A 142,087-nucleotide genomic window follows, 5' to 3' on the forward strand; every position below is an offset into this window, starting at 1 on the left:
TTCTTATTCTTATTCTGAACAGTCTTCTTGCTGCAGCTGACTTTCTCCAAATGTTTTTAAAAATGATTTTTATGAAGATCCTGTCAGTCTGGATCATTAGTTGTTTTTTCATTCGTAAAGAGTGAGCCGATGAGATGTTGGTAAATAGAAGCAGGATTTAAAATCTGCTCTCGGTCGGTGTGAAGTGTCAGCTCTGTGTGTTTTATTTAAAAGGCTTAAAGAACCTCTGTGGGCCTGCATGCTGGCGCCTTCCGCATTAAACAGGTTTTCTCTTTTTTCTGCTGCCAGCTTTTTCCATTTTCTCCTCGCCAGCTGGTCAGGGGTCTCCCGCTGCCCACCAGGCCCACAGCTCACTTCCTTCTTTCTCCAGCACCTGTTCCTATTTGGCAGGCCGGGCGGGATGCTGGAAGCTTGGAGATGAGCCATCTGCTGCCCAACTCTACCGTTTTACCCCCGATCCCTCGTGTCTCTGCACGCAGCCATGAGGTTTTCTCTCCACCTTTTTCACAGCACTGCTGAGACGAAGCTGAAGCATAAATCAGTGTTTAGCTGAAGCAAGAAGCTGCAAGTACGATGCTGAAATCACGACAGCAGAGCTCATTTACCTCATGCAGATGGAGCCACGCTCGTCTTCCATCTCTGAGGCTGAAAGTTAGTCTGAAGTCAAATCACAGGATTGTTTTATAAACATGTTTAACGCTCAGTGGACATTTCCTGCTTCTCCTTATTTTCTGTCATATGTGAGTCGTTCCACAGAAAAATCACTGACCTTCCACAACCAGCTGACCCCGAAAGAAGATGGTCCTAGAATTTAAGCGCAGCTTAAAGAAGACCTTTAATATTCTCTGTACTGTTCTGAGCAGCCATTAATTCAACAATGTGAGCCTTCAAAATTTACCCAGAATGCACGTCTAAGATGAATCATTGAGCACACAGCTTGGCTGATGTTGACTCCTCACAGGTTTCCTCTGCTTCAGCACATCCAGCTCATAAACATTGGGTGCTCCTCAGCAGGCTTCCAGAACCTGCCCAATCAAAGAGAATGGAGGTGATCCGAGGCCCAGTATCAGATAAAGAAGGATTATTATTAACTGGTGCATTAGAAACAAACACAGAAACAAATTACAGACTGCTGTAATGTGATGTTCTCTGTTTTGGTCAGGGAAAAGTGAAGGTAACAAAGGAAGGAGGACTAATCGACCCCAGACGATCATAAAGAGCCGAAAGAAACAAAAACAGGAGGTAAAATTAAAAAAAAAAGGAGCATTTTAAATTCCGGATTTAACATGGAGCCAATGAAGAGAAGCGAGTATAGGAGAAATATGCTCTCTCTTTCTAGTCTTCTTTAAAAACTTCCTGTTTTCAGTGGTGAAACAACATTTCCTCTCGAGCTTACGGGTTATCTGCTCTAAGCTGCACGTTAGAGAGTTATATAAGCCACGTACGTAAGGCTCTCTTTTTCACAGGAGCTACAGTATTAACTCATTCACTGCCATTGATGTCTATAGCCGTCAATTGCAGTGAATGAGTTAAGAGTCATACACAGTAAATATGAACCACTATTGTCGAGGATAGGCGTAGCTTTGGGTCACGTGGTGTTGATAATAGTAGTAGTGATTGCTATATCTCCTGTTCACAGCCCGAGGGAATTTCCTGAACGAGTGGGTGATGGTGGAAGTTGACTTTTGCTGACCGCTCAAGCCTGGAATGTTTTGATCACTGTTTTTTCTATGGATTTTAAGGATTTGGATAACAAATAAAGGAGTTTTTAAATTGGAACTTTGAGTAACGCGTCAACATTATCCCCCTATTCAGCTGCTCGGCGACTCAAAGGCTTGACAGTCGCCAATAACTATTAATGAGAAAATCCTCAATGAGAAAGCACTGTATACTTTCAGCTTTAGACACCATGATATAAATCCAACGCAAAGGTTCACTCACTGATGAAGTAACAGTTTTCGCCATAAATGTTATAAGTGGACAGACATGGATTTTAAGGTGCAGTTTACCAGTTATGGAATGTAGTCATACAACCTCCTGTGAATGCCGGTTGTACGACTACGTTCTAATAATACTTTCAGTTTTCTTCTCACTTAAGCTGCTCTGCTGAAAATACTCTGTGAGTTCAGACTTAGTCTTACAGTCACAGAGCAGCAGGAAGAAAACAAAATGAGTGTCTTTCTGTATTTTTGTACCATCAGAAGAATCATAAAAATAAGTTTGTGACTGGAAAGAGTCACAGAGATTATCTTTAAGGCTGAAACAACAACTCTAAAAGTCGAGTTTTGTGACATATTTCAGACAGAAAGATGGGGGATGGATTAATGATGATTGACACAGTTACTGTGACTTTAACAGATGTGACAGTAAATACTGTTTGTGTCCTGCTGCACATCACTCAGGTCAGCTGTGATGCAGATTTCAGGGTCATGCTCGTGTAGTTTGTAATGAGGCATATCTGAGTGGTTAGATATCTATAACTGTGACTTTTACTCCATGAAAATAATTCAAACTTCAGAGGATCGGTGAAGCAGAGAGACGCCATCAAAGTCAGAGAGCAGAATCAGCAGCTGTCCAACAGTAAAGACTGAAACAAGGAGGAGAGAGCTGTGAGACTGATGGAGACGATTTGTTTTACATTAACTCTGATATTTGATCACTTTGTTCAGTTAGAGTCGAATAACGTGTGCAGAGATGTCGCTGTGTGACCGATGCACTCCAGTGGCTGAACAAACAGCTCTCCACGGGTTACAGTTGTGCCTCAACATCTCAAACCAGGTCTTCAGTTTTCTGCAACCACAGAGCATGACTGACCTCTGCCTGCATGAAATAATCAGCTGATCTGAGCTTCTTTTGTCTACCCTCTTTTTAACAGACCAACATCCATGACTGGGGAGAGTTTTTACCCTAAATGTCCTTCCTGGCATAAAGTGTTGCTGTAAGATCTACAAAATGACCCTTTGAACAGTCCTCTAATGTTTTCACTGCAGTTTGACTTTTGTCCAGCAGGTGGATTCACTGCACAGCAGGCTGTCAGTTCTCTGCAACTTCCACATAAACATGAAAAACATGAAGAAAAAAAACTTACACGGCACATTGTTTTGTTTGCTTTTTTATTCATTCAAATTTAAATGAATGTTACAGCTGCTGCTGTTGCTGAAGCCTGATTATAACAAACACTGAATCAAACATCAGAAACACTGACAGGCGTTTCTAATGTTTAAGAAACCTACAGTGAACTGAGATTTAGCTCACAAAACTATCAGTAACAAATCAATGAAACAACAATATTTCAATTGTTATTATTTATTTTATTTTTTAAAGGCAGCATGGAGGTTAAATTGGGGGTGATAACTGAAAAAGCTTAATTGTCCTTGTTTTTCAGCCAGGTTTTTGAGACTGCCAGGAGCAACACTGAAGGAACATATGGAGTCAGCAGCTGGCATATACAGTATCTCACAAAAAGGAGTACACCCCTCACATTTTTGTAAATATGTTATTCTATCTTTTCATGGGACAACATTGAAGATATGACACTTTGATACAATGTAAAGTAGTCAGTGTACAGCTTGTATAACAGTGTAAATTTGCTGTCACCTCAAAACAACTCAACATACAGCCATAAATATCAAAACTGCTGCCAACAAAAGTGAGTACACCCCTAAGTGAAAATGTCCAAACTGTGGCCAAAGTGTCAATATTTTGTGTGGCAACCACTGGAGTTCACTACATCTTCAGAGGCTGCCACTGGAGTCCTCTTCCACTCCTCCATGATGACATCATGGAGCTGGTGGATGTTAGAGACCTTGCGCTCTTCCACCTTCCATTTGAACATGCCCCACAGATGCTCAATAGAGTTTAAGTCTGGAGACATGCTTGGCCAGTCAAGTACCTTTACCCTCAGTTTATTTAGCAAGGCACTGGTCTTTTTGGAGCTGTGTTTGGGGTTATCATCATGTTGGAATACTGTCCCGTGGCCCAGTTTCTGAAGGGAGGGGATCATGCTCTGCTTCAGTATGTCACCGTACATGTTGACATTCATGGTTCCCTCAATTAACTGTAGCTCCTCAGTGCCAGCAGCACTCATGCAGCCCCAAACAATGACATCACACCACCATGCTTGACAGTAGACAAGACACACTCTCTTTGTACTGGTTTCCACCACACACCCTTGACACCATCTGAACCAAGTAAGTTTATCTTGGTCTCATCAGACCACAGGTAATCCATGTCCGTAGTCTGCTTGTCTTCAGCAAACTGTTTGTGGGCTTCCTTCTGGGACGACAGCCATGTGATGCAGTGTGCGGCATTTGGTCTGAGCACTGACAGGCTGACTCTCCATGCCTCCAACCTCTGTAATAATGCTGGCAGCACTCGTACATCCATTTTCAGAAGACAACCTCTGGATATGATGCTGAGCATGTGTATGGGCTCAAAATGTGGTCATAAATATTTTGTACTTGTAAATCAGGATTTGTATTTGTGAAAAGAATTTGTGTGTGCGTAAAAAAGATTTGTGTGTGGACTTAGCCAAAAAAAACGTGTGAATCTCTGCAAGTTGCAAGTACGAATTCTGACCCTATTTTTCTTCCTTTCATCTGATTGGTCAATGTCATGTCAAGCACAAATGTAACAATCGAATCAGAGAACAGATGGGTTTGGCTGTCGGAGGGGAGCTATTTTGAACTAACCCTGCATGTTTTACCTGTGCAGAGCTGCCCCTTCGGAGCAGTGGTGGTGCAGAGCTTGGCCACTGGACCACAGATTGAAAGTCACTAGGGCTTGTGACCATTAAGCAAGACCCTTCACCCTGCATATAAAGTTAAATAATCACCGGTGACATATTTAATATTTAATATAATTTATGTGCGTAGTATGCATTTACCTTTGCGTTTTTTAACCTTTTATTATCGTTTTAAAAAACATATGGACTACAATTCCCAGACTAAAGGCCGCTTTGTGGTGCGCATGCGTGAAAAATGGGCCGCGCAAACCCGCTCTGTAAAATGGCGGCGTAAGGAGGTTTGTTCAAAAACACAGAGCGGTGTTACCTGTTAAGGTGTTCAGCCAGACGTTACCTGGAGCTGTCAGAGCCGCGCGGAGGCAGAGACCGGACTTTACGTTACAGACAAGGTGCGTCACATTTACCTGTTAACAAAAAATCATTAAACGCCGGAAACGAGAGGAGCTCGTGCCATTAGCCTGCTGGCTAACATTAGCTGCTTGTGAGCGGCCCGGTTAGCTTGCTTGTTTAGTTCCGCGGCTAACAGCCAGAACATGATGTTAGACACCGGAGTGGACAGGCCAGGTGGCCTCGGTGTGTGCTCCGGTAATGGTAGGCCACTTTATCAGGAGCCAGTTTTTCAGTAATCGGAAATCTGAGTAAAACGTTTGTTAGAAAATCTCTCGGCGCAGGTACACAGGTGATTGATTATACCCGGAAAGAAGCGCTAACCGAATCAGGCTAGTTGATGGTTAACCCGGATAAAGGCTGCCTGACAGGAGTGCTTAACCCTGTGCATTTGATTTAGTTAAACATCAGCTTTCCTTGGACCGCACTAGGAATTCACAGGTATGTTTCAACCTTTACACCATCCAGAATATTCGAACAGCAGCTCCACCACAGCGGTTTATAGTCGATTAATCGGTGATTATCGGCCTCCGTTAATAACTAAACACCAAATGAAGCCGGGTTTTTGGCGAAAAGCTGTAAAGAATTTGGAGCTTTTTATCATTTGACGCACTACTTTCTTTTAGCAAAATGCTCAATTTATTGTTTCACATTTTGAGGTGAAACCTTTAAATGTTCAGAATAGCCATCCAAAGCTCAGATTTACACCTGTTGTTACCTGTTGCCTGTTCACTTGAATATCAGGTGTTTTATTGGAGAAAAAGCAGAGTGGTGTGTTCAGGTGAAGTAATACTGAAAGTAGGTGAGATAAAAGCTCAGGTTCAGTTAGTTAAGGTTCAGTCTGTGGGCAGCTTTGGACTAGGGCTGCCACGATTAGTCGACTAGTCACGATTACGTCGACTATCAAAATCGTCGACGACTGATTTAATAGTCGACGCGTCGTTTGAAGCTTTGTAAGATCACAAAAGACGCAGGAATATGTAGTATGATTTAAGAGTGTAATAACGGATTGAAACAGAAGATGGCAGCACTGCATGTACAACGATGTCAGCTGCCGTTAAACCCCGAAGAAGAAGCTGTGTCCCAGAATTCATAGCGCGGCCCAGCTCAGTTTCCAACAATGGCGGCAGCTAGTTAGTTTTAATATTACTCTTATTATTCTTTCTGGGTCACAAAATAAACGTTTAACATATTTTCAGGCGGGAATGTAGCTGTGGAAACCTTAAATATCTGCTCAGTTTATCAAGACACCACATATTTTCAAAAGCGCTCCGACGTTTTCGGAGACGTCTGTTACCCACTAGCTCGATAGCTAGCCGGGGGCTAGGCTAACTAGAGCCGTGAGAACACCGGACTCCCGGCAAATCGTTTTCAAACCCACCGCCGTCTTTCGCTACTCAGGTTAAACATATGAGTCACTTAGATAACTTAAAAATGTTATTGTTTGGCTTTTTTTTTTTTTAAGTATTTTATTTGTTCCTGAGTAAATCTGTTTGGCTGAGATTAAAGTTATAGTTTTTACACAGCTGAATAAACGTCAAGCAGACAGCTGATTATCAGAAGTGTGAGATGCTGGAGAATATACTCCGGTGTCCTGTTATATTTTAGATAGCAAGGAGTTTATTAAACTTCACCGAAACAAACTATCATCTTGTCTTTATTTTTAGTTAGCACATACCTTAAACACTTAAAGCTGTAAGCTAATGATAGTTATATAAGAGCAGATGCTGCTGGTGCAATAAGCTATACGTTTTACGTCCAATGGATGATGATCTGATTAGTCGACTAATCGCAAAAATAATCGGTGACTAGTCGACTATCAAAATAATCGTTTGTGGCAGCCCTACTTTGGACATCTGTGGATTCTTCCACAGATTTCTGTTCTGGAGCATTGAGCCAGATCTAGAAGATGAGCAGAAAAATGTTAACAGTAGTGATATTAACAAGAAAAGTCAACTAAAATAGTTTAGATTAAATAGTAATTGTAACAAACTGTCCATAAAATTGAGTAATTGTGCTAATAGACAAACTGAGCTCTGTTATCTGATTTACACCAGCTGGTTAATCAATAGTTATCAATAATAATCCTGTTTTGTTTTTGTGTTCTGAATCTTTTCTACTTCTTATTCAGTTCAATTCTGTAAAATGCTGGTTAAGACGCACTAAACCCTGGAAAAAAAATGAAAGAGAACACAAACTGAATTCTTATGTTTTGTTACAGAGCCAGTGGGATGGCGAAGAGGATCGCTGATAAGGAGCTCACGGACAGGAACTGGGATCAGGAGGAGGAGGGCGAGGAGGTAAGAGGCCATGTTGAAACTGTAAGTCTGGCTTCAGGAAGTTGGAATTATGTGAGTCTGACTTTCTTGTCCTCCTTCAGGCCGGGACGTTTTCAGTGGCGAGTGAAGATGTGCTTAAGAATCGAGCAATCAAGAAGGCCAAACGCAGAAACACTGGAACCGAGGTACGAGGAGAAAACCATTGTTTACCTGTTGCGTCTGATTATAATCATGAAGTAATCTGAGTGTTTCCCTGTTTCAGAACGAGGGCAGTGGAGCATTTAAAGGCTTTAAAGGCTTCTCCTTGACCGCGGCGGCAAGCAGCAGCTCAGCTCCAGCTCCAACTCCAACTCCGTTCTCCGGGTTTGGGAATGGCGGAGGCTTCAAAGGCCTCGGCGGCCTGACGAATGGGAACAGCGGCACGCCCTCCTTCGGAGGTTTCGCCTCGCCTGCAGCGTCCTCGTCTGCACCTGGTGAGCAAAACATTGATCAGCTCGATCAGTTATTAATCGGAAACTATTTCCTCTTTATGTGCCATTCCATAGTTTCAGCTCAGATTCCTGTTCGTCCTTTGAATGTGATCCATAAATGAGCTTTCTTTTTGTGTTAAAATGTCTTCATTAGTTTTTAGAAGCTTTAAAAATGCTAAGACATGGACATGATGAGTTTATTGATCTCTTGTGGGTGTAAAATGTGTTCAGGATGCTCACAGCAGTTCATCTTTATGATCGATTTTAAAAAACCAAATTTTCCGGCTCTTTGTTTTAATAATAATAATAATGATGGATTTATATAGTGCTTTACAATTCCACTATTCATTCACACACTGGTGGAGGCAGCTACAGTTGTAGCCACAGCTGCAGACTGACAGAAGCGAGGCTGCCATATCGCGCCATCGGCCCCTCTGGCCAGCACCAGTAGGCGGCAGGTGAAGTGTCTTGCCCAAGGACACGACCGTCCGAGCCGGGGCTCGAACCGGCAACCTTCCGGTTACAAGACGAACTGCCAACTCTTTGAGCCACGATCGCCCCGTGTAACTCTCTTATTCTGCTTCCTTCTTCCTAAGCTGAGCTTTCTATGCCATCACTAACACTTTCTCCTTCCTCGAAGGTCTGACGTTTAACGGGCCATCCTCGGCTAAACCCGCCACTGATATTGCCACCAAGCAGACCAATGGCTCCGCCACCAGTGCGAGTCAGAGCTCCAGCAGCAGCAATAAAGAGTACAGCCGGCAGCTCACGGCGCTCAACTGCTCAGTGCGGGACTGGATCACCAAACACGTGAACGACAACCCGCTGTGCGACCTCAACCCCATCTTCAGGGACTACGAGCGCCACCTGGCCAGCATTGAGCGCCAGTATGGCGGCGGATCAGCTGAAGGAGGCTCCGAAGAGAAGAAGAAGCATGGAGGGACGCTGCCAGCCACGGCCGCAGTTCTTCCTCCTCCTTCATCTTCCTCCAGCAGCAGCTCAGCGACCTCCACTCCTGCTGCCTTGTTCTCCTTCACCAAAAACACAACGGACGAATCAATACGGGAGAAAAGCTCCGCCGCCGCTCCAATCCCTGCTGGAGTCACGTTCAACTTTGGCAAGAAGGTGGACAGCTCAGTTCTGGGTTCCTTAGGGAACAAATCGAATCCCCCCAGCTTCTCCTTCTCGTCCTCCTCCTCCTCCTCCAGTCAGACCTCAGTGTTCGGAGCTCCAGGATCAGCCGCTCCGCTGTCCTTTAGTGGGGCGAAAGCCGAGGACGCTCAACCCACAGGTCAGCAAAACACTCAAATACATGAAGTTATATCTAAGTTTTAAAGCTGAGATTCTGTCTCATATTTTTTACTGTGAAGATCAAATGGGATGAGTTTGGAAATTATTTGAAAATGATTTTAAATAGTTTAAATAAATCAGTTAAAACTTAATCAGTGCTCATTTTATCAGCAGTTTGAAAGACAAAGATTCAACATGAAAGGAAAAAACATGATGTGATTTATATTTATATATATAATTTTTATATTTTATTTAATTTTATTGATATTTTTTTTGTAGACGAAAACGGTGACGAGGAGTCGGAAGACCCGCCCAAGCCGGAGGTCAAAGAGGTGAAAGAGGACGATGCTTTCTACTCCAAGAAGTAAGTTTCTGAAATGTTTCACCCTGAAGCTGCAGGTCGAGCTTCAGCTTCACATAGAAATCAATCTGAAAAGGAGGAAACAGGAGCAGCGTTGTGCACAGAACTCAGAGCTGTGGTGAATACAAGTGAAGTTAGAATAAATGAATTTCAGTCAAATTATTTAATAAAAATTAACTTCACACTGCATCTTGAAGGTTATCAGGAGGAGGAGCTTAGTAATGCTTTTGAAGCCAGCTGGAGCTGATTGGATCACATTTTTAGACAAAGATGGAGGAAAAGGAGAGGGCTTAGAAAAAAGTGAGAAACTGTAGCTCTGTAGCTTCCAGCTGTTGGTTCAGCTTCTCATCTCCCTGGCTGTTTGTCCTTTCCCTGCACTCACGGAGTTCACCTCCTCTCAGAGAGGAGCAGACAGATCATTATGTTATCCTATTGTAGTCATGAAATACAAACTTCCAGCAAGTTTTAAAAGAACACAATGAGAAATGAACTTGACCTGCAGCTGATGGAGGAATCTCCAACCTGCTGTAAGCTTCCTCCATCTTAGTAAGATTTAGAGAGCAGACTTTAAATCTTCATCACTAAAAACCCTGAAAGTGTCCCATCGACTCTGAACTTTGTTTTTTAAAAATAATCCTGTTTATTTAATTATAAGTGATTTGTAATTTATTAATTTCTTGTCTGCTCTGCTTCCAGGTGTAAAATGTTCTATAAGAAAGAGTCGGAGTTCAAAGATAAAGGAGTGGGAACGCTGCACCTCAAAAAGACAACCGAGGGGAAAACTCAGATGATCATCCGAGCCGATACCAACCTGGGTGAGAGCATCGCGTCGACAGATTGATTTTATATAAAACATCTGATGTCATCACAATATTCAATCCAACTTGAGATTTTTTTCTTTAAATCAAACAAACACATTAATGTCAGAGATGATCAGGTTTAAAGAATCAAACGTGCGTGATGTTTGTCAGGATGGTCACTGTGTCAGATTAGTCCTAACAAAAACAAAGGGGACACAAATAGACTTTAAAGTGTAATCTGAAATAACACAGACCATTTAAAGTGGTGTAACCAATAACTGCTCACTTATAATTGTAATAAGCCGCATCAAACCTACAACAGTGAAACATTTAATATGTCGAGCTTCAGGTTTTAGGCCCAGAAACATCCAAAACACCTAAAAGCATAAAAATAATCCACATTCAGCAGCTTCCTCTTCATGAGGTCTGAACTGTGATCAGACTGCTCCACCTGCTGGTCAGATACAAGCACTGCTGCTTCAACAATGAAAACGGATCAAATCCTTGATGACATGAAAGGACTCGATCAGGATTACTGCAGCTAATCAACGATATCAAAGATAAAGCTTTAAATTGAGAGCAAGTGAAACTTCTTCCACAAACAGCTGGAAGATCTGGAACTGGTACAGCTTTTAACCTCCATTTTTATCAAACATCAAATCCACAGATTCAGAAATAATCTGCAGATTAACCAACAGGAATCGCTGAAGGACACTAATAAAATATTTCTTTGTACTGTATTTTCCGCACTATAAGGCTCACTTTTGTTTGTTGGACCAGCTGGTAAATAATGATGTGCTACATGATTGCTAGCGAAACAGCTGTGTTAGCATAACATAAACACAAAACACAAAATTAGAAATCTTCAAGTCACCAAATATAAATATTAATTTTAAAGCCGGGTCTTCTGCTTGTATAACGTTCTCTCCTCCTCCAGGAAACATCCTGCTGAACATCATCGTGCAGCCATCCATGCCATGCACTCGGGTGGGGAAGAATAACGTGATGGTGGTGTGCGTGCCAAATCCGCCCGTTGACGACAAGAACCCCACCACCCCCGTCCCCCTGCTGATTCGGGTCAAAACCTCCGAGGACGCCGACGAGCTCCACAAGATCCTTGAAGAGAAGAAAGCCTGAGCTGACCCCGCCCCACCTCCCCCAGGGTTTTAGCAGACTCCGCAGTGGTTTTAGCAGTGGTCATCCTCAGACTCCGCCCCCTCCCACGTGGAATCACTGACCTCTTCATCGCGCCGGTTTATCCACACACACATGCACACACCCCCGTCGTTTCCTCGTCTGATCACAACGAATTGGTCGTCAAACTGTGAATCATTTCTTTGAATCGTAACAATCGAAGCAGGTCGTCGCCTACATTCCCTCCGGTTCATCGCCGCCGCTGCTGTTAGACTCGTAGTGCTTCAGTTTTACGGTTTGAATCTGTCGAGTGACTGAACGAGTGACTTCCTGAGCAGTTTTTGGGGAGCGCTCTAAGTAACGGGCCAGTCGATTTGGTTTTACAAATTAAATACCTGCAGTAACATTTCCTCTTAGAGTGTGTCTGCTGAGTGTTTTTGTGTTATTGCTCTGGAAACTATTTATTGTGTCGGCAGAGTTTCTACTTGGAGTGAATGTTCCCCCGAAGAGCGCGGCGTTTATTCTCTGTAAACACAGACTGTCGTTTTCCAAGTGTCCTTTGTGTGGCCTTCAGCTCGGCCTTCCAGATGCCGTCATCATCTGAGAACATTTGTAAAGACATTTATTGGAGAATAAAAGGAAACGAAACAAGCGGCTCCTCTGTTGTCTTTATTTCTGCTTCACCTCCACAAACATCTAGCACCGCCCTCCTGACGGGCTGAGTGCTGAGAATAATTCCAGTTTAATAGTCCCGGGAGAAATCAAGCTGAGCGCCGTGTCAGTCTTTAAACCAGAACTGCTGCCAACATCAGGAGGTAAAACTGCATGAAGCATCTTCTCGCCCGACAAGCAACCCAAACTCTGCCTTTAACACGTGAACATGAGGTAACACTTTCATGCTCATTCTTAGTTTTAGAAAACTCTTGCACTCGCTTCATTTCAGTGCAGTGATTTATTGAAGTGTAGAAACAAAAATGTAAAATACAGAATATAAGGCAAAAACAGTTTTGATGTAAGTACCTTTATTCTTCAGTCTGAACTTTGTCATCTCTGCGTCTGCAGGCTTCACAGCTCTTCTTTGGATAATTCTGTTTTACATAGAAACAGAACTATCAGGTGTGTTTTTACTGCACTGGCAGTGTGTTTGGGATCATTGTGATGTTGCTGCTGATCAGATGTGTGTATGTTCATAATTCATCAGTTTTAATAAAGCTCACCTGATGACCTGTACATACTGAAAATGATTTCGATCCATCTCTCCATCAGAAGTTTTCCTCTGATTTTCAGTCCAGTTGTGTCATTTTCATAAGTCCGCCTTTCCCTGACACTTTTTGTCTTTTGTTTGTTTTTGTCCTCCATTTGTCCAGTTTACTCAGCTTTTAAGGACAGTGCACATCATGTATTGTTTTCAGTTTGCTGGTGCAGAAATATTATGTCAAAGTGTTGTTTGCTATTTTAATCTAAACCAGTGTTTCCCAACATATAGGAACCACGGCACATATTTCACATTAACAAAAATGATAATAATCACACGGCACACCACCAAACAAATGTCACAAAATGCATATTGATAATTTTTCCCAGCGCACCAGCAGAATCGGATCGATTTCTCCCCACTATACCAGTTTTGCTTTCTTGTGACCACTACTCATGCTATGGGCTTATCTGGGTTGGAATTTTCTCCAGGACCTTTTTTTCCCCAAAAAAATATTTATCTATTGCTATTACGCCCTGTGTTGTCGCACTCACTATGTAATTTCTTTGTCGCCTGTTTTACTGGCAGTTTGCAACCCATTTAATTAGAGCAGGAAGTTGTACTGCCCTCTAGTGGAAGAGAATGTAGTTGTTCTGCCCATTACACCGGTCACTTAAGAATCAGGTGGAACCAGATAATCTGCATTTCATTTGGCAAACAGTGATCTAAACAAATGAGTCGTCTATTTCGTGTAGACACGTGAGTGAAAGGTCAGCGTTGTGTTTTAACACAAACACACTCCTGTGAACACTGTCGAGTATAAGACCTGGAAAACGCCAGTGTCCAAAGAACTTTGAAAGACCTTCAGGAAGAAAAATGTAAAGAAACAGGCAGTGGTTCAAGACTTCTGCACACTACAGTTCCAGTGGTGGATGTTAACATGGCCAGTTGAGGTTGGCGTGTGTACAGTAATCCCTGTGATCCAAGGCTTCTAAGACAGTTTTTTTTTCTACTTTTGGAAGGAAAGTGTTTTTTTGTTATTTATTTTGGTGCCCTCATTACTACAGCCACACCTGGTCCTCGGCAGGCTTCCAAAAGCTGGTCAACCAGAAAAAATAGCTTTTGCAGAGGGTGTATTTAAAGGGGGAGGACCTAACACAGCATGTTTACACTGAAGGGCTTCACCACAGCTCAGTGTAACTGTAGTAAGTCCACCTTAATGACCTGTGACTGTGGGGCTGAATTCAGACGACTTGACATTGAGGTGTTTTTCTGCTAATGTGTATTTCAGTAAATAAATGCAGGAGAATGTACAGAGAGTCTGGAAACAAAGGAAGAGACAGAAACATGCACATTAAATGTGTCTGTGTACAAAAGCTGTGATGGAAGCATGAACACGTCAACAGAAAGTTTAACAAACTGCTTCCAAAAAGGCTGTAAAAGCGTTTTACAGTGCAAACCGTCACAGTCCGTCAAACGTCTCTCACTTAAAGCGCTTGTTAATCAGCGTGGATACATTCAGCTGGAGATCTATAAACTACATCAAAAACACTGACACAAAGAAAAAGGTGCAATACGACACGGAGGAAAACACTCTGAGCGACGATGGCTTCATCTGAGAGCAAACCAATACTGATGACATCTGATCAATAACACCAACAGCTGATCTGACTCCACCCTCAAACCTGAAAACACCAGGTGTTTGTAGTACAGCGTACATGCAAATCATTAAAACCTCAAAGTGTATTCTTGAAAAATTTTTTTCCAATATCTAAAACTAATTTTAATAATGTAAGATGATAACATTACATCATTTTATCACAAACTTTGGATCAGAGTTGGAGTTTTTTCTCAAGGTACGACTTACTTTAAAAACAGATTCATTTTTCTTTGAAATTTTAGAGTAAAATTGATTTCACTTTTAGGAGGTTACTGAGATTTTCTCCATTCAGGAGGTAAAAGCAGTTTTCTTTAATAAATGCCCTTAAAACTAAAATTTTTACTTACCTAGACTCAGTTCAATTTTAGCCCCCCTCCCCTCCTTACAGTGTTGAATTTGTTCCAGTTTTCTTAAAACATTTCTCAGCTGTAACTTTTTCCAACATCCAAAAAGATTAAGTTTTCACAGGAAACATAGAAAAAGGAGTCGCTGTGAGTCACACAGAGTGATTCTGATTCTGATGTTCTGATGATGCAGGTGAGGAGCAGGTGACGCTTCGAAGCCTGGGCTGGTTGGTGTGTCTAAAACGTCTCTCAGGTGAGTTTAAAGAAACAGGAAGTGAAAAGAGGAGATGTTACACAGTCAGTGTGTTTAAGGCTTCGGGAGCTCAGAGGGACAAAAACCGGGAGTCACTTTAACATCAACAGCCGGCTGCTTCAGTTTCTTTTGTTCCCTTAAAGTTTCGTCTGGAACTTCAGCAGTTTTTCAAGTCTCGTCCAGTTTCAGCCGCAGGTTTGAAAATAAATCTGTAAAAAGTAAAAGCTGGTTTTTATAAGCTGCTTTTTTTCTTTTACCTTTTTTCGCTTTAGTGAGTCGACGTGAAAAGTCGAAAAAGTGATTTCGTATAAAGACGAGGACACGAGGACGGGGTCAAATACTGAATCATGGTTCAACAAGTCCTACTGAAATGATCCCAAACTGAACATGTCATCAGAATTAAAGCTGTATCTGTATTCAAACTCGTTTTAATTTGAACTTTAAAGTAGACTCAAAGATTTTGGACTTAAAATTTAAATTTTAGTCAAGTATTTAAATACTGAAATAATTTTGTGTAACAATTCATGAACTGCAATTTTACAATAAGTTTTATTTTTTTAAACTGAATATTTTTAATGAGCTTAATGAGATAATGCAACAGAAAGAAAACTCATGGCACAAACTTGTGAAAAATCTTAAGTTCTAAAGTTCTTTTTAAAAAATTTCCTTCAGCGCTGACGATAAATGCTAGTATTAAAAACACTTGTCATAAAGTTACCATTAAATGTTATAGACGGGTTGCTTTCAATCATACGTACATACAGATAAAAGTTAAAACTATTTAGTGAATACTCTGGAGTGCTGGAATAAAATATGAGAATTTCTTCATCAGGATTACTCAACGTTAGCCTTTATGATGTTGCACCAGTTAAAATAATTCAAGATTTCTCTCAAAATGACTTTAATAGATTCTCGTTTTGTTAGTTGGAAATTTTCTGTAAATTCAGTTTTATTCATATAATCACAACAAAAGTCGCCTCCAAGTGTTTCACACTGGAAGGTAAGACAGAAGTACAAATTTGTGAAAAACGCAGATATAATAACTTACATTTATAGTTTCACATCTTAAACTTATAAAATTCATTATATACAAAGAAATTAAGAACGCACAAGATGAAGTTGGGTCTTCAGCATCAGAACTGTATTTATTTTCTGTATTTTTGGTTCATTAGAACACATTTACTCAGAAAATCCAACATGAAGCGAGTAGTGTTTAAATAAAGAGTTTTAGGTTTTAGTGTCTGAAGGACTCGTTTTACTGTTTGCTGATCTTAGTGAATGACTGAGGTCTGAGTCATTCTGAGAGAAATCTTAAGCTGAAAATGTAACTATTCTTTAGATGCATTTTCTTTCAGAAGGGAAAACTTTCAACATAATGAACAAAAATGATTATTTTTATAATACCTTTTCCTGTAAAATCTTTGATGTCTGATAATAAAATTCAACAACAAATATAAATAAATATGAAATATTTCATGTTTTCTCTACAAAAACAGGGGAAAAACTTGAATAAGTGTTGTGAAAATGTGGGTCATGTCTTAGTTGAAAAAAGTATCATTCTTAGAATTATTTTTAAAATTTTTGTCTTTAGTTATAATCCTGTAAAATGATTATGACAGAATCCTTAACTGACTGTGTCATGTGACACATATCACATGTCGTTTGGTTTAAACTGTGAACTCAGTTGTACAGGTTGGTGTTTTATTCTGAAGTGAAGCGACCACTTCCTGTATAAGTCAGGTGGATTTGACCCCGCCGTTTCCTCTCACACAATCACTGTGACCCAGAATTTCACCCGTGGTGGAGTTTAAACAAGAAGTCCACAGCGAGCCGAACAGGAAGTAGGAGGCGGTCTCTAAAAGCTCGACCTTTAGTCAAGGCGTCTGTGAGAAAAGCAGCAGGTATTTACAGACAAAAACATTCTTCGCTCTCATTTCCGGTCAGTTCACGCAGAGGTCATGTGATCCTGACTCCGGGCCCATTTCCGTGGAGATGGCCGCAGGAACCGAAAGAGTCGGAGGCACTTCTCGGATGGCTGGTTTGTTCGTCGTCCCTCTGACGCCGTTTCTGCGTCTCCGGTTGAAGCGGCTGTTTGGTTGCGGGTCTCGGTCAGAACACCGGGGGCGCTGCTGTTGTCTCGGTGGCCTGATGCAGGAGGCACTTCGTAGTGATGCTTTGAGTCCAGCTATGCTATGTCATCAGGATCGGCTTCTGCCTCACCTCCAGGATGTCTGAAACACACAGACACAATAAATAACAGAGCGCGCACAATCCATCAGTGATCATCAGCACACATCTGCTGTCACTGACAACACAAAACAATGTTAATGATCTCCTGCTGGGCAATGAAAGACAAACATGATCCTGCAGATTATCCAAAGGCAGGTTTTATCCTTTATGTAACCCTCAATAGAATCAATATTATGAATTAATGAGACCTAAAATAAATTTAAAATGTCATTCTTTACTTCCTGCAGTTCCCGCAGTGTCCCTGCAGAGGGTAGTAGGGCACTGTGGTGCTGTGTGAGACCTCTGACCTGTGGTGATGCGGTGCAGTGGCAGGGTGACGTAGGTCAGGTGTGAGTACAGCAGGAAATAATCCTCTGCCCGGTTCAGTTTGAGCCACGAGCCGACCAATGAGCGCCCGGTGCCCGACAGCGAGCGCGAGCGGAGGTTTGTGGTGGTGTGAAGATCTGAACACAAAAAAAAGAAAAAAAAAGAAAGAAATTGAAAAAAATGTTATTAATAAACCATTTTTGGTAATGCTCTTAAATGTTTTACAGAGTAAATTAAAGATTTTTGCCCACTGAGGGTTAAAATTCAGCTTTAAGTAAAACCAGAACATGTCATGGCGCCATTTTACACTTACTGTCATTAAATTCTCCAGCTGGGTTTCTTACAGAGGAGCAGGAAGTTTGCTTACTGGAGGTTCAAAGATGATCAGATATCATAGTGGCTCTGACCATAAACCATGCCAACATTTGATCGGGTAGCGTTTTTTTCCCCATAACCGACCAAGCAACATCCAGGAACCCAAAGTCTGAATTCCAGGACGAGTTTAGTTTACTGAGCCACAACCGCACAGGTTACATTTAATTAACTTTACTGATCTGTTTTGAGAACTCTGTTTTGTGACACATTCATGTTTCTGGATCTTTGATTACTTCAGGGGGAAAAGGAGATTTTGAACCTGCTGCTGAGAACTGCTGTATATTAGAAACGACTGTTTAATGATCTTTTATTAATGTTGTGTTATCACAAAGAGACTCACAGCTAACCTGATTAATAAACTGAATTAATTCAGGAAAACTTTACCCACACTTGTGGTGAGCGTCTCAGGAATGAGGCAGAAGTGCCAGTCTTTACCTTCATCTTCCTCCTCCCTGAAGAACTCCTCGCTGTCGTTGGCAGAGTGAGACTTCTTCATCTCAGCGATCCGGTTTCGAGGCATCTTGCGCCTCAGAGACGGCGAGAAGAAGGAGGGGCGGTTCTTCTCCGGGGTCGGAGGCGTGCTGAACGATGTCACCTGAGGAAGGACAGCAGGTTAGAGTCCACACAGGAAGTAAGATTTAATCACATGTCACCGAGACCTCGTTATACAGAAGTGAGACGGGGAGGCAGAAGAGATGTTTCACTGGCCGAAATCCTCAGTTGCATTTTATTCGTTTGCAATCCAACCTTAAATTCCCGATGTACTGTAAGTGTACGGCTGGTGACCAGAGCAGGGACACGAAATTCTCTAAAACCCAAACTGTTTGTCTTGTTGGGAAGTTTCACATTAATAAAGTGAGTCACATACAGAGATCGGAACCATCGATCGAAACATTTAAAAGCCCCAAAGGAGCAAATGTTTGGTTTTTTGTTTGTTTTTAAAAACAGGGGCACAAATAAACCCAAGAGGAGGGGCTCAAAGAACGTTTCATAAAGGATGGCATCATCAGCAAAAAAGTATACTTTGTGTTCAGCTGTAAAGTCTTATTCAAGTAAAAAAATATATATATCAGAAGGCCTAATGTCGAACCCTGAGGGACATCTTACTCTGGAACAGCAGAGAAATTTGGCCTTTTCAGGAACAACATTGTGGATTATATATTTAATAAAACATCACAGGAGTCTAGGCTTTTCTGTCTGTGGTCCACAGGTGATCAGTGGTTTAATCTGCTGATTGTGCATCATTGTCCTGCTGGTGATGGTGGGATGATATGCAGCTTGTATTACAGAGACACAAGCCAACCTGAGCTAAAATTAATTAGCAATTAACTGTGTAAATATCCTAAAATTCACACCTGACCAGCACCAGATTCTTTGGTAATGAGGAGAAAGTTTAGCTGGAAATCAGCTGAAACGTTTTCTTCTACATCTCTGTGTGATGTCCTGATGTTCAGAGAGCTTCCTGTTGGAACGTCGGGCAGTTTGAAGTTTATTTGTGGGGAAGAGCTGCTCCAATTAAGCAGAGTAAATTTATTCCTTCAGCTCTCCCATCGCTCCTGTCCTTGTTTCAGTAAACACCGTCACATCCTTTGGTTTTTTGGTTCATGTGAATTTTTTTTTTTTTTTTTAATTATTGTTCAGATCAATAATCAAAGAGTGGATTCATGCTGAGCTCTCCTTCCAGCAGACGTCTCTGTGAGAGACACATCCGGCTGTTAAATGATGCACAGTCAGTCCAGCTGCATGTATTATTGATCTCGACCTGATTTCGTCTGAGCAGAGCTTCGTGCCGTTCGCTCGACTCACTTCCTGAGTTTTGGGGTTTTCTGTTCTACTTCTCAAAGATCTCGGACACAGAAGTGAAACCACACCAGTGGTTGCCCGAGCCGAGCAGGTTTTCATCACAGCTCTGTGATGGAGATGAGCTTCAGGTGAAGACCTTCAGATTTCATTTAAGAGGTTAAACTGAAACATTCAATTAGCTGCTGATTACAGTCCTCTGTTGTAACTGGACAATTCAATCAAAACCCTTTTAATGCACAGATGTGGAGATATGTGGGCTGTTCATTCACTTTTCTTTTTAATGTAAGCAGGAACAAAGGCCTGGACATGATTACAAAAGTGTCCAAGGAACTCTGATAGCAGTAAAACAGACTGTTATAAAAGAGGATGGATTGATTTTATGCAGAATGATCCTTTTATCACAACATAAAGCTAAGCGTACCATATCCAGCTCTACTGTAAAGAGGTTTTATAGAGCAAGCACAGGCTTCAGTACAAGGTTCAAACTGTTTATCGGCCTCGGGAATGAAAGTGAGATCAGACTTCAGCAGCTCAAAAAGCAATTTAACTGTAACTCCACCTGCAGTGTTGTTCTGTGGTGGATGGTCACACGAGCCTCTCTGTGGTAACTCAGATTTCAACCTAATCACAACTGGTCTCATCCTCTGAAGAAAAACTTGGTTTGAGACATAAAGCAGTCCCCGTCCTCTCCACAGAGTATTACAGTAAAGTGCTTACGTTCAATCACATTTGAGGTCATGAACACAGCTGTTCAAAAACAAAACCTTCAACTCTGTTGTGGAGACATTCAGAGGAAAAAATGAAAAATCTCAAGACCGAATATTTAAACTGCCTCTTCTCCCTCACCCTCTCGTGCATGGGTGACACCTGGTCCTCCTCGGTGCCGCAGGGGGAGGTGTTGCCAGTCGGCACCCTGCTGACGGCCATCTCGGCGTGACCTTTGCCCTGCGGCCCCTTCATCCTCACAAACTCCATGTTGTTGTACTTGTAGAAGCCGAAAGACATCCGCTGGGCCATCTTAGCAGCAACGCTCACCTGAAACACGACACGGACGTCAAACTGCTGACAGTTGATTGACCCATCACACCTGAGAGCTTCAGAGTCTGCAGGTGTTCTTAGCCCAAGTGTCAAGACTTCATAAATGTGAGCATGCTAAATGAGAACACATTCACACTCCTGTAGCATGTTTCTGCTAGTGTAGTGCAGGTGTTCATGTGTGCAGGTGTACGCTCTGGTCTCTAACCCGGTTGTCGTAGACCTTCTTGAGCGCCTCGTAGCGGATCGAGCCCTGGAAGATGACGCCCTGGAAGGTGTTGCTCTTGTCGCTCGCCACCAGCTCCACGCACACCATCTCGCCCTCACCCACCGTCATGTCACTGAACACCTGCACAAACAGAAGGTCACATGACTTCACCTGCAAATGTCCCGTGTCTTTCTGTGCGGCAGCAGAAACATCGACTCGTGACTGTGGTCAGCAGCGTTTCCCTTGCCTTGGAGGATCATCGGTTTCTGTCCCAGCACGAACTCTGCTGCTTGTGGCGGTAAAAACGCTGCGCTTGTGCACAAGCTCGTTTTTAAAATGGGCCGAGAGCTTTTAGTCACGCTTCATCAACTAATCTGCGCAGTCACCGCCCTCACTCCTCCCCCACCTCCCCTCCTCAGTGTGATAGCACTGTGAGCTCAGAGACGTTTCACCACAGAAGCTCTGCACGAGCTGAAAACATCCTTTTACCTCCTCAAAGTTGTCGATCATGAAGAAGATGTTGGGGTAGCTCATCTTGGACTCCTCCCCTTTGCTGTCCATGGCATGTTTACTCGGAGATGCGAACACTTCCTGTGAGCACAGGAGGGGAAATAAAATGAGACAAATCACGGGTGGGATGAGAGAAGGTTGGTGGCTTCATCAGCTCGAGCTGCTGCAGAGCGCCTACCTGACATTTCTTCTTGTGGATGTGGATATCTCCTGCGTCTGAGCGCGTGCAGACGGCGCACGTCACCACATAGTCCAGCTGGAAGAGGGTGCAGGAGTCAGGTTAGTGAGGACAACAAAAAACAGTTTAAAAGATTCTTTTTTTAAACTTTACTGCTCTGCACCTTCTGAAGGATGAGGTTCAGGTAGACGCTCTCCTCCCAGTCGATGTCGGGGTCACCAAGACCCGGAAGCTTCTTGGAGTCCCTCCTGTAGACCTCCACCTCCACCTGAAACACAGCACAAAGCCTCCATCAGCACCACGTCTGAACACACTTACCATCAGACTCAGCTCCTTCAACCTTACTTCCTGCCAGATTCCCTCTCCTACTTCCTCTTTTTCCCCATCCATCCCGCCTATACACATACTTCCTTCCTTCCTCCACCGTTTCCTTGCCCACTTGGTGAATTTCTCTGGTCTTGAGGGAAATACAAGTTTTCCACAAGCCAGCCTTCATATCACTCAGAAACCATTTAGAGCGTAGGAGCGGTCGTCATGGTTTCCCTGTGAAGCGCTTGTGTGTGTGTGTGTGGTTTTTATGTGGCCTCAGATCCTCCTGCTTTGACGAACTGAAACTGAAAAAGTGACGCTGATTCAGCAAAAACACAAAGCTCATTTCAGGTCAAATGACTCTAGTTTTCCATTGTGTGTGTGTGTGTGTGTGTGTGTGTGTGTGTGTGTGTGTGTGTGTGTTTTGCAGGAGATTATGATCCTGATTTCACAGCAATGCAAACTTCATGAACATTTTCTGACCTGAATGATGAAGCAAACACGTCACAGCAGCGTGACCCGCTTTACGGCAGCTGCCATTTTGATTTCACATCTTAAACCAGGTGCAGCTTCTTCAGTTTGATGTCATGAACTATTTCTGGTCCAGATGTTCAGTCTGACATCACGCAAACTCCAAGGGTTAAAGCGATTGAAGCTCCAGGCGTCCATCAGAGAACATGAAACCAATGAAGAAGAACCAAAACCCGCAAATCCTCCAAAGGTCAAATCACACGTCACACACACTGATGCCAGCTGAAAGATCACCTGTAATGCACTTTTTGAATGATCAGAAGCAGAGGAGCTGGTGTCTGCTGCAGGTTGTTCACACTCGCACTGATGCTCACAGCTGGTTAAACTTACAAATGCTGGAAAAAAGTTCCTGAGCTTAAATAAGTTTTCCCTGGAAACATTACAAATGTGAAGGAGAAAGGTTCCCAGAGCTGTTTCTGCTCTGGGACAGGAAGCAGTGACCTGGACACAGCAGGGGGATGAAGGACGAACAGAGCCTGAGCTTATAAAATATAATTATGACGACCAGAGATGAAGAGCAGGACGAGGCTGAGATTTAGGGCATCATGAGAAATCTGCAGGTTTAAACGTTTGATCACAAAGACAAAAACTAAAATGATAATAAGTTAACCTCAGATTAATTTCAGTTACTGAGACTAATGCTTCTGTCTCATCAGCTGGTTCCATCGTTTTTCTGATCTGCTCTGTTTCAGGTTCTGTTCCTGTGACTGAAGCTGCATTCTTCAGAGGACAGAGTGATGGGAAGCTGATGGCTGCTGTCGCTGCCGATCATCTCGCCGGCTGTTATGGCGTCTGCTGTCTGTATCGTCTGATCTGCTGTTAGTCTGACTGACAGCCACGGACGCTGCAGTAAAAATGAACCACACTGTCCACCTGCGGGCGAAGCCGCTCTGCTGCAGACTCAGATAAATCTAATCATCAGATCTGTCAAAGGCCAGAGCCACGGAGGAAAGTGTGAGCACCTCAGAGAGCAGGAAGTCCTCTAGGGTCTTTTCAGGGTTGATTGTGGGAAAGATGTAACCACTCTGGGTCGGTGCTTTGGATAACCGAGCCAACGTCTCAGTGGTTAAAGTTTAGTTCTCTGATTTTCCTTTTTTCTGTCACATATTCTGCTCCTGTGGTGGACAAACTATCATAACCACATCCAAAATTTGCAATATGTCATTTAATGGGCCAAAAACTCACAGGTCAGGTGCACCGAAGGTAAAAATACAAAAAACTACAAATAAATAAAGGAGACGCCGGAAAGGGTCTGAAAAACTCTGCATTTTCACAATAAAAGTAGTAGGAAAGCTCAGGGCAAGGGAGCGATGGTGGGTCAAAGTCCCCCTCTGAATGATCCTCACATGAACACCAACGTTACACAACCACTGCAGCTCACAGGGAGCCTGAACATGGTTTATTTTAATGCTGCTCCACATCCAGACCAGCAAGCCATCTATTATTCACCAACAGAGACACAAATGCAGCCTCACATCCATCATGTCTCACCGCCTCATTCACGTTTCTCTGAAACCTTTTATTTTGGAATCCTGGCCCTCAGGCTCTGCTGGTGCTCTGCAAATGTCTGAAACGTGAGCGATGATGACTCTTTACATCAAGTGTCATGTCACCTTCTTGCCCTCGCTGTTGTCGGCGCTGACGTAGGAGAGCTTCCGGCGGACGTAGAACAGCATGTCGTCCTGTCGCGGCGCCCACTTCTCCATAAAGTACGTGGAAAACATCCAGGTCCAGAAAACGATGCGGTCATCTTTAAAACAGCCTGCAGAGACAAGAAACACAAGGTCAAAACAACAAGTCAGCACGAGAATTCAGTTTAAAGCAGCTTCATGCAGATTTTTAAACAGTCTGTGGAACGATTTCTGAGTAAATGACTGGGATGGATTAGACATGACTGTCTGAGCATGCTCGCTGGCGCACACCACATAATCGTCCCGACGTCATTAATGACCAAATTTTACTCAATTAACTCCATGTTTTACCAACTGTGACATGACAGATGTTTCAAACGTTGAATAACTAAATAAATGAATACATTTTGGTGCTGTGTGACATCACAGCGTTTAAAACGAAGGAAAGGCGAGACTAGAGAAGCCTGAAACACGTCCAGTGATTCCTACCTTACACTTACAGAGTGATCGGCTGCTCGAGGAAAAAATATTTGTTCTTCAACTGCTAACGAAATCTGGCCTCAGTTCAAGCTTCTTTATAAATTTTGGGCTTTCAGAGGAACAAAAACAGAAAAAGGGAAGAAACTATTCGGCAACAAGAGTTCCTTCAGCAAAAATACATGCATGAGCATTTATTTACTCATATCGAGGAACATAACAGACAGCCGTGACAGTTCAGTCATTTTTAATCCAACATCAGCACCGATCTTACTGATCTATGGACAGAATCCAGCAGCTGCTGATGTCAAGCAGCACACAAGTGGTATTTAGGACAGCAGTGCTCCTCAGAGGTTTAAACCAACCTGCAGCCACGGGAAACAATCAGATGATTAATTAACCAAACATCCAGGTTCAAGGTCTGCACTTCAATAAAAGCTTTAACTACAACTGTGACATCACGAAATCTGAAACTGTTCCACAAAAATTAAATATTAAAATAACCTTTTTCATTCAGACGGGCTTCAAAAACCCGAGCACTGACACTAAACCTGGACTTAAACGTTTCAAAGGCCTTTCCCTGTGAATATGGTGTCAGTGAGTGTTTAATGTCTGAAAGCAGCTCAGAGGAAGTGTGCTTTGTTCACACTCTGTCTCTAAAATCTATTATTCCATTATTCAGCTCCAGCTTTTGTTCAGATCCACAGTTATTTCTTCCTTATGACCAATAAAATCAGCTCATGCATTATTCACAGGCTGCTGGATTACTAGACACGCTTTTATTTTGAAGGATCAAACAGGGCCGAGTGTGAGAGGATACAGACACCAATCGATTTCATACTGACGCTCTGTGTTTCACTCGGTATCGACCCCCTGTCCTCCGTCACCCCGGGTTCTTTGCTACCTTTTTACAGGCCGGAGGCACCTGCCTTGTTGCTTAGCAACAGTTGTCAGGCAGTTGCCAGAGAATGACTCTGCATTGAATTAAACTTCCTGCGAGAGCTTCTCTTGCAGATAAACCTGGAGAGCAGCAGGAGAAGGTCAGCGGGTCAGACGGCTGAACCGGAGCCAATTAAGATTCACGCTCATTAGAGTTTTTGCTAATTTTGATTTAATTAAAGAAAACTGGTGAACTTTGATTCCTCACACAGTTTAACATGTTTTAAATTAAACACATCGATGCTGAGCTGTGTGTGTGTGTGTGTGTGTGTGTGTGTGTGTTCCTGTCTGTGATTGGCTCTTGTTGAGTTGGACTCTTTGTGGACCACAAAGCCACTGTGACACCACGCCACATTTAGAAGCCTCGGCGTTTGTATTTTAGCTGCTAACGTTTTGTGTTTTGGTGTCAGAAGTTATTTCTGACACCAGAAGCGCAGAAAAGAAGATGAGACGCCATCTAGGGAGGATCAGAAAGACAAACTCAACAACATTGTTATCCCCTATGTTGCCGGTTTATCAGAAAAACTCAAGAGTCTTCTTCAAGCATCACATCCCAGTGTACTTCAGACCCAGCTACACACTCAGACAAAACCTGACTCATCCCAAAGACAAAACTCCTAAACACAAACTTAGCAACGTAGAGCATGCTGTACAGTGTAGCAAGGAACGCCCAGACCTCTACAATGGAGAGACCAAACAGCCACTTCACAAATACATGACACAACATAGAAGAGCCAACTCGACGAGACAAGGCACGGCTGTCCATCTGCATCTAAAGGACAAAGGTCACTCTTTCGAGGATGCCAATGTTCACATCTTGGACAGAGTACAGATAGTTTGAAAGATGAGTGAAAGAAGCCATCTATGTACATTGTGAACGACAATCTTTGAACAGAGGCGGTGGCTTACGACACCAACTGTCTGCCATCTATAATCCAGTTTTGAGATCCTTGAGGCTCCAACAGCACAAACATGATCCAGAGGGCCAGTTCAGTGATTCCAATTTGCTGAGGTGGAGCCTAGCAGACAGCTAGCAGCTCCAGCCATCTGTGTCACCATCCACCCAGTCAGTTAAAGAGGCCACGCCCCTAATCATGCAAACTTTAAGCCCTAATACAAGTTATATTTGTTTCTGACTCCTGATATTACAGTCTCAGATAAACAATTACAATCTTCCTCTTTTCTAATAAATAACACTGTCATCTGCAAATAGTGACAGTTTTCTTACTATTCCTCTCTTTTACTTCCTCTTTATTCCTTGGCAAAAGTTGTTGTGAAGCTGGAACTTCTCTCTAGAAACCAAAACAGTTTGTGCATCAGGGTGTAAACATCTTTATTTCTGCTGTAAAAGTTTTAACACGGCTGTCCGCAGTTATTTTTTAGCCTGTTTAATGTTTAATTACCTTCTGCTATAAATATATCTATATTGTCTATTTTACCTCCCATCTGTTTAAAAAGTCCCCCTCTCTAAAGATCAGATCAGACTTTAAGATTTTATTCTGTTTCTAGATTTTATAAGTAGCCTTTTATTTTCTTTTGCTGTATATCCAATTAAAATTAAAATCAAATTCTAAATATTCTAAGATCAGTACAAAGTTAAAGGAGACACAGCATGACGAGGAGTAACCAACCCACATGATGTGGGTATAAAGCCCTTCCATGATGGTGTATTGGCATTTCATTAAATTTCACAGATATTAAATGAATTAGTTTAACTCTATGTCGGTCCAGGAGGATAAACTTCGTTTGCTTTGATTTGTTCAGGCTTTAATTTAATTTGAGATGAAGATGAAACCAGAGTAATTGTACAAACACTTCTTATGGGTTTAATTTAGAGTGACTGAGAGGACGAGTCTGAATAAACCTGCAAATAATGGAAATAAATGAATACTTATCACTGGTTCTGGTAGGTAAATACAATTTTTTCTTTTTTTTTTCTTTTAAATGGTACTTCTCATAAATAAACATCTCATAAAGAACTGACATGGCGATCGTGGCTCAAGAGTTGGGAGTTCGCCTTGTTATCGGAAGGTTGCCGGTTCGAGCCCCGGCTTGGACAGTCTCGGTCGTTGTGTCCTTGGGCAAGACACTTCACCCGTTGCCTACTGGTGGTAGTCAGAGGGCCCGGTGGCGCCAGTGTCCGGCAGCCTCGCCTCTGTCAGTGCGCCCCAGGGTGGCTGTGGCTACAATGTAGCTTACCATCACCAGTGTGTGAATGGGTGGATGACTGGATATGTAAAGCGCTTTGGGGTGCTTAGGGACTAGTAAAGCGCTATATAAATACAGACCATTACTGCAGAAGTAATTAAGCTTCTCTGATGACAAGCACCCCAAGATGGGTGTTTGTGGTCTTGTTGTCTAGCCTCTCCGAATTACTCATGTTTAACTCTGCGCTCCTATAAAAGGACTAAGACTTCCTCTGTGGTGTTAGTACCCGATGTCAGCAGTCATTATTCAGAGTTTACAGCTGAAACTCAAGTGTGTGAATTAATGTTTAGGCTGCTGCTTAAAGCTGTTCACATCTCACACAAGTCAACACCTCCAAGCTAAGGCAGCAGCCAAGCAGAGCCGCTGGCTGTAGAAAGGAAGTGACCTCTGGCCTTCATCCAGTCACGCTTGGCATGAGGGATGTTTTCCCCAGACGGGGGGTGAGTCAGTGAACACGACCTGCTGGCAACCCAAGCAGAAGAAGCTCCAAAGAGCAACAGGAAGCACTGAACCAGCCAAAAGAAATCCTTAACTCAGGCTCCAATATCAGGTAACTACAGTCAGAGTAATGACTCAGTAACTTTAAACCACGCCTCACAGCCAGCATAGTTTATTAAACCTCAGCATCTCATACTTGACCATCAGTCCTTTAATTTCTGGTACTTTAAAACGGCAGCTCTGCAGGAAGGACAAACCACATTCTTCCAGGGTTTTGATGACGGTGCAGCGTCAACTGTTGCCACACCTTGTGTTGTTGGCTGTTGTTTTAATCACATGTGAACACCAAACAGCCCAGATTTTGCATTTAAGATCCACCTATCATGCCAGAGGTGTAGCTGTTTACCAATATCCTTAAATATCCTCGGAGTATTTGCTGTGAAACTCTGGAGCCCAGACGACTGTGTTTGGGATAACTCTAGAAATCCGAAAGGTTCCTAAAACAAAAAAAAAAAAAAAAAAAAAAAAAAAAATCATCTGAGAGAGCAAACCCTGAACCACTGAAAACCTGAACAGAGACCAATAAAGGCTCCATACAACCTTGTAGTGACTCCAACAATACCTAAACCACAGGTGTCAAACTCCAGGCCTCGAGGGCCGGTGTCCTGCATGTTTTAGACGTGTCCTTGATCCAACACAGCTGATTTAAATGGCTAAATTATCACCTCAACATGTCTTGAAGTTCTCCAGAAGCCTGGTAATGAACTAATAATTTGATTCAGGTGTGTTGAAACGGGGCGATATCTAAAACCTGCGGGACACCAGCCCTCGAGGCCTGGAGTTCGACACCCCTGACCTAAACTATACCAAAGGCCTCCTACAAGAGAACTTGAACCACATATAGACCTAAAGGAAGCACCTACATTTTCTCTGAAACTCCTAAAACTACCTATTGAATCACATTTATAATTAGAGCCAAAGGATTCTTCAAACCTCCCTAATGGCAACTCAAACCTTCTTTCTTGCCGCTGGAACCAACAAAAGTTTGACTACAATTGTCTTGAAATCTTACTAAAACCTCCTAAAGGAACTAACCACGGCAGGTTCAGGATATACGAGATCAGCCTAGTTATGGTCAGATGCAGAAGACTGAACCAATGGTTCAGATCAGGAATGATAATGACCACTAAATGTTTTAGAAGACCAATGCTGCGACACCACATAACATGCCACTAAAAGACTAGCATGTTTCAGTTTCTCCTGATGACAACGTAAACCACCTAATGGATGTTAAGGACCTCTATTACCACTCCAACCACCCAAAGAATGGCCAAACTTACCCAGAGAGCCCCCAGCTCTCTTTAAATCCCACTAAAAAGTTGTTTTTTTCCTTTGGTGTGATAATTGTTTGTCCAAAAAAGGTTTCTCCTGTAAATGAGATATTGTGTCTCAATGGGAATACCTGTATAAATCAAGGTTAAATTAAAAAAATATATATACACACACACACACACACACACACACACACACACGAATGAAAGAAAACCAGCGCTGCCTTACATCATCCTGACTGAAAACCAGCATGTTCAAACTTTTTGGGGTCTTCAACAACTTCTCATGACATATGTCGATGACCCTGCTGAGTCCCATATGAACCACTTCTGCTGACATGATCATGAAAATCACTAGCTACCACGCATGTCATACTAAGCAGTCCGCATAATCGATTAGATCAAGTCTTTCATGAAAAGATTTTATGACAGAAACTGTGACCATGTCTGAGTGTGACATAACCCCACTTGCAGATCCCTGAAATCACAGCTTCACACTGCAACGAAGGTGAAGATGATGACGTCATGAACCAGAGAACAGTAAAAGACAAAATCATCTCGTGAAGGCTCACTGTAATGTATGAATTACATTCAAGGAAATGTATTCTGATTTGAGTCGAGGATGAGTCAGCCTTGATGTGCTGAACAGTGTCATTTAGTTTAAACTCACCCAGGTATCTTGTTGTATCTTGTTATAATGTCACCTGGGCTTCAGAGTGTTGTTTAAAGGTGTTAAAGGCTCACAGCTGACTGAAGCAGAGTACAGTTCTGCAGGAGCCTCTGGGACGTTGATAAAAGTCCAGCTCTATTTATAGCTGCATATGCCATTTTAAAAATACATCAACTGTGTTATGAAGCCCGGCGCACTATCACTCATCATCTGAGGAAAGTGAGCTGAATCACCCCAAATCTCTCTGCAGCAGTGGGTAGAAATATCATGAGCCGTGGTAGGCCTGCTGCATTTTTCATGACAGTTATATAATCCTGTGTGATGTGCTTTCGAAGCTCCAGTGACCTGGATGAAAGGATGAACAAAGTGCACGCACCAGCGCCGAATGAACCAGCGAGACTCTCTGCAACGCCTGAGCCACTGAGGCCAAACGTCTGAAAGTGCTTCGTAATTAAGCTCCAATGTACTTAAAGAAAAATGCAAATACTCACACCTACAACCTTTGACTGGCCAGCGCTCATTCTGCTCTGATACAATCTGCATGTCACAGATGTTGTACGGCAGCTGAGAGAGCGTTGGCGTACCATCCAGCTGAGCATCAGTATGACGACCACAAAGCTGACTTTGACGTGATGAAGCCAACACAGCTAAGCTTAGCTTCCTCTCCAACATTGGAGGCAAACCCAAAGCTGGGTGGAAATATTTGGAATATTAAATTAAAAGGTTACACAGACTGTGCTTTAAATATAATCAACATGTTCTTTCTGAGCGCACTGAGGGTCACTAAAGTCACAGTGGTAAGGAACATTTCCAGTGTCACACTTGTGTTTGCAGACACACTGAGTGAAACTCTTTCACACCAGCTACACGAGACCGCAGCAATCTTCTACTGACCAAAGCAGCCACAGGGAGGTTTGTTTTGCTGTCACCCTCGCTGAAACCAGCCAGTGACCTCAAGCAACCACTCACCAACGATCTGGGAAATACAGTTTTAAAGCAAGGCTCGGGAATAAATACAGGATTATTTTAAACTGTGAATCATGCAAAGCTACTCTGAAAATGATCCAAACAGGTCTGATTTTACTTTTTGTTAAACAAATTACAAAAACCTTTGTCTAGAAGTTCAAATTTTACAGCCTTACATAAATTAAAGCTAAAAACCAATCGGCTAAATAAACGCAGCACTGAGATGTTTCCATTCGCTTATTAAACAACTGGTCCTGTACATTAAACCTTTACAGTCTGGCTCCAACAGTCCACTCCACAGACAGACTGTACACAGCTTGGAGCTGCTGTGACGTCCTGCGGTCACACACATATGTGCACGTAGACACAAACTGGAGCACTTCAACCACCTCTGCACGGACTCGGACTGCGGCCTCATTAAATATTTAGCAGGATTTGTAATAATTTGTCAGCAGAGAGCGAGTCACGGTCAGATCGGCGGTAACTCTGCACCACAGTTCCTGAAGAGCAGATCTCAGACGATCGATGGACGCTCTCACCGTTAGCGTCAGCGTGAAAGCTGCGCTGATGTCAGAGTATTTACAGCAGGAGGTAATTAAAGCTAAATCATTCATGTTCATCTCTCTGCCTCGCCTGGCTGCCGCTTCACTGCCTCAGCGAGTATTTATAGTTCAGACCGTGAATTCTCAAATAAGAGCTCGTATTCAAATTATACGAGCCGCCACCAACCGATAAAAAGCACCGAGGCGGTCTAATCGCCCTCCATGTTTTTCTATTTTCTATCAAACTTTCAGCAGCTGTGTTTATTCAGGTGTGGCTGCAGAATAATAGTCACACCCAGAGTCCTGAGCTGCTCATTAACCCAGCAGAGGTGCTGCCGGAGCTGACATCATGCCACTTGTCACCACACACAGACCTCACCTGTGTGGACTGCCCAGGTGGAGCTTTGCCCCAAGAGCTACGCTAGCTGCAATGGATTTATGCTCTTATTTTGAAAGTTCAGCCGCTATACTCAGCTCGCCTTTCCCCTTCCTCTCCCGTGTTTTCATTCAGCTGACTCTCCAGAGAGCCTCTCCGCCCACGGTCTGATAGTCAGTGTTGGTCAAGTTACTTGAAAAAAGTAATCAGTAACTAATTACTGATTACTTCCCCAAAAAAGTAATCCCGTTACTTTACTGATTACTTATTTTCAAAAGTAATTAATTACTTAGTTACTTAGTTACTTAGTTACTTTTTAAAAACACGATTTACAACCTGAAGAGGTGATAAAGCGATAGATCTTTCAGCCCAATTCTACTTTTTCTACATAATCCATCATACAAAATGTAATCAAATGGAAAAGTCTCTTTTTTTAACTTGTTTTATCATTTTTAATCTTTTAACTTTATGCATCAAGCAAAAATTTAATTATATGCAACATTCTCTGACTTGAATAAATGAGTTTAACATTTAAACCTATTTTCTGCACATTCCAGCACATAAAATAAAATAATTTTTTGTGTTTACACTCACTCTTTCAAATAGATGCAAGTAAAACACAGCAGAACATAAATAAAGTCAAAGACTCAGCGGTCCTGTTGCTCTATTTTCACCTGTAAAGCAGGACTGCAGTAGGCGGAGGTTTACCCTGGTGCAGGTGTGCAGCGGTCAGTGGAAGGATACGGTAGTGTCTCTGTGAGTTTCCCATTACGTCGTTGCGCTCTTGGTGCTTGCTTGGAAGTTTAGGGGTTTTTTTCGCTGTAAAAAGAAGTTTTCTTCCCACGCACGATGGACGCTAATGTTTTTGTCACTTTTTATGGAATCAAACTCAAAGTAAGGTCAGTACTTCCACACTTTAAACGCTGCACGCTCATACTCTCTCCCGCACTCGATATGTGATCCATTGTTGATCTGCACACAGCTGTTGTCACTAACGGCGCACTCGCTTACGTCACTGTCGTGAGACATTCTCGCAAAAAATCACGGTTTTAGTAACGCAGTAACGCAGCGTTCCTACGGGAAAGTAACGGTAATCTAATTACCGATTTTGCAATAGTAATCCCTTACTTTACTCGTTACTCGAAAAAAGTAATCAGATTACAGTAACGCGTTACAAGTAACGCGTTACTGCCCATCTCTGCTGATAGTGATGGCTCAGCGGCGAGCTGGAGGACGTTTCCCCAACATGGAGGAGGGAGGCAGCTGGTTATCATTTCCTGTGAAGAGCTTGGTAAGTGAAATATCTGAAGCATGTTCAGCTCATGGTTTATCATAAAAGCTAAAATAAAATAAATTCTTACTGTGTAAACGAGCAAAAACAGAACTGTAAGCACATCCCTTAGGCTTTTAATGTGAAAAACCTCAGTTTCCTTATTGAGTCAGCTGTCGTGATTGTCAGCTGTGTGTGAGCTTATATACTCACCATGCTTTTAGCGACATCACCATGTTTTTGCGTCTGAGAGACTGATCCGAGTTATTCTGTGATCAGAGCAAAGACCTGAGTCACTGTCGGATCAGACCTGAGTCACCACCAGCCGCCTGCAGAGGAGCATCCAAGGACACGACAGAGTCTGCATGAAGAAACAGGAGCACCTCCAGCCCCACTGTACAGTCTTTACCGTTAAATATTGCCCTGTGTGACACCACAGGGGTGCGTGTGTGTGATACCGCAGGTGTCACACACACGCTGTGACGTATCCACAGACTCCTCTTCTCTACGATATTTAAGTTATCGATCGATTAGTCTGGAAACCTGCTCTTATTCAGAAAAAATAGATCTGTGTCACTGTAAACTAATCCAGAGTCTATTAAAAATTAGCTCAGTTTAAATAATTGTGTTTGTGGCCTTAAATATAAAACTAACACAGACTGACTTTCTCTCCTTGAGTTCAGCTAATAAACGGTCCACTGTATTATAAAACCATGAATAATGAAGTTGAAGCCACAGCCTTGAGGAACACGTAGAGTCAAACTGCATCAACTGGTTTCATTATTATTTAAGTTGAGGATGTTTCATGTGATCAACGCTCGAAGACCCAATGTTTAGTTTGCGATACTGTGCAGAAGTCTTGAGCCAAAACTCATTATATTTTGCTTTTAAGGAGTCAAGAGTTTCTGTGAATTTTTAAAGTGCTCTTAAACAGCAGTACAAGTTCTTCTTTGGACACTGGCTGCTTTTTCACTTCTTTTCAGTCCAGTCCTTGTACCAGAGCATTTCCATAGGATCGTGTTTGTTAATCCTCTGAACTCTGACCTGTGAATCATTCAAACATGAAAAGGCTCCAAATTCAAGGATGAACCAGTGCTGCAACTGCACATGATGGCCACCTGAGCAACAAATCATTTAATCATGTCTTTTATTACCAGATGATCCCTGAAACACTTCATTTCTTTAGTTCTGTTAAAGAAATGAGAATGTGCCAAAGATAAAACAGGTTAACATCGATACGATTTTTGTACTAACAAGGTGATTTTCAAAGAGCTGAAGACCTAGATTATCTCAGCGTGGTGTGTCCTAAAAAAAAAAAAAAATAGAAAAATAATTTTATTTATTTATTTATTTTAAAAGAAGGAAAAGTGGACAAGTGAAGGACAAAAGAAGAAGAGTGAGGCCTAAAAACCATCTACAGCAGATGATCAGAATCTGAAAAGACCCAAGACCAGGCTCATCTCTGTAATGACAGGAGGAAATAATGTGGTCAGACCACAGATCAGCTTTCAAGCTCATCAGATTTGTACAAACTCTGATTTCTATTTAGTTTAATACAGTGGAAAAGAAAGAAAGAAATGAGGCCTGGCTCGAGACTGTATGATGACACGAAGCAGAGGTAGCACTGCAGTGTCTAACATTTGCTCTGCTCCTGGTGATGACAGTGAAGTTGCTGTGATGAAGTCATGTGCTGTGAACAGAGCTTCATTGATTTATCCATCAGAACAAATGAGCAGCAGAAACAGGCGGAGCGGCGCTCCGACGATGTTGGCGGCAAACGCAGGCCGGAGCAAAGATCAACTTTCATTTTTATTTTCAACGAGGCTCGTGACGAGGACCGGGCGACAAGGCAGTCACGAGGACTCGACACAGTCCTTGCAAAAAAGAGAAACATAGAGATGGAGGATCCACGGCAGCTGAGGTCATTACAGGAGACATTCAGGTCCTCCTCAGAAAACAGATTTCTGACCTTTGTGGAGCTCAGAGTTTAGAAAATTAACCATAAATGTCATTACATTAATTCAGTTATTATTTTTATTGATCAAAGCTGCCTTCAGATCATTATTTTATAATCACTCCAATATTTTGGGGCTTTTATTCTGCTGTAAAGTTGGACATTTGTTCACTGCTGGAGCCTCTGGTGGACACTAGAGGACCTGCAATTTCTTATTTAACATTGACAGTTATTTACTGTATTTTTAAAACTCCACTGTGCGCTGTGGCTCTAAGCCCGAACCCTGTTTGAACAGCATGTGCATTTTTAGACTTTTTTGGTTAACTAAAAAACCTTTTCGCACCTGTCTTTAGTTTTTAGTTTAAAGAAATGTCCACCAATGCTTAAACATGGAAACATCTGCTGGGTTAGAAAGCGAGGAGAGCACTGTGTTTGGGTCTTCACGGGGTCCCAACACCAGAGTACAGCCCCGGGGGCCTTCAGCAGATAGATCCGGCCCTGCTCCAAAGTAAACCAGACCCACAGATAAATGAGAGCCAGCCTGAAACACGTCAGAGGGCTCATCCCTGCTCACGGGAGTTCAGGTGCTGCCTGTGTGGATACGAAGAAGCCCGCAGACACTCACCGATGCCGCTGATCTCCTGTCGGCTGTTCAGGCGGCTCCTCTCGTCCGCGATGGCCTTCAGCATCTGCTGCAGGGATCCGTCCAGCTCCCCGTTCTCCTCCTCCGCGGGCCCGACAGCCTTACACAAACCGGGGAAGGACGCCATCTCCGAGCTGGGATCATGACAGTCCGAGCTAACAGCTTCCGACGGCCCCGGCTCACGGCTATCGGACGAGAATAAGCCCCCGGCTCTCCTCCTGATTTACCCCGGAACGACTGTCTCTTCGCGGCGCAAAGGAGCCGCCGGAGGTCAGGACCGGCGAGCTTTGCTAAGGTGCCCGAAAAAAGCACAGACAGGTCGGACTGCTGAGGGAGACTCCGGTCCTCCTGTTGTTCAGATCAGCTGGAAACACCCCTCACACTTCCTGTAACAACACGAGGCTCTTAAAGGGACAGGGCACCGCGACGGCGGGCACGCGCAGGTCGAGCGTGAGAGCGCTGAGGTGTAACAGAAAAATACGTACCGAAGAATTCAGTGATCCTGCAGGACCTGTCTGCCTGAACAAAAATACCCAAACTTTAGACGAATAAACAATAATAAAATAAAACAAACTGTTTAACAAAAGCTTAAATAAACAATAGAAAAAGTGGACAAATTTAAAACAAAACAAAATGTAAAACAAAAATAAACATGAATCAGAATCAGAGACTTTGTTAATCCGAGAGGGAAATTGAGCTGTCATAGCAGAAACTATACAACAAACATCAAGCACTTCAATAAAATTAGTGTAGAAAAATAGATATTGATGGATAAATATTAAGATAAATAGATAGATATAGAGGTATAAAGATAAAGATAAATATAGAAAATAAATGAATACAAAAGGATGTATTCATTCATATGTCGTGGTATACAAAAGTGACAGGGTGCATTGAGGTGTTATTAAATTTGTTCCAAATGACCGACAAATGTAAAAGAAAAAGTTAAAATATAAAACACAAGCTTTTAAAAATATTAAATCAGATTCAAGAAAAAAAAATTTCAATAAAGAAAACAAGAAATATTTAAGATACAAAGTTAAATTAAAATATATATTTTTGAAAAATTATAAAACGAAGTTTATAAAGTATAAATTTTGATAAGAACTAAAAACTATTAGATGAATTTTAAATTGCAACAGAAAATTCCAGTTATGACATTAAGGAAACGGTTCAAGATAATTTTCTTATTAAACTGGGAGCTGAAAATGAAATATATGAGAAATAAAATAATTAAATAAAGACTGCATTTTTTTCTTTTAATTTAAACATTTATATAAGTTTATTGAATCTAAACTTCAAAACTAAATTAAATGAGAAGGGGGAGCAATGTTTTTTCTCCCATTTCCACTCATTGTTTAGTCTGATGTGGCATGAAAGATCGTTTAAGTACTAATTATCTGGACATCGATAGTCTGCTTGGTTAAACTTCTATAACCTACTGAAAGTAATAAGCTATTGTAAATGAGTTGCTTTGCAGTAGTGACTGAGAAGGATGATGTATTTGAAGGTTCCTGCCCTGTTTGTTTAACAAAACAAAAAAACACAAAAAAAAATATCATCAGATTTTGATTTGATTTTCTTTTCCTTTTTTTTTTTGTATTACAACTGAAGAAATATTGATGTATATGGAACTTAATAAAAAAAAAGGGAAACAATCCCTTTGGTCCTGGTCTACAATCCTCCGGGGCTCAGCAGTTAATAAATCAAACACACCCTTGTTACTGTTGTTTGTAATGCGAAGACAGTCCCCGCCCTGCTGGCCGGCAAAGAGAAAGGAGAGCAATTCGAGTGTAAAACACTGAAAATCTGCGTCTCTGTGAGTCGTCATAAATCATCTGGTCATATTTCAGCTTCAGTTCACTAACGGCTTCAAGCCTGAGAAATGAACCTTTGAATTTCACTGAAGGCGCGATCAGGTCCCAGTTTGTGACAGTCACGGAATTCTGCAAAACATCAGCGTCGTCCCGCAGCAAACCCCGCACACAGAAACCAGACCTCAGCGCCGGACAAAGCAGTGCATGTAAACAAATACACCCTTTGTTCAAGACAAAGGATTACGTCATTGTTTTACGAGATAAAGTCGCGGAACGTAAATAAATAATTGAATAAAATAAAATATATAACGAAAATAAATGACTTTTTTTCTTGTACTGTAGATAAATAATAAATACTTTTCAAAGGGATTTATTAAAACCCTCTATTGCATGACTATTTAATTTTGTGGGGGAAAAAATATTTCACCGTATTTTGGGGGAGCTTTAGGGTCCCTAATAATATATCAATCATAAAGTTTGACACCCCCCCCCCCCCCCCCCCCCCACCCCAAACAGATATTGGTTTGTTGCTTCAAGGCAACATTGTGCGACAAGGGTAGTCAAAACGAAGTTATTCTATAATAAGTTTTATTAGTACAACAAGGATGAACCAATAATCAAACAACAAATAAACAATGTAAACATTTCACAGAACAATAAACCACCAAAATACATCCGACATTTGATCCTAACCCCATACACGCCTGCGCGCACACACATACACACACACACACACACACACACACACACACACATACACACACACACACACATGTTGTGTTTCCATCACTTTCCATTAACTTCCATTCACTTCCTGGAGACTTATCCTGACCCATCACAACTACCTGCCTGAACCTAACCCTAACCTTACCCTGTCAAGCCTTCACCCTAAAATGTAATGATTTACCTTGCCATTTGTCCCCATAAAGTAGGCGAGACATCACAATGTGAGTGTGTAAACAGATTTGTGTCCCCACAACAATAAGTAACACACACACACACACACACACACACACACACACACACACACACACACACACACACACACAATTACTTTACCAACTGACCCCTGAGCTCCTAAGTGTCCCTCAAACCTGATTCAGGGATCCACTCCTCCACTTCCCTGTCACTCCCTGAAAGCTCACTGTCCTCACTTTCTGAGGGAATGTCCCTAACTGCACATTCCCTTGGTTTCCTTGCATAAAAGGTTTTTACGTCCATGTCCTGTAATTATCAGTAGATTGTAAAGTAAAAAACAGTGACTATGATCCTATAAATTCACACAAACACATCTCTACACACATATGCATTATTTTGCCTGAAAAAAATTAGGCTAACTCCACAGTGTTGCCTTGAGGCAAAGAATGAAAATTAACAGTTTTACTGTATAAATAAATTTTAAAAAGTAGAACAAACAATCAAATATACTTTTTAACATATTCATGCACATACAAGTGTTTTTTATATACATTTATTTCACTAAAGCGCTATATAAATGCAAACCATTACTATTATTATTACTATTATTATTATTATTATTATTATTATTATTACTATAATGATGTAAAATAGTGATCTTTATCTTACCTTCTAATGGAGATGTCTCTCATGTAATGCAGCCCCCCCCCCCCCAAAAAAAATGAAAGTCACACCACCTTCAACTCATCCTTTTATTGGAAAGTTGTCGCATTATTTGACAAAAAAAAAAATGTTTTTTTGAAGGCCCAGTGTGAGGCATGAAAATGTGGTTTGTTGCCTCAGGGCAACGCTATGCAGTAGAGGGATAAGCGTGTTAAAAATATTGGAAACTAATGAAATTAATATTTCATTTTTGTACTTACTCGTTTAATATCATTATATATTTTTGACATGAATCATTTAATTAATAATAAAGTTTATGAATAAACTTTTTAGACAAAAATAAAGATTTAAAGAACATTGTAAAGTAAAATCTCATGTTTTCTACTGATAATTTTGTGTTACAGATATGAAAACATTATTTAAATATAGGGATATAAAATAACTATAAGGATATAATAATACTACAACCTATAGCAATAATTTTACATACTACTATAAGAATATATGAGTTATTTCCAAGTTTCTCTTTGTTCACAGCCATTGACATGTCGAAGAGGTTAACACGTGAGGAGCGGATCGAAATTGTGTTGATATCTGGTGAACGCAGTAACCGGGTCATTGCAGCAGATGTCAATGCAAGACACCCTACGAGACCACCCATCGCCCATGCTACAGTTAGCAAACTGCTTGCTAAGTTTTGTGAAACTGGTTCAGTGTTGGATTTGCAAGAAAACTGTCACTAATGAAGAAACATCAGTGGCTGTTCTAGCTTCATTCAGCAAGAGCCCACAGCGTAGCACTCGCCGCATGTCACAGAGTGGCATTAGTCGAACATCCCTTCGGTGGATATTAGCTACTCACAAATGGCACCCTTACAAACTCCAGCTACTGCAGCATCTCAATGAGGATGACCCAGATCGGCGCACAGAATTTGCAGAATGGGCAAAACAAAAATTGGAGCAGGACCCTCAGTTCACGCAGAAGATTTTGTTCAGTGATGAGGCAAACTTTTATGTGAATGGTGAAGTTAACAAACAAAACCACTGCTATTGGTCTGACAGTAACCCACATTGGATGGATCCCTCCAAGACTGTTGGACCAACAAAAGTGATGGTTTGGTGTGGTATATGGGGTACAACGATAGTGGGTCCATTCTTCATCAATGGAAACCTCAAGGCCACTGGATATTTGAAATTGCTACATGATGATGTGTTTCCCTCTTTATGCACTGAAGCTGGCACGTTCCCTGAGTTTTTCCAGCAAGATGGTGCACCACCACATTATGGGTGCCAGGTCCGAGCATTCCTAGATGAACAGTTTCCTGGAAAGTGGATTGGTCGTCGTGGGCCAGTTGAATGGCCCCCAAAGTCTCCCGATCTGACCCACTTAGACTTTTATCTTTGGGGTCATCTGAAGGCAATTGTCTATGGTGTGAAGATACGAGATGTGCAGCACCTGAAACTACGGATACTGGATGCCTGTGCTGGCATTTCTCCTGCGGTGTTGCCATCAGTGTGTGAAGAGTGGGAGAGGAGGGTTGCATTGACAATCCAACACAATGGGCAGCACATTGAACACATTTTGTAAGTGGTCAGAAACTTGTAAATAACTCATGAAAGAATAAAGTTACGTTGAAACCAAGCACACCATTGTTTTTCTTGTGACATTACCAATAAGTTTGATGTGTCACATGACCCTCTTCCTATTGAAAAAACAAAAGTTGTATCCAAGATGGCCGACTTCTAAATGGCCACCATGGTCACCACCCATCTTGAGGAGTTTGCCCCCTCACATATACTAATGTGCCACAAACAGGACTTTAATATCACCAACCATTCCCATGTTATTAAGGTGTATCCATATAAATGGCCCACCCTGTAGATTGCATTTTTTTAATTGACATTTTTCAAACTTCTTCTGTTTGATGTTTAACCCATAAATAAATGGCTGTCACATAAAATTATAACTTTAAATTAAAATGTTTACTTTTTTGTCTTTGTGGAATAAAAGGATTTAAAGATTTTGTTCAGTTGTGAGGTTATAAATGATTCCCAGACAGAATGTTTTAAATTCTGATTTTATTGTGAAAATGAATTTTTGTCAACCCGGAGTCAAACAGGAAGTTGTGTCATTGATATGTGATCAGTGACGGAGTGATCAGATGAATCCTCGTCGGATGTCTGAAGGTCGCCCTCCTGTTGGTCGGATTCTGTGGAAGTCGTGGCGAGGTCGTCTGTGCGGGTCTGCGAGCGGGCCTATGGGGTCGTAGCGGGGGCGGGGGAGTAGGCCGTGGGGCAGGTTTGGTCGCTGATCGTATTCTCCACCGATGATGCCCGGCACCGGGGGGAAGTGAGGGTAGGGGATGGGGTGGAAGATGTCTCCTGGATGGAAAGGCAGGAGGGGGGGGGGGCGGGTCGGGGCAGCGTTTCGAAGTTCAGAGCGAAACTTGTACGACTTTTTGTAGAGCTGGAAAACAAATAAAATCAAATTAAATTATTTACACAAAAAATCCCAAAAAAAAAAAATCAACAACAAATCACATTAAAGCTTAAATTCTGCGAGCTATCATCAATCTGCCCCACATTAGTCTAATTTATTATTACCTTAAAATATTCATATTAAAAACGACACATTAGGAGATTTTAAGAGTTTACAGTTCTTTAGTTATTTACTTTGATGAAGTGTGTTTCTCACCTCTTTCCAGTCTGTGTCTCTGGATCTGCCTGAGCCTGAATCTGAAAAACGGCAAACACAATCAGTCACTTTAATTATAATGATTTTGTTGAAAAACTGGACAATCACAATGAATCAATCAATAAATTTAATTGACTCATGTCACAACTTCAAATCTGTGTAAATTTAGAAAATATTTTGATACTTTTTAGTTTATTTATTTCTAAAAACTATCTTAAACACGGTGGACATTCAGGTGTTTCCCCCACAATTTCTGCTTATTTGTGGAGAAAATAATGACTGATTTGTTTTTACATTTTTAAAATGTTATTTTCTTTTTTAATGCTGTCATTTAAATTATCTTATTCAGATTCTAATATTTAATGTAGAGTAAGCTGTTTAAAACTTCACTGAAAATTATTTAATTAATAAGTAAATTAAGACATTATAACAGGTTTTAATAAGTTAAGGGTGTTCTAAGGGTGAAAAATAGAAAAAAAATCAAGAACATCTAAAAAGCACATGAAAAAGAACATTTAAACAGTGTCAGTGGAACATTTGACCCATAGTTAGAGAAATTTGCAGAAATAATTGTAAAAATAAATGAAATAGTTTTAGGGACTCTTTTTCCACCTGCGAAGTCGCGGCGGTACAGGTGTCTCCACAGCGACGAGTCTGCTGTGGCGACGTTGAAGTGCCGGCTTACCGCCGACAGTCTGACCACAGAGCGAACGTCGAGCAGGCGGAGGACTCGGAGGAGCAGCTCCGGAGGAAGAGCAGGCAGACCGAACGCCACGGGGAGAGCCATCGCTGAAACACATCACAGACTGTCAGTACCAGACATTAGCATGTTAGCACGTTAGCATCTGCTTACAGAGAAACATCATCAATGAAAACGCGACTCAAGCTCATATGAGTCAAACAAGCTCTAAAGCAGCTTCCCAAATGTTTCGGGACAGATTTTACTAGAATTCTTCGGGATATTAACATGAAATAGTTTATTACAAAACAAATGAGTTTGTGTGAAAAGAAAAACTAGAAAAGGAAACTCTGTATGAACTCAAGTCTGAAAGTAAAAAACGAATTTAAGATGGCAAAATAATCTGTAATCCTTTTTTTTTTTTTTTTTTTTTTAACTCATGGCTTCAAAGGTTGGGATGAAACCTTTCATGGACACTCATATAAGTTCTTTATCCAACACTTTTTTACTACAAATAAAAGTTATTTGTTCTTTGGTATTTAAATAAGATGATGTAGTTGATAAAATGGGATTTCGATCAAAATATGTTTTGATCATAAGAAACGTAAAATTGAGTGTCATCTACATGTAACTTTTAAAGCTGCTAATCTTCTCAGTTCGAAGCACATAGAAGTCAAACACCAGAGGACCTAAACTGGAACCCTGGGGAACACCGTAGGTCACAGGTGTCGAACTCCAGGCCTCGAGGGCAGATGTCCTGCAGGTTTTAGATGTGTCCTTGATCCAACACAGCTGATGTAAATCACTAAATGACCTCCTCAACATGTCTTGAAGTTCTCCAGAGGCCTGGTAATGAACTAATCATTTGTTTCAGGTGTGTTGACCCTGGGTGAGATCTAAAACCTGCAGGACACCGGCCCCCGAGGTCTGGAGTTTGACACCCCTGCCCTAGGTGATAAAATACAGAATAAATTTGACTTTTAGAGGCACTTACTGCTAATTTATGGTGAAGTTATTTAATAATGTAATCCCCTTACATAATGCAAGTGAACAGTTTAAGAGACGCTTTAATTACATGTCAAAATGTCTTAAAATTTATAATAAAGCTGCAAATTCAAGGAGTAATCTTTTAATTTTGTATAACTTTAAATAACTTTCATTAAGATTTTGATTGGTTAATATAATTCTCTTTGCCCTGTATGTTTTTTATGAGTGGGATTTTGAGTTTTACATTTTAATTTTAATGAAATTGAACATCGATTTAAATAAAATCTTTCTTAAACTCACTAAAAGCTGTAACATGGCTAATGTTCACAGCAATTTAACTTCTCTGAGGTTTTCTCTGATTAAAGCTGATGAACTGGATGATGTCAGCACCAACATGTTGTGACTCATCTGAGAGGGGGCGTTACCTTCTCTGGCGGTGGCGATCAGTGGGTACGCCAGCTGGTCTTTGAAGAGTCGGGACAGTTTGCTGAGGTCTTTAAATGCTGCTGCAGCACTTCCTCCTGAACAACATCAGACACAGAAAATTAATCAAAGACGCTCCTGTGCTGGTGGCGTTATGCCAACCAATCACAGCTTTACCTGGCCACTCATTGGTCACGTAGCTGGATGCATTCAGACATAGTTTGCGGACAGTGTCGACCGTTTCTGTAACCTTCAGAGTCGCTGCATGAAGAAGAAAAAGGTCAGAAACACAGTGGGAGTTGAACACTAAAAGGTCAAAGAAAAATAAATTCAGCCCATTTAAAGAGGACTCACTGTTCATGACGAGCATTGGGCCCATGCACACAGCCACCACCGAGGCCAGGCTGCTCTCACACAGAGGATGAGTGTACTGCAGCTTGTAGACTCCACCTGCACACCTCCATCCAGCAGGCATCTCACCGGGCTTCAGCTCGGTGCCCTGTGGAGGCGCACACACTTACTCAAAGCGTCTGCCTTCACCTGTTTACTCAGCAGGATATTAACCTGTCCCCCTCGCCTCACCTGAGCAATGAACCCAGTCTCGAGCATCAGGAGATGTCCGGCCACCATGATGGCATCATTGGGACTTGTTGGCTGGGCCGTGTGGTACAGGAGCTCCAGAGAGAGTGGTGCCTGACCCTCCTCGGCCTCACTGCACAGCATTGGCTCCCAGATGGAGGCTGAAGATTCAGAGTCCAGCATCTCACAGGACGGCTGGGACTCTGAAAGGACTGCAGGACCGGCAGCCCCACTGACACTGCTGCTGCTGCTCGGCTGTTTACCAACAACAAAACTGTGAGCTTGGGCACGTCTACGCCCCATCGTCAGGTCTGATGAGTGACGCGGCACAGGCTAAAATAATCTGCTGTTGTTTCTTTGTTATAATAACTTAAAATATAAAACAGACATGAACAACATCAAAAACAACAACCTGCCATAAACAGGTCAAGGCTGATCTCCTTTAATGTTACAGCTGACCACAAACATCAAAACACAGTCAGATCCATAAGTATGTGAACAATGATGCCTCTGCTGACCAGCCTTTGAAAATGCAGGACTCTAATTGGCTGAAATTCCTGAACAGTCAACGCAACACTTTGTTGTCTTCTCGAGTTAAAGCTCAAAGTCTTATTGTTTGATATGAAATATTCTGTGATGACCCACGAGGCTAAACTACCAAGGCTCTGTCAGTTTTCAAATACTTGTGGTGACAACTGTAAAAGACAAACAGCAAGGGGCCTGGATGGGAACCTTGTGGAACACCGTACGATTATAAATCAGTGTTTGTCTTCATTTTCAGAATGATAGGGAATTTTAAAATACCATCAAACCATTACACAGATTTAACGCCCACTATGCTCTTCCAGTGAGTTTGTTTTTATTTTTTGGCACCAGTAACACTGGAGACCATCTCCTGCAATGGGTAAAGCTCATCCTTTTAAACCTTTGCAGAACTTTGTTTTTCTCTCCAGCTGTTCATGAGACGCACATCTGTAAGGATTTAAAAGCGCCCCAAGCACCAAATATATAAATGCTTCTCAGGCTGACTGAGACTTCGCTATTTAAAAATGTGTCTGGTGATGTGAAGCTGAGGATGTGTCTGAAAATGCTCCGTTAGACTCCTGCAGCTTTCCAGATGTGAAGATTTCTACTGCTGCGAGAGAGCCGGTGCTTCCACGATGAAGGCTGGCACGCCCATGACTTTTAACTGTTCTTTAATCCAAAGTTCCCTGAAAGCTTGTAAGTATCAGGTGAGAAAGCTTTTGAACCTGTGAATTCGTCCAGCTCCAAACAAAACATCTCAGGTTTCAGAGGCACAGCTGGTTCACCTAAACACTTTCAGTCTGATGCTGCTGATGCAAACTGAGATGAGTCAGAGTGTCATCAGTGTTGGATGATGTGAAATTAAGTGTGTCCTCGTGTGGATCCACAGAAGAGAAGCTGTGAGGGGGGTGTGGCCCTTTAAACCAGCTTTAACCCTTGCTGTGTGCTCTGTGGTGTGTCTGTATTTGCGAATTATTTTATGTTATAATTCAGCTCATAAAAACACGAGAAAGTAAAACAGAAACTGTGCACTGAAGCCAGAAGTATGTGGATGCTTTCTGGGCCTGTTTCTGATCTCTGGCCGAGGCAGTCTACAGTCTGTGTAGACTGACCTCCCACACATGGACTGGAAACAGGCTCGATATGTCTCACACACCTATCCAGCCCACCTGAACAACCTGCTGGAGGTGAACATCATACCTGAGTGGAGGCCATGATGGGGGTCTGCTGGCTTTGCCTCTGGTTTGCAGAGCTCTTGGCTGCCGTGTAGGTGGAGCTTGTAGACGAGGCTGAGCTGGTTGAACCGGCGGCAGCTGTGGCTTCAGACTGAGGCAGATGGACACAGATCAAATCTCCGGACACGATGCCGCAGGATGCCAAAGTCTGAGAAGTGTCCGTGAGCAGCTTGGAGCCGTTCAGAGACAAACCAAACTCTGTGTCTGAACTGAAGCGCAAGTAGGGAGTCAAATAACTGAAACTTTATAAACCACAACTCAGATTACAGAGTTAGACATGTGCAGCACCGACCTGAGTCCATGTGAGGACAACAGCATCTCCTGGATGTGATCTCTGAGCTCTTTCAAACTGGGATCTTCTCCAAGTAACTCCACCCGGCTGGTCTGCCTGTTGATTCGAACTCGCAGCTTCATGATGCTGCTCACACACAGACACAGGAAGAGGACTCACACTAAGTAATGCACAGACTGCAGAGGGCCATGATGCTCTTAACAGAACTGTATTCACATGTTTGGATTTTATATCACGCAGTCTGATTTTTCATATAATTTTATTTCCATGTTGTATTTAATATTTTATTTATATGCAACTTTGTTTTATTCCTTTATTATTATTATTATTATTCAAAGGAGCTTGCAAAGAAAAGAGTCTGGACTTCTTTAAGTTACTTGAAGAGGTTTCACCTCTCATCCGAGAAGCTTCTTCAGTTCTGAGAACCTTCACAGACATTATTATTATTATTATATTTTTTCTTTATTTTAATCATCTTTCTATTAATGTTTAATTGTTTCATTTCTAATTTTTACTAATAATTATTATTTTTGTATGCAATTGTATTCATTTCTTTAGTATGTATTAATCTATTTCATTTTTTGTTATCAGGTTCTTATTTTTCGTTTCTTATTGTATTTGTCTTTCTCATAAAAATATGTTGTCAAATTTCACTAAAAACAGATAAAAAGTGAATGGAGTCTGGTGAAAAGATTCCAGCTGCTAAATCAGATCATCAGTGAACAGTGACGTAATATCTAATGAACTTTAACTAACATTAATTTAATCTGTGCACATATTAAAAAAGTATCACGTGATTTTTACTGTGCACAAAGTGACTCTGATTCAAATCCAAACCTCACAGTAAACTTTAGCTCATTAAGTACGAAACCTCATTACAAATCTGCCAAATTTAACTTTTGATGAGTCACTAATGACGTTTTGAAATTTCTTAGCAGCTTTAGCTCCGCTTTACCGCTAAAACGTCACATTTAGAGGATTTTCGTTCATTTTGCGCTGATTTCAGAGCGTCGTTGGTTCTCTGTGAGGTAGAAAAATATGTAAAGAGCTGCGTGAAAACAAACGTTTCGTTTTCGTTTCCGCAGTCTTATCGTTAGCTAACGTTTCACTGACGCTGCTGCTGCTTAGCGCGGGTTAGTGTTAACTAACCGGGTTAAGGAGCGTTTGTAGTCCTGAAAGCTGGAAGTCAAACAGAAGAACACTCACACCGTGAACTACCGGGAAAACATCCACGACTCTTCATGTGCTTCTCTGTAAACACACAAACCTGCAGCGCCCCAAAACACGCACACACCGCTTCCGGGATGGATTTTCATAATACAACACGTCGAGGGCACTCAAATCAAAAGTTTATAAACCAAAGTTGTTTTTTTTTAAAAATCGTAATAATTCTGTTAGAATAAATGTATTATGCCGTAAAAAGGCCCAACTTTTCAAAATAACAACTTTTATTAAATTAGATGCATGTATTTATATTTTTTATTTATATGTACGCATGCATTATGTTGCTTTGTGTAGATTCTGCTTTTGTTTTGAAGGCTTGTCACTAAACTTCCTGAATCATTATCCAAAATAAACTTTCGTAAAACTACAAATACGGCAACCGGGCTGCATAAAATCCTGAGTATTCTCCAGAACATTTCGATTGGTATGAATAAATCTGCAGGGGAGATAAAATTAATCATCTTTATATACTGTTTAAATAACGGCATTTTATGTTCCCCAAAAGGTTGATTCTGTTCATCTGGACGTAGCTTTGTCAGTGGGAGAAACGTTTCATCACTCATTCAAGTGACTTCTTCAGTCTCAGCTGACTGTGGGTTTCCCCAGCATTATAAACAGTACATTTGCACGATAACTGAAACTAGCCCACTGAATGAACTGTGGGCTGTGAGGTCAGTTCCTTGATCATTAATATGCAAATTATCATTATCATTGATCCATAACCACTGATCGAAGCCCGTTGATCAAAGCCCGTTGATCAATGGTACTCATTGACCATGAGTACCATTCACAGAGAGTTGGGAAATGTCTGCAATCACAGCATTGTAAGATAGTGAAAGATGTACCCTTACTGTATTTTCTGCTGAAAGTAGAAGAAAAACAAGATGATGGTTTAAGTTGAAAATTTCCGCTTCTTATTTCTGTCTATTATATCTTGAGATCATTTAATGAATTCACAGGTCAGTGCTGCTCTCTCTTTCTTTGCTAATATAAGTCAGTGGATCTCACTCAGCAGTGTCTGTCTCTGTCATTTATCTCCATAGTAACCATCTCAGTATTTATTATATAATATTTATTTAATGACGCTTTGAATCTCCAAAAATTCAGTGATTAAAAAGCCAAGAAGCTGGATGTAATTCAGCCAAAGACTCTATGTGGAGCACTTTTATTCCACAACAGTATTGCCATGACAAGAAAAAGAAATCAGAAAAGAAAAAACAAATTAGTGACTGATGGAAAGAGCAGACTGAACACACAGTTCAGGAGGACAGGGCCGTGTCTTATTTGCAGCGTGGGCCACCAGAATACCCAGAAATCATAAATACATCATCGATGAACGACAGCAAAGGTTGTCGGAAATGACTGAAAGGGAAGGGTTTAGTTTATGATTCACAATACAGCAAGGACACGTGTGAGTGTGGGAGCACTGTCACGGGCAGGAACTCCTCACAGAGGGCAGGAAGTGTTTCCATCACAGAAATTGAACCCGCAGAGCAGGAGGAGCAGAGAGATCCTGGAGCACGTCCACACACTGCTGTTCTACTGAGGATAATACCGCATAGAGAATAACCGTGGAACACTGAACAGTAGGTGGCAGTAATGCGCGTGCAGCCTGTTGAGCGTAGAAGAAAAAGAAGCCGAAGAAGACTCTTTTCTTCGGCTTCTTTTTCTAATCTTACATTAGACAGCCAGTGAAACGCGGCGTTAAAGAGTGAGATTTGCCGTTTTTGGTCGTTTGTGGAGTCATGAGTCGCAGTTACAATGATGAGCTGCAGTTTCTGGATAAAATCTCCTCCACCTCCTGGAGAATCAAAAAGGGCTTCGTCCCCAACATGCAGGTACGAGCTAACAGATAACAGCTCACAGCTAGCTGGTAACGTGGCTGGGCTGACAGCTGCAGGTGACTTGATTAAACACAGGTGTCCACGGCATGAGAGGAGAACATCAGAGACAGTAGAACACAGGAGCTGACGGAACCCCCGAGAAATGCCGAATAAGCACGAGGCTAAAAATGATTCTGAACAGCAGCACAAACTTAAAAACGCTTAAAATGATTTACGAAAGTTTTAAGTGTATCTGTTCTGCTCCACCCGCGGGTGGACGCTGGGAGGAGGTGACTCTGCTCCATTTTAGTTTATTTTCAGTTGGTTTCATTGTCTCACAGAAGAAAGATTCAGAATAATCATTAAAGCGAAGCAGGGACGCTCCTTAAAAGCTTTTATTTCCTCTGCTGTCACCTCTTGACTCCTCCTCCTTTTCCTCTTTAGGTGGAAGGAGTTTTCTACGTGAACGAGTCTCTGGAGAAGCTTATGTTCGAGGAGCTTCGTAATGCCTGCCGAGGAGGAGGTTGGTGACCTTTGAACCCCTCTGAGAGCCCCCTCTACCTGACCTCCACCCTCCTCATTTCTCTCTGTTCCTCCTCCTCAGGTGTGGGCGGGTTCCTTCCAGCCATGAAACAGATTGGGAATGTGGCGGCGCTGCCGGGGATTGTGAACGTGAGTGTTGCCGTTCTGTATGTGTCCACAGTAAATGTTTTGCTTCGTACTCAGGGTGTCTCTGATTGGTTGGCAGAAATCCATCGGCCTGCCAGATGTCCACTCTGGGTACGGATTTGCTATCGGGAACATGGCAGCCTTTGACATGGACAACCCCAATTCCGTGGTGTCTCCAGGTAGGAAGTACTATGATAAAACATAAGCAGGGTCCTCTAAAACCTGATGAAAAATGAATGGAGTTTGGTGGGAAGCTATGTGCAGGAAGTAAAAAAATCTTCCAACCTGTGGATTTCCCTGCTGTGGTCACCCGTCATGAAACTTACTCTGTGACCCACCCTGTTAAAACAGTACTTCCCATGTGCCCTCCAGGTGGCGTGGGCTTCGACATAAACTGCGGTGTCCGCCTGCTGAGGACAAACCTGGACGAGGGCGATGTCCAGCCGGTGAAGGAGCAGCTCGCTCAGTCACTGTTCGACCACATCCCTGTGGGAGTCGGCTCCAAAGGCGTCATCCCGATGGGCGCCAAGTAAGTAGAACAGAACAGACCTGCCTCTCCTCACCTGTGTGTCACCTGACTAATGCATGTGTCACCAGGGACCTGGAGGAGGCGCTGGAAATGGGCATGGACTGGTCTCTAAGGGAGGGCTACGCCTGGGCCGAGGATAAGGAGCACTGCGAAGAGTACGGGCGCATGCTGCAGGCCGACCCCAACAAGGTGTCCTCCAAGGCCAAGAAGAGAGGCCTGCCGCAGGTAGCCCTGCAGCTCACACCTGTGTTCACACCTGCAACCCTCTGCTGGTGTCTAAAGGTGTGTGTGTGTGTGTGTGTGTGTGTGTTGCAGCTTGGCACTTTGGGAGCAGGAAACCACTATGCTGAGATCCAGGTGGTGGATGAGATCTACAACGACTACGCCGCCAAGAAGATGGGCATTGACCACAAAGGCCAGGTGTGTGTGATGATCCACAGCGGCAGCCGAGGCCTCGGGCATCAGGTTGCCACAGGTACGAGTGCCGCCGAAATGGATCGCCGAATATTGCAAACCTTCACTTCTGCCTTTTAAATTATCAACGAAAACACCTGGTGATATTTACAGATGCTCTGGTTGCCATGGAGAAGGCGATGAAGCGTGACAAAATCACGGTGAACGATCGACAGCTGGCCTGCGCTCAAATCAACTCTCCTGAGGGGCAGGATTACCTGAAAGGCATGGCAGCCGCAGGAAACTACGCCTGGGTCAACCGCTCCTCCATGACCTTCCTCACCAGACAGGTACGCTCACCTGAGCCGCTCTCGGGTCATAAACGCACCGCTGCACCCGCCCTAACAAGAGAAGTGACCTCACATGGTGCTTAAAGCGCAGCTCTTCTCATGAAGAAGTGAGTTCCATGATCAGGAGGATGAACCCACTCTGTTCCACTCCGAGTCGGGGATTCGACGAATGCACTTAAACGCACCACAAATAATATAAAAATACAACTGTAAAAATCATTAATGTGATAGAAAATTCAATTTCTGCTTCTGTTCATTTGTTTTTTATTTTCGTTACATTTTTTATTAATTTTTTTAATCTTTTAACTTTTATTTAATTCATAATTTTTGTGTATTTCTTTTGTTTTCATTTCATTTATAGGATATTCTGTAATTTGAACTTCCGGCATCGGATTGCTGTAGAGTCTAATAATGTCCCGATTCTGCTATGATCGTTATGGGGAGAGGGTTTGGGTGAGCGGAGTCTGTAAAAGCAGTTTTCGTGTCTTTCAGGCCTTCTCCAAAGTGTTCGGTACGACGCCGGATGACCTTGACATGCACGTCATCTACGACGTCTCTCACAACATCGCCAAAGTGGAGGAGCACATTGTGGACGGGAAGCAGAGGACGCTGCTCGTTCACCGCAAAGGATCCACGCGAGCCTTCCCCCCTCACCACCCCCTCATCCCCGTCGACTACCAGGTAAGAGCACGTCATGTTCGTCTGTTTACTCGCCATCATGATGTGAGTCTTGCCTGAACTCGCTGCCATTTCCAGCTCACAGGTCAGCCGGTGCTCATCGGTGGGACGATGGGGACCTGCAGCTACGTCCTGACGGGGACCGAGCAGGGCATGATGGAGACGTTTGGGACCACCTGCCATGGAGCGGTACGAGTCTGAGCGCCCTTCGCGCTGTCACATGGTCAACCTTGGTTCGTTTCATGTCTTTAAGCAACTTCCTGTCTGTTTCAGGGCCGAGCGCTCTCTCGAGCAAAGTCACGCAGGAACCTGGACTTCCAGGACGTCCTGGACAAACTGGCCGACATGGGCATTGCCATCCGGGTGGCATCGCCCAAACTGGTGATGGAGGAGGTGAGGGGGAGGAGTCAGGGTGGGTTTTTATGCACTTTAAGCTGTTTTCTGTTTGCGTCTGACTTTTTTTTTTTTTTTTTGTTAAGGCTCCTGAATCATACAAAAACGTGACAGACGTGGTGAACACGTGTCACGAGGCTGGCATCAGCAAGAAGGCAATCAAACTGAGGCCGATCGCTGTCATCAAAGGATGAAGCTGAACCACAGAAATGACTCATGGGCGAAAGATGATAAACACGACTTTTCTGTTTGGAGAGAATTTACGTTAAAGAAGGATTTAAAAAAAAAATAAAATAAAAAAAAAGACATTCTGTTTTTGTTTGGTTGCCAAGAAAACCAGATCGCACTGCAGTGGAGGTCAGAGGTCACCTCTCAGGACTGAAGTGGCCGCTGTAGTTTCCAGTTTCTGCTTCATGAGCTCTCTGAGACACGTCCTCAGAAATGAGCGGCTGCACTTCTTGCAGATCAAAAAACGAGCCGCTGCGGCTGAAATTTTTCTCCACTCAGCATGAAGTGAGTCCCAGAAGAAAAGCTGGATCTGAATCCTTTGAGATAAATGCAGAAATCTGCTTTCATTTCAGTGTGCTCACACTACTGCAATAAAAATCGAATTCATGCCTTAAATGTGCGTAATAACGAAGACTGTCTGAGAAAACGTAAACATGTTTAATTTCTGTTTAGTTTCCAAAAAAGATCGACTTCAATAAAGAACCAAGTTTGCAGTGAACGGGTTCAGTCTTTGTTTTCCACTGCTGCTGAGAATACAAACACCTGTGAAGTGTTTGGTCCACAGTGAGAAAAAAAGATTTTATAAAATGAAAACAGATGTGCTGTGGATGAATGATGTTCTCCTGTTTTAGGACGTAAAGTCAGAGCTGTGAGTTTAGCTTCTTCTCAAGAAGCAAAATTGAAAGAATTCGTGAATTTCTCATATTTTATTCCATTACATCTCAGGATCCACCTCTGGGAACGTTTCCGGACACGTTAACCAAATAAAAGCAGTCACATGATCTCTGTAGAGGAGGTAAAGTCAAAGTCACTGTCCTAATCCCACATGTAGGCTCAGAGATTTAATCTCACATTACGACTAGAGATGGCACGATACCACTTTTTTTATGTCCGATACCGATATCATAAATTTGGATATCTGCCGATACCGATATGAATCCGATATAGTGTTTTTTTAATCAACAAAACTTTTTTAAATATCTTGCTGCATTTTGTATAAGTTCATACTCAAGTTTAAAACAACCACACTAAAGCTATTCTGTTATACCTGTATGCAAAAAAAAAAATATTTCATAGTTCAGCAATACTGATCAATCTAATAAACTTAAACCTACACCATCCTCCCTATTCTGGTATTTTAAAGAGTACTTAGCATAAATGTTAAGCAACCTAACTAATAGGGTTCCAACTCCCAGCAACAACAAAAATAAAAAAAATAGGGAACCACCCCTCACGCTCCACCTCATGATGCTTAATCGACGTAATCAACCTTAATTTGATGCAGTGTGAAAAAAAATGCACAGAAATCAATTATTTTTCAAGAAATATTAAATAGATTCAACATCTTTCTTCAACAAAATTGCAGACTTCACAGATGGTGCCTTCCCAAAGGAAAAAGTACTATAGCTTACTAGGGTATATTAGACTTAACAGTTACTATATGCAGTAATGGACTTCTATACATTTTACATCAGATTAAAACTTTGGGTGTAAGATTCAGATAAATATTAAATAATTAAAAGCTAGACATTTTAAATGAGAATAAGAAAGAAAAGTATGTCTTTGTGCCCCCTTTTCCCTGTTAATGCCCTATCGGCCCCCCTGGCTAAACTTTTCTAGATCCGCCCCTGCACAGTTACCAGCGTCAGCTAAAGATCCTCGAGTAGAAAGTAATATTAAATACATTCTAACAACAGCTGATCAAGCTTAAACGTGCTGCTGTTGTTCAGCCGCTGGTTTCCTCTTTCTGGTGCAAAGTGGGCCAAAAGCAAACAAGAGACACGGACTCGCAACAGAAAAGCCGATCAGCTGATCATTAAGCAGTTTCATGATTGAAGTAGCAGCCGGAGAGGCAATCGCTCGTTAAGCTTAACGCAGGAATGCTTTACAAACATTCAGAGATGGACTTACACACTTGCTTTACTTCTCTCAGGGATAACTTTGTCGGAGATGAAATGCCGGGTTGCTAGCGAAGCTCCAAATGCTATTCAGACCGCCGACAGGTCCCGCATGCCACAGCCGCTCTATCACGTGATGCATACTGCTCCGACGTGCTAACGTTCTGAGGTGAGTTACGGCGTGTTGCAAGTTTTGTGAGGTGCTTTCGTGATATTTAATGGATCGGATTACATTTTTTATTTTTCTCCGATATCCGATCCAGTAATTTAGGTCAGTATCGGACCGATGCCGATACGTAATATCGGATCGGTCCATCTCTAATTACGACAGCAAACAAAAAATTAAAGGAAATAATTTGCGTGGTTCAACAGGGTTAAAATAAAAACGTTATTACAGAACCTGAGACTGACTTTACTGAATGATATTTGCAGTTTCCTTCAAACATTTACATAAATTGAAGTTTACAAACTTGTCTAACATATTTAAGTCTTTATGATCATCAAGGACTGAGCTGCTTAACTACAGAAATAAACTTTTTTTTATGTGAGCTGTTAATATTAGTAATAACAGAGCCTGGATGTCACAATATTTCCTTTGTGCAGATGATGAAAAGAAATGCAAATCTTTTCAAATTAAAGACCCCAAATAATTCACAAGGATGTAGGACTGAATTTATTAATTTACAAATACTTCACTTTGTCAATATTATTAATATACATCTTAGTTGTAAACTTTGCTTAGCTATTGTGGCACGAATATACCTCCATACATCATATAAAATGAAGCCAATTTCTGAATTTTTACTGCATCTTTATCCAGATATATAAATAAAAAAAGGATGAGGTGGCTGATTAGTGAACACTTTTTATGGACATTCAAACAGAAGGTTCAAAAATAAAAGTCAACACATTTCACCATCAATAAAATGTATTTATTTGGCAATTTTTCAGTTCTCTCTCTGCTCAGGACCACTTACAGGAAAATATAACCTGAAAATTCAAACATCCATTAAATCCTTTAAATTAAAAAAAAAACCCCAAAAAAAACCTGATTCTGCTTTTTTGTGGGTTGACGGATTTGCAGAGCTGACCCTTAGTGTCGGCGTGAATACTTCTACGGTATAAAAAAGTCACTTCAAGCTGATGGGGCATGAACAACATGTGGAGGTGCACATTTTTCTATAGAGACTACAAGGTGTAGATCCTGGTGTTAGTGTAACAGCTGAGTGTTTTTTAAAAGCGTTCGGCATTTGCAGAAAGGGAGATATTAAACAAGCAATAATTCCAGTCTTTCATTTACAGTCATTAGAAACAGGTGCTCATCAGGTGTAGTTTTACTTTGGACAGAGCTAAGCTAGTCATTTACAGTCTTTATGCTAAGCTAAGCTAAACAGTAAACTCTCAGACTTGAAGTAAAATCCAGCTGAGCATCTCCCTGAAGGAAAGTTTTAATTTCGCTACAGACATTCTTTTAAAAGAAAGGTCACCTAAAAAAACAAAAACAAAAAAACCCCCCAACTTCCCCCCCAAAAAACCCTGACATTTAATAAATGTTTTTGTATTTCTATAGAAGACAACTTGAGTGCATTTTTGTATCAACGCTGGGACCTTTTTTAAATTTTCAGTGGCGGAATATGGCTTTTATATGTTGCTAAGAAATTTACAGTCTGAGAAAATCCAAATCCAAACTGCAATTAGTTTCGTTTAGCACAAAGACTGAAATCAAGGTAAACGAAATCAGAGAAACTGCTAATCAGCGTGTCATCAAAACAGCTACCAGTCAACATAGCTAACATTACAAAGGGTATAAGCAGCCACTGTAATGTTGGGGTTTTTTTTTTGTTTGTTTGTTTTTTTACATCCTTTTAGCTTTGACCATCTTTGTGATATACTAACATCATCATGGTTATGTTTAATTTTCATTGTTATTAATTAGGAATAAAACATTTGAAGCCTTTTAAAAACAGGTACCCCCCCCCCCCCAAAAAAAAAAAAAAAACCCAAAACAAAACCCTGTACCCTATAGATCCTTTTAGCCTAGCTTAACATAACGCGGAAATTGAAATGGGAGGAACCGCAAGCCTAGCCTACACTGGCAAAAAAAAAAAAAAACAAAGACAAAAGACCCACACATTTAATAACTACTGTAAATAATTTCAATAACAATGGATTTTTTTTGGATAAAAATATAGAAATGACAGATCTTTGTTTTAGCAGCAATTAGCATTAGCTTGTTAGCTAAACCAGATAAAACTAAAATCTACCTTTAATTAGGTAACAGGCCTCTTTAGCTATTTATACTAAGCTGGGTTAAAGTTGCGGTAACAACACTGGTCAATTTATGAATGGGACATAATGTTCAAAATGCTAATAAAATAATTTCTAACCACAGATATTTGTAGCTAAGCAGGCTAACTGTTTTCGCGTACTTAGCTTGGCAGCTTTTATTAACCTAACATCATTGAGTGAGTTCTTTCATATCACCAGAGAACTGAGGTGGATTATATCAGAGCCAGAAACCAATTGCCCTGTGTTAAACCATGTATTTAGACCACTAGCACTTTGCTGGGTCTATGGAAGCCCACATCTGCCAAAAATAAACTATTTACGATTTTTTTTTTTAAAAAAAGCTGAAAATATTCACATTTTAGTTCAGGCTCACTATGAATGTGATATTCGTATTTGTCTAATAAAGAAAATGTTTTTCTTTTTATTTCAAATGCATTAATATCAGATATTGTTTGAAGAGATAGCATCTTTAAATTCACCACAGAGGAGAAAAACCAACTGTATTACAGTTAACTGAAAAGGTAAACAATGATTTAATGACATTTCATTAGATTCTTGTTGTCATCAAATCCGTTCTGCATCATTAATTGGCAAACTGTACATCCAATTCAATCCGTGTTAATATGCAGCTGACAACTGTTACTCCTCAAATAAACATTCGCTTTTTGGGTAAATTACGGAGCCTTTTCTTTAAAGAAAAAAAAAAAATTACTATCATTGATTAGATTTTTTCCCCCGCTGGATTTCTTGAGAGTGTAAGATGTCCCCTTTTAACTGGAACCAACAATTTCAGGCACTTTCTCAGCAGGTTGTCCAAAGGCAACGTTTCAGGAAAATTACAGCAAATTACGATGAACACACCGACTTATTCAAACATTGGAAATATTTCCAGGGCGTCACAAAATCTGGAGGTGTGAAGAGCATCTGTACAGATTGTTGCTGTTTCAGGACAGTTATAACTGTTTAGCAGCTCCTTCACAGTAAAAGTGTTGCATAATGAATTGTCCTGAATTGTCACTGCAATATAAAATTAATCGAGCTGCTTCTGCAAACAGCAACGGTCTGTTTTTACAGGAGATTCGCATGATTTAGTTCCGATTTCTACGGTCCTCATATGCCAAGAAAAAGGAATGAAAGTTGTCCAAATTAGAGATGAACAGATTCAAATTTTAAGTTTGGTAAATCAGCATTACTGAATAAATCACAACAATTTCAATGCTAGATTACATTTATTATTGTTCAGATTTTTCTTCAAGTTTTAGATTTTGAGATTTGAGGCATCAAAAGTACAAATACTCAGAATAAGTAATTTCTTCCCCGAAAAAACATTTTTCAATTGCCAAACGTTAAACTATAAGAGACTAGAACAAAATATTTAATTAATAAATTGATGATATGAATAATGTAAAATCTATGAAAGTCATAGAAACTCACAACTTAACTGAATACAGCAAACCTCAAAATATTGAGAAACTGCATCAAAAATGTTAATTACTCAATCAAAAAAAAAAAAAAGTCACTCATGTTTGACTAAATACATCAAAGCAGTTAATAACCGGATAAACTTTTGGAATAATAAACATATTTATGTTTACTTTCACATCACACCTGTTAAAATTTTAATTTCAAACAACCTAAAACTGTGACTTTAAGGTCGAGAAAAAAACCCAAACAAAAAGCCACAGCAAGCTTTTAAGTCACAACAGAGTAACTTGCAACCTTTGCAAATTGTAATTTTTAAATTTATCAAACGAAATGTTTTTTTTTTTTAAAGATGTGTCAGTGCAATAATAAATATAACCATGTACTGATTAATTCAATTTACATGATTTTTGTATTGAAGTAGTAAAACTAATGGTGTGGGTCAAATGTTTTGTATAAAAGTTTCATCGGTGAAATTTATAGTTTTACTTTAAAGTCACGCGTTATAGTAAGTTTAAATATTCACTTTTTATGAAATTATGGAAACCAAATTTTTACGCATTGAGTCCCCATAAGGTAACCAAAAAGAAAATTCAAAAAACAAATACAAAGTTGTGTTAATACTCAGCAAGTTGCATTTATAAGAAAATACCTGGAATAAAATGTTCATTCTGAAAGTGAATTTAATTGAATACTCCATTGATTTATAAACAAAAAGTTTTAAGAACGCATATTTAATTTTTTGTATAAACTTTTGATGCCACAAATCGGAAACTTTCACTTTTATATTACATTTTTTCCCTGGCATAAATGGGCCTCCGCACATGGTTTCCAGATGGGAATGAATATTTAAAAAACAAAAAGAAACTAAACCTAGGAATTTTATTTACATTTTTAACATCTTATTCTCTTATTTACACTTTGTTCCTCCATTGCATTTTCATTTCCATCTGAAATTAAAAAAAAAAAAAAAAAAAAGTCAGCCACTTCCAGCAAACAAAAATGTGGTGTCTATTTCCGTCACGTCTTCGGTTTTAAAATCCACGCCGAGGATCTCTGTCTGATCAGGTAACAAGATAATACTTGATCTGCAGATCGAGTCGGGCTGTAACGTTTCACTTCAAACCTAAAACCAACCGTGCAATCCTCAGCATGTATGTTTAAAAAAAACAAAACAAAAAGCCACATTTTAAATAAGAATAATGCGTCAGCCCTTTTTATTCTTCCTTCTTATAAAACTCAGTCTAGCCTGTTCTGAAATGTGGTTTCTAATGTGAGTGTAAAGCTATCGATTCTTCTAACCTAGAAGGTCACTGAGGATAATTACCCAATCTTTTCCCGACAAGAGGCATCCTCTCCTGAAAAAGAAAAAAAAAAAAAAAAAAGCCCTTTCCTCATGGCGTCCACAAAGTTCTCCACGTTTCTGAGCAGACGTGGCGCTCCTGCACATCTGCTGATCTCAGAGGGAGGGGTTTCACCAGGCTTCGTTCCGCCTCCCCGACTTAGACAAGCTGGGCTTTGTTATGCATTTAATTCTAAGTGCAAGAGCAGCGCCTATGCTAAGGTCCTGTATTTTTCAATTGTTGAGTGGCAGTATGACCACTTCCTGTGAAGAGTCCTTCAGTCCCCGTGAACTTCCAGGTTTTTTCCCTACAGTTTTCCTCGCTGGAAGAACGCCTGTTGACATAAAAAAAAGGTCATCAGTAGAAATGAAACAGGTGAACTCGGCCGTAAACCAAGAAAGAACAACAACTCGTACCTTAATGTAGTTTTTCAGGACTTTGACGTCAGGCTGCTGGAGAACCTGGCAGAGCTCCTGATGGATAAAAGAAAAGACAAACTGTTAGCAGGCTTTCTGACACACCCACCTGTCCAACGTCAAACACTAGGTAACGTTCAACCACAGTTCGTCCAAAGTACGGAGAGTCAGCAGGGTCAAACTATATATTACGATACCAACAAGAAACTATCAAGGGCGGGAAAAAAAATGCAAGAACAAAATTATTAAACATATTTAAATAAAGAAACACTTTGAAATGAATAAAACTGAACATAAATAAAGGAACACGTCTCGAGGTATTTTTGGACGTCAGGGTTTAAGCTTTTCTGACCTGTGAAATTTCCGGGGCCACCTGGAGTGATGGCAGGTACTCCTGCTGCAAGAACTGGATGAATTCGAGTCCCTGAAACAAAAACAGCACGTGTTCAAGTGGAAGCGCGGTGACACATAACAAAGCTTGGTCAACCACAAAAACACATTTTTACCCGTTTGAGATGAATCATCTTCAGTGTCAGAGCGCACTCCGACAGAACCTGAAAAAAAGAAAACAGTTGAGGCTTGTCACCAAAACGCGATTTTTCTTTTATTAAAGGTGGAATTAAAGAAACTCACCAGGACCGTCTGTGCATCTGACAGGTCAAAGGTCGGTTTGAGGGGAGCCAGGAAACAGGCTGGGACGATGTGTTTGTAGATAAAGTCGGGGAAGCCCACCATGCCGTCTTTACCTCCTGCAGAAGAAGAAGAGCTCAGAGTGAAGCTCACACCCTGTATTGACCAGCAGGGAGCGACAGAAAACGAGCTTCCTGCTCACAGGACACGACTTCCTGTCGAGGTCATGTTTCAGACTCACCCCACAGCTCCACCAGTTTGGTGAGGATGATGAAGCAGGTCTTCTGCGCGATGGGGTCGGGAAAGTCGACAGCGCCCTGAATGATGGTGAACACGATGCGCTCCATGTTTTCTGCCCCTGGAAACAAAACATTTAACTCTGGCCTGTTCTTTCATTTTAAGTATAATAAGAAAAAAATATTCTGGACCGTTTTCTCCTCTTGTTTCCTTTCCTCATTTGTTTCCTTCTTCCTACCATCTCTTTTTTTCCCTTCATTCCTTCCCTTCTTCCTTTCCTAATCCATTTTCTCTCCTTCCTTTTCCCTTCATTCCTTCTATGCTTCCTTTCCCTGAATGAGCCCTCCCCTGTGAGGTTCAGACCCTACTTCTGTGTCTACGTGTTTCTTGGCATGCTGAGTGGCGCTCACCCTGATTGGCCATCACCTCGTTCATCCCACTTCCTGCGATGGTCTGGATGAAGCTGAAGTAACTCCTCCTCAGCATCTGCTTCTCCAGTGCCGCTGTCTGGTCGTTCTCTTCTGCCGGGCGTGCCAGAACCTCAAAGATGGCAAGGACGAGGGGCATGAAGATCTGCTGCAGGAAGGGAGACACCTGCCGCTGCCGTGGCAACAGGAGAAGTTTGTTAAGGATGGCGAGTCAGAGTGTGCAGGAAGGTTTGGTGCTGGTTCAGCGGCGGCTTACCTTAAACTTGGCAGTGATCTGGCTGATGAGCGGGATGAACTCCTGTAGATCTTTGGCCTCGCAGTCCTTCAGCATGTGCTCTGAGGCAGCGGGGACGAAGGGCAGCACCTCCTCCTCCATGCAGATGATCATGCGGTGCAGGAACGAGCGGACGGAGCTGCGCAGCACGCTCCGTTGCACGGGGCAGCTGAGTGCGGGCAGGAAGGCCTGCAGGCAGTCCCGGTACACCTCGGTGCAGCCACACTGCTTCACTGTCTGCTTGTTGCTGAAAGCTTTGCTGGTCCGGCTGAAATGCCACAGACGGTGGCGAGGTGAGTAGCACGCCGTGGCGATGGACAGAATAATAAATAAATAGATCGTTGATGGATTCTGACCTGGCGAAGCCGACGGCGTGACTCAGGCAGTCGGCGAGGGCGGTCTGACGCTCCTCCTCAGTCTCCTGGGGGAGTTTGGTGAGTAGCAGGCGGAAGGCGTCCATCAGCGGTGTCAGCAGGCTCCTCATCAGTGCCTGCTTCCTCTCCACAGGGCTCTCGCTGTTGACGATGAGGATGCCGGCTGCCTCAAACATAAAGAGCTGGTCGTCGCTGGTCAGGAGTGCCGGGAAACCGTTTTCCTAGACAGAGAAATGCATGAGTTAGTATAGGAGGAGGAAACAGCAAGAAGAGGCGGTGTTGTGATACTCACAGGTGGAGTGAGCTCCAGCAGGTCCTGAATCCTCGTCAGGATGTCCTCGACGAAGGCATTCATGTGTTTACTGCCAACAGAGAGCGGTAAACGAACACTGGGTTTTAAAGTCAACTGAGCGTATTTTCAATCATTCGTATGTTCTTTCTTAAATCAGACTCTTCGTTCATGGATTCATTAACTACATTAGATTCACATCCGACTGTAATGAGTGTCATTCTATATTTCTGTCATGGAGCAGCCTGAGCAGACGCCTCGGGGCCTTAAGGCCTCACTGAGGGGGCCTCCTGGTCAGATCCACCTCACTCTGCCTTCCAGATTGAGGCTAAGTTCCTTAGCATCATTCTTTCTACTCATGACCACAGCGGAGGTTAGAAATCTTAATAAATAAACAGCTGAGAGCCACACCAGTGAAAGCTGGAGGTCAAAACCTGATAAAGCCGACAGATCGAAACCGTCATCATAAACCACTGAAACTGACTCCAGCCTGAGTGATGAACAGGTTCAGCGTCAGAGGGCAACTTGCTCACACGTTTCATGTCTTTTTTGTCTTTGTGGTAATATAGAAAGAAAAAGAATCATCTGATTTCAAAAGACTAAATATTACAAATTATCTTTTAAAAACATGGCTAGACATGTAGTTTTACATACAAAAGTTTGCACATGTTCAGTGCGTCCCCCTCCGGACGCTGTCGTCCACACGACAATAAAACTCGTCCCAAATGTTTGTGATGTGTGGACTCACCACTGCTGTTAATCTACCTGCTGGCAACCACAAGAAACTCACAAATCTGATCTAACAGTTTGTGTTTCCATGGCTACTGTGAACGAAACGACAGCTGTAGTTTCTGTTTTATTACGTTAAAAAGAAGCTGGTACAGCTCAAAGAGTTTATGAAACAATATTTTCTCAGGTTGTAGTTTTGCTGTTTTCTGTGTAAACATCACATTTTGTTGTGGTGGAGTTATTCTTGGTGTAGCGCACACTTGTGAAGCCTGTTGCCGCATCAACGGCATCACATGGCTTCCAATGGCAACGGCTTGCCATTGGAAACTGAAACATGTGATATTGTGCAGCAAGTGAAGCTGGACTCACTGTAGGGTTTTGATGAATCTGGAGAACAGGTAGGCCACCCTGCTGCGGACCTTCGGGCTGTTGTGTCTCAAGCCTCGCTGGTCCAGGAACGCCATCAGCACGCCAGGAATGTGCTGTGGCTCCACGATAAAGAACTTGTCGTATCGCACAACCGTTTCAAAGAACTCCAGAGCGACGGAGGTGTGCTGGTAGCTGCTGACACCGCAGGAAACCAGCTAAGGGTTCAAAAAGAAAACGCGTTTAAAATTTTGCCGCACAGGCGCCGAACCACAGCCGAGCGGTCATGTGACTCACCGTCCTCATCATGTCCTGCAGGGCGCTCGTCTTGGCCGTGTCTCCAGAGAAGTGGGCACCATGCGCCGCCGGTAAGGCCTCACCCAGCATGTAGAGCAGCCTGATGGCGACCTCCACCTCCATGAAGGGTGCTGTCTGCCAGTTCCTAAGAGGAGATATTACAGCTGAAACATGGCAGCTGCGTTTTTCCCACCTCTCTAAACAAATCAAAACATTTCTTACTGCATCGTGTTGGTGAAGACGCGGCGGACGGCTTCCAGCAGCAGCTCCGGTGAAACCTGAGCGAGTCGATCCAAAAGCATCTTCAGCTGCTTCCTGTACTCCACAAACATCGCCTCGTCCTCGCCCTGAGAAACAACAACAGCAGGTGTAATGCCTGCCGCTCTGCCCCGCCCTCACAGAGGAAGAAACAGAAACTCACCTCGTTCTCAAAGTTGTACTCGTCATCGTACGTGAGTTTTTTCATTACAGCGAGCATGATGGCCTATGGTGACAGCGAGAAAACTTTTTAATGATTTGCCCTCAGATAAAGACGTGAGAATGCACTGAGCGCGCTCAGAGACTCACCTCGATGTTCGCTTTCTGCTGGTCCGTCAGCTGAGGAAGCTATGAACAGAAAACAACCTCAGAACATTTTAAACCACTGCTGTGAGATCCGAAGGTCCCTAATTTTTAACATGTTCTCACTTTTAAACTTGTTCCTAAAAGTTAGAAAAGCTGCCCGGGCCTCAGAAGCCTCACCTGTTTGAGGACGTGCAGGTACTCGTAGCAGAAGCCCACGATGTTTGCCGAGATGTCGTCATCCTCGTGCACCAGCAGCTGCACCAGCAGAGGCACTTTGGCCTCCACGGCCTGCAGCGTCTCCGCTGCGTCCTTCACGTTGCCGGTTTTCGCCAGCTTGGTCCAGCTCAGCACCAGACTCTGACCCATGCCGTTCACCAGCCGTGAGAACTTGGCCAGGAAGTCCACATCCTCCTCCTAAAGGGGACAGGAAGAGGAAACATAAACATGAAGCTGTAACGGAAACACATTCTGCAGGAACAGTTCAGCGCTGCAAACTTAAGAAAACAAAATCAATTTTTAAACTGATACATGTTTAACGAACCAGCTGTCAGACCACAAACACCAAATCCTCCTTTCATAAACACTGAGTTTTTGTAGAACTGAGGCCTCAGTGTTGCTGCTTTTTTCCTTTAAGTAAAATATTCTTGTGTTAAACGATGATCTACAGCAGCTATTCTTCACTTGGTGTCTTTTGATTAGCTCTGGACAGGCTGTGAACAACGATGATGGATGGACAATGGAAATGTTTCATGTTTACATTTAAGTCACAGCTGGAAATATTTATAAAAACAGCAGAACGGTGCTTTAAGTCACTGTCAGACATTTTCAGGACCCTCGTGAGCCTCTGTGGCTGTGATGGGCGTGTTCCTTGTATCCATGGTAACTAACCTGCTCCACGTTGAAGAAGCCTGCTGACTGTAGCACTTGGCACAGAGACTCTACCAGCTTGGTTTTGTCCACTGGATCCATTCCCTTGTTGACGATTTCAAACAGGCAGTCGCAGGCCTCCTCCCTCAGCTCCTCCATGGACATCTGGCTCAGCAGCAGGTTCACGAACCTGAAAACACAAAAACAGGTGAGACGTGATGGCCAAGGGTCAGAAATCATGTATACGACGCCTCTCCCCGTGCTTGTTCTGACCTGTCATTGGCGATGAGGTTGAGGTCGATCCAGGACACGTAGGCTCCGACCACCTCCAAGCACTGACAGGTGAGCTCGGGGTGGGACTGCTGGTACGTCTGCAGGATCTGGAACCAGGACTCCACCAGGCTGGGGATGCTCTGCTCCCTCATGCTGTCTTTGATCAGCGTGTTCCTGCGAGTCTCCTGCAGGAATACATGCAGCGAAATCATCACCAAAGCTACAAACGCTTCCTATGACACATTTCCTGTTGGGTCATGTGACCACTCTTCCTTAGAAACCAGTCTGTTTTTGTGAGTAACGTGTGGGCCAGAGCTCTGCGGGTTTCCTTTCCTGCAGAGGCTTCTTCCTCCCACATCAGCCTGCTCTCCTTCTCTAACTCAGCAACAAATATAAAACACCACCAAAAGTTTTCCCATCATGATCCGCTTTCTGACCTCCGGCGTGTGCAGGATGTCTCTGTCCACCACCTCGGCGTCGATGGCCATCAGTGTCCTCAGGTAGATGTCGACTCCGTGGGGGTTCAGACCCACCAGGGACAGGATGTCGAAGAAGAACTTGGGCCACAGAGTCATGTACTCCATGACGAAGGTGAGGGCGAACACCTGTGCTGCCTTGTTCCTGATGAAGGCCTTCTCGGGCTGAGTGTTCATCAGCTGCGGGGAAGAGGAAGAGACGAAAGACGTGACAGCGAGTCTGTGAGGAGATGTGAGCGAGGCTCAAATCTGCACCACTAAAACAGTGAAAATTACTGTGATGTTTAAACTGGCACAAAGTTGTGACATACCTGAAACTGGAGCCACTTCATTAGAGTCTCTCTGATGAGCTGCTGCTGAACAGCACTCAAACTGCAATGTCTGTAATACACACACACGCACACACACACACGCACACACACACACGCACACACACACACACGTGAGAGCAGCTCCAGCAGGTAATACTCATCATGTGATCACGTGTGAAGAAGCTTCTTTCTCACCTGAACTTGATCTGATGCTCCAAGACTTGGAAGCAGAAGAATTTGACGTGGTCATCACTGAAACACAGAAATGCATTTAACAGCTGCAGGTACGACTCTAACACACCTGTGGTGTGTGGGCGGGGCACTCACCTGTAAATCCCTTTGGCGAGAGCCTCAGCACAAACCTCCCAAGCGTCCTGAGACTCCTTCAGCTGCTCGAAGTAAGCGATAGCCTGGAAATACACAGAAGGGCGACATCAATGACATCACCAGCTATTGCTCTACTCAAGCAGCTCTCACACCTCCTCCTCTCCTGCACCTTTACATCCACAGAGGGTTTACTGGTGCTGATGTCAGGTTTTGATCTGAGTGTGCTCTGCTTATCTTGTTTCTATTGGACGCTGATGGAGCTCCAGATGTTTTTTTAGCAGGCCAGTTCAGCACCTGAACGCTGTCTTTAACTAAGAAGTCGTGTTTCTGGAAGCTCTGCACCGTGTGGTTTGTGTCTCATCTTTGAAACGGAGCAACAGAAGTGTCTTCAGCGTGTTTAAGTATGACTAAATGCAGTTTTGTACCAGCTCAAACACAAACACAGTGAGAAAAGACCTGTAAACATCTGCAGGATGAAGTGAAAGTGGCAGATAATCTGTCAGGCTGGCCGGATGCATTCATGGTGCAGAGCATCCTCGTTCTCTAGCAGAGATTTAAACCTGATCTCGTGATTATTCCTCCAGATCCTCTGAACAACCTGAAGCTTCAGTACCCAGACTCTTCCTTCACTCCACTGATTAACCTCATTTTTGCTGCGTTACTTCTGTTAAAGTACCCGTGACATTGAGTAAGATTTACTACTTTCAGCTCCTGACGTGTCATCTTTGAACCATTTTCAACTCATGCATCTGTAAACCCATCCTGCTTGATTTTTGTGACCGTTTTGGGTGTGTGGGTGGGGGGTATCAGTGGCGATGTGTGGTAGTGCCTCACCCTCTGCCTGTAGCGGGCATCGGCGTTCGGGTTGAGCCCCAGCAGGGCCTGCTCGTCCATGACTACAGCGACAGACTGGCAGGCCATTCGTGGGTTAGCTTTCCTCCAAGGCTAGTTCACTCCTCTCTGCTGCTGCCGGCCAGAACTCTCTCATCTGCAGCAAGGAAAGAGACGATTGTCACAGCACAGGTTAGTGAGATTGAAGCAGATTAATTAGATGATTTAAGGGCAGTTACAGGTTTCAGGTGTCATTTGTTCAGGTAAACTGTTTCAGCAGAAGCCAAAGAAACACGATCAGCTTTAGAGTTATTAAGGTTACAGTTAAAGAAGCACAAGAGACTTATTTTTAGTGAATAATCAGAAATCCCAGGAAAACATACAGACTCCATTAAATAAAAAGTGAATGGACTCCATTAAAAAAACAAAACAAAAACAAAACCACACATCACATTTAGTTAAAAACGATTAGTTATGTCTATAACTTCTGTTCCCTGAAGGAGAGGAACGAGGTACAACACATAAGTATGGGATATCACGCCCTCGCGTGTCCTGGCTGAAGAAACCTTTATTCACGCCTTTACGGCAGATGACGTGTGATGACACGCGCAAGGCCCCGCCCGCACATATAGCCGCTGCCATCACCGTCATCCCTCAGTTCGATAGCCGCTCTTCACCGAGCCAACTGCTCAGTGGGGCCACCCTGTGTTGTACCTCGTTCCTCTCCTTCAGGGAACAGAAGTTATAGACATAACTAATCGTTCCCTTTCAGTCGATTCACTCGGTACAACACATAAGTATGGGACCTATATACACGCCCCGCAGAGCAGCCACCGAACCGGAACGGGACCACCACATCCTTAGTGAGTGGTAGACCCAGCAGAAAGGACAGCATGAGCCACCGAAGGGGCCGTAACGTCCAACCGATAAAACCGCACAAAAGTGTGCGGCGACGCCCAATTAGCCGCTGCACAAATATCAGCCACAGGCACCCCTCTAAAAAGAGCCCATGAGGTCGCCATCCCCCTGGTGGAATGAGCTCCCACCCCGTGGGGCAACGCAAAACCTCCGGTGCTGTATGCCAGCGAGATAGCTTCCACAATCCAGTGGGACAGCCTCTGTCTGGACAGAGCTCTACCTCTATTCGGATTAGCGAAGCAGACAAACAACTGGTCACCCAAACGCACATCCCGAGTGCGCTCAATGTAGGTGCGTAGCGCACGCACCGGACAAAGAGAATGCACCCTCCTCTGCTCCTCAGATTCAAAAGGAGGGGAGCAAAAGCTCAGCAACTCAAACTCCATTGAACTATAAGATGCAGGCATGACCTTGGGAAGATAGGCGGCATTCGGACGCAATACGACCTTGCGGCCATCAGGAGAAAACTGTGTGCAGGCAGGATGCACAGACAGCGCATGAAGGTCCCCCACTCGCTTCGCCGAGGCCAAAGCGAGAAGTAATGCGGTCTTATACGAAAGAAGTTTCATATCTACCGACTCAACGGGTTCAAACGGAGGGCCACAAAGGGCCTCCAGCACCAAAGACAAGTCCCAAGCCGGGACACTGGACTTAAGCACGGGCCTCAGCCGGCGAACCCCTTTCAGAAAACGCACGGCGAGGGGATGCGCACCTGGTGTCACCCCGTCAAAACCGATATGACAAGCAGATATAGCCGCTAAATAAACCTTGATCGTTGAAAACGAAAGGCCTTTATCCAACAGCTCCTGCAGGAATGTCAAAACATCCACAATAGAGCACTGAAATGGGAGAGTGTGGCGGTCCTGGCACCATCGCTCGAAGGCTCGCCATTTGTAAGCGTACAAGCCTCTAGTAGACGAGGCCCTGGCGCTCTGAATCGTCGCTACCACACTAGGTGGCAGACCCTTAGCAACCAAGTTTAACCTCTCAGCAGGTAAGCATGAAGGTGCCACAGATCCGGGCGCGGATGAAACACTTCCCCCCCCGCCTGAGAGAGGAGATCCCTGCGGAGAGGAAGCTGCCAAGGACTTGCTGCAAGCAGGCTGATTATTTCTGCATACCACGACTTCGCGGGCCACCAAGGGGCCACCAGGATCAGAGAGAGGGAATGCCGACGCACCCTCTCCAGAATTGGAGATATCATTTCCACTGGGGGAAATGCATACAGGAGCACGTCTGGCCATTGGTGCGCTAGCGCGTCCAAGCCCAAGGGTGCATCGTGGTCGATTATGGAGAAGTACAGGGGGCAGTGAGCATTCACCCTGGAAGCAAAAAGATCTATTTGCGCCTCGCCAAATAGATCCCAAATCTGAGCCACTATTGAAGGGTGTAACCTCCATTCTCTCACCAGAGGACCCCCCCTGGAGAGAAGGTCTGGCCCCAGGTTCAGGTGGCCCGGGACATGGGTGGCTCTTAGAGTCAGAAAATGAACACTGCACCATAACAGCAGAGAGCGAGACAGCTGCAACAGGGGAAGAGAGCGTGTTCCTCCCTGCCTGTTTATATAAGACACCACTGTTGAATTGTCCGTCCTGACTAAGACATGCTGGCCCTGCAGGACTGGACGGAAACGCTTTAGAGCTAAGAACACTGCCAACAGCTCTAAGTGGTTGATGTGCAGCTGGCGCTGAGCCGCGGACCAGATCCCTCTCACTGACGCACCCTCGCACAGCGCTCCCCACCCACTTAGGGAAGCATCTGTGGACACCACCTTGCGAAACAACACCCTCCCAATCCGAGAGCCCTGGTGCAGTAGCCCGGGCTCCCTCCAAGGACGGAGAGCTAGCATGCAAGACGCAGTTACCGGCAGCCTCCTCCGGAGGTGACGCGAAGCACACAAACGGTGAGAGAGAATCCAGCGTTGAAACGCTCTCATTTTCAACAGCCCAAGCGGCACTACGGCGATCATAGATGCCATCATGCCCAACAAGCGCAATATCGTCTGGAAACGCAGTCTGCGTCCCAGCTGAAATTGAGCGAGGCAGCGATGAAACGCGGCCACTCTGTGCTCTGACAACCGTGCGCGGCTGGAAAGAGAGCATATTTCCAGACCGAGAAAAGCGATCTGTTGACCTGGGATTAGCGAGCTCTTCTGAAAGTTCACAGAGAACCCCAGTGTCTGAATGTGTGACAGAACCCGCGACAGCTGCGTCTCCGCCTGTTCTCTGGAGCAAGCCACGAGAGCCCAGTCGTCCAGGTAGGCCAAGATGCGGATGCCCCTCTGCCTGAGGGGCGCTAGCGCTGCCTCGGCACATTTCGTAAAGGTGCGGGGAGCGAGCGACAGCCCGAACGGCAGCACTAGGTATTCGTAGGCTACGCCCTCGAACGCAAACCTCAGAAACTGCCTGTGTTTCGGGTGTATAGCGACATGAAAATAAGCATCTGTTAGATCGATTGTCGCAAACCAATCTCCCGGGCCGACTGCACTCAGGAGCTGTCTGAGTGTTAGCATCTTGAACCTGTAAGTTCGCAGGTACGTGTTCAAGACTCGCAGGTCGAGGATGGGACGAAGCCCTCCCCCTTTCTTCGGAATGACAAAATAACGGCTGTACCAACCTTTGTCCGTCTCCGAAGCGGGGACCACCCGTATTGCTCTCTTCTGTAATAGCGCCTGTATTTCCTCCCTGAGTACCAAGGCTGCCTCGGGGTTGACAATCGTGTTCACGACTCTTTGGAAACGAGGCGGCTTGACCCGGAACTGCAACCGGTAACCCATGGCAACGGTTTGCAGCACCCACGGAGAGGGGGCGCAAGCGCGCCACTGAGGGAAGTGAGCAGCCAGCCGGCTGGCCTGCAGCACTGACGGCGGGGCGCCGTCGCCCCCCAGTGTGTCTGCAGGGGACTGCATCCCCTGCCTGACCTGGCTCATTTCGCCTGCAGGTTGAGCATTTGAGATTGTTTGAGAGTAAACAACACTCTTTATTGATTGCAACATGGGAACATGTACATTTATACATTTTGTTGGGTGCACCTTTTCCGGGGCATAACGATGAAAAACAGCGGGAACACTCGATGTGGTCGCTTGAACATTCAACACATCTGAACCGTGTGCAGGGGTTATGTGCTTGGGAGACCGCGATAGGGAAGTGCAGCGCCTTCTGGGGCTGACAACCTGAACAGAACTTAAGCGGCACCTCTTGTGCGGCAACAGAGGGGTAAGAGCAGCGTCTCCCTGCGTCTCCCGGCCTTTGCCCCAGGCCGACTGGCGTGGAGCTCGGGCCGGAGTACGTGCTCTCGCCAGCGGCCCTCCCACTCCAGCAGTGGGCGCCGGTCTCTTGCCAGCTGTCAGAGGAGCGGCGGGCCTGTGAGAGCTAGCAGTGGGCTTGGGCTGGGGCTGGCGTCTGGGGATGATGTCGCGCAGAGCTTCCGTCTGCTTCTTCCTCAGATCGAATCTAGCCTGAATGGCTTCAAGTGAATGTCCGAATAACCCAGCCGCAGACACTGGTGCGTCCAGATACACAGCTCTGTCTCTATCAGGGACGTCGGAGAGGGTCAGCCACAGGTGCCTCTGCGCCACCACTGTCGAAGCCATCCCTCTGCCCAGGGAGAGCGCTGCACAGCAAGACGCACGGAGGATGTAATCCGTGGTGACTCTAACCTCGTTAAGAAGAGGTGACAGCGGGCTGTCCTCCGGAACCAGCGATCCAAGCTCCGCCAGGCACATTGCTTGGTACGTCTGGAGCATGGTGACGGAGCTCATGGCTCGAGCGGTGCCGGCCTGAGCCCGATAAATCTTCTCCAGCTGCGAGGCCGAGAATCTGCAGTGCTTGGACGGCAGAGTTGCGGGGCCACCGACACCATGGTTATGGGACGGGGCCAGATAAGCAGCCAGAGACGGCTCCATAGGGGGTGGGTTAGCTAAACCAGCTCCCTCGGCGCCGTCCAATTCCATGTACTGTCCATAGCCGGGCACAGTGACGCGGGTAGACAGAGGTTTGTCCCATGACGCTGTTAGCTCGCAGAGAAAGTCTGGGAACATGGGGAGGCAGTTTTTGGCCGTTGCGGGCTCCGGTGGAAGGAAAAAACCCGCAAACCGCGACGGCTTCCGAGCTGGTGGAGGAGAGGGCCAGTCCACCTGCAGCTTCTCAGCGGCACGGCGAAACAGGGAGAAAAGAGAGGTGTCATCGTGGCCGACCGGCGCAGCAGCGGCGGCATATTGGGTCGACAATGAGCTCTCCTGCTCATCCTCCGACAAACCATGGATGTCCAGGCCGATGTCCAGCACGTCATCGTCTTCCTGGGGAGCGCTGGCGGGCTTCAACCCAGGCTGAAGCCCGTCAGCGCTCCTGCATGGTTCCGGTCCGTCATCGGCTAACCCGTCAACGTATTCCATGTGGTCAGCCCAGCTAATCGCGGGGACATCGACCTGAAAATTTTCGTCTTCGGACTCGGACGAAGCCGGGGCTCCAGACTCGGAAAGAAGAGGGTCATGCCGTGCGACAGCCGAGCGTCCCAGCACTCTTTCCACAAACGTCACCCGTCTTTCCAGGGTCGAGCGTCGGAGCTGGCGACAAAACGCACAAGCTTCGGGCTCCGTCGACGCTCTCCTAGCGTGGACGATCCCCAGGCAGACAGGGCAGGCATCGTGCTGGTCGCTGTCGTGCAAAGAGAAACCACATCCCTGAGGACAGGGGCGAACAGAAGATTTCTGCTTTGCTCGCTTCGGTTTGGAGTCCATTCCCAAAACGCAAAGCGAAACGCTGCACAAGAAAAACTTGAAAATAGCGCTCCGCGGGCAGCCTACGCACCAGCTGGGCGGTGGAGGCTAACACCAACAGGGGCAGTTAAGCTAGGTTCAAGTTGGCAGACAACGGAGCTAACTAGCAGTAGCTAGCTAGCCCAACTCAGCAGAGGTGTTCTCAGCGAGGTGAAGAGCGTAAGAACTGAGGGATGACGGTGATGGCAGCGGCTATATGTGCGGGCGGGGCCTTGCGCGTGTCATCACACGTCATCTGCCGTAAAGGCGTGAATAAAGGTTTCTTCAGCCAGGACACGCGAGGGCGTGATATCCCATACTTATGTGTTGTACCGAGTGAATCGACTGAAAGGGAACTCTGTTTTTCATCTCTTGCTCCCATCCTAGTGCCGTTAAAGTTTTATTTATTTTAATTTGTCCTTCCTTTCCTTCATCCTACTTTAGTTATATTCCCTCATTCATATCCTACTTCCTTCCTTCTCCCCTTGATTCCTCCATTTTAAAAACTCTTCCTCTTCCTTTTCTGCCTCTTCTTGCTTATTTCTATCCCTTTTCTTAATCTTGTCCGTTGTTCTTTCCTTTGTGTACTTAAGACTTGTTGTTGCTGTTTGTAAATACAAATGTAATGAATAAAAGACTCAAAGTATGTGACTGATGTTGTCAGATAAAAGTAATAACTCAAAAAGAAAGGCTCCAGAGATGTGGCTCTTTCCAAAGGCCATTCCCTTTTTATCAGATTAGTGGAAATTTGATTCTGCACTGTAGTGATGATAAACACATCAGATCTAGGTTGTAGTTTCAGTGAAACATGTGAGCAAGGGTGGGATGATTAAGTTGATTATTAACACAGCTGGATAAACAGGGCGCCTCTCTACCAAACTCCATTCACTTTTTATTATATTTCAATAAAGAAAGGTTTGGGTGCTCTTCTTAACCTTATTAGCTTCGTTTTTTTTTTAATTCACCAAGTACGTGGTCGAGTAGGTGTACACTGCTGTACAGTAATAACACATGGGTAATCTGCTGTAGAAAACGGGCATTTCTCTACCAGACTCCATTCACTTTTGGCCCAATTTAGAGAATTTGTCCAGCGTTCTTATAAAACCAGATGTAATCAAAATTACAGACTGAATTACGTTGGCTATGTACTATGACAGGTAAATAGGTGTCCAGCTGATAGTCAGTCCAGGTGAGCTGGCAGTGCTCTTGCCCGCAGTGACAGCTCGGGTGGCGTTTGTGGACGACGGAGACCGAGGGTGATGCAACACGGGGCCAATACTCCAGCCTCCATGTTTACACCGAAACACCACCCACAGCACACGGTCTCATCTCTACCGAACACCTGAGCCCCAGGCGGATATCTCCATGTCGCAGCTCCTGGATGAAGCCCACCTTCGTCAGTTAGCTCCGAGCTAACACCTTCACATCGGAACAAACTAGCTGCTAATGCCAGCTAGCCTGCTAGCCGCTGAACTCGCGGGCGGGCGGAGGGCGCTCCTCGCATGGTTGAAACTCAACCAAACCCCGCCGACTTCACCCGAAGGTGTTTAATTAGATCGGCTGTGACGGTGCGGGGGAGCGGATGGAGCCGAGGGAGGTTCTTCCCCGGTTTATGACGGCCCGGTGAGGCTACCTGCCCGCGGCTCCGCGAGCTCCACAGCAACTTAAGCCTCACGCAAAAAAACTCAGCAAGCCTCAGCCCCGTTTGCAGTTCACAGACAGAGCTCAGAGGGGAGAAGAAGAATGAGATCCTACCTTAATGAAACCGTCCTCCTCCGGTGGTTCTTCTCCGTCAGCGCCTTACAGAGCCGCCGGGAGTACCACTGCACGAAGCGTGTCCGCGCACGATCACTTCCGGCTCGCCGCGCGTGACCCGGAAGAGGGTCCGCCGTCACTGCGTCAGCAAAACGTGCACATTTTTTAAATTATTTATTTTTTTAATGATCTTTATCAAAAACAAACTGTTGTTGTTACGGTTGAGCATTACTACAAGATAAAAAAAGAACTGAAAAAGAAAAGTGAAAGAAAGAAAGAAAGAAAGAAAGAAAGAAAGAAAGAAAGAAAGAAAGAAAGAAAGAAAGGGCAATGTAAAATCTGAGAGTATAGGCATAGACCATGAGAATAAAAAGGGAAATCACGATCCACATCTCAAATAGAGAGGCCTCCTTTGAACATAAACTGAACTTATTGAATAGTACAACAAGTTTACAGGCTTTCTTGTCATTTACATGTTTTAGCAACTTACTCAAGAGTTTAAGATCATTCAGCCATCTGTTTATACATGGTTTAGCTTTGAAATGTCTGCATTTGTGAATAAAAATGTTTCCCAGTAACAAGACAGTCCTAATCACGAAGTCTAAATTGGGTTCTCAGCAAGCATCCCAAGTTTAACTACAGTTACCGTCAAATGTGCTAACTGAATTCCCCTCGGCTGTAGCCAGCTCCACGCATCAATTCAAAAGGAGTGGACTGAGAAAAACAAGTGATCCAACAAGTGAACCCTAACTCTAATTTTGAACATTTCATTAGCATTTTAATTCCTCTGTTTGTGCAATCTTTTCTTGATTTTTTAATTTTATTTATTTATGTATTTTTTCAGTGAAGCTGTCAGACTGCAGAGAAGCTTCAGACTGAATTTTGGCTGGATTTAATTCTGAGGTTAAAAGTTAAAGTTCAGCTGGAACTGTCATTTTCTCTGTCTTACACAGCCTTTGCTTCATTAGATCAGTAGATTCATTGACATGGAGATGTTGAATCAAGACCGCTTTATTTATTTTAAATCAGGCATACAAAAGGCTAAAAGGTGACAATAACAGGACAGAAAACACAGTAGGCCCTTTGTGTTGTTCCTGAGGTCACAGATTTAACATCTAGTTTGTTTTCTTTAATGAAAGTCACAAGATGGGTTCAGTATGGGAAAGATGAACTTTTATAGGCAAGCACATAGATACTAGATCTGTTTCTTATGAAGTCAAAAGACACTAAAGAATACATTTACCAAGATAATACATTCTTCTTCTTGTTTTTTTTCTTCTTCTTCTTCTTTTAATTATACAAGGTTAAAGATTCCATGAGTATGTGAACACCTGTAACCGTGTGATGACAATAATCATGCCACAGGAAGAAAGAGTGCACACTTTACTTTGAATTTAAGAGTTCAGATCACAGCTTTACAGCAGGTAAACATCTGAAGGAGCATGTGGAACAGATGTGCTCCCTCAGACAGCACATGACAGGACACAGCTGACAGCTGATTCTCCCACACTCAGGCATCCAATCAGAGTGTGACATAATAAATCAATACTCAAGAGTGATCGACTCTCATATTGATCATATCAGTGTGGAGCTCTCTTTCTTCAGCTCCACCTGCTTGCAGTGGAAAAACCATCTTGGTCAAACTCTTTATTTTGTAACATTTTTGTGGTCTTAAAACAGTATTTCTAAACGGGGATTGAACCACGAGCCTGTTTTCTCCTCCGTGCTTTGATGTGCTGACTGAAGACTCGTCCTGCTGTTCATTAAACAGCAGGAAGCCTGATCTTTCTTATAAGGATATAGGGATAAGCACTATATCTTTCTATTTAAGATATAGACAGATATATGTAAACATACATCTGTGTGTTTGATGTCCAGTGTTCATGATTATTCTGGTAAAACGCTGCAGGATTATAAAGAGGATATATTTCAAATAAAGAAATCACTTGTATTATAATCAGTCCAGAGCTTCCTGCCATTTAACCCTCCTTCATTAAAAACAGATTTTAGCCTCAGAATGAAGTCATACCATCGCTGACACAGATTGTTTGACAGATGTTTGACAGATTATGGGTCAATAATTTATCTTCTTCGGTTTCTGGGGGGAACTCAACTCGGACGGCACCTCTATGGAACTTCCGCCCTCCATTTGACGTGCGCATGCTCCGCCCTGCTGCTTCCTCTTTTACTGTGGCAGTGAGCGAGAGGCACCATGAAGGCGTCCGGCACAGTACGTAAACCGTAAATTTACACTTTTTCACTCTTCACACGCGGCTTCCAACAGCACATTTAATAAAATAACGTCTAGTTTGAGGGGCTCGTGCAGAGCTATTTCCATAAAGTGCGACTTAAAGCGGCAATTTGAGTCTTTTCACCCCGGTGCGTTCGCGTCTACAACATGGCGTCAGCACCATGTGGACTGGGCTCAAACTGAGGGCTGCAGCCGGAGAGAGTGCGAGCTCTCACGCCTTCACTGAGAAAATGAGCTCGGCTTAAGGTGTGGAAAGCGGTCCAGCAGTAGCACTGATCATATTTAATCTGATTTAATTTCAGCGCAGCTTGATTTGCGCTAGTAGAAGCTAACGTTAGCAGCTAATGTGAGTTCATCTCTGACCCGAGCTATCGGCGTGCTTTTTAACCAGGCATAGTGAGCCGGTTTTTTAGTAGGAACTGTAGTTTTTAATCATTGTTTTATAAATATCTGGACTTTATGGAGCTTTTTTTTTTTTTTTTTAAGTCTTAAACAGTTTTTTTTTGTAGAATCGCTGCTTTTTCAAAGCGAGTGCGGTCAGTGAATGAGTACCGTAAAAACTCCTCCAGCTCACAGCAGTTATTCTCCACTGTAGGCCAGAACTGGAGTTGATATAAAGTGTTCAGAAACAGACACAAAGGCTTGGCAGCACAAACTGAAACACGGACTCAATGAACTGCCTTTAATCCGTATAGAAAGCACTGAATGGAGCGGCTGCAGAACCTCTTTTTAAAAAAAGCCCAATTTAAGGTTTTCTCCAGATACTCAATAATTCAGTGGCAGGTGTGTGCACACCTGTGGTGGTGATAGAAATAGGAAATGCTAAGAAAGATTTCGGCTAATGATGACAGCAAAAAACCCCCAACCTAACCCCGAGGAAGTATAAGATAAAAGGAAACAGTTATGGATTCTTGTTTTTAATAGAAAAACACAAATTTTTAGAGGATTGTGTTATTTGTAGTTTAAAATATAATTGTTCAAAAAAGCTTTAAGATATCAATAAAAACTGAAGTCATTTTAAAGTTTTGTTTTTGTTTTTTAGCCAAAATGCCACTACACACACCTCAGATCCGTCAGTTTAATGATAATTTAATCATGTTTGAATGTTTGTGGTAAGAAAATGAAACTGTTATTTTATTATTAGTTTGTTTTTGGTGATGTTTAAGTGAGTAATGTTATTTGTAGCTTGTGTGTCATTTGTGATGTCTCCGTACGCACCCAAACCCAAAGGTCACGCCGTTTTTGTGGCGTGATTTTGTCTGGCGTGCGAACAGGAACTTGGTCCTTGTCGCCTTTCTCTGCTGCTGTCGTGCCTCTGAAAGTGAATTCAGGGATCAACATGTCCTATTGTTGTCTCGCTGTTGTTGCTTTGATCATTTTACCTACATGTGACGCATCTTCATTTTCTTCCCACAGCTTAGGGAGTATAAGGTCATTGGGCGTCTGCTGCCCTCGGCTAAGAACCCCGCCCCCCCTCTCTACCGGATGAGGATCTTCGCCCCGAACCACATCGTAGCCAAGTCTCGCTTCTGGTACTTTGTCTCTCAGCTGAGGAAGATGAAGAAGGCATCCGGAGAGATCGTCTACTGCGGCCTGGTGAGTCTCTGTTTAACCCTCATTTCTTTTTTCCTTGTTAGCGACTCTGACATCGTCTAATGGCTCGTCGTGTTTTCCGGTCAGGTCAACGAGAAGACGCCTCTGAAGGTGAAGAACTTCGGCATCTGGCTGCGCTACGACTCCCGCAGCGGCACCCACAACATGTACAGAGAGTACAGGGACCTCACCACATCTGGAGCCGTCACTCAGTGCTGTGAGTACTAACAGCGGGCCAACGAGGCGCCGTTAGAAACTGTTTTTAGAAATCAGACGAATTTACCTGGATCACGGTGAGAATGAGGTTTGGATCTGCTTGGTTTACGGTTAATCCCAAAAGTGGGGATTCTGTTTTTCACAGCAGCAAAATATTAAAGATGATTTCAGATTTTGACCTTTTGTCGTGTTTTCATGAGAAATGGGGAGCTGGCTTTGTGCTTTCCTGGCAGATATATTGATCGTTGTGTTTTTGTCAGGAAAAAAGTTTGCTGATGAAAACTTGGAAATGTTTTCGCCAGTAAAATTAACGACGGTCAGCGTGCAGCCAGATTAAATTTTTCTGACTTGTTCTTCATTGTGAAGATTTCTCTGCTAAGGACGCGCCGATGGAAACCTCGGACAGTAAATCTGCAGAATCATTTCCGTTTTGTAGTTTCATGGCATCTGAGCGTGCTCCTGCAGTTTCTCCACGGTTTTAAGGACCTCCTGGCTCCAACGTCCAGCTGAGCTCGCACGAGCGCTCTGAAGCGCCTGTTCACTGGTTTTTGTTTGAGCTGCTAAACCCAGCTGTGTGTCAGCGCTGTGGTGTGTTTGGTCTGAGCTGACAGCTGGTGGTCAAACACCTGAGTGTGGACGTAACTCCTGCCTCTAAGGAGGTTTTAGGCTTAATGATGAATTAATGTCATCATCTGGATTATTTAACAGGATTAATTTAAACATCTAAAATTACTGAACTATTATTGTTCCATCACTGATGCAGTTTCCTCCAGCGTCTGATCAATGATCTCTAACGAGCAGGAAGGCGAGCATTTCGCTCACATCTGAATCTAAAAATTGAACCTTAGTAGAAACGAAGAGCAGCAGGTGATGTCTGAGCGTTTTTAGGGTTTAATTTTTATCTAAACCCTAAAAACCCTTAATTTTGCAGGGCGTGGAAGATTTTATCAACAGATGTCTGCACAGAGCGGCTGCTTCCTGTTTGTTAAGCTCTGCCTCCTAACCTCTCTTTCAGATCGTGACATGGGAGCTCGCCATCGTGCTCGTGCCCACTCAATCCAGATCATGAAGGTGCAGGTGATCGCCGCCAACAAGTGTCGCAGACCCGCCATCAAGCAGTTCCACGTAAGTCTTCCTCTCGCTGCCCTCCCTCATCAGGAGGCGGGACTCTCTCTGGGCTGCTGCCACCATTGTCAGCTCCAGCTTGAAAACCCGCCACACCAATGGCCAGATTCCTCTTCCAGGTTTCGAGTCTCCATCTTTAAACCTGGCGGTCATGAAGCTGGCGACAGACAACCGTTAGCGCCTTTGTTTGGCGCTTTAACGTCTGATCGTGTGACTTTTGTGTTTCCCTGCAGGACTCCAAGATCAGGTTCCCCCTGCCCCACCGGGTCCTGCGCCGCCAGCACAAACCCCGCTTCACCACCAAGAGACCAAACACCTTCTACTAAAAACAGCTGTATTTGTTTTTGTGCGGGAAATAATAAACGAATCGACCGAACAGCCGACGCCTCGTCTCTGTCTCCATCTTACTGTCACACAAACATCAAACGCTGAGCTGCCGGCGCTCAGTCCTCACATCACATTTAACCGTATTATGCCATTTGTATCATATTTGCTACATGAGTGTCTGAGAGCTCATCAACATGATCAATACTTGACATAATTTCAAAATGTTATGGACAAAACCTTTTTGGGGGTCTAAATTTCACATTCTTGTTAACAAAAAGTTGCCCAAAACACCCACTGTATCAACTGTGATGCAAAAAAAATCTAACAAAATATATCTTAAACAACATGATATAGCAAAACAATTGTTATGAAGGTTATTAAACATATGAATTATAATATTTCTTTGATGGGTTGGATTGGATTACAGGGTTAAAGAATAAAAAATGAAGCACAGTTTGAACAGCAAAATTACCAATAAAGTCCTGTTAGTACACAGACCATACTGTCCCATATTTATAGGGTAATTAAGTTTTTATTTTTATAAATTGATTCAGTGTGGTATGAATGGGGGAATGCATTTGCTAAATATTCTCCAAAGCTGTCTGGCGGGCTGGTTCTGGAGCCCGGGCCTTATGACGCCCCTGATTTAAAGAGCTGAACTTTGACCCACCCTCTCATGTTTTTTATTTTATTTTTTATTTTTATTTTTACATGGCTTCAAACTTAACATAAATTAATATTCTGGAGCTAAAACTTTCATAAATAAAGGATGGTCTGCCTGGGTGTCAGAGGACCGTGAATCCAATTCTGATTTTAAACTTTTAAAGGTGTCTTACAAATGTAGAAAATGGGACTTCTTCTTGTTTGATATTTTCTCAGATGATGAACTGAAGCACTTTTATCCACCTTCTCTCTAAATCCACCAGACATGACATCACTGTGATGTTTGTGATGGTCACATTTTAGTTTTTGATGAATGTGATCAAACACCAATCAGCTGACAGTTTCTATTGGTCGAACCTTAAAGAGTGATGAAACTGCTGAGGCTGACGGGCAAATCAAATCCCAACAAATCCCTGATCTCTGACCTTTGACCCTAGGAGTAATTGTGAACTTGCTGCTCTTATGCTGTCTGTCCACACGGTGGCAGTGTTGTCCAGGACATGAAGTGTAGCTGAGCAGCGATTTCAAAGCTGCCACCTCAACTGATTATTGATTAGCTTATCCTTTGTGCTGATGAAGGCCACCTTCTCCTCAGCCGACCTCAACCTCTAAACATTCAGAGCTCCGCCTGTCCAGATCTTTGTGCTGGATCTAATTTCCAGTTTGATGACATCAGGCCACACTCGAGATCATCAAGTGTGGATCGTAGCTGAGAGGCCCTGAAACCTGACAGGAATGAAAAGGAGAGACTTCCTAAACACTTTGTGTCGTCATGCTGTTTTCAAAGGTTCTGTATTTCTATGAAACTTACTCAATTGAAATTCTTCACAGTCTTTGGTGAGAATCTGAGGGACCTGCAGAAATGTGAAGGGTGAGAATGTGTGTTTGGTAGAGTGGCTCAGTGTGAATGTGGGTCCACTTCGGTTGTTCGGACTCGGCTGTAATCGTCCTCAATGTGGACTAACTTACAGAAAAGGAGTGAACTGGGCATGTGCAGAGAGGACCTCAGATAGCGCTGGAAAACTTCACCTTCATGAACACGTAAAATTGTTAGCTATACAGAGGGAGGCGGACAGCAGGAGGACGGCGGCGTGTTTTCCGTTATTTTTGAGCAGCTCCATGCACAGCACTGGTGACAGGAAGCTGGTTATAACTCCAGAAATGAATACCGCACAAAGCAGCTTAGTCTGTATGGCAGGGATTTTATTGTTGGTCTTAAAAGGCCGTTTGGTTTAAATTCTCAGGACTTCGAGCTCCGACTGCACACAGTTAAAGCTTCCCAGAGGAGCTCATTGGGAACGCCAAGCTGCCAAGAGCTCAGAGGCCCTTAAATGCTGCTGGCTGTTCTCTGCATGTTTGAAATACTGCTGATGGCTCTCACACAGAAAATAAGTGTAGGCAGAGAGGGGACGTCTGATACCAGCCTGCTGCAGGACCGAGCTACGGTGGCCCAGAGGTGCCAAATACTACAAACGTCAGAACTTTCCTCTGTTAATGATCTTATTTCCGAACGTTTAACTCACCGAGCATTAGCATCAGCTAGCTCTCCACTGAAACCATTAGCTCCAGTTTAAACATGTGTGACGCAGAGCAGCAGAAACATGCCTGGGTGGATGTTTGACCCCTCTCTCATAATTCATATAACGCCCAAGCATGCATTCTGTGTAAACTCAAAGGCTTGTGGGATTTAATTAAAATTAAATTACATTTTCTGACTGGGTTATCATGGAAAGCATGACAGCAGAGACATTTTTCAGCTTCATCGCAGGAAAAACAGTCAGCCTTTACAAAATGATTCTGAACCTGAAGAAATCAGGGCTGGAAAAATGATCCTACTTTCAAATTTAGGTGAAAAACAAACCTTTCATGAATCTAAAATATTTGAATGCCGATGTGAGCCTTGAAAGTTTACCCAGAATGCACTTTTTATTAAATATGGGAGAGGAAACGACAACATGGCAGCAGCCAATAATCACAGTGGAAATACAGTCGGCCTGTTAAAGTCTGAACAATTAAATAATTGCCAGAAAATTCCTTTTTTCTGAAAATGGAGTGGTTAATGAATCTTCATAAGAGTTTTAATTTAAAATGATAATTTTAATGTTTTAAAATGTATTGTTTGTAATGTATAGTGCAATTAAAACTCAAAACATTATTAAGGGGTAGTGAAAACACTGTGAAATCACAGTGTCATTAAGTTCATGTGTTTCAGCAGTCTGAGAGTGGCTGTGGTCCAGGCATCCAGCTGGTCACCTACCAACTGGAATATCAGTGGGTTGGTCCCCAAGTCCCTGAGCAGACCCCAGGTTGTCCCTGATGCTTCCATCATGTATAAATGTTGGACAACGTCCTCGGGCACAGAGGAAGTGATGTAGGAATGTGTGTGTGATTTGGTAAAAGAGTAGTGTAGAAAGTGCTTTGAGTGACAAGCTAAGAAGGAAGGAAGTGCTCTGATTTCTCTCCTCTGCTCACTGTTTCAGGTTGTTTTAAGCCCCGCCCCCACCACGCACACAATGAACAGATTCAATTCAATTTCTTTATTGTCCCACAAGGGGAAATTAGTTTAGCAGCAGGAGGATAAAAATAAACAGAACAATACTATAAAATAATAATAACAATAATAATGATAGAAAGTTCAAGGACAATTATTTGCCATTAAGGAGACAAGACACAGTAGGGATAAAAGAGACCTGGAGTCTTTTAGTCCTCCTCGGAGGTACTCTAAAACGGCGGCCGGAAGGCAACAACTCAAACTCACTGTGAAGTGGATGGTTCACACAATTAATAATAGAATGAGCCTTTCTGAGCACATTTCTATTGTAAATAGGGATGGGTATCGTTTTGGTTTTATCCGATACCGGTGCCAAACTGGTACTTTTGAAATGGTGCCGGTGCTTAAACGGTGCTTAAACCGGTGCTTACAGAATGGAGAACACAAAATTGGTCCAAAAACCTCTCATGTTCAGCTGTTTTTTTTTGTAAAAAGATAACAATGTTAGCCTTTTCTGCAGCTATGGGGCATATATGGTATCACTCTTGGCTGGAAGCAGTGCTTAAACAATGGAAAAAACACAAACTTTGTCCAAAAACCTCTCATGTTCAGCTGTTTCCCACTTTTTCTTTGGTCATTTTAGCCTTTTTGGCCAGGGTGAAGGGAGGATCTGCCATCAAACAAGAGGACAGCCGCATGTAGCTGTGATGATGTTTGCTAGTTCACCTTACATGCATTAATGTAATAACGTGGTTAGCCTACTCAACATAAATTATACACGAACAACATTAAGCTACTCACGCAGAGAAGAACGGCTGCTGCTGCCATCATCATCCTCATCATTTCTGCTACACTGGCAGGGCTAGGGGCCAGGACTCTCCTCTTCGGGTTTTTGGGGGATGTTGCTAACTCCGGGTCCGATAACAGGCACCACACCCACAGTAGATGTGCTCGGTGTGAGGTCTTGCAGCAAGCTATCAAATACGGCGCATTTCTCGGCTTTTAAAAAAAAAACGCTATGCGTCGCCAGGTGTTTCATCGGATTTGAGGTGTTACCTCCTTTGACAGTATCACAGTATCAGCTTAAAGCACTTGTTGCAGGCTGCTGAGTTTGCATATTTTGCTGTGAAGTACAGCCAGACTTTTGACCGCTTCGCCTTGGGCATTTTTAATCTGTAGCTCTGCTCTAAAAGAACGTACGTACCTGGGCCCGCCTACTATCCTCGGAAACGTAAACTGATTGGCTAGAATTCAAAGTGTATGACATCTCAGGGAAAAAAGCACCTAAATAAAGCACCGAAATGTGCGCTGCTTTTCGGTCTGGTTACTACCGTTTATGTCAGAACCGGTGCCATTATGGCACCGGATACCGGTACCCATCCCTTATTGTAAATGGCCAAAAGTTCATCTTGCCAGCGCCCTGAAATTTTGCTAGCAGTTTTTACCAGAAGTCCCAACTGATTCTTATTCTTCACTGTCAGGTTACCAAACCAGGCAGCAATACAAAAAGACATCACAGATTCGATAAAACGATAGAGCACAAGAATTGAAGTCAAGACAGCCTGTTACTGTGTTATACTGTTGTATTAGTCTGTTACAGTATTATCCATTAGCCATCTGCACCATCATCAGTCTGCTTAGCAGTAAAGCTGCGGAGCGTGACCTCAGGTCAGGTTATTTATCCTGTACTGGCAGCAGACGTGTCACTCTGGGCTTTCTTCCTGTTTTCTGGTGTTTTTCAGCCCAAATGATTCATTAAGAAAAGAACCTGCAGCTCGTCTCAGGATTAAATCACTGATGTGTGCTGCTGTTGCAGAGTTTCATGTTAGCTGTTTGCTTCCTGCACACTGAGGGGAATCCTGAGGCTCTGACCTGACCACAGTCTGGTCTTGGCCTCAGCCAGGTTTACTGTTCTGCGGCCTGGGCCGACAGCTCGAGGTGGCCGGGAGGCTTTGTGGATCCCCAGCCAGCCAAAAACTCTCCGCAGGTACAGAGTGGCAAAGCCTCAAACCACAAAATCCACAGGGCATAAAGGCTTAGTGTCAGGGCTGCAGGTGGAGACGCAGGAGTGAGGCGGAGGTGGAGAGGGTAATTATGCTGTGGTGGCAGTGCTGAGTCCTGACCTCTATGCTGTCCTTGTGTTTGGGACTGAACAGCTCATCAGAGGGATTCATCCAGTGCTATGAGTCCTCCAGGAGCTCACGAGGTTCCCAGCGAGCCTGCAATGATCTTAAAAACCTCGACATTCATGTGAGAAGTGTCAGTGTTCTTTTACCTGACGCACTGATTGTTCTCACCTGTGTTGGTAACGATTACCTGTCCTGCTCCTTCTGTCTCATTTTTACAGTCAGTCTGTTCCTCGTGCAGATTTGTTTAGTTGAATTTGTTTGTTTCAGTGATGGTTTCAAAACAATCTGACACTAACAGCGACACTCATCACATCTGGGTGGGTTTAGGATGAAGGTCCTGGTGGTTTGATCCCCAGCTGCTGACTCCAGCTAGTAGGATGTCAACGCTCTGGAGGGGATTTAGCCTGAGATAGATGTTTGATCCCCGCTGAAATGAACTGAAGATGAATATAATGACTAAGCATCGTCTTTTATCGTCGTCAATAAAAAAGCTCAAATGCAATCCCCCATATGAGGACACATGGTCACAGGAGGTCAAAGGTCAACCTTTAGATGCACGCAGGTCCTCACCCACTCCACACTGAGTTGTCTCCTGAGGTCACTCCACACTGGTGGATTACAGTGGTGTTTGGTATGTGAAGGCATTCTGAACTGTTTGTGGATCAGCTGAAGGACTTACAGATTAAACTGAGCTGTGGCAGTAAGAGACGGTGGGATGGAGAAAGGCGAGCAACTATGGGAGGCGTGATTGCAGTGGAGCAGCAGAACGAGAACTTCCTGTGCAGGACGAGCGATGAGACTGGATTCACAGCGTCTCCCTGGAAGCACCAGTATGCTGTAGTATTCTTTAGAACCTGGAACTAATGGGAACCTTTCCTGGAGACAAAAATATTTAAAGCTGAATGAAAATGACTTGAAGCTCAGCCTCAGATGGAGCATAAACTTCAGAGCAGCACGAAGTGTTTCGGCCCTCTGCTGAGCTCAAACATCACACCATCGTTAACTTCACACGAACTGAAAGTCTGAGTAGGACTTTCTGGCAGCTCCTTGCCCACCTGAGGCCGTCACACTGCAGGCCTGCAGGTCGCCTTACATAAATCCAACATGGCCACATAAAATCATCAGCGAGCAGCAGCCTGAGAGTACTCAGAGTAATTACCCCTCACTGAGGCAGAGCTGGCTCTTAAATAATCTCCCCTACACTTTGAGGGGAGGTCGGGGACTTTCCCCCGCGGTCCGCCTGCAGAGAAAAGACAGCGCACGCTCCAAACAAAGAAGCACCTTTCTTCGCTGCCGGCTCAGCTATCGGCAACAGGACCGCAACCCGCTGACTCAGGCTTTGATTGACGGGCTTTAAGTTTTCTCCAGCAGGAGAAAGGAGTGCGCTGACCAGGACTGAACCCAGACCACGTTCTGCCGCCGCTGCACAGGAATGTGCTAAAAGCTCCGTGCTCAGCAGCCAAACACTTTCCATCTTCCACTTAATGCTTCTCCAAACCTCCCACGAATGTTCGGAGCCGTCGGAGCCAAAACGACATGTAATCACAAAGATCAACAAAGCTTAACAGCTTCTACAGAACACACACACACACACACACACACACACACACACACACACACACACACACACACACACACACACACACACACACACACACACACACACACACACACACTCACTGCAGAGTTCTCTGCAGACTTTGTACCAGTTTAAACTCATTCTTTCAGTGTAAACAGCAACACCTGATGGCCAAACCCTGCAGTTGACTCACAGGACAAACGTGTTTTAAAGTGTCGGATATTCACATGAAACCTTTTAAGGATTTAGGATGGCAAACATGTGGAAACAAATGCCTGGGAGTCATAAGCTCAGAAGGTGACCCCACATGCTGTGAGGCTCGTGCACAGGTTTGAGGACCTTTATTTCCTCGATAAAATAAAAGCACAATAAAAGCTGAAAAAGCCCCACCCACCCCTAAAGTTGCACCAGACCTCCTCCTGTAACCCCTGTGAGATTTGAGGATCACTGGGCCCTTGCATCTTTTCCAGTAGTTGCACGTTACTCCCACAGGGGGCGGTGCAGACTGTTCCACAGATTTATCGTAACCTGATGACATCACTGTTATCCCAGGTGTCAACTCGCTCACAGGTGAATCTGTTCTTTTTGAAGCATCAGTGTAAGCGTGTTAATTCTGTGGAGCCATCTGTTAGCAGCCCATCTGTACAACCAGTGAAAAAAATTGTTGAGCTTTTATTTTGAAGTTATTTAAATGTTTATTTGAACTTGCCTAAACACTGAACATGTTTTCTTTTCTAAAAAAGATTTATGACCAATCACAGCAGTCTATTTCACATTGACTAACACCTGTTAAACCTGAAGAGAACGTCATGGGTCAGAAGTCGTTCTGCAGACACCCGACCATACAATATTCTAGAGATTACGCTGAGTTTTGCAATAACAATCACATTTTTCTGCTGCAGATTTTGTCCTCACAGTTATCTGTCTGTTTTATCAAGTAAGATTATGTTTTTTTTTCTGCTAAATGAGACATCAGATAAACAAACTGTCACTAAAACCTGCTGTAAGACAGTCAGTCTGCAACCAGTGTGTGATTGAATAAATGTCAACGAAGCAATTACATGCAATCTTTTTCTGATAATACAGCAATGAACAGTGACAAATCAGTGAAAATCATGTAGGTGAAGCTGTGTACAAATTTAATTATTACATGTGTGCTCAACAGCCTTTCTGATCTACAGGAATGTAACCAGAGTTAAGTCGAGTCCACTTGAATGGTCTCACTGACACAGACTCACTCACTCATGAGTCTGCAATCTGTCTGTATTTATAAACCAGACAGTAATCTCTCTGAGTGACTTCAGTCTGAGCTATGCTAGTTGCTCAGCTAACGCTGTCTCAGGATGTTGGTGAGGCCCTCTGTTCATAATATTTCCTGAGTATTTTTGTTTATTTAACAGAACACTGATATTTGGTGTCCCTGTATCGAGACAATATCAATAAATGAATATGGTGCTACTGTGCTGTATGGATCGCCACCCCTTTCAGGTTATTTGATCTTTTGTTTTTATGTCTGTATCTGCGTGCAGACTCGAGCCAGCTGCTAAATCATCTGTTTGAACTCTGTATGATCTCTTATGTTTGCCATATGTCATTAGCGTGAAGTTCTTCAAGCTAGAAGTTGTTTTCATCATAACCCTTTTGTTTTGTCTTTTAGAAAACAGACATTAGAAAACTGAGGATTACTTCGTGTTCATTGGGCAGCTTGTTGTTCCTTACTTCCTGCTCCTCTGTAACTCTACCATGACCATAACCTCCAAAATGATCATCATGTTTCATTCAATCTGCGACCAGAAACCCATCACCTGAGAAGGACGCTCATTTTCTCTTAGAAGGCGAGCTCTATACAATCTGAGCAGAGGAGTTCCCCCCCCCTGGACATTACAGAGAATTCAGGTTTGAGGCTTCACCTTTACTTTTCACGAGCCACAACAAGGGTTTTCATGAATATAAAATAATCTGAACTTTCACCTAAGGTCAGGGTGATGAGGGTGATGATACTGCTCCAAAAACATTCCTCTGATGCCATCGCAGCAATATGCAGAGTCGGCGTTTGAAGTTCTCAAGCCTTCACACTGTCAGACATGGAACTGCTTGTTCGCTTCGTCCTCATCAGATCATAAGTTCTGATGAGAGAAACTGTCAGCGCTGTCAAACCAGAGGACATAGAGGAGGCTTTATTCCCCAAGAGGATGCTCACAGGAAGCTGGAGGGGGCAGGGCATATCTACAGTCATGCACCTGAAAACACAACAAGGGAAACCAAACAGATTCCTGCCTTTGTACGAAAACAGTCTGAAAGGTGAAGTAGTGAAGAGGGTTTTACACACTGAAGCAGTGATTGGTGGAATGGAGTCAGGTGAGTGTTTGGGAGGGAAACAGGGCAGGTGTTAGAGGATGAGGTAACGTGTAAACTGAAAAAAGTGTTAACTTCATCCTACTCCTTTTTGAGCATAAACATTGTGTAGACATAGAGATTTTGAAGAAAACTTGATGTTTTTAAGTTTTTCTTTTCCCTTGTTATATCAATTATATTTACAAGTTTGAAATAACATCATTCTATCTATATGTGTGTGACGTTGACTTTTTTACTGAACAGAATACATTTTATCTTGCACTCTGGACACAATAAGTCAACACTTTTGACTCAGTCTTACAGTCACCACATGTTCTTAATGATTCCTTACATTAATAATAATTCATTTTAGAAGATATTTCTTTCTTCTTCTTTTTTTTAATCTTTTTGTCTCTTAATCCAAATATTTTAAATATTTTAAAATCAAAATGGTTATTTTTTAATTTTAAAATATAAAGTATCTATAAAGTTGCATATATCATAATTTATTTTTTTCAACTGAATTTCTGTTTTTCATGAAATTTTCTTCTTAATCATTTTAATTTTTTTTAACCCACTGGGATACAGCCCCAGTGAATGATTTTGTTTTTTACCATGCCAGGTTTGAATAAAATGTGTTTTAAAGATGCTGTATTTATACTTTGACATATCCCTACTTTTAGATTTTAGTCTCATACTTTTAAATCTTATTTGGTGACTTTAATGTTCTACTCTTTATTTTATTTTCATTTGGTCACATTTTTTTATTTTGACCATTTTAAAGATTTTTTTAAATTCATAACTCTTGATTAAAATTCCTCCTGGTGGAGGAAAAGGTTCCTCAGTATCCTGGGCTGTTTTATTTTTTATTATTTTGGCATACAGGCTGGAGAGTGCGGTTATTCCCCTGTAATAACAGTTATAAACACAGAGCTCCACTTTCTGTAATGGAGTGCAGTTCATTAAGGAGCTGGTTGCTTCTTCCTCTTCTTCTTTGGTGGCCTGGATACGTTGGTGTTGTTGTTCAGGTCTGCAGGACACGTGCTCACACTTCAAACAGTGGCCAGTTGTTGTTGGAGAGTCCTCAGCTGGACGCCGGCTTCGTGTCTGTGCAGCAAGGAGTTAATCAGCGTGGCCTCGTTACAGGACAGGATGTTGGTTTAAAGACACAAATGTCAACAGACACTTAAGTGCAGCTCGTTAATTCCATTAACTTTCGTGAAGGTGTGTGTTTGTTCAGCTAACTGGGCTGAATTATTCAATTTGTGCATTTTGGAGGTGATGTTTGGACAGCTAATGTGTGGAGGACATTTTCCATAAAGAGAAGAAAGACAGAGTTCAGAGAGTAAAAGGAGCTGCAGCTAAATATAGTTCATGGCTGCAAGTTCGCAAACACATTTTGATTTAATCAGTGAAGAGATGAAACAGACCACCATTGCTGGAGTCCGGCATTAAACAGTCAGTCAACACTTTCAACGGAGAAACCCAGAAACACAAACTCACAAAGTCTTCCTGCTCTCAATTTAACTTAAAAACTAATATCTGAACAAAAAACACACAGCTATTAACCTCATGCTGAAGGTATTCACTTTTTATTTGTATTTTCTAAATTTTATTTAACATTCTGAAGGAATTTAACAAACCCTCAGAAACAATGCTGTATCATCCAAAAAATGTACACTGTATATAAAAGATGGACATAGCCACCAGTTTCTGCAGTCCCGTCTCTAAGTTTTATTTGGATCCTAAGTTTTTCCAGTTTTATCCTGCTGAGCAGTAATCCTGAATTTGTGTCCATCTACTTAAAAAAACCCCATTAAACATTAAAAAAAAAAACATTCATGATTATTACAGTGGTCCCTCATTTATTGCGGGAGTTACATTCTAGAAATAACCCGCGATAGGTGAAATCTGCAAAGTAGCTAACTTTATATTTTACAATTATTATAGATGTTTTAAGACCGTAAAACCCCTCACTACACACTCTATACACTTTTCTCAGACAGGCACGAACATTTTCACACCTTTCTCTCTTGTTTAAACACTCTCAAAGTTCAAACCTTCGTAGAAAAATAAGTCCAGTATTATAGAATGAAACCAAAAACCCTCGGTTGCCTTTGACGGTGCAAAACGTTTCGTCGACATTGCTGTGTTTGTTGGGGAGAAAACTTACAGACATACAGTACAGCACTTCAGAGTCACTGCTAGCGATCAAAGATTTAAATGTGACAAGCTGAACGCATTCTGTACTGTACAGGAGACACGACACGAGATTGATTGACAATGGTCTACAGCCAATCAGGTTGCAGAACACAATGTGCTGTAAAAAAAAAAGAAAAGCATGCAAAATTGCACAAAACAATTCAGCGAAACAGCGAGCCACATTGTAGCAAAGGACCACTGTAGTATATAGCAGACTGATCAAAGAGGCCACGCTCTCTTTAATGCTGGTCAGTTATACATAGATGTATACAGATGTACTGAAGGGGGAAATTATCTATGGAGACCAAAGACTTTTTGCTTGAGACTGTAAACATGTTTATTTCTCCTGTAAAGCTGTAACAGTTTCTGGGGACTGATTCACTGCTGGAGCCTCTTTTGGACATCAGAGGAACTGCAGGTTTTTTAATTCATGTTTAAGCTGCAGGTCTGTCTCTCTTTAAGTTGTTTTCAGGCACACTGTGACCTTTAAGTTTCAAAGTGAACATGACGGCTCTCAGCAGCGTGCTGTGGTGGATTTACAGCTCCTCTCTCTCCTCCATGACGTTTCTGCAAACTGGAGACGGCACCAAACTCTGAGCAGCAGACAGAAACCGGCTGAGCAACAAAAAGCTATTTTTTAGCAGAGAACTGACAGCTGGGAGCACATCTGCCCACCACACCCTCACTCCTTATGTAACGCTGACAGCCCAGTAGGACAACCTCCAGCCTCTGACACTTTGAACAGAAGCTGCTGAAAGAAAAGGTTTTAATGCCATTTTTAAACTTATTTCAAACCCACGTTCCCCTTCTCTTTAATGTCTTTAATCCAGAGCTTTCAGCTGAATGATTTACTGTGAAGGTTTCCTCTAACTGAGGCATACATCAAAGCGACTCCAGGATGAAATAAAGCTCCTGTGACATGTCTGGAAGTCCAGACTGGACTCAAAGAAGGAGCCTGACGCCGTTTCATCGAGTCCACACTGAGGTAAAGTATCTGGAGACAGTCGAAGACCTCTGCTTCCTGTCTCCACTCAATGGACTCCTGTGTGTGCCTGACAATAAAGGATGAAGGTTACAGGCTGTCCACCCTCCACTTCATCATCCTCTCAGTGCTGGAACAGATAAGTTTCTCAGAACTCTAAGCTGCATGGAAAATTGAAGTTTTGTACTTCTGTGGCCAGTATCAGGAAGTCAGGAGGAACTTTGTCAATGTTATTCATCATCTGAAGCTCTTTGAGGTTGTTTTGTTTCTACAAGACAGAAAAGTCAAAGCCATTTTTATCCTCCCAGGAGGAGAATCATTAGGTGGCAAAACATTTGCCTGCTGGGTCACCCAGAAACACCTGTGTCACCAGAAGTGAACACAATTTATTAAACTGTAGTGCAGAGGTAGGCAACTCCAGGCCTCGAGTGCCAGTGTCCTGGAGGTTTTAGATGTGTCCATGATCCATCACAGCTGATTTAAAGGGCTAAATGGCTCCGCCGCATTTCTTGAAGTTCTCCAGAGGCCTGGTAATGAACTAATCATTTGATTCAGGTGTGTTGACCCAGGGTGCGATCTAAAACCTGCAGGAAACCGGCACTCGAGGCCTGGAGTTGCCTACCCCTGCTGTAGTGTAATCATTACGTATTCTTAGCGGCATTGTCTCAGAGTACACATGATCGAATAGTGATTGGTACCTCACAGCCTGCAGTGTGTGATACTGGAAATGTTGGTACTGGTCCAATACCACATACATACTGGGTCAGTATTACAGATACCAGTACCGATACTTTTAACCTGTGAAGAGAGTGTATGCTGGGGAGATCAGTGCGTCATGATTTATGAAATGAATCATCAATCTGCAAAGGCTGAACACATTTTAATGATCACTAAATCATTGTGACTTTTACTTTCCACAACGAGTTCAACAAAACGCACCTTTCTGCTTTTTATTTTTAAACTGTTGTTTGTGGACCTGAGTGTAAATGTATGCCTGTCTGTAAAGCACTTTGGGTCACCTTCTGTTCTTTTAATCTGCTATAGTCTATAAGTAAAATAAACATGACAGTCAATACAAAAAGGCTCAGACATTTTTTATATTGCATTTTTAAGTTACACTTTTCTTTCCACTAAGATCCTGTTCTGCTAATTTCGATCTAATAACAATACCAGAGTTGGTAGTGATGCTACTGCAGTGTGGAATGATCTGCCAACCTGTACCCTATTTGTCAAATGCCTAAATTACCTTCACAAAATTTTCAGAAAACTTGACCTCTGACCTTAACATTCGGGTCAAGGTTGCTAATAGTTGAATTGGTCTTTAGGTTTTAGTAATCGCCACTCCTTGAGTTATCGTGTTCATAAAGTTGCGTGTCCACATCGCCCACTATGTGACAACAGTAAAGGCATAAAAATGTGATTTTAGAAAGTGAGCAGAAATGCTCTTTGTTTTCTCAGAGAGCCAAGCTGCAGATACTTATCTGGGCACAAAGTGAGAGATGGAAAATCACTTATTTTACATGAAAAAGTAATGAATGTGCAACAATGACGCAACCTGAAGGTGATAATCACTGCGAGAGAGAAAAAGTTAATCAGAATCCCAAAACTGGAATGTGAAAACCTGCGCAAGAAACTGTTGAATGTTTGGGTAGATTTGATTTGTGGCTGCATGTTGATTATACTTAGAGTGGAGAGGCCGCTGGTCCAGATGACACACCTGTGCAGGTATGGAGATCTTTCCTGGAGTGAGAAGATGCCTGAGGACACCTGTGACCAGGTTCCTGGTTCAGTCTCTTTGTGTTATGGATTCTGTTAAGGATTTCTTCCTTCTCTCAGTGAACTGCTGTTCATGGGGAAGTCTCTGATAGTTAAGCTCTCCTCTCCAATATTTTTGTCTTTACAAATAAAGCAAACTGAGTTGACTTTGTCCTCGATAAATAAAGACGGTACTTTTCTGACACATTTTACACCACAAAGATATAAAATCTGGCACTTTGACAAAAGAATAAAAGATGATGGTGATGGCGCTAGACAAAGGACAACAAAGACAAAATCCAAGCTAAAAAGTGAAAAGAAAAATAGTGCAAAGCAGTAAAAGGCAGAAAAGAAACAATGGGCAAAAGAGAAGAGAGACCAAAACAAAAAGGTGTGTAGGACAGCGGAGCTAAAGGGTCCATAAGATGCTTAAAATGATGGAAAACAGAAAAAAAATAATTGTAATAATTGTAAACCATGCGAAACTGCGACAGAATGGTGCAATAGACATGGAAAGGCATAAATATGCCAGAAACAGCACAAAAACTGGACCAAGTGTGTAAAGCACAACATGGTCACATCAAAGGGGTGGACATAAGTGTTTAGAGTAAAAGTGTAGATTGCCACTGAATGTCAGATTGCTGCATTTTTACTTCATTCCTCATAAATAAAGCTCAACATTAGAAGGAGACAGAGAAGGAGAAGAGATCTTAGTTGCAGTTTTCTTTTGGACACGTTAACTCAAGGACCTGGACGTAATCGCTGCCTCCCATTGGTGTTCCTTCCACAGTCACGGTCATCAGAACAAAGTACTGATTGATCCCAGCTGCTTCCAGGATGCTCATTGATCACTTCTGTGTTCCTGGAGCAGCTCAGAGATTTAGCGGCTGAATGATGAAGCAGCAAAATCCTCGACGGAAACGGGCTATTCATCCTGTGGCTGTTTGAACTGTAGGAGCTCTGTGAGGCTGAGAGCACGAAGAAAATAATTAGAGGTGGGTTTTCGGTTCAGGGAGAAGTGGAAATAATGATGCAGGAGTCTGAGTTTTCTCACGGCTGCAGACCCAACATGATTCAGGCTGGAAAATGCAGTGATCTGCTCGAAGGACTCGGCTCTTAAAGCAAATTTAATCTGACTGTAAATCTGCATCTCTGGACGAAGGAAAGCAGCACAGTGATGGTTTTTAATTCATCATGTTTATGAATCCTGAACATTTTTACCTGCTGGACAGAAGAAACGAGGATGAGGAAGCTACACAAAAAAATTAAAACATTTCCAAACAATTAAAATGATGCAGAACGGGAAAAAAATGAAAACATAAAAGGAAACGAGGAGATTTAAATCTGTGGACTGGAGATCAGAAACACCGACTCGCGAGGCCAGCAGTTGAGCTCAGTGTGTGTGTGTCTCCATTTCAGTCAGTTAACGCCACCTTGAAGACAAAAGTTCCTCCAGTATGGCCTTGCTGTTGGGCTGTCAGACTTTGTCCTGTTGAGTTGGACTCTGATTAGATTTCAGGATAAGGCAAGTGGGTGCCTGACAGTTTCTATCTTCAGTCTTGTCCTAATGATTTCGCTGTCGGGGGTCAGCGAGTCCCCGGGCCCGAGTCGGAGTGCCTGAGCCTCTCCCTGCTCACAATCAAAACAAGGAAGAGCAGCTTTCAGCGCCACGCCCAGAGAAAGCAACCCGAGCCAGGCTGGATCGCACACATCGCCCTGATGCCAGCACGGAGCTCAGATCAGAGCTCAGATACGCCGTCCTGATGCTGCAGATTAGGCTGCAGTTACGTGTCGTCTGTAGCAGCATGAACTCCATGCTGGATCAATTCTGTTTCATTTTTCTTTGAATTGTGAAATTATTCCTCAGTTTTACCTACAGTGGAGCTTCTCTTCATTGACTCATAATGTTGTTGTTTTTTCTTTCCTTATGTGCTCAAATTTACACTTATTATTTATTTCAGTGTATTATTTACACTGAGCTTTGACTTTAGGGCAAAATGATGTAAAACATGAACTATGAAACTCAATGGCTGGACAGAGCAAGAGCATAAGAGTTAAGAAAAATGGTGAAAACAATGGGGGAAAGTAGAAAGAGATGGAAAATGAATGAAATACTTGCAAAAATTGGGAATGAAAAAAAAAATAACCAAAAACTAAACAACTGACAGACACCAGACAAAAGAGCCTAAAAATACTCAAAGATTTTCAGTTTACAGAAAATTGGAAAAATGTGCAAAATAACAAAGCAGGAGAAAACATGTCAAAAATAGCAGGAAGCTGGGAGAAAAAAAATGGAACAAAAATTTGTATAAATAAAGACAAGAGTGCAAAGAAACAGGACACAAGCTAAAGAAAGATGGAATAAAAGTGGTGCAAAATCCAGGACAAAGAAAACCTGAAAATGTTCTAATCTAAAATCAAGAACATGAATGGGGGGTGCGGGGAGACAGGACGCTAAACAAACGCTCAAATATCTGATTAACGTTCACTGAGGGAGGAGGCAGCAGTCTGGCAGTCGCCTCATTTCTCTGCTAAAATTAGAAAGATGAAGCATAAAGTGGGCAAGGAGCTCGTTAGGATGATAAATTTAGAGGCTCCAAGATTTGAGGAGGAAGACTCTCTCAGCGCTCTTCACTAATGGAAGCCGCCTCCACCCTCCGACTGTCAGCAGGAAGTCAGTTTGTCTCTTCTTGTAAAATATCAGAACAGAAGATTATCGGACGATCAGAAGATTTAAAGGCTAAACATGTTGTCTGATTTCACCACAATGAGCGACTGAGGCGTCACGTACAGTCTGTCCTGTAGAAAAGATAAATAAAAACACAGTTTACAGTAAACCCTCACACAAATGGTAGATCAGTTCTGTCTGCAAATTCATATTTACTTTTTTGTTTACCCTTTTCCATTCTTTCACGTTTATCTCTCTCTCTCTCATATATATAAAAAACACCCAGCACGCCCCTGCGGGCGGTTTATCCTTCAAGCTCGGGTCCTCTACCAGAGGCCTGGGAGCTTGAGGGTCCTGCGCAGTATCTTAGCTGTTCCCAGGACTGCGCTCTTCTGGACAGAGATCTCCAATGTTGTTCCCGGGATCTGCTGGAGCCACTCGCCTATCTTGGGACTCACCGCACCTAGTGCTCCGATTACCACGGGGACCACCGTTACCTTCCACATCCTCTCGAGCTCTTCTCTGAGCCCTTGGTATTTCTCCAGCTTCTCGTGTTCCTTCTTCCTGATATTGCTGTCATTCGGAACCGCTACATCGATCACTACGGCCGTCTTCTTCTGTTTGTCTACCACCACTATGTCCGGTTGGTTAGCCACCACCATTTTGTCCGTCTGTATCTGGAAGTCCCACAGGAGCTTAGCTCGGTCATTCTCCACCACCCTTGGGGGCATCTCCCATTTTGACCTCGGGACTTCCAGGTTATACTCCGCACAGATGTTCCTGTACACTATGCCGGCCACTTGGTTATGGCGTTCCATGTATGCCTTGCCTGCTAGCATCTTGCACCCTGCTGTTATGTGCTGGATTGTCTCTGGGGCATCTTTACACAGCCTGCACCTGGGGTCTTGCCTGGTGTGATAGACCCCAGCCTCTATGGATCTTGTGCTCAGAGCTTGTTCTTGTGCTGCCATGATTAGTGCCTCTGTGCTGTCTTTCAGTCCAGCTTTGTCCAGCCACTGGTAGGATTTCTGGATATCAGCCACCTCCTCTATCTGCCGGTGGTACATACCGTGCAGGGCTCTGTCCTTCCATGATGGTTCCTCGTCTCCCTCCTCTTTCTTGGGTTTCTGCTGCCTGAGGTATTCACTGAGCACTCGGTCAGTTGGGGCCATCTTCCCAATGTATTCTTGGATGTTCGTTGTCTCATCCTGGACTGTGGTGCTGACACTCACCAGTCCCCGGCCCCCTTCCTTCCGCTTAGCGCACAGCCTCAGGGTGCTGGACTTGGGGTGAAACCCTCCATGCATGGTAAGGAGCTTTCTTGTCTTTATGTCAGTGGCTTCTATCTCCTCCTTTGGCCAGCCTATTACCCCAGCAGGGTACCTGATCACGGGCAGGGCGTACGTGTTGATGGCCCTGATCTTGTTCTTACCATTCAGCTGACTCCTCAGGACTTGCCTGACCCTCTGCAGGTACTTGGTGGTTGCAGCTTTTCTAGCGGCCTCTTCATGGTTCCCATTCGCCTGCGGGATCCCCAAGTACTTGTAACTGTCCTCTATGTCTGCAATGTTGCCTTCTGGTAGTTCAATCCCCTCAGTTCTGACTACCTTCCCTCTCTTTGTTACCATCCGACTACACTTCTCCAGTCCGAACGACATTCCAATGTCATTGCTGTATAGCCTGGTAGTGTGGATCAGTGAATCGATGTCTCGTTCACTCTTGGCATACAGCTTGATGTCATCCATGTACAGGAGGTGGCTGACAACTGCTCCGTTCCGTAGTCGGTATCCGTAGCCAGTCTTGTTAATGATCTCACTGAGGGGGTTCAGGCCTATGCAGAACAGCAGTGGGGACAGAGCATCTCCTTGGTAGATCCCGCACTTGATGGTGACTTGTGCTATGGGCTTGGAGTTGGCCTCTAGTGTTGTACGCCACATCCCCATTGAGTTCCTGATGAAGGCTCTTAGGGTCCCATTGATCTTGTACAATTCTAGGCATTCCAGTATCCAGCTGTGGGGCATTGAGTCATAGGCCTTCTTGTAATCAATCCAGGCAGTGCACAGGTTGGTCAGTCTGGTCTTGCAGTCTCGGCTGATTGTTCTGTCTACCAGTAGCTGGTGTTTTGCGCCTCTGGTATTCTTGCCAATTCCTTTCTGTGTCCCGCTCATGTATTGACCCATGTGCCTGTTCATCTTAGCCGATATGATGCCTGACAGGAGCTTCCATGTAGTACTGAGGCAGGTTATTGGTCGGTAGTTGGAGGGGACCGGTCCCTTCTTGGGGTCCTTGGGGATCAGGACCGTCCGGCCTTCAGTTAGCCATTCCGGGTGTCTCTCGTTAACTAGCAGCTGGTTCATTTGTGCTGCCAGACGCTCGTGGAGTGCAGTTAGCTTCTTCAGCCAGTAGGCGTGAACCATGTCGGGCCCTGGTGCTGTCCAACTCTTCATACTGGAGACCCTTTCTTGGATATCTGCCACTGTGATGGTTACTGGACCCTGTTCAGGGAGGTCGCTGTGGTCTGCCCTCAGATCCTCTAGCCACTGAGCATTGCCATTATGGGTTGCATCCTTCTCCCATATGCTCTTCCAGTATTGCTCCGTCTCCAGCCTTGGTGGTGCTGTTCTCTTATTGTTCCCTTGCCACTGAGAGTACACCTTTGCTTGAGAGTACACCTTTGCAATAGGATGCATGAATAGGATGAGGGACCTATGGATATATATATATATATATATATATATATATATATATATATATATATATATATATATATATATATATATATACACGTCAGTAAGACAAAGGAGCTGATAGTGGACTTCAGCACTAAGCAGGAGAGGAACTACCAGACCCCCGTCATCAACGAGTGCCCAGTGGAGAGAGTGGACAGCTTCAAATACCTCGGAGTTCACATCACGCAGGACCTGTCATGGTCCTGTCACATCAACACCGTGGTGAAAAAGGCCCGACAGCGTCTCTACCACCTCAGACGCTTGAGAGACTTCCAACTGCCCTCCAAGGTGCTCAGGAACTTTTACTCGTGCACCATAGAGAGCATCCTGGCGGGAAACATCTTAACCTGGTTCGGGAACAGCACCATGCAGGACAGACGAGCTCTAGAGAGGGTTGTGCGGTCAGCTGAGCGCACCATCCGCTCCGAGCTCCCTGACCTGCACTCAATCTACAGCAGGCGGTGCTGGACCAAGGCCAGGAAGATCGTGAAGGACCTCAGCCATCCCAACAACAGACTGTTCTCTCTGCTGAGGTCAGGAAAGCGATTCCGCTCCCTGAAGACCAACACAGAGAGACTGAGGAGGAGCTTCTTCCCGCAGGCGATACGGTCTCTCAATCACACCACCACACAGTACTGACCCACATATACAGTTCTTACACACACACTGGACTTTCTGGACTTTGGTTTTGCACAACACTGGTCACTATATTCTTCATTTCCGGTTAATACTTGTACAGCTGCTGTTATTGTGTATATATTTATTTATATTTAGATTTCTTCATACATTCTTATATAGTTCTATATTGTGTATTTTGTTGTACAGTTATTTTATTTTCAACTTTAATTTATATATTTTATCTTATTCTTCCCAGTTAAATTTACCCTTCATTCTAATTTGTGTTGTACAGTTATTTCATTTTTAACCTTAATTTATATTTTATTCCTTCCTAGTTAAATTTACCCTTTTTAATTTTTCATATTTATTTCCTATCTTATTCATAGCCTTTTCCTTTTTTGTTTTCTTTAGGTCACGAGCAGTTGTCCAAGCATTTCACTACATATCGTACTGTGTATGACTGTGTACGTGACAAATAAAATTTGAATTTGAATATATATATATATATATATATATATATATATATATATATATATATATATATATATATATATATATATATTAGGGGTGCAACGATACACAAAATTCACGGTTCGGTTCGGTTCGATACTTTGGTGTCACGGTTCGATATTTTTTCGATACAAAAAAAATGTTCATGCATTTTTAATTTGTCATTTATTAAAATTATAAATATATATTTTAACTCAAAAGTACAGTTTTTAAATTTAACCCTAACCCTTGTGCGTGTTTTTTATTTTGACAGCGAATGCGCACCTGCGGACCACTTATGTGCAGCCCTGGTTATTTAGCTCATCATATTGCAGCCACAGAAATTATTTTGTCCATGAAACCATAAAGCTGCACTTTCTTTTTGCCTTATAGTCTGATTTGTCATAACTTCTCCGTTTTGTGGTAAGCTTTTCTTTGGCTGTCACTTCTTCACCCTGACCTGTCTTATTTGGCTCAGCAGAACTGAAATGCTTTTACACGCTCACTCACATAAGCTCAGCGATTCTCTGCGCGATCAACCTCTCACATGTTTAAGCTGCGGGAGATTTCACTTGTCATGTTTGCATAGTAAGCTAACAATTAATAAGACGATGTCAGAGGAATTGGTGCACAAATTATCATCACTCACAGATCAGTGCTGTCGCTCTCTATACACAGTTCGCACGATTGCAAAGTGAAAGCAAAAAAACAAGCGCAAATTCAAACGCGATTTCAATATGTCACATATTGACAGTGGCTCACCGATGCCAATGACATAATTACCCAGCTACATTTCTGAAAGAATGCAAAAGCATTGACATATATTTTTCCTACAATAGCCCGACGGGCAGGGAAGAGATAGATTTTGGTAGCCCGACTGAAAAAATCGCTAGCTCCGGGACGTCGGGCTAGCGATATTGCGAGCCCTGTATCTGATTGAGGAATCACTCATCTTTGGAAAAGAGAGTTTATTACAGAGAAATGTCTCTTTCCAAAATAAAAGCTATACTATCCGCTTCTTCTGGGCTATATTCTCAGCAGCATAAGGAGAATCATGTGCTAACAGCTGTCTAAATGACTCGGCTAAAGTTAGTAGCATGCTTGCTTGTTTTTTTTCTGCTTCCACTTGTCTTTGCACTACGATGATGTCGGCGTAAGTGTGCAGTCATATTCGTTGTGTTCCCACTAGTGCTTTCAGGTTAATCTCGTTGAAATGACCTTAACGCCACAACACGGCAAATCTCCGTTAACGAGCTACCGCCGATCACTCCGTGCATGGGGCTAGACGGCCAACACGTTAACAAGCTAACTGCGCTAACACACTAGTTCACACCCATGTAATTGAGCATTGCGTGGCACATTCAACATACTGTTTTACTTTAGTCCATGACTCGCTTACCTTCAGGGTCATACGTCACATGAAAACCAAAATAATTCCAAACGCCAGATCTGAATGACGTTCAATTTGCCTGTTGCAAGTAGAGCTTAACTTCTGTCTTGCTAGCTTGCCCTGCGCTCTTCCTTCTGACTATGCTGTCTGTGTTGAGCGCTCAGTGGATCTGCGCTCGACAGTGCAGCCTAGGCGGAGTAGTCGAACACAGATTCACTGAGCGCTCAACACAGACAGCATCGTCAGAAGGAAAGTTGATAAAATAAATTACAAATGTTGTATTGTTCGATACATATGCGTACCGAACCGAAAGCACTGTATCGAACGGTTCAATATCGATACGAATATCGTTGCACCCCTAATATATATATATATATATATATATATATATATATATATATATATATATATATATATATATATATATATATATTCAGAGTAGCTAATGAACCTCAGTTCATTTTTTATACCTTTTCCCATACTTTTCTATAACATTAGATTCAATATTTAGGCCTTTTTCTGGGATTAATCTTCACTAGTTTTCACAAAGTTTATTTTTGGTTTTGATTATTTTAACCAAGTGTTGATCTCATTAGTTTACTTTTTCACATTTTTTAATTTTCTCTTTTAAAATTAATTCTCATGTGACAACCATTTTTTAAACAGATCTATTTGAAATCAATCATATCACACGTAAATTAAATATATATTTGCTCATTTTTTTCAGGATGGCTTTTTATTTTTATCTTTTTTTTTTTTTTTAATTGACTGTTTTCTTATTATTTTGTATTTAGGAATACATTCAGAGCAGCTAATGAAGCTTATATGAAACAAAAGTTTCAGAGCGGCCTGCTTCCAGTTTCTGAGGTCAGAGGTGAAGTATTTCTGGGATTTCTTTTGTGAAACAATCAGCTGCGGCCTTTGACCTCTGGCTCTACGTGCCTTTCGTTGTGGTCTCTGCTGGGCGTGTGACCTTAGCTGTCATCGGGCGCCTCACAAACTGTAATGAACGATAAAAGAACTCCTTATCATCTCATCAACCAATCAAATCAGAGTCTTTAGCATGATGTCATCCTCACAAAGGGGTATTAATAAACTTATTTAAACATCGGGTGATGGAGAGCTCATATCTAGCAGAGGATTCATATCTGCACTCGCCTACTCGATGACATGCTTACATAATGCTGGCCAGGCTTATGATGTGGGCTTTATCTCCCTCTGTGGCATCTGCAGGTAGAGGCAAACAGGTGGAAACAGGTTGTGAGTGTGCTTCCTGTCACGCTCACAACCTGTTTCTAAGTTGTGATGCTCTAAAAATAAACCGAAACAGGCATTTAAAGATTCATGTTTCTCGGTTTGAAGCTGAGCGACGACAGGAAGGTTTTAGTGTCAGCGTGAGGCAAACAGGAAGCAGGAAAATAACAGAGGATCATTATGAAGTCAAACACATCATAAAGACAACAAAACAGCTGCATGTTTATTTTATGGAGTCCATACAGACTGACACCGATTATTTTAAAAACACCACCAAAGGTTAAACTTACACATTTGCAGACAGAAAACTCTTTGAGTTTGAGGAGACTTGTGATATGTAATGCCTTTACACCTATTCTTAATGCTGACATTCAAACTGACCAACTCATTTTGCAGGACACCAGAACTGAATACACAACAACATGGGAGCAGTAACCTCAGACACACAGCTGCACACTGCGTCGGCTCAGTCGTCTCCCTGAAATGATCCCTCTGCCTCAGATGTAGTCCCGACTCCGCTAACAAGAGCTCAAACTGCCCTACTGACATCCTAAAATATGTACGAAAGCAGCTGTGACGCAACCTCCACTACTGGTCCAAACAGGGAAATTCTCGCTGGTGCTATATTCTCCTGTACATGTTACACGACAAATTCACATCTATAAAATTCATATATATATTTTAAAACATGCTCAGTGTGAGCCTTTTTTCTCTCTGTCATGAGTAAGTCTACTCTGCGTCCTGTTTCAGTTTATATGATGGTTACCTACTCACGTGCTTCACTGCGTTCTTAATAATAATGTATACTTTATTGATCCCCGTGGGAAATTCCTCTCTGCATTTAACCCATTCACTCAGTGAAGCAGTGGGCAGCCACTGCAGTGTGTAGGGACGGTACCTTGCTCAGGGGTACCTCAGGATAGCCATTCAGTGGATTCGATCCCCCGACCATGGGGCCACCACTCTACCTACTGAGCTATCCCTCTCCCCCTTAGTTCCCTCCTTTGGTCATGTCCTTGTTATTGTCCTGATTGATTTCACTTGATCCTTGTTATCCAGCTATTTGATCATTTTCTCCTGTTGGTTCCCTGGTTTTTGTTTAACAGTGTTTTGGTGTCTCCTGCCACTCTGTCTCCTGCTCCACCATAGTTTGTTATTTTTCCAGTTGCTTTTATACATCTGGACACTGCCTCCTCATGTGAACCTTTTAAAAAACTGTAAAAATCAAGTTGTGTTTTTGTTCAAAATCTAATTGATTAAACCCCGGATGCGCCTGTGCTTACTGGAGAATTGTTAAGTGGGTCAAACATATATAGTATATAGTGGGTCAAAATAAAAACCTCATGCAAACTGCTTTTGAAATGTTCCCTGTGTGAGATCAAGACCAGAATCAAAACCAAAGCTTAAAGTTTAAGAACTTTCCTGTAAAAACAGCATCTACATTTTAAACAGCAAACCTCTGACTCCAGGTAGACACAAAGACAAACCTGTGCACATTTATGTCTGTTTGAGGCAGGCAACAGAAGCTGTAGATATGTACCAAATGTGGCGGTCAGTTCAGACTTTATGGAGGTACCTGCTGGGACCCAGAAACACAAGAAAACATCTGGACTTGAAAGGCGTGACTGAATCTGAGCTGATTGCCCCTGCAGACGCAGACCTCTGGATGGTATCTGAAGCAGGTTTTACTAATAAGGCTGAGAAGCTGAGGACGTTGTGCCTCCTGTTAATCACCATCGGCCCAGATGAGGTTTTGTCAGAACATCTGCAGACCAAACAAGAAGCGTCCTGCTGCAGCCGCTCACTCATTGTAGAGCAGAAAGAAAAAGAGCAACGGCCTGAAAGTACGCTGTTCAGCTGGCCTCGGCGGTCAGAGCAGTGACGGCCGAGCCGAGGATCCCCGCTCACCACGGCTCCATGAACCTCATGAATGAACGAGTGTTTCATGTGGAAAATTGTTCTTGCAACCACAAACACAAGTGTTATGGAAAAGTAATTGGAGTAATTACGGGGATGGGGTCAGACTCGGGGGCTTTCCCAGAGCACAACGTTTCCTCTGCAAACATCAGCATGGAAACACCTCGCACTTTAACCTGCAGCGACACACATCATACCAGAAACACATTTACTCCATCACACTCAGCTTACAGCAGGACATGTTAGCTCCTCGATTTTAAGTGTTCACATTCTCTTATATTCAAGTGACTATTTCAAAAACTCTGAAATCACCTTTTGATTGACTCTCGGTGCTGAAGGCTCCCCCTTATTCAGAGCTGCTAACTGAGGCATCCTGTGGTGTGCCACACAGGTCCTGTGGCTTGAGTGGGGGTGCATTTTGAGACCAGTCTTTCTACCCCTGAAGAACACAGACTGTACATAAAAGATAGAGAACAAACTGGTTTCTGGTCTCCAGAACAAGAATGTTAGCTTTGTTTTTTTCACGGTCACCACAAATGACCAAAGTGCTTGGTCAGGTAAACTTTACCATAATAATAATGGTACATGTTATTTTTAAAGCTCTCTTTCTTGGTTACCAGAGTGACCCGTTGCTTCAAGTGTTTTTACACCACCTTTGTTTATTCCGTTTAAATCAAGCTCTGGCTCGTTTTCCCTCCTTTGTGCAGTTTGTTTGTGCAGGTGTGAATATGGTAATCATACTCAGGTGAAAATCAGGAAATCAGAAATGTAAAGAGTTCTATACTTTTGATGTTTGCAGGTTTACACCGTGTCTATCTTTTATCTCCCCACAGGACAGAGGTTTTCTTTGAAGGTTTCTCCTTGTCTCTGATTGGGAGAGCAGCTCGAAAAACCAGGCAAATGGCGTTTAAGCTTCGTGATCTGACCTTTCACCCCTGCTGCAGCCTAAATATAAACCTGAACACACTAAGCAAACATGTGTGCTGCAAATAGTACTGTTAAAGTCTTTAGCGGGAACTCACTGGATTGGTGTACGGCTCAGAAATAGCAAGGAAAAGAAACTGATGGCAGGCAGGTAACAACCAACCAATAGGTATTGGTTCTTCATGATTAATCAATTAAAGTAATCGGGACCACATATGGAATAGAAAACAGGAACAGAGGACCTTAGGGCTGAAGTTAGAAACAGGAAAATAACCTCAAATCTATATTTTAAAAAGGCTAATGAAGTGTTTTTAAGACTTTCTAGACCAGCAGATGTGCTGTATTAAGATCTGAGCATCGTGGGGAGCTCTATTGGGGAGGCTGAACTCTGGAGGGTAAAAACAAAGAGTTATTCTGCTGCAGAAAGCCTTCACAGATTGGTTTACACCTGAACTAGCACATTTGGCTCCTCTCCCTGGATCCACATATTGGCTTTGATTACTGTAATTGGCTGTGAGGCCCTGCAAAAACCAGCAGAACCAGTAAAAAAAGTACCCTCTCACTAAAGCCATTAACCCTGTCATAACGAAGAGCAGGGAGGAGGAAGAGGCAGAGGAGGGTAAAGAACGTCTGTAACAGGCTGCAAGCCAATCAAAACACTCGCCATCCAGTCCAAATCAGAACCACATGCAGGTAAGACGAAGCACAAAGAACCATAATCAACAGGAGGGTCCACTTCCTGTCCGCTGACCAGAGGAAGGGGGGGAAACGCAGGCAGCCAATCAGTTTGCTGGTGCAGTCAAAATAACAGCAAGTGGTTAACACAGGGATTTATAGTTTTATTACAAAAATACAGACACTATGGCTAATGAGTGTTATTGAGCAGGTTTGTCCTATAAATAAACATAATCCATGCAGAGAATATGCTGCCATTATAATTTAAACGTTTTAATTTATATCCATGATTTACCCTGGCAGGAGCTCCATTGAGATTAAAAAAACCCAACTCTTGTTCATGAGCGATCTGGACAAAGTTAACTCATTCACTGCCATTGACGTCTATAGACGTCAATTGAAAATATCTGATATCATATCTCACAGTACAATAATATTGAATGGGTTGCATTGTTGTATTTTGTCATGTTTCTCAGGTCTTTGTCTGAATTTCTACGAACATTATTGCTAAGGATTGTCTTATTGCATTGGAGTCACACTGGGTTAAATATGTACACTTGGGTTATTATTTTCTTCTTTTTTTTGGGTTGTATGGAAGCCCCAAACGCAATTTCATTGTTCTTGACAATGACAATAAATAAATAAATACTAAATACTAAAATACTAATTGAAAAACTTACGTTGACTGCCATTGACGTCTATAGACGTCAATTACGTTTTTCAATGGGAGGGGCTAGAATACAACCTCGGGCAGCTTGTCAGTGAACATCAGACTGCTTGAAATGTATTTTTCACAAAAAGCTCGTTTTCTCCCTTTTTGTGGTCAAAACAGGCATTTTCGGTGGAACCCACCTCTCTTCTACAGCTGATTACTAAAGAATGGAAAATGGTAGAAACAAGCTTTTTTTTTTGGATGGAAGAAGAGAGTCTGTTCTTCATTTTGGTAGGTTCGGCGTTTATATGATCATAACACACAGTTTTCTGTGGCTCTTCAAAAATGAGTAAAAATGCTCAAAAACCCTGGCAGTGAATGAGTTAAAGTCTAAAGTCATGCAGTACCCAGGTATGTTTTTAAAAAAAAAAAAACCCCATATAGAGTAAAAGTTGACAAATGAAATAAAAATAAAAATACTTCCTTAAATCAATAAATAAAATCTGTGATTAACCTCAGCAGGACTTAAGATTCATGGAAGGATCATTTTGTTTTCAGGATCAGATTTGACCCTGACGGGTCATTATTTTGGCTAACAATAGCTAACTGCTAGCTATTCTACATAACGTACACAGAGTGGTTCGTGGGTTGGCTTTGGAGGGTTAAAAGTATCCATAGCATCCTGTCTCATAAAGAAAAATCTCATCTTGAAGAGACAATATTGGCCAATATAGCCAAACTTGACTTTCAAATTACTTCATCAGCTAACATTGTAACAAACTACCAACCAACAAAATGTATGCAGACTATATCACAGCTACTTGGCTAACTTTAGCAACTAAGAAAGCTAAAGTTAACGAAAATCATCTATGCTTTCAAGATAATCTCATTTTCAAACAGGAAGCAGCATGTGTTGTGCTGACTGCGAGGTCGACTGACTGGTTCAAAGTTTGTCATTGGTTTTCACTTGTAGTATTTGCAACTGCCCTCTCTCATTTTGCATTTCTCTTGGGAGCACGGTAAAAGAAGGCACTTGCACATGCTTTGGTCGACCCAGCAGGGAACAGTTATTGGAACCAGCATGCTCTGGGCTCTAAAACCCAGAGCATGCTGGTTCCAATATCAACGGGTCAAAAACCAAACAGACATTTCACTTGTAAACAAGCAATTAAATCGAAGGCCTGTGCAAACATTAGTTCTCACGGCTCCTGATATTCAAGAGGACAGGTGAAAGGGGTCAAGGGTGTGGTGGCAGGACACGCCAGGTCTGACAATACCCACAGCTTACACCAACAGAAGGGAGCTTTATCATGCCAGCAAGACATTCGTCTCCTCCATTTGAATTAAATAAACCAGCTGAATACCAACACAGCAACAGCTAGCATTAGCTGAAGGCATCCTTACAGAGCCAAGTATGAGCTATGCAAAAAAATGCTAGGTTAAACGCCAGTCACCAGCGCTTTAGTACATGCCAATTAAATTAAAAATAAATAATGAAGGACATTTATAAAACACAAATAAGAAAGCTGTGAGTGTAAATAACACACATCACATAAATTACATGGATTTTAGTCTTTTATTTACACCGTAAATAACATAACCTAACTTATATAAACACATTTTAAACACTCACTAAACTGTTTTTTAATGACTTACATTCAGTCACCAAAACAAATGAATTATTTTAGCAAGGGTGACATGCACACACATGCAACTCTCAGCTGTTGAACAACATATAGAACATATAACAGACATACAGCAGATCGACATGACAAAGCTAGAGAGTTTGAGTATGACTAAGCACTCTTTTGGTTGCTCTTAGCTTGCAAACCAAGTTAGAATGATGGCTGCAGTTTATTTAATGGTGGCAGGTGTCAGTACAGGACAGTGTGAAGATGTCTAACTAAATTTAACTCCTAGTTGATTAATGAGCTCTTCTCGGGGTATTTCGTCCTTTAAATATACTCCTCCAGGTGGGTTTGGTGATGAGCCGTGGCACACAGGAAAAATAGTTGTCTGTAAAGCAGCAGAGTTGAAGTCAGTCCTCTGTTTCACCCTCCACTTTGAGGAAAAACCTGAAGAAAAACACTCGACCTCCATCCAGAGTGGTTTTCATGTTTTGGATGTGAACACAAAGAGGAAAAACTGGAGAGCTTGAAAAACTTGAAAAACTGCAGCTTTTAATAATAACAGGAATCACATTTTGACCTGTTTGGATCTTTTAAGTTAAATAACAGTAGTACCTTGAATTTATTTTTTGGCCTGTTGTTGGTCTTTTATTTCTCGTATCAGATGGTGAAATTCAGACCACAGTGAATCCTGGCTATGCTTACGGATGTTGTTTCTCTACTTTTCATCTTGCAGCTCTTGGAGGATCATCCTCCAGGTGTCCTCTGCATTTCCTCGTCGTTCATCTGCGGCGTGCAGACAGCCAGGAGCCGCTGTTCTCCTCCAGGCTAATATGTGAACACTTGGACAGGTAGTGGGATCAGAAGGCAGCAGCGAAGCCAATAAGTGACTGTGAGGTGATGTGTCCCAGACTCTGCTGATGGACTGTCGCACCTCTTTACTTCTGTCATCTGAGCCCACCTCTGCTCTTCACATCAGCCTCTTCATTGAGGCCCAGAGGACAGCTGATCCCACGCTCTCTCCAACCCCTGGACTTGCCTGAGTTTCATTCACAGGCTGATTGTCCTGTCACGATCCAATTATTGCACACCCAGAGTGTCCATTTACAGTACATGCAGTCTGTTTGACCTGTAAATCTGTGAGTAGTTGTGTTTTCTACAACAAATTTTTCCATTTGCTTCACCTGAAATGTTTTATAGTTTGTATAAAACATCACAAACATTGCATGAGTAATGTTAAATAATAATTCAGGAAGGGCCTTCGGCAAAAAAATCTCTGCCAAATCAAACATAAGGACCTACCTGCTGTGGTAAAAGTAGCTTTTAATAGAGTTGCTGGTTGAAACAGGCACTTGTTTAAAGGAGGTGGGCAGTAACGACGGTGCTGTCCTCATCTGTCTGCTGACTGCCTCACAGTGTTTCTGGTCTCTGATCCTGGATGAGGTTCTTGTCTGATTAATGTGCTGAAATTTATTTATTTGTAACACCTGTCTCATGTATATATGAGCAGGGCCTGGGTCTCTACAGTGCCGTTTACTTTTGATATTCCTTTGTTGATGCTTATAACCCATAATATGAATCATGTAAATAAACCACAAAACAAGCATATCATTTGAAATGCAACAGTTTCACTTTAGTGATTTTCAGGAAAAAAGAGAAAACAAGTAAAATCACTTGGGTTAGAAAGTAAATAACATGTAGCACTGATAAAGCGGTGTTCAGTACTGTTCATTCACTACGGTTTGTAATACCAACTGAAACACAATAATTAAACATTATGGTGGGCTCATCACACTCTCAACTACCCACACCTCTATTGCAACACTCTCAAAAGTTCTCAAAATAACCCTCGCTGCAGCCCTGGGTTGTGGCTGGGGTTTGTTGGGGCTTCACTTGTAAACAAGCACTAAAATAACAGGCACGTGCAAATATCAGTACTCATGGCTCCTGATAGTTCAAAGGACAGGTTGGAGGGAAGGGGTCAAGACCGCCAGCAGGGCGCGGCACACATGGTCCACCGGGTCACAGAAAATCCACTATCACGCCGGTAAAATGTCAGCTACCTCCTCCTGAATTAAATAAATCAGCTGAATACCGACTCATTGCCGTCTCAGCAATAGCTAGCATTAGCTGAATACAGAGTGAGCTAAGCAGAAAAATGCTACGCTAAATGCGGTTATTTATATATCAGCACTTTTTACATGGTAACACTCACAGTTTTGGAAAAACCTCTCAGACTCCTAATCACCTCTTGGTTGCTTATAACAGCTCCACATGTCCGATAACTGCATGTTGCTCACCTACGGACTCAAACTTCCACGACAGCAGTAGCTCATCTCTCATCCCTCTCACGCAAACAGCTCCCCGCCAAATCCCGCCCCTCTACCTGAAAATCTCACCAGATTGATTGGAGTCACCAGAACTTTAGTACATGCCAATTAAATTAAAGAAAAAATAATTAAGGATACTTCAAAATGTACGTAAGAGTCTAAGCAGCACACATCACACATTTTTATGAATTCCAAACTCTTCCAGTTAAAGTATAAAATACATTTTAAAATGTTGTAACTACATTTTAAATGGTTTCTTTTTGTATTTTAACCATTAATAAGCATCTTTGAACATTTAAACACACTGAACTCAGATGAATTTTTCAGTCATTAAAATAAATGAATTATTTTAGCAAGGGATACATATTTATTTATTTATTTATTGACAGACATAATCCCCCCAAAATCTATTCATCTGGATTCTCATCCTTTTCAGCTTGTTACTGATGTGAAGCACATCTTTAAGCTTAAGTTTTTAAAATCAAAGCTATGATCTCATTTTCTAACACCCGGAACATTTCTATAAAGGCCAACTCTCCTCACCAGCAGGAGTCCTAATAGTAATTGTAATCTACAGTCAGGCAACTTCTTTGGAAAGTTGTTTATACATGTACAATCATAAAAGTCAAGGAAAATTTTTCACCCAAAAGGCAAAAAATGTCAGAGGGAATTTTCCAGTGAAAGCGCTTGGAGCTGAATCCAACAGATGAAAGGCTAGAACACCCAAAATGACCTAGGAGAAAGCAGGTAACAAGGAAAGAGGCTGGGCAACTAATCAGAACTGAAATCACTTCATTTTTGGTACATAATCTTTCTCATTTTGTTTATATTGTTTTTCAGTTTAGTTTATAGAAGGATCCCATGGATCCCCCCGACTGTGTGGAAGAATGGGCCAAAATCACACCTGAGCAGTGCATGCGACTAGTTTGTCCTTACAGGAGGCATCTTGAAGATGTCATCACCAACAAAGACTTTTGCATGAAGTATTAAATACATTTGAGTGTGTTCAATATTTTTTCCTTGTGTCATATCTCATTATTGCACATAATCTAAGCCCATCTGTGGTTTGATTTCTTTCATATTCTGATTGTTTGGGTTGTTACTGACATTTGGTGAAAAATTCACGTCATTATAAAAAAAATATTCATTTTAAAAATTGGTGATGATATTCATTAAGGGAAAATGTTTAATTAATGTCAATTATGATTTTAGGTCATATCGCCCAGCCCTACTGTGTTTCCTTGATTGCACTCTGGCCAGGAGACAGTCTGAAGACAGAAGCATATTTTGGGATATGTGGAGAGTTTTGTTTAGCTTCAGGCAGGATAACAGTTCATCCAAATGACTGACAGGCGTTGGGGTTAAAAGTTTACCTACACAAAAATGAGACAAGATGTTTCATGTCTCTGTTCACACTTTAATCATTATTTCTGTTTGTTAGCTGTTCACTGTATTTTAAATCTCTCATTACCCTTAGTTTTAATCCAAGATTCTGCAAAAGAGAATGGCTGAGAAAGTTTTATTCACATGTATAATTTCTTCATATCAAAACATGTGTATTTAAAGTCTATATATGAATCAGCGAGAAAAAAGGGATACAGATATCCACCAACCACAGATGTATAAAGATCAGTTAGAAATCTGTTGTGAATTACAAATGGTAGCGCATTGTTTTTTTTACAAAAAAAGTTATTTAAATAAAATAATGTGTAAATATTGTTATTTTTAATGCTTGAGTTACAAAAATGACCAAATTTGATCACCCCACCACATCACCCATGTTTTTATATCTTTAGATGCCAGTCATTTAACTAAATGCTTTTAATATCAGAATCAGAAAGACTTTATTTATCCCCAAGGGGCAATTAAGATCACGTGTTACACATAAATATAAATGGGTATCATCAGGATAGCAGTGTTTTCTAATAATAATAATAATAATAAGAAGCATTAAGAAATACTGGTCCTAGTACAGAACCCTGTGGAACTCCATGGCTGAATTTTGTGTGTGAAGAAGACTTCTTGTTTGCATGAATAATCTTAATCAGAAAGAAGGATTTAATCTTAAAATCAGTGAATTAAAGAAAAGAAAACCAATTTTCTAAAACCCTTAAGTGACTGAGTGCAAATATATTTATGATTATTATTTATGTTCATTTATGATTATTTTTAATGGCTCTCCTTGGACTTTCATAGCAGTTTCTTTAATGTCCTTTTCTCTGCCACTGTCACCAGAGTGTCCAGCTTCATGCCGACCACAGAGCTAGCCTTCCTGATCAGTTTCTCCAGCCTGCATGAGTCCTTCTTTGCTGTGCTGCTCCCCCAGCACACCACAGCATAGAAAAGTACTCCAGCAACCACCGACTGGTAAAACATCCTCAGGAGCTTCCTGCAGATGTTAAAAGACCTCAGCCTCCTGAGGAAGTACAGTCGGCTTTGGGCTTTTTTATACAGGTGCTCTGTGTTGCATGACCAGTCCAGTTTATTGTCCACCCACAGCCCGAGGTACTTGTACTTGTTGACCACCTCCACCTCCTCCCCCTCTATCTGAACTGGCAGTGGACCTGCTCTAGACCTCCCGAAGTCCACAACCAGTTCCTTAGTCTTTGAGGTGTTGAGTTGAAGGTGGTTTGTGTGACTCCATGCGACAAAGTTCCTCACCAGACTTCTGTACTCCTCTTCCTGATCATCCCAGATACACCCCATGATGGCCGTGTCATCTGCAAACTTCTGAATATGGCATAATTCAGAGTTGTAGCAGAAGTCAGAGGTGTACAGGGTGAAGAGAAGAGGGGACAGCACAGTTCCCTGTGGTGCTCCTGTGCTGCTGACCACTGTGTCAGACGTGATGTCCTTCAGCCTGACGTACTGTGGTCTGTCGGTGAGGTAGTCGGAGATCCAAGCCACCAGGCAGGGGTCCACCTCCATCCTGTTCAGTTTTTCCTGAAGCATACAGGGCCGGATGGTATTAAAGGCACTGGAAAAGTCAAGAAACAGGATCCTGACCGTGCCTTTTCCCCCATCCAGGTGTGAGTGGGCTCTGTGTAGGAGGTACAGGATGGCATCCTCCACTCCGACATCTGCCTTGTATGCAAACTGTAGTGGGTCCTGGGCATGTTGTACCTGTGGTCGGAGGAGGTTGAGGAAGAGCCACTCTAGAGTCTTCATAAGATGTGACGTCAGTGCCACCGGTCGGAAGTCATTCAGCTCATTGGGCCGGTTCTTTTTGGGGACCGGGACGATGCAGGATGTCTTCCATAGGGCGGGCACTCTCCCCAGTCGCAGACTGAGGTTGAAGACTCGTTGTAGCGGCTCCCCAAGTTCAGCAGCACACGCCTTTAGCATCCTAGGACACACCTTGTCTGGGCCTGCTGCCTTTCTGGGGCGAAGCTTCCTCAGTTGCCTCCTGACCTGATCCACTGTGACACTGGGAGATGTTTGGGAGGAGGGGAGGGGGGGAGATGTCTTGCTGCTGAGAGAGGGATTGGAGGAGGGGGGTGTCATGGTGTCAGGAAGGGGGGGAAGCGAGGGAGGCAGGAGAGTGGGGAGAGGACTCTGTAGTGAAGGTGAGGGTGATGGTGGGGGGGTTGTGGGCTGGTCAAACCTGTTGAAGAAGTTGTTGAGTTCGTTTGCCTTCTCCACAGTCCCCCCCCCCCCCCCCCCCCCCCACTGTGCTTTTCTTGGTGTTGTGACCTGTGATGGTTTTCACACCATTCCAGACCTCCCTCATATTGTTCCTCTCCAACTTCTGCTCCACCTTCCTCCTGTAGGTGTCCTTTGCTTCCCTCAGGCAGCGTTTCACCTCCCGCTGTGCTGCTTTCATCTCATGACATTGGGTTAAAATTCTGTAAACTAAATATTTGGAGTATTTCTTCGCGTTTGGCACTGCAATGCTGATATTTCACAGACTGAATGATCACAGGTACTCAGCTGTCACTCAGTAGCGGTTGGGTCAGCTCTCTTCTCGGGTCGCTGGCGTCTGAAACTGAACCCGGATTGGAAGTAGAAGTCAAGCGTGCACGGCTAAAGTGCTGTCATGAAATCCAAGCTCTTAATTTTAACAGTACAAAGCAATAAAGTGGAGCATTAATACGACCCCCACCCTCCTCTTAACCTTCACCTCCACTCCCATCGCCTCTCTCTGTTCTTCTTCTCTGGTCCATGTAGCCTGCGATGGTTTTTCCAGCGTTAAACGGCGGCCAACAGTGCTTTGATCCTGCTCATCTGCGCGTGTCCCAGTCTGCCCACACTTTCCCTGCAGCCGGCCAACCGGCGGCCTCAAACAGCTCCGTGGAGAGCGTTCAATGACTGAACCCAGATGAGGTGAGGGACTCCTCCAAACTGCCCTGGGGCTTCAGAATTCATCCCAAATGCTTTTATCAGCTGCTAAATGGGATTCCTCCAGCCGGCCAAATGACCTAATATACTGCATGGAGCTGATGTAGAGGCTCTGTTTACTGTACCACTGTTCTCAGCTGCCTCACACATGAAAAACGCACTGTGAGATTTTATTGGTGCTGCTGGACAGATTCTCTTTTCCATCTGCTGCTTTTAACAGATCAGAGGCAGATTTCAGAGACCCCTGGACTCTTCCTTCATCTCTAAGAAAATCCAAGGTTACAGATGCAGAGGAAGGAGAAAGGCAACGCTCCCCCCAAACCAATCAAAGTCAGCGGATTTTTAATGTACGGTCACCTTAGTGTATTTAATGAAGGCATACAAAATTTTACCTTTATACTAGGAATTTTTTTTTGAGTTACAGGCAGTCAAATTACATGAGGTAAGTCCAGAATTAGGTCTTTTAAGTATATTTGAGCCCTCATAACTTTGTAAGTACCGGAGATATCCACATGAAATTTTCAGGGCTGAAAAACACATTTTAGCTCTGTTCAAAACTGCAACCAATCAATTTTACACCCACTGCAAGACTCCCGATCTAAAGACCAAATCTGTTTTTTGGTTCTCTAACCAACTTTGAACATCAAAATGTTATTGCCATCATTTTATTTGACATCATAAAAAGAGTTTATGTCTGCGAGGAAATAGGTCTTCTATAATATAGTCTCACATGCAGAACAAAAGCAAGTCTGAGCACATCTGAGCTGAAACATTTTAGGTATGAGCCAGAAAACAAGTCACAACATTTTGTAACAAAAGGGTAACAAAATAACAAAATACTTTGTCTCTGTTTCAGGAATAACTGAGATCTAAATTAAGTTATGTGTTTCCTTGTGAAGATGCACATATGGATCGTATGAAGCTGCAGGTATTTAATAAACTCAAACAGCTGGAAGCAGCAAACATGGCCTCAGCTCCTGTTAATGTTTTGTTTAACCAGCATCAGGCTGCATTCACTGCTGAGTCTCATTAATATCCTCTTACAGACAGGTAAACTGAATTCTGCGTCCTCTAATATTCATGGACTAGAGCTGGTGCTGAAACCTGAAAAAAGCCCCATGGTAGAACTAAAAGTTTTTATTCTTCTTCATCTTAATAATATATTTTTTTGTTATCTTTATTCTTTATGCTCCTGCTGTAACAAACTAATTTTGCTTGCAGGAGCAATAAACTATCTTATTGTTTTTATTCATTTTTAAAGCTTCAGCTTTGATTCTTCCCCCTATTTGGCATCTGAGACTGAAAGAAAAAGTAAAAATTGAGTCACACCAAAAGGACAAGTTTACAAGTCTGAGTTAGTTGTGTTGCTGTCATGTAACCACTAACCATGTGGTCTGCCATGCTGTGCAGGGTTAAGTGAATACAAGCTTTTTTCACAGACCTACATACTGGTCCATGACCATCCTTATTGTGATTACTTTAGTCACTAACTTATTGCTGCAGTCGTTCATAGTTTTAATGAAAGACGCTGACTTGTCTGCAAACATTCACAAGCTAAAGATACCTGTGAAAATTGCGGTGCAAACCGGAAGTTCCAAATCATTTGCCTTCAGAGTAAAAGTTAACCCTTTTGAAATGTGTTGCTTTGGTGGGAAAGCAGAACTTTTACTTTGAAGGTTAACAGTCTCAAATTCTGGTTTTCTTCACACTTTTTCAAGAATTTACTGCCAGTTGGCAAGTAGTTAGCAAGCGTTTGTAGAAAAGTCAGCAAAGGCAACTGTGGCATCCTGCTAGCAAAGCAATCTCAAGTAGGTTTTTAGTGCAGCAATCTCTTTGTGACTGATTTCAGCAAACAGCAGCCAGTCAGAGAATATAAACCACCAATTCCTCATCATGGGTGCATTACATCCAGTTTGACAGCTTTTGAGCAACGTGTGAATGACGTCATATGAAAAACCTGGTAGCTCTATGTTTAGTGCTTAACATATTTGCCTTCCATGTGAAGGATGCCATCAAAGGATAGTGTATGGGTAGTGCCAGTAACAAGCCAGAATAAACGATTCGGATCAGGAAGAACATCCGGAAAAAATCTGCCAAAGCAAACATGCAAATCCGCCTGCTGTGGTGACTCCAGTATAATAATTACTATATGGTCACCTTTTTTGATCGGAGTCCTATGCAGACCCAACATCTGGACCAGCTTTCACATTTGTTTTAAATTTCTTTTTTCCATACCTGCTCACAGAGGCAAAGACTAAAGATTTTTTTCCCCCTAAGATTAGATAAACGTCTACATTTTAAGCTTTAAGAGTTTTCCATTGAAGTAAAGGGTAATTGGCAGCTGTTGCTGGATAGACCAATGGGCAGCAGGATGCCCTTTATCACTGAGGAAAAACTAAGAGAGTATCAAACCAGTTTCATGCTTCCCCTTTTCCAAGAGTTCCAGTGTTTTCCACTCACTTCCAAATGTCAGGCTCAGTGTGAGCCTCTTAAACAGTCTTAAACATACAGCTGCGGTTCATTTTCAGTCAAATGTCAGTGATATAGTTTGTTCATGTAAAGATCCTCAAGGTCTAGTAAAATTTAACCAGTGAGAAAGGCTGTAGGTATCTGTTCACAAGAAATTAATATTAATAGACTTATAAAGCCAGCGAGACATTTTCCCTGAGGCCCATCTAATGGTCAACCAAGCAGATGATGAAAAACAACTTTTAATGCATGAATAATCAAGCTTTTATTTTTTAATTCAGTAATGAAGTTGAACATGTATTTCCTGCTCTGTAAGCCCAGACAGCAGAAACAACTTTTCGAAGAGGGAATCAGGGAAATGGGTCATTTGTTGTAATTAACTGTAGCTTATTGGAAGGCAGCAGACAGGTTATGTAAGTCTGAGATTATGAGAGCACAGTGACAGTGGTTTGGTTCACACTACATGACCGCTCCACTCACTTCAAAGAGGAAATGGGCTTTCATAATGTCCTGTCTTCACCAAAACCACTCGTGGGTGGGAGCTGGACCAGGTTTCCAAGACATCAGTTGGCATATATAAATACTGCAGACAGTCTTCGAGTGTCCAAACCACGTACATACTCATACATTTTTTTTACATTCATACATTTTTACTTTATAACTAGTGATTAACTGAAACACATTATAAAAACTATTTATGCAAGGTTAATATTAAGTCTGTGCTTTTGCTTTGTATTATTACATGATGGATGAAATCTATACTGTTTTACACAAGTATATACAGGTTAGTGTCATGGATCATGCTAGCTGAGAAAGCTAGACAACTAGTATTTCCACTGAGATTTTTCAAAGACTAAAGATGCAGTTAGCTACACTGTTAGCTGATAGTCATTTGAAAATGTTCAGCTAAGGTTTCACATTATCCCTATGGGTGTGGAGGAATTAGCTGACCTTATCCTAAAATTCTCAAGACACTAGCTGTGTCCCAAAAAGTAGGCTGCTGCCTCCTGAGGCCGCATTTGTCACAGCGACACGACGAAGGCTGTCCCAGTTCGTAGAATCCTCCGAATCCGGCCTTTCCCCCAGATTTGAGGGATGGGTTGGATGTATTCTTCGTGGCCCACTATATCCCAGAATTCATAGTGCAGCCCAGCCAATTCCATTTTCCAACAATGGCGGCCGCTACCAAGTTTTAATATTACTCTTATTAATCTTTCTGGGTCACAAAATAAACTTTTAACATATTTTCAAGCGAGAAGGTAGCTGTGTAAACTTCAAATATCTGCTTGGTTTATCAAGATATTGCATATTTGCAAAAGTGCTCCAACGTTTTCGGAGACGTCTGTCCCCCCCCCCGCCGCTTGATAGCTAGCGGGGTGTAGTCCGCTATTCACTCGAGACGGCGAGAACAGCAGACTCCCGGCTTAATCATTTTCAGACCTGCGCGGTCTTTCGCTACTCAGGTTAAACATGATATATAAGTCACTCAGATAACTTGGTTCAGCTGAGATTAAAGTTATTAGATTAGATTAAATAAAATTTTATTAATCTCTCAGGTGGTTCCTCCGGGGTTTTAACATAGCTGAATAAACGTCAAACAGAAAACTGATTAAACAGAAGTGTGAGATGGTTGAGAATTTAGGGCAGTGTCCTGTTTTATTTTAAATAGCAAGGAGCAGATGGCTGAGTTTATTAAACTTGAACCTACTCCCCCCACCACGAGCGGGAGAGGGGATCAACCCGGACCGTCGGCACCCCCGGGCCCTGGTCAAGCGACAGGGAGGTGTCTGTTCTGGTGGCCACCCACGCATCCAGCTGTGCCGGTGATGAGGTGTGTCCAGGGGTCACCCACGTATCCACTGGCAGCCAGGGGCCACCCATGTGGCAAGCAGCGGCGCAGCTGGTGTGGCATTGAGCTGGGGCTCACAGGCGGCTGGGCAGGCGTCCAGCACGCCGGACCACACCACGCGCCGGCCTCTGGTGGAGGTGAGGCCGCTCTGCTCCGCCCGCCGACCTCGGGCTTCGGTGACGCGGACTCCCCTAGCACGGGCACCTCCGACTTATCCCGCGGCTCCCCGTGCTGTGCCTCCGCCACTGCCTCTACTGGCTGGAGCGCATCCCCACACTGTGCCTCCGCCTCAACCAGCAGTCGCAGTTTGCACGCTGCTTCCACCGGCTCCTTGCGCACCGCCTCCACCGCTGCCGGCTCCTCGGCTTTCTCCTGGGGCGCAGGAACGGGCACTGGCCCCTGCCAAGCCCCAGCGGCTCCCACGTGAGGGGTGGGAACGGGCGCTGGTCGCATCCCTGGGGCCGGCACAGGCACAGGCACAGACGCCGGATCCGACCAGTTCTCCTCCACTGCCACACTGGTGGGGTTGGTGGTGGTGCCAGCCAGGACCGGAGCTGGGCAGCCAGGTTCTCCATCCTCTGCAAGTGGAGCTCAGTCTGGACCTGCAGTTCTTCTTGCCAGCGTTGTGCTACCACCGCCTGCTCCCGCTGGTTGGCCGCCAGTTCGGCCACCATTTGGGCCAGCTCCTCGGCCCAGTCGTGGGTCTGCCATGCCCCCCATCCTGCGTTTCGGCACCACTTGTAACGTATGCAATACACACGGTGTGTCTGTTCACAAGTAATGTATTTATTTGACGCTCAGCATACAGGAAACAGTCCGTTCTGGTCCAGTGCGCCTTCCGCTCGACTCTGCCGTCACTATATAAACAAACAGAAAGGAAAAACACTGTCATCAACAATCGCCACCACCTGTGGCTCACCTGCCTCCCGGTACCCCTTGAGCTCACTACACCACTCCTCCCCTGCAGCTGCGCCAGGGACCACACCCCCGCCACTAATTACGTTATCATTAGCTCATCTTAAAAGATTAAATAAATTAAATGCCCTCCTGCTTTCAAATACAGCTTTCCTCTGTGGATCAAAATCCTGTTGGGTTTTGTTGAATAAAACTGTGTTTATTCTGGCATTTACAGTAGCTTAAATGCTAACACAAACAAATTGCTTTCTAAGTAACTAGATGGAAAACCTTAGTTAGCTTAGATGTTAATATTGTGGCTATTTTGTCCTTGTCATGCAGTGTTAGGGAGTAATGGAATACATTTACTGGTATTATGTATTTAAACTACAAAATAAGAGTAACTGTATTTTGTTACAGTTACAGAATACAGCCAAATTGTTGAAATAAATGGATTACACGGCGGTCTTTTCCTGTTTCGTATGTTAGGCTATGCCCTCTCTATTTTTGGTAATTCAACACCCCTGGAAACCCAAACAGAACATGCAATAAGAGACTCTAATGCAGGGGTCTTGTCACCATGTCACACCTACTTACATCATTATTGGTAGCATAATGATGTGAAGAAATATTTTTTTAAAATTATTATTCAAAAAATATTTTAGTTTGAAGGCAATATGAGCTGAGTGTTACAGGCATAGCCCTAAAGAATGTAGCATCATGGGCAGTGTAGTCCGTGCTGCAGGGAGAATGGACTGCCATACCCATTATGTGTCTGTGAGTGTGAGGGAGGGAGAAAAAGGGGAGACGAAAAGTACAAGTTGTTTTCTGTCTGTCTCTCAGTGTCGAGTCTGCGTCTTTGTGTGATGGTTTCTTGTTCCTGTTTTATTGTGAAGGTCTGCGTCTCAAGTAAGTGTGTTCAGTTTTACCTCTTGTCTCGTCTCGTTGATTACTCCCAGCTGTGTCCCCCACCTGTGTGTAATCTTCCTGTGTTTCTCTGTGTGCATTTAAGTCGCGTCTTCTGTCTTTGTAGTTGCTGGTCTGTCTGTGTATTCCACCATGTTTCATCCGTGTGTTCCCTGCCGTCACCATCTTGTACCGTCGTCCACCTTGCTTCATGTTTGAGTTCCAGTTTGTATTCAGTAGTTTAGTTGTCTCCAGTATAGTTTAGTGTGATCTCTGTTTCCGTTTTTCCACTGGTGCATTGTGTTCAATAAACCACCTTCACTCCTCCACTTCTGCCTGCGATTGGATCCTCATTTATTATTTTTATACGGCTTATCTCACTCGCCGTGACAGCCTGCTGGTTTTTCCAGTTTGGAACAGTGTATTGAATTATATGCAGGGATGGATACCTTGTAACTTGCCCAGATCACCTAAATTATATCTACTAGGAGACAAACGAGAGGTGCCACAGTTAAATAAACACCAATTAGAGAGTTAAGCACTGCATTGGTAGCATGTGCCCGTGTCATTTTGGAATACTGGAAGGACTCCCATACTCCAACGCTTAAAATGTGGAAAGAAAGAATGATTGGGAACGTTGCCTGCAAAAAGATCTTGGGAAGGTTACATCATGTGACTGAAACTTCGGTGAAACGATGGGACAATTTTTACACCTACATGTCTACCTGACTTGGACATTCTAGCTTAATGCAACAGACGTTAAAAACTCACTGTTTTCTTGGTTCTCGTTTTTGTTTGTTGTTGTAAGATGTGAAATCTAATAAATAGTTGAAATAAGTCGTGTCCTTCTTAAAACTTGTTTAGCAGAAGTGGGGTCGTCGGAGGTTTGCTCGGTGGAAGACGTGGTAGCAGCAGAGGTCATTTCAGTGGGGATTTCACATTCCCATGGCAGCATGCTAGGTGCTTGCTCAGATTTGAAGTTTAATTTTTTGCTGTAGAAATACGTTTTCTTCCCACGCAGAAGAACAGTCTGAGGAGCATTACAGGCTGAAATGTGTTTGATGAACTTTAAGTCATTACAGCTCTTTGTCTCGTCATGTTGACTCTGACACCAGTCAGCAGGTCACGAACAAACGCTTTGTTAATTAACCAGCTGGAGATAGAGATGAACTAATTTGAAGTGGCATTAAAGTCACTTCTCAACAGGTAGCTGCTGTGATCATCTTCACCTCCAGACATGAAACGACACCCTAAAGCCTGAGTGTCCCCGCTGTTTGACCTGACCCGCCATCCTGACACCTGCACTCTCTGAAATGCTGCTTGGTGCTGATTGTTGAGACGTTGACAGCATGTGAATGTTTTCATAGTGACTTCCTGTGTTAATCGGTGGAAGGAGGACAGGGATCCGTTAGCTCTGAATTATCAGCCCTCCGCTAGGCATTTATTTAGCGGAAAAGTTCGGAGCCACTGGGTGCTAATTTGGCCCTGAGGGGCCAATTGTTGATGAAGATGTGGTCTGAAAAGATGTTTGTATGAATCAATAACAGAGACGGCGGCTGCTGGGAGCAAAAACAGTGATTCCTGATGGCATTTAAAGTCTTCATGCAAACAGGATGTGTGAGTCAGTTTAATATGAACATGATATCTGTTAGGTTTAATGTATGTGTTGTAGGGTGCCATTTAAAAAGCTAGAATGCTTCTGTTTGCTCTCTATGTAACCCACGCATATGAGTACGTGCACGACCTCCATAAGGGGAACAAGCAGCCTTTAGAAGAAAAGATTCTACTCAATGAAGGAAGCCACCCGGCTGGGACAAGATACCGACAGCATCCTGGGAGCGCTGCACTCCCATCATATAACCACACACATTGTATAACCATGCTTGCACAATACACTTTGTAACCAATTATAGTAACTTCTCTTATACAGCAAAAAGCTTTATGCCAATAAAAACAACCTGCAGGGGGAAAGCAAGTTGAAGTGGGTTGGAGACAACTGCTTCGCTCTCGCGAGTGAAAACTTAAGCTCTGTGTGACCTAGTTCCTGAGTGAGTTTCTGTTTATCCAGCAGTATCAGGGTAAAACTCTGACAATATCTGCAAATACATATTTCTCTGCCATAGTTTTTACGTCACTAGAAAAGCTTTGCATGAGTCATACTTCAAAAATCCCTTTTTTCCCCCCTTCTCATTGGCCAACTTCTGGAAGTCTGAAGAGGGCAGCTGTAGAGCTGTTAATAGGTGGGTGCATCAATTTTGGCTACTTTTAATAAGTAGTAGTGATTTTATGAAATACATGTATATATTAATAGAGAAAAAGTAATTTTAACCCTGTTTAATCAGGATAAGGTAGCATAATTACAGTAACAGCTCACTAAAAACATTCTAAAAGAGAGAGCCCAGGGACAAATAAATGTTCAGTTAAAATTGTTTTTAAAGACATTTTGGTTACATATACAGGGAGTGCAGAATTATTAGGCAAATGAGTATTTTGTCCACATCATCCTCTCCATGCATGTTGTCTTACTCCAAGCTGTATAGGCTCAAAAGCCTACTACCATATTAGGTGATGTGCATCTCTGTAATGAGAAGGGGTGTGGTCTAATGACATCAACACCCTATATCAGGTGTGCATAATTATTAGGCAACTTCCTTTCCTTTGACAAAATGGGTCAAAAGAAGGACTTGACAGGCTCAGAAAAGTCAAAAATAGTGATATATCTTGCAGAGGGATGCAGCAGTCTCAAAATTGCAAAGCTTCTGAAGCGTGATCATCGAACAATCAAGCGTTTCATTCAAAATAGGCAACAGGGTCGCAAGAAGCGTGTGGAAAAACCAAGGCGCAAAATAACTGCCCATGAACTGAGAAAAGTCAAGCGTGCAGCTGCCAAGATGCCACTTGCCACCAGTTTGGTCATATTTCAGAGCTGCAACATCACTGGAGTGCCCAAAAGCACAAGGTGTGCAATACTCAGAGACATGGCCAAGGTAAGAAAGGCTGAAAGACGACCACCACTGAACAAGACACACAAGCTGAAACGTCCAGACTGGGCCAAGAAATATCTCAAGACTGATTTTTCTAAGGTTTTTTGGACTGATGAAATGAGAGTGAGTCTTGATGGGCCAGATGGATGGGCCCGTGGCTGGATTGGTAAAGGGCAGAGAGCTCCAGTCCGACTCAGACGCCAGCAAGGTGGAGGTGGAGTACTGGTTTGGGCTGGTATCATCAAAGATGAGCTTGTGGGGCCTTTTCAGGTTGAGGATGGAGTCAAGCTCAACTCCCAGTCCTACTGCCAGTTTCTGGAAGACACCTTCTTCAAGCAGTGGTACAGGAAGAAGTCTGCATCCTTCAAGAAAAACATGATTTTCATGCAGGACAATGCTCCATCACACGCGTCCAAGTACTCCACAGCGTGGCTGGCAAGAAAGGGTATAAAAGAAGAAAAACTAATGACATGGCCTCCTTGTTCACCTGATCTGAACCCCATTGAGAACCTGTGGTCCATCATCAAATGTGAGATTTACAAGGAGGGAAAACAGTACACCTCTCTGAACAGTGTCTGGGAGGCTGTGGTTGCTGCTGCACGCAATGTTGATGGTGAACAGATCAAAACACTGACAGAATCCATGGATGGCAGGCTTTTGAGTGTCCTTGCAAAGAAAGGTGGCTATATTGGTCGCTGATTTGTTTTTGTTTTGTTTTTGAATGTCAGAAATGTATATTTGTGAATGTGGAGATGTTATATTGGTTTCACTGGTAAAAATAAATAATTGAAATGGGTATATATTTGTTTTTTGTTAAGTTGCCTAATAATTATGCACAGTAATAGTCACCTGCACACACAGATATCCCCCTAAAATAGCTAAAACTACAAACAAACTAAAAACTACTTCCAAAAACATTCAGCTTTGATATTAATGAGTTTTTTGGGTTCATTGAGAACATGGTTGTTGTTCAATAATAAAATTATTCCTCAAAAATACAACTAATTCTGCACTCCCTGTATCTGTCAAACCTAACAAAAGTTCCTCCAGCCCCCTCACAATCAGCTGCTTTTTAAATCAGTTATAGCTTATTTAATGAATACAGCAATATAGGACCTTGGAGTAAAACAAATGGAACCAAAGCTAGATCCTCTATTCTCGGCCCTGACCCACGACCAGCTGGTCAGCCTCATATATGTCTGATGTTAAAAATGTCTCATTGGGACTGAATGCATAAAAGTCACCAAATAAACCATGGAAAGACAACAAAAACGCCTTGAGGTGACTGTTGTTGTGATTTGACGCTGTATAACTAAAATTGAATTGAATTGAATTGAAAAGATCACCACGAGAATGTACCTGATCAGACACTTTAGCCATCCTGATCTAGCTGAACCTTTAAGGTATCCAGAGCTCAGAGCCAGCCACAAGCCAGCAGCCTCAGTATGACCGGTCATGAGGAAAATAATAGAGAGGAGTGAAAGTGAGAAAACGGTTGATGTCATGTTTTGTGATGAAGTTATAAGCATGTTGAAAAATGATTCTAGTACCTAACTTTTGTTCTCTAAATCTCTTTCAGTGAAGCGATCCTGTAATTTACTGCAGACATATCTGTATATTGTTTATTACTTTCATGTTAATAACATCAATTTATAAGTGAACACACGCTCTGCATGTAGCTGTGGCTTAGCACATTGAGCCAAGCTCCTTAGATTGCATCTAGTAGAGGTTGTTTTACAGTGTAGCTGCGTTGCTTGATGGATCGTATTAGCCCTTACCTTCAGTCACATCAGGTGGAGTCCTTTCTCCTTTCTCTTCAGTCGTGTCCTGTCTCCTTATTTGTTGATGGAGGCCCACTGCAGGACTCGGTACACCTGTGGCTGCTCAGGTCTGTTATTGGTCTTAAGACCCGTGGGAGGCGAGCAGTGCCCCCCCCATTCCACCCTGCCTCTGCAGCTGGGTGTGCTGATCCAGATGTCAGCGCATACCAGCGCTACAACAAAGAGAGCGGGGTTTACCTCCAATCCCCCAACCTGTTGACAATAGCTGCCAGTGCTACCGTGGGAATGTGATGTGAGCTCATGAAGCTCTGCTTCTTTGGGTGGGATGAAGCATAATGTCAGCTAAAGTGAATAAAAAGAAGATTTAATCATCAGACAAAATAACAGCGGTGTGAAGTGGATGATAATCCTCAACTGAAGTCATTGATCACTTAAACTCTGAAACTGTGCATAAAAAGCGCGTTTCAGTCGCTGGCTATGGTTTGAACCTGGAGATTTCAGCCCCGTATTCCTGCAGGTGTGCCTGGAAGGTGGGAGCGTGTGTGTTTATGTTTGGGAGGCAGCAGTTCAGGGGCTACAGCGAGGTTTTCATGTTGACCTGTCTGTTCTGCGATGCTCGATCTTCCAGGCCTGGGAAGGGAGCTGCAGGCAGTGATCAGCTGGCTTTAGGGGGGCTTAGCTCCTTTAATGGACTCCAGACTGGCGGCTCTGCCCTCCAGGACCAAAAGCCCCGAATCAGCACATCTAGTTCCTGGCTTCCTCCCAGCTCCTGCACTCTCCACACCTCGGGGTATTTACACAGCAGCGTCCTCTCCAGCTGCTGACAGCTGGTCACACCTACACATCTGTTTGATTACACTGATCAGTGGAGGTGCAAGGCTGAATATTTGATTTCAGGTTTATTACAAAGACCACAGCTCCAGCTCTGAGAACTCTGTGACCTTATCACCCCTGCTCATCATACAGACATCAGTCTACACTCTCAATCCACAGCAGCGAGGGTACTGCGAGGATAATGATCCAGCACTCACACTCCGTATCGTCTGGAGTCTCAATGTGTCAAGTGGCTCTCTATTTTAGGGTGAGATGAAAAGCCGTGGGCGGCACAGAGCTGTAAACGGCTCATTAAGCTGTCGTCACGCTCACTGAGAAGAGTTTGAAACTGCCCGAGGTTTACGCCAAACAACATGAATTAGCAATCCGCACATCCACCACATGAACCCATATTAAACTCATTAGAGATGTTCTGCTGTAGCGGACAAAGTCAGTGTAAAGATGGATGCAGTGTTTGAGTCTGGTACACTTAGAAATATCCAGCAGGTCCAGCCAGTTTACATAGAAATCTGTGAAGAAATTTGTGATCTCTGCGCCCACTAAACTCCTTCCTGATGTGTTTATAGTCTCAGTTGCTGGTTTAAGGTCTGAATCAGTAAAACATAATATTTAGTTTGCAGATTATGGTCCCGTTAGAGTTCCAGAGAACGATAAAGTTGAGACTGCTCACGTCTGTGGCCACTTTGATTATGGAGAGTGTTTAAATTTATCAACATAAAGAGCAAAACTGTTACTTTCTTTACTTGTTTTTGTTTTCTTTGCTGAATCAAAAATGCACCAAACTGAATATTTAGTGTCCTGATGGGTCAGATCATCTCCCTGAGGCCCTCTCGTGGCCTCAGGAACATCATTCTGGGCTTTCATAGTGATTCTTAACCTTTTTTTGGCTTCTGGTTCTTAAACCAATATAATTATAGAAATCTCTAACATGGTAATTGTACGTTTTTGGTGGAAAACCACAGCAGACATGAATTATTATTCAAAGCTGAGTGTTTTTCATGCCTAAAACATGTGGCGGGGTGTTTAAACGCCTTGTGGCCATTCAGATTTAGACCCAGACCCCCGCCGACCTAAACCACCTGTTTCCCCATCCGTCCACAGCTCATTACAGACCTGCAGCTAACTGAGTGTTAGTGCTTTGACACCGTCATCATCGGTCACCCTGAGTTGTGCTGCCTTCTGTAATTCACCCGGCGGTTACTTTCTTGTCAGGAATACACTCAGTTGTGTTTACCCTCAGTAGATTGTACATGTTTCGTGTTCATGCTGTGGTTAACCAGCAATATAAAATGATTTTCTACCCCAAACCACGGAGTGTCTGTGCCGCCACAGTCCATCTCCCAGACTTCCCCCTCCTCATGCTGTAAAAACGCTGCACGGTTATTAACTGCCCCATCACTCTGTGACCGGGCAGAGTTAGGTTTCGGGGTATTCGATGCTCAGGAATGCCCGTCAGCTTCTCAGATTTGCATAAGTGAGCAGCCAGCTGACTGGCAGATGCCCCTCATCATTGTACTGAAGCCACAAGCAGTTTATCCAGAAACAGATGCTCAATCACAAAGAAGAGGTAATGATTTGAGGACTGAGCCATACCAAGGCACATAGTATCCAATACATTTCCAGCCTGACTCAATCCCTCCACACAAAGGCAACAGCAGCAGGAGGGTCAGAGGTGGCTGAGAATTAAATCATTTACAGTTTAGGGTGATTATTGAACACAACTGGAGTTCCTCTAACTTCCTGCAGAGGCTTCAGCACTGAGTCAGTCCCCATAGACTCCCATGTTAAAATGGCCAACTTTATAGCAAAAATAAATATTTACAGCCTGGTATAGAAACTGTCTTGGTCTCTAAAGATACTTTCCTCTTTCATAAGAACTGTATGGATGTCCTAAAAACTCCACAAAAAGCCTTTAGTTAGTTCAAAATGCTGCAGCAAGAGTACTGACAGGGACTAGAAAGAGAGAGCATATTTTTCCTATATTGGCTCCTTGTTAAAGAATTGGATTCAAAATCCTGCTCCTCACATACAAGGTCTTGAATAACCAGGCCCCATCTTATCTTAATGACCTCATAGTATCATATCACCCCATTAGAGCTCTTTGCTCTCACACTGCAGGCTTAGTTGTTGTTCCTAGAGTATTTAAAAGTAGAATGGGAGGCAGAGCCTTCAGTTTTCAAATCTGTCTTCCTTCTCTCACCCCAACTGGTCTCAGCAGATGGCAGCCCCTACCTGAGCTTGGTTTTGCTGGTTTCTTACTGTTAAAGGGGAGTTTTTCCTTCCCACTTTTGCCAAAGCGCTTGCTCATAGAGGGTCATATGATTGTTGGGTTTTTCTCTGTCTGTATTATTGTAGGGTCTACCTTACAATATAAAGCACCTTGAGGTGACAATTTTGATTTGGCGCTGTATAAATAAAATTGAATTGAATTGGAAATTGAATCATTAAAGATGTGGCCTCTTTGACTGACAGGTGTCTGTAGCTGCTAGCTGTCAGCTTGGCTTCACCTTAGCTAATTGGAGCCCTGCTGTGCTCCAATTAGCTAAGGTTGTTGGAGTCTTTTGCTGTTGGAGTCTTTTGAAACATTTTTAATGCAAATATCTGACCCATAAATTGACTGCTGTGATGTTACTGTACTAGTAATTGTCCATGAAGTCTGAAATCCAGTTTTGCTGAGTGAACTTCTTGGATTTTAGTTGGGGCCTCCAAATATGGTCCAAAAAACTAAATGCTAATAACGAGACTTCAAAAGCAGTGGGTTAGGTCAACTACTCTCTACAGCAGGGGTCCCCAATCCCAGTCCACGAGGACCGGTGTCCCTGCAGGTTTTAGATCTGTTGCCTATGTTGGACAACAATCATCTTACTGAGCAGCAGCATGACATTAATAGGATGTCATGATTAACAGATATTTCTGTGATCATCCTTATTGACTGTTAGTCAACAGGACAGCCTGATAATCAAGAAGAAGGTTTTCTGGTGTCAGCTAACACCAGGTCAGATAGAGATGAGGATGATTCAGTGCCTCAGTAAAAACAGGAGGCTCCCTACACTGAAAATGTCCTTTTCCTGAACACAAATTCTCAGAAATTCTGATAATTTGTTTAATAAAGTTTAATTTTCCAACATTACACTTGCCAACAGGTTTGTGAAGTGGGTAGTGATGTCTCCCTCACTCTCTGCAGTTTAAAAGCAGCCAATTTGGACAAGATAGGGAGGATCTGCTGTCCAAAGGAAAGCCGCTCAAAGAAGATCTGGGTGTGGGCCATGGTGTAAGATGTCCTTAACCTATCAGACTGATGAACACTTGGACTGCTCACCTAAGAGCTGGGCTGTTTGTTGGTTTTGGAGAACCACCCCGGAGTCCTTGAAGCGGCTCCAGGTGCTTCGATCGACTCTGACGGTGAAACGGAGCTGAGCTGAGAGAAGGAGGGAGCAGAGGAGCTTTAGCAGAAAGTGATGATACAGCTGAGATCCCACTAACGCTTTAAGGAGGGAAGGATTTTAAGAAGCTGCCGCTCTCTCTCGTTTATCCTTTACATTTGTTTAATTTACTCCTCGAGGTCCAGCGAGAGCTGCGGAGTCGACAAAATAAAAAATGCCTTCATACTTTAATACCGGTAATTTGCATCTTCTCTAAGGTCCATAATTGTGTTGTTTTTCTGACAGTGTAGATTTTAACCAGTCAGACAACAAGTAAAGGTGCATTTGTTACTGCACATTAATGTCCAGTGAACACGTTCTCTGGAACTCCAACGGGACCATAATCTGCAAACTAAATATCACGTTTTACTGATTCAGACCTTAAACCAGCAACACGTTCAGCACAGGCTGAACTCTCTGAGGGAACTTTCTTGTAATTTCTTTAAATATTCTTCAGGAATAATTTTCCAGACTTCTTGGAGGACATTCAAAGCTCTTCTTTAGATGTTTCTGCCTTTTGATCATTGTCATGCTGGAAAATAAAGCCACTTAGACCCTTTGACTGTATGCTGGCTTAAACTCTGATGGTGCTTTTCTGAGTTCATGATTCATCAACTTTGGCAAAGATCTCCAACACCACTGGCTGAAAGGCAGCCCAATCCATGACAGAGCCTCTACCATGTTTCACAGATGACTAGACTCTCACTGTTGGACGTCTCCTCCATGTTTCCCTTCTTTAAAAATGGCTTCTCGATAGCTTCCATTCAACTGAGGCCATTTCTGATGAGGCTTCAGTGAGCAGCAGATGCATCTATCAGGTCTTGTGTCAGGTATTTGCTGGATTTCTTCCTCTTTCTTAAAGACATGACTTTCGTATACTGTTCATATGCTGTAGGTAGATTTTTAGGCCATATACTTATACCATATACTTGCCCTCCAAGTGTCCAGTTTCCTCAGATTTTTTAAGGACAAGCTGTACATCATGCTGAGACATACTAGGTTTTCAGGCTGACTGCTTCAGGGGGCTTAACAAACAAAATAATTTCTCAGAAAATTGTCAGGTTCAAGGACTGGACTGAAAATTAGTGAAAAAGTAGCCAATGTCCAAAGAAAAAAAATTGAAAAACCTGCTGATGAACTGTCCCTCAAAAGGACTTACTTAAAATACAAGTCTATCTCCCTGTAACCAGTATAGACCTTTGCACAGCACTGTATGTGATGATCATGTCCAAGTCAGTTTTGTTGTCATTACTGAGGTTTACAGTATATAAATCACTAACCTGAGGGTGGATAGCCAGTAAACACCTGTCAGTAGCTGACAACCTGAACTGAGCTCTGGCTTGGAAAATGAAATGTGAGGCTTAGATTTAAAACAGAAACCTTTCTAGGCTAAATTTAACTGTAAAACCAAAATGATTGCGTTTGCATTTAGCAATAATATCCCATTTACATCCAGTCTTAGTCAGTGGGAGTTGTGGGAGTTGTTAAGCGCTCCATCTTGGAGAATTCTGAGAAAGTAAATCACATTACCAACTTAAGATCTTAGCTCTAAAGTTGATGAGTGCAATGCAAGCACAACCAATAGGAATAAAGGACAGAACTACAAAATAAGCTCCAGACTATTAAAAGACTGACAGTCCCTTCGCTTTAGAATGTGGAGGCTTGGACGTGAACACAAACAGCATTTTTCTTCAGCTGTAAACCCTGTCGAGGACGAATTTTGGGTGGTTTCCCTGTTTTACATTTTTTTTAATGCATTTCAATGATTAATTATGAGTACCACAAAAGACTGAAACCCTCCAAGTTGGTGGTTTAGGTTCCCGCATCAATACCTCTTTTATTGAAACAGTGGCTCTTTATAGGAGAGCAACTAACAGGACTCACATCAGCAGATACTGTTCCTCAATAAAGGAAATGTTTGCCTTGGCCCTCGAGGAAAAAGCTGACTCCCTCTTCCTCCTTTGACAACCTCCCAGCGAAGGTCCAAGTTTACATGACACAAGCAGAGATCTCGCTCCAATCCTGCTCTGAAAAAACATGAGAGTTTGTTCAAAAGCTGCTTCATAAACCGGATGCAGAGAAATGTTCCTCTGTGGAAGGAAAAGGAGGCTTCAAAGGAGGCGATTTATACGGGGAGTATTATAAACTGTGGAGAAAATGACCACACGCAGCAGCGCTGACCCCAGAACTGCTGAACAAACAGCAAGAAAGCAAAGAATTACTTAATTCTCCACTTAAAACATAAACCGTGAAATGGATTATTACACATAGAGAAGAGCGAAATTACTCAGGTATCGGATCACGCCGGCTCCAGAGTTCCCGTCTGATTACTTAGAGCTGCAGCCAGCTGACAATTTACACCCTGCTCTGTATGTTTGCTCTGTATATGTTTCTCTGTAATGGTTCCCATGCACTTTGGACTCAAAGACACATTTGTGCAAAAATCAGAAACCTGGTGCCTCAAATTCCCAAAAAGCGTTGTGCAGCATCACTCTTTGGCCTTATCTGAGATCTGGTTGTTGAACTGTGCAGCGGCTGAGGGTAATTTAGTAGAAAGGAAAAATATTGGCTGAAGGTATTCCACTATAATCCAATTTCATGTTCATGTGCACGTCGGCCAAGAGTGAGTTTTCCCTCTGCAGCACTAATTCTCCAAACATTCATCCTCATGTACTTTTATTATTTGAAAGGTATGGCAGGTTAAAATTCACTGGAGGGAATTTAAACAGGAAAATACACTCTACCACAAAGGAAAAGACATTTAAGTACATCTTACCTGACCTTTTCCCCCCTTCTTTTACACTCAACCTCTCAACATCTACCGGGGCACCAGCGACTGGTTAGGGTTTTTTTGGCCACATTTCATAAACTTTAAAGAGTTTAAATAAATTTTGTCATTATAGTTTTTCTGCTAAAGGTTTTCCCATGTTTCCCATGACAAATAGAAAAAAAAAAAAAAAAAAGATAAAAAAGAAAAGGGATGGACAGTAACCCACCCTGGAATGGATGTTTAGAGGTTAAAAAGCAAGAATAGTAATTTTAGAAATATCAATTATGATGATTTATTAGGGTGGGTAGCTCTTTATCCTCTCATGACTACTTGAGGGTCCCTGGAAAGTTGCCCAACCAGGTTGCTTGTGCACGCGGCGATCGTGGCTCAAGAGTTAGGAGTTCGCCTTGTAATCGGAAGGTTGCCCGTTCGAGGCCCGGCTCTGACAGTCTCGATCGTTGTGTCCTTGGGCAAGACACTTCACCCGTTGCCTACTGGTGGTGGTCAGAGGGACCGGTGGCGCCAGTGTCCGGCAGCCTCGCCTCTGTCAGTGCGCCCCATAGCAGCTGTGGCTACAATGTAGCTTGCCATCACCAGTGTGTGAATGTGTGTGTGAATGGGTGGATGACTGGATGTGTAAAGCGCTTTGGGGTCCTTAGGGACTAGAAAAGCGCTATATAAATACAGGCCATTTACCATTTGTGAATTCAGTAGATGATCTGATGGCATTCCTTGAGGTGTCCTGTTGGGAGTACTTTGGAGCCTTCCATCTCTGAATCTACTCTCTATTGCAGACAATAATGGAGAATTGGTTCTCAATGTTGGCCTGCCCACTGTCACTGATTCTGTTCATAACTTCAATAGACAAACTTTCTAGGGTAGCCAAGGGGTGGAAGGTTTTGCAGCTTTCTGGCTTCATGTCTTTAGTATTTTAAGGATGTGTGGTCCATCCATCCATCCATTCGCTTCCGCTTATCCTTTTCAGGGTCGCGGGGGGCGCTGGAGCCTATCCCAGCTGTCATAGGGCGAAAGGCGGGGTACACCCTGGACAGGTCGCCAGTCTGTCGCAGGGCTGGATGTGTGGTCATTCTTTCTTTTATTTCCAGATTATATTAGACCGCTTTACAGTCAAGTGTAAAGTGGTAGCAATGAGAATAAGTCTGATACGATGCTTGAAGGGTGAGACGTGTCCACTTAGGCTCTTGTTTACGAGCAGAGGAAAAAAAATCGATCAGGAGATTGGCAGATGGACTGATGCAGCAGTCTGTCATTATGAACAGAACTCAGCGAATTAATTAATTGCTGATCTGGGTTCCAATCCTCACCTACAGCCACAAGCTGTGGGTAAGAATGAGATTGAAATGAACTTCCTTTGAAGGCGTCTGGGCTCAGCCTTAGAGAAGTTGTTCAGAATAGAGCTGCTGCTCCCTCACATTGGAAGGATTTTAAGTAAAATCAGGAAAGGCTGTGTAAACACATTGCATGCAAAAAGCTATCATCCTTACAGCCTAATTAGTGATAAAGACATCGAAATGACCACAGTCTAACTCAAACACTGTCTTCATATGGCTCCTCTCATTGACTGAAGTATATCATATCTCTGGTGATGTCAGGGTCCTGGGTCTCCTGACCCAGCGTTTTAGTTCATTGTGATTTTTGTATTATTGTACTTGGTGTGAGTTTCTATGGTTTCTAGTTTCGATCCCTTGCCCTTCATGTTTCTCTATGTCCCCTCTGTTCTGTGTAAGTCTGTGTCTGCATGTTTGAGTTCCCCTCTGTGTCTCTCGGTTCTTAGAGTCCTCTGCCTTATGGTTTATGTCTCTGTGTTTCTTAGTTGCTGTCTCCACTGTGTCAAGTTCGCGTCTCTGTGTGATCCTTCCCGTTTTACTTTGTAGGTCCGTGTCTTATGTGAATGTGTCCTGCTTTGCTTGTCTCGTCAGTTCTAATTTCCCCCAGCTGTGCCCTCCTTCTGTATCTCATTCTCCTCGTTACTTCCCAGTGTATTTAGTCCCTGTGTTTCTCTGAGTCAGTGTTGCGTCGTACCCTCAACAAGCTGTGTGTGTTTTGCCTCCGTGTTACCAGTGTTTTGTTTCCAGTTCCAGTTCAGTGTTTTCTGCTTCAGTGTTTTAGTCCACCAGTGTTTTTGTTTGTCTTTTGATGCCTTTAGTTAGTAAGAGGGTTTCCAGCAATAAAGCTGCGCTTTAAGTTGAACTTCTGTGTCTGAGTCCTGCATTTTGGATCCACCACTCCTGCTTGCACGCCTGCCACACAGCCAACCATGACAGGTGACCCTTAACCTTTTGGCATGCGTCCGGCTTGATCTCTTTGTGAGCTCCTCATCCTGATGTCCCACTGATCACGGCTGGGTGCCTGTTTACACGGCAAGAAATACAAATAATGAAACCAACTCTGACAGTGTTGGGCTTCTACATATGACCTACTTTTACATTTTCCCTGGCACTAGCTTATCTGAGGCTGGGGAAATGTATGAGAGGTATTGGGAGCCAACCAAACAAAGTTAAATCAAAGCCGACCAGGCTTACGCTCAATAAAACTACAATAAATAAAAGTCACTATCAGTCCTATGGATAATAGGCACTGCATATTAGAACATATTAGAACAGTAATACCATTGTAATGGTGAGGTGAAACAAAAAAAAGGTAACAATTACAAAATTACCATATAGCTACCAAAGTACTTGGTATAAATGTATTTCAGTAATGTCAGTATGAATTTTATGTATCAGTAACTATAGGTCTTCTTTTTTGAAGTAAAATGGTAATACGCCAACGTTAGTGGCATAATAAGCTAATAATAATAACAACAACAACAATAATAGTAATAATACATTTTAGTCTCATATCCAAATTAACAGTTTGTAATGCTGACATTATTTCCTCTCTTCCTCTCTAATTAGTTTTCCAATCAAATTATGCTAAGCATGAGTAAAATTAAACTGGGGTTCTTTTTTATGTTTATTGCTTATAAAAATGCAGGATGAGGGGACATTAACTCAGGAGTATCATAAAAAGTTTGAGAACCACTGATTTAACATGCCAGATTTACAAAATAAAAGCCTATTTATGTTTTCTAACTTGTACAATGTAACCTGTCAACCTACAAGCAAGCAACAGCCCAGTTCTGGTAGTAGCAACAATCCTGTTGCAACTAATACAGAAATTACACAATCTAGTTGTTATTATTAATATTATTATATTATAGTCTTTCAAAAATGTTAAACTTATCTAGACCCATACTCATAGATACACTGTTTAAATACTAAAATAATGGACTTGTTCTTTATGCTTTACCATTATCCCATCCATTTCACTTTGGAGAAGAAGAAAAAATATTTTATTCCAATTTTACTGTTAGCTGATGACTGTATTGGTGGTATTTAATATGAAAAAGTATCTATGTGACTGAAAATACATAAACCTAAAATAGGCCCACATTCCTTTAACAATAGAAAGTGAAGTTGGTGCTGGATTATATTTACATTAATTCCATTTATCCACAAAAGAAGCTTAAGCTGTTATGTGAAAAAGTGTGGCTGTGTGCAGACCTATGAGGCAATGTAACAGGAGGCTGAATGAGCTGTGGTTTCTGTGGACAGGAGATGCTGTAGAGCTGAAGGAGTAAAGTGGGGAAATGTTTCGGGATGTGATTCAGAGATCAGGACTACAGCTCTTGGCTCACTAAGAGACTCTCTCTGAGACTCCATGCATCAATGTATTTACTGTTCTCCTATGTCAATTTGGAACAAGCGAGGCCACCAGCGACTCGCCAATTTACTGACATCACTTGGTAAATAATACCACTTATGAGAATGCAAGCCCCGCCCTGAAGCTGGGGCTGGCTTCCCTGAGCTTAATTTAGCTCTGAATCACTGCAGCCATTATGAAAACCTCTCAAAAGTGTATTCATGCTTCTCCCCCTCCAGCATCTTACCTCCTTTTTCCACACGATTCTTCACTTCACCCTGCCGTGTCCACACATCATCACCACGACAACGGCAGCCTGCAGAGGGCCTTGAGATGAAGGGCACGCTATTGTGTTTTCATTCACTTTGTGGGTCCTGGGTCCTGGCAGCCAACATTAAAAATTCTTGCAGAGAGAAGAAGAACAATTAGCTTGATGTTAGAAACTCAAAGAGGAATGAAAAACTCGTAAAGAATCTTCAGTATTGAGAAAAACTAAAGCTTCCAGTCTGTAGATCTGTATTTGAAGGCACTCAGCCTAACCTCAGGAAAAACATCATTAATCACACCTGCTGCTGTTAAGTCAGCTTTACTCATCAGTCTGTTGCTCACATTAGCCCGCATTGAGCATATTAATGGCAGGGTCAGCAACTGTCCTGCTCTGTCATGTTCCCTTACTGCATATTATGTATGTCATGTATGCTGTCCAGCATCTGAGAGGGGAGCATATTTGCTCTCTCTGAGTATCAGTACGATGACAGCAAAGTTCCTTGGACGTTATGAAGATACCAGTATCAGATATATGGTGTATAGCTAAGTTAAGGTAGCTGGCTAACCCTCCCATGTTTGCTGTTACTGTGGAAAGTGTAAGTGTAGTCTAAGCTGTACTTACTGTCCTGTATAAAGGATGAATGACATGAAATTATAATTTGATAAAGAGTATTAAATATATAGATAACTTCAATAATGTATAGAAGGTTCAAGGTTCAAGGTTCTTTATTTGTCACGTGCATAGTTATACAAGTATAACACACAGTGAAATGTAGCCTGACACGCTCCTCGACATGTGCAAAAATAATATATATATATATATATATATATATATAGTATATACACTGGGTGAATGTGCAGTAGTAGCAGCAAGCAGGTGAATTCTGTACATTAATATGAATATACATCTGACTATTTTACAGGATAGACAATATAAACATATTTAAAATTAAAGGAATTGAAATGTACATTGTGCCTTGGTTTAGTGTCTGGAAGAGTCCTGTCTCAGTCAATTATAGATGATGTGAGAGGGCGGGTGTGTGTGTTTAGGGCACGGATGGCTTGGGGATAGAAGCTCCTCTTGAGTCTCTCTGTCCTTGCCCGGAAGATGCGGAACCTTCTACCAGATTGCAGAAGTTGGAACAGTTTGTTGCCAGGATGGGACGGGTCCTTCAGTATCTGCGCTGCTCTAGTCCGGAATCTCCTGGTGTAGGTGTCCTGAAGCGGGGGGAGAGCAATCCTGCAGCAGCGTTCTGCTGTACGGATCACTCTCTGGAGAGCTTTTTGGTCCTTCACACAGCTGTTCCCAAACCACGATGTCATGTTCTGTGTGAGGATGCTCTCCACAGCGCCTGTATAGAAAATCCTGAGGATCTTTGGAGAGACCCTGAACTTCCTCAGTTGTCGTAGGTGATGCAGGCGCTGCCTAGCCTTTTTGGTCTGGACCTGAATGTGGGCAGCCCATGTCAGGTCTGAGGAGATGTGGACACCAAGATACTTGAAGGACTGCACCCTCTCCACTGGAGCTCCATTGATGATAATGGGCTTGTAGTCTCTGTGCTGACCCCTTCTGAAGTCCACCACCAGCTCCTTGGTCTTGCTGACGTTCAGCTGGAGGTGGTTGTCCTGGCACCACGATGCCAGATTCTTCACTTCATCCATGTAGGCCGCCTCATCGTTGTTGGAGATGGCACCCAACACCACTGTGTCGTCAGCAAACTTCACAATGGTGTTGGAGCCATGGGTGGCCACACAGTCTGAAGTGTAGAGGGAGTAGAGCAGTGGCGAGAGGACACATCCCTGAGGTGCTCCTGTGTTGATGGTGATGCTGTTGGAGAAGCACCTGCCCACCCTCACCACCTGAGTTCTGCCAGTGAGGAAGTCCAACACCCATGCACACAGACGGCTGTTAAGTCCCAGATCCCTCAGCTTTGTGAACAGTCTGCAGGGCACTATTGTGTTAAACGCTGAACTGTAATCAACAAACAGCATTCGCACATAGTTACCCTGTTTCTTGTCCACGTGGCTGAGAGTGGTGTGTAGGACGTGGGCGATGGCATCCTCTGTGGATCACCGCAGACCACGGCCTCTCTGTGTGAGGATCTAAACGTATTATACGCTAGATTCGACGCAGCGAACACCATGAGACCGGACAGTGTGCGCACCGCGGATGACGTCAGTGCGCACACTGTGTCTGAGGAGGATGTGCAGAAGTGCTTCAGGAAGGTGAACGCGCGCAAAGCTACTGGTCCGGACGGGATTCCCGGCCGCGTCCTCAAGTCATGCGCGGCTCAGCTGGCTGGAGTGTTCACACACATCTTCAACCTTTCCCTCTCTCTATCTGTAGTCCCAGCCTGCTTCAAAATTGCCACCATCATCCCTGTACCCAAATCCTCCACCATCTCCTCATTGAACGACTGGCGACCTGTAGCCCTGACCCCCATCGTAAGCAAATGCTTCGAGAAGCTGGTCAGGGACTTCATCTGCTCTGCACTACCCGACTCACTGGACCCTCTACAGTTCGCATACCGCCACAACAGGTCCACTGATGATGCCATAGCCCTGACACTACATACTGCCCTGTCACACCTGGAGAAGAGAGACACGTATGTGAGAATGCTGTTTGTAGATTACAGCTCAGCATTCAATACCATCGTTCCCTCGAAGCTGGACAGGAAACTGCAGGATCTAGGACTGAGCAGCTCCCTCTGCAGCTGGAGCCTTAGCTTCCTGTCTGACAGACGCCAGGTGGTCAGCATCACCTCATCCCCCATCACACTGAACACTGGTGCTCCACAGGGGTGTGTACTGAGCCCTCTCCTGTACTCACTCTACACCTACGACTGCACAGCCACTAACAGCTCCAACGTCATTGTGAAGTTTGCGGACGACACTACAGTGGTGGGTCTTATCACCAACGGTGATGAGACGGCCTACAGGGAGGAGGTCAGCGCCCTGACCCACTGGTGTCAAGACAACCATCTCACCCTCAACGTCGCAAAGACAAAGGAGCTGATAGTGGACTTCCGGAGGTGCAGAGAAGTACACACCCCCATCACCATCAACGGCGCTGCTGTGGAGAGAGTGAGCAGCTTCCGGTTCCTTGGAGTACATCTGGCTGAGGATCTTACGTGGTCAGTACACACAAACAAAACAGTGAAGAAGGCGCAGCAGCGCCTCTTCTTTCTCAGGAGACTGAAAAGATTCGGCATGAGCCCCCGCATCCTCAGGACCTTCTATCACTGTGCCATTGAGAGCATCCTCACTGGATGCATCACCACCTGGTATGGCAACAGCACCGCCTACAACTGCAAAGCTCTCCAGCGAGTAGTGCGGTGCTCTGAACGGATAATTGGAGGTGAGCTTCCCTCCCTCCAAGACATCTACAGGAAGCGCTGCCTGAGGAAAGCGGGGAGGATCATCAAGGACTCCAGTCACCCCAGCCATAAACTATTCAGACTGCTTCCATCAGGAAGGAGGTTCTGCAGCATCCGGTCCCGTACCAGCAGACTGAGAGACAGCTTCTTCCACCAGGCCATCAGACTGCTGAACACGTCATAGACACCTCAGCTTCACTACTGGAACTTCAACATTATGCACTCCACACTGTATATAAATGCCACTTGTTTTGCACATATTCAACTCTGTATATTTTATATATTTTATTATTATTATTATTATTATTATTATTATTTTTTTTTTTTTACTATTTAATTTGTAAATGTGTACACACACACACACACACACACACACACACACACACACACACGTAGGAAAATATTTAGTATACACATCCAGAAATGCATACACTATTATATATTGTACATATATTTATTAGTTTCAGGTTGGCCATTCTTGTATTTTGCTCGTTTGTGTTGTTGTGTTTGCACATCTCTGTTGCTTGTGGGGCT

At 43.1% G+C, this 142,087-nt stretch overlaps 6 protein-coding genes, 2 long non-coding RNA genes and 1 other non-coding gene across 17 annotated transcripts; 6 read left to right on the forward strand and 3 right to left on the reverse strand.

Moving 5' to 3' along the window:
• Window positions 1–4,963: 4,963 nt before the first annotated feature.
• nup50 (nucleoporin 50) lies at window positions 4,964–12,116 on the forward strand. 2 transcript variants are annotated; one of them, XM_026146637.1, is made up of 8 exons: window positions 4,964–5,133; window positions 7,353–7,431; window positions 7,512–7,595; window positions 7,673–7,883; window positions 8,521–9,171; window positions 9,450–9,534; window positions 10,228–10,346; window positions 11,269–12,116. In XM_026146637.1, exons 2-8 carry the CDS (start codon window positions 7,363–7,365, stop codon window positions 11,466–11,468), a joined length of 1,419 nt encoding a protein of 472 aa, XP_026002422.1. In that variant the 5' UTR covers window positions 4,964–5,133; window positions 7,353–7,362; the 3' UTR covers window positions 11,469–12,116. The 2 variants fall into 2 exon arrangements, with proteins under 2 accessions (XP_026002422.1, XP_026002423.1); XM_026146638.1 differs by lacking the exon at window positions 4,964–5,133 and adding an exon at window positions 5,203–5,572.
• A 1,809-nt stretch (window positions 12,117–13,925) lies between these two features.
• Window positions 13,926–36,415, reverse strand: kiaa0930. 6 transcript variants are annotated; one of them, XM_026146642.1, is made up of 11 exons: window positions 31,812–31,820; window positions 30,608–30,805; window positions 24,036–24,184; window positions 21,746–21,850; window positions 21,583–21,660; window positions 21,384–21,485; window positions 20,895–21,035; window positions 20,498–20,686; window positions 18,284–18,443; window positions 17,455–17,610; window positions 13,926–17,148 (listed from the first exon to the last, which is right to left on the reverse strand). In XM_026146642.1, the coding sequence occupies exons 2-11, from the start codon at window positions 30,786–30,788 to the stop codon at window positions 17,108–17,110; spliced, it is 1,302 nt and encodes a 433-aa protein (XP_026002427.1). In that variant the 5' UTR covers window positions 30,789–30,805; window positions 31,812–31,820; the 3' UTR covers window positions 13,926–17,107. The 6 variants fall into 6 exon arrangements, with proteins under 6 accessions (XP_026002427.1, XP_026002431.1, XP_026002430.1 ...); XM_026146646.1 differs by lacking the exon at window positions 31,812–31,820 and adding an exon at window positions 30,117–30,461 and having other exon boundaries at window positions 30,608–30,673; XM_026146645.1 differs by lacking the exons at window positions 30,608–30,805; window positions 31,812–31,820 and adding an exon at window positions 35,850–36,415.
• LOC113008841 (uncharacterized) lies at window positions 31,613–33,890 on the forward strand. 2 transcript variants are annotated; one of them, XR_003270070.1, is made up of 3 exons: window positions 31,613–31,673; window positions 33,209–33,291; window positions 33,550–33,890. It is a non-coding gene; the product is annotated as an uncharacterized LOC113008841 (long non-coding RNA). The 2 variants fall into 2 exon arrangements; XR_003270071.1 differs by lacking the exon at window positions 31,613–31,673 and adding an exon at window positions 32,873–32,899.
• A 4,931-nt stretch (window positions 36,416–41,346) lies between the features above and the next one.
• On the reverse strand, window positions 41,347–48,001 carry fbxo7 (F-box protein 7). Its single transcript, XM_026146633.1, has 10 exons — window positions 47,888–48,001; window positions 46,680–46,805; window positions 46,353–46,596; window positions 44,631–44,882; window positions 44,403–44,547; window positions 44,226–44,309; window positions 44,051–44,146; window positions 42,572–42,748; window positions 41,960–42,000; window positions 41,347–41,731 (listed from the first exon to the last, which is right to left on the reverse strand). Exons 1-10 carry the CDS (start codon window positions 47,920–47,922, stop codon window positions 41,423–41,425), a joined length of 1,509 nt encoding a protein of 502 aa, XP_026002418.1. The 5' UTR covers window positions 47,923–48,001; the 3' UTR covers window positions 41,347–41,422.
• Window positions 48,002–49,549: 1,548 nt separating this feature from the next.
• Window positions 49,550–53,465, forward strand: rtcb (RNA 2',3'-cyclic phosphate and 5'-OH ligase). 2 transcript variants are annotated; one of them, XM_026146632.1, is made up of 12 exons: window positions 49,550–49,741; window positions 50,171–50,249; window positions 50,331–50,398; window positions 50,475–50,574; window positions 50,768–50,924; window positions 50,993–51,149; window positions 51,240–51,399; window positions 51,492–51,667; window positions 52,160–52,348; window positions 52,424–52,534; window positions 52,619–52,738; window positions 52,825–53,465. In XM_026146632.1, the coding sequence occupies exons 1-12, from the start codon at window positions 49,649–49,651 to the stop codon at window positions 52,930–52,932; spliced, it is 1,518 nt and encodes a 505-aa protein (XP_026002417.1). In that variant the 5' UTR covers window positions 49,550–49,648; the 3' UTR covers window positions 52,933–53,465. The 2 variants fall into 2 exon arrangements, with proteins under 2 accessions (XP_026002417.1, XP_026002416.1); XM_026146631.1 differs by lacking the exon at window positions 49,550–49,741 and adding an exon at window positions 49,776–50,016.
• A 6,297-nt stretch (window positions 53,466–59,762) lies between these two features.
• On the reverse strand, window positions 59,763–75,187 carry xpot (exportin, tRNA (nuclear export receptor for tRNAs)). The gene is made up of 24 exons (XM_026146615.1): window positions 75,037–75,187; window positions 67,611–67,764; window positions 66,777–66,859; window positions 66,645–66,701; window positions 66,450–66,519; window positions 66,100–66,318; window positions 65,663–65,847; window positions 65,411–65,579; window positions 64,700–64,936; window positions 64,526–64,564; window positions 64,380–64,442; window positions 64,181–64,305; window positions 63,959–64,103; window positions 63,665–63,879; window positions 62,570–62,639; window positions 62,260–62,498; window positions 61,886–62,171; window positions 61,612–61,801; window positions 61,206–61,322; window positions 60,968–61,083; window positions 60,841–60,888; window positions 60,687–60,758; window positions 60,335–60,391; window positions 59,763–60,252 (listed from the first exon to the last, which is right to left on the reverse strand). The coding sequence occupies exons 2-24, from the start codon at window positions 67,695–67,697 to the stop codon at window positions 60,226–60,228; spliced, it is 2,916 nt and encodes a 971-aa protein (XP_026002400.1). The 5' UTR covers window positions 67,698–67,764; window positions 75,037–75,187; the 3' UTR covers window positions 59,763–60,225.
• Window positions 75,188–77,184: 1,997 nt separating this feature from the next.
• Window positions 77,185–80,602, forward strand: rpl18a (ribosomal protein L18a). Its single transcript, XM_026146660.1, has 5 exons — window positions 77,185–77,266; window positions 78,704–78,883; window positions 78,968–79,097; window positions 80,112–80,221; window positions 80,455–80,602. Exons 1-5 carry the CDS (start codon window positions 77,249–77,251, stop codon window positions 80,545–80,547), a joined length of 531 nt encoding a protein of 176 aa, XP_026002445.1. The 5' UTR covers window positions 77,185–77,248; the 3' UTR covers window positions 80,548–80,602.
• Window positions 78,499–78,630, forward strand: LOC113009830 (small nucleolar RNA SNORA68). The gene has a single exon (XR_003270254.1). It is a non-coding gene; the product is annotated as a small nucleolar RNA SNORA68 (small nucleolar RNA).
• A 1,090-nt stretch (window positions 80,603–81,692) lies between the features above and the next one.
• Window positions 81,693–89,975, forward strand: LOC113008844 (uncharacterized). Its single transcript, XR_003270073.1, has 3 exons — window positions 81,693–81,998; window positions 89,068–89,306; window positions 89,387–89,975. It is a non-coding gene; the product is annotated as an uncharacterized LOC113008844 (long non-coding RNA).
• The last annotated feature ends 52,112 nt before the right edge of the window (window positions 89,976–142,087 follow it).

Source organism: Astatotilapia calliptera, chromosome 17, assembly GCF_900246225.1.
Source record: "Astatotilapia calliptera chromosome 17, fAstCal1.2, whole genome shotgun sequence".
NCBI lineage: Eukaryota > Metazoa > Chordata > Actinopteri > Cichliformes > Cichlidae > Astatotilapia > Astatotilapia calliptera.

Excerpts from the sequence above, each read along its gene's own strand:
- kiaa0930 (XM_026146642.1), bottom strand. The coding sequence starts at position 30,788 with ATGTTGGAGAGGAAGCTAAGCTTAGCTGTGTTGGCTTCATCACGTCAA. Across the intron at positions 24,185-30,607 it reads GCCAGTCAAAGGTTGTAGGT|GCTGTTTTAAAGATGACCGC; the intron begins GTGAGTATTTGC and ends TTGTCTCTGCAG. Across the intron at positions 17,149-17,454 it reads ACTGCACCGCATCACCACAG|ACATCCTGGAGGTGAGGCAG; the intron begins GTCAGAGGTCTC and ends TGTGTGTTTCAG.
- xpot (XM_026146615.1), bottom strand. The coding sequence starts at position 67,697 with ATGGCCTGCCAGTCTGTCGCTGTAGTCATGGACGAGCAGGCCCTGCTG. Across the intron at positions 66,319-66,449 it reads TGAAGTGGCTCCAGTTTCAG|CTGATGAACACTCAGCCCGA; the intron begins GTATGTCACAAC and ends TCTTCCCCGCAG. Across the intron at positions 60,759-60,840 it reads AGATGATTCATCTCAAACGG|GGACTCGAATTCATCCAGTT; the intron begins GTAAAAATGTGT and ends TTTTTGTTTCAG.
- rtcb (XM_026146631.1), top strand. The coding sequence starts at position 49,915 with ATGATTCTGAACAGCAGCACAAACTTAAAAACGCTTAAAATGATTTAC. Across the intron at positions 51,150-51,239 it reads AGAAGAGAGGCCTGCCGCAG|CTTGGCACTTTGGGAGCAGG; the intron begins GTAGCCCTGCAG and ends TGTGTGTTGCAG. Across the intron at positions 52,535-52,618 it reads GGACCACCTGCCATGGAGCG|GGCCGAGCGCTCTCTCGAGC; the intron begins GTACGAGTCTGA and ends TGTCTGTTTCAG.
- nup50 (XM_026146637.1), top strand. The coding sequence starts at position 7,363 with ATGGCGAAGAGGATCGCTGATAAGGAGCTCACGGACAGGAACTGGGAT. Across the intron at positions 7,432-7,511 it reads AGGAGGAGGAGGGCGAGGAG|GCCGGGACGTTTTCAGTGGC; the intron begins GTAAGAGGCCAT and ends GTCCTCCTTCAG. Across the intron at positions 10,347-11,268 it reads CCGAGCCGATACCAACCTGG|GAAACATCCTGCTGAACATC; the intron begins GTGAGAGCATCG and ends CTCCTCCTCCAG.
- fbxo7 (XM_026146633.1), bottom strand. The coding sequence starts at position 47,922 with ATGAAGAGTCGTGGATGTTTTCCCGGTAGTTCACG. Across the intron at positions 46,806-47,887 it reads TGTTTTCCCGGTAGTTCACG|CATCATGAAGCTGCGAGTTC; the intron begins GTGTGAGTGTTC and ends GTGTGTGAGCAG. Across the intron at positions 46,597-46,679 it reads TTGTCCTCACATGGACTCAG|TTCAGACACAGAGTTTGGTT; the intron begins GTCGGTGCTGCA and ends CTTGCGCTTCAG.
- rpl18a (XM_026146660.1), top strand. Across the intron at positions 78,884-78,967 it reads AGATCGTCTACTGCGGCCTG|GTCAACGAGAAGACGCCTCT; the intron begins GTGAGTCTCTGT and ends TTTTCCGGTCAG. Across the intron at positions 80,222-80,454 it reads CCGCCATCAAGCAGTTCCAC|GACTCCAAGATCAGGTTCCC; the intron begins GTAAGTCTTCCT and ends GTTTCCCTGCAG.